A 144179-nucleotide genomic window follows, 5' to 3' on the forward strand; every position below is an offset into this window, starting at 1 on the left:
CTTTGTGGGATTTCTTGCTTGTGTTTTTGTCCTCGGCCGATATAAAGAACGTCTTTGTGTTATCAGGTTGTTTTGAGTACATCCGAGGACCTGGGCCCACCGAGTAAACCCTTTGCTCACCACAGCATGATTGCATGCCAAACACAATCGACAGCCCCCAACATGAAATTCAATATATGCGTGTCAGGTAACAACAAGACTACGTGCCACGCTTATAATGCGCTCGCGGTCTTTTCGCTGGCGTCACATATACCATATTTTGTATTACGGGACGTGAATGGACGATGAAGGTATGATACTGCTGCAAACACGATAAACATGAGATGCATGTCATGTAGCAACACGTGTACATGCTACACTCATGATACGCTCGCGGCCGTTTCGCTAGCTTCACATGTACCAAACTCGGTTTTATGCGACGCGAACGGACGACATAGGTAAATGACACATCCAAACAGGATAATCACGACATGCGGGTCATGTAACAACATGACTACATGCCATACTGATGATGCGCTCGCAGCCGTTTTGCTAGCTTCACATATGCCAAATTTGGGTATTACGTGACGTCAATAGGTGACGAAGGTATGTGACTAGTGCAAATGTGATAATCCTGCGATCCGTGCCATGTGAAAACATGACTACATGCCACAGTCAAGACGTCAATACATTTTGACGTGACGTGGTGCGCGTGCTCGCCGGCGTTCATTTCGTCGCGCCACGCCGATGTTGCCACGCTAGACGCCAGGCCTGCCATACACTCGCAGGCGCGCGTCGCGCTGCGTTGCTTTGACGCATGCGCGTTTCAGCTCGTCCAGCGTCCCTCCGTCATAAAAAGAGGGTGACGCAGAGTTGTGTGGCTAACGCATCGGTGCGAAATGCAGCAAGTTTCATTTCGCGCCGGTTGCCATCGGGCCGCGCTGACGGAAGCTGGTCGCGCCTGCCGTCAGACTAAAGAGTGTTCGCGTTTCTCTAACGCAGCTTCGCGGTGTCCAGAGTGCGCGCGCGTCAACGCTACATCGGAGTATGATGGGCCCTTCATGATGCGCTTGCGGCCTTTTTGCTAGGTCCACATATACCAAATTTGGTGTTAAGTGACATCAATGAATGGCGATATATATAACTGGTGGAAACATGATAATCCTGACACGCGCGTCATGTAAGAACATGACAACATACCACACTCCTAGCGTGCTCGCGATTGTTTCTCTTGCTTCATAAATACTAAATTGGTATCACGTGACGTCCAAAGATGACAGAGGGAAACGACGCATCTAAATATGATAACGATGACACATAAGTCATGTACGGCATCATTTACCTCCACCTCGTAACGTTTTCTAATTTTAAGGGGACATATAAACATTTCTCATTCGTGTTTCGCATATAATCTATTCCCACTGTATACGCAGGATCTGCCATTTTTTTACTCATATGTGCATATGTTGAATTTTCGTTGTTTGCTTTAATATCCGATAAGTTACACCAATGACAGAATTTTTCCAAGCAATGACAAATTCTAACTTGATCATGCGCTTGCTCGTTACAGTAGAATAAATTATGCAGTCATCTGCAAAAACTTTTACTTGTACCGCGTGTTCAACCACTGAAAATATATCGCTGATACATATCAGAAATAACAAAGGGCCTAATATTGAACCCTGGGGAGCACTTGAGAACACTTGAAGTGGACGTGACGAGCTGTCTTTAAAATGTACTGTGTGTGTTCGGTTACTCAAGTATTCTTTTATAGAAGTCACTAGTGTTCTACCAATACCAATTAATCATGAGTCACTTTATCGAAAGCCTTTGCAAAGTCCATTTAAATGACGTCAATTTGTTGCTTATTTTCTAAAGCTGCCGCAAAGTCATGAGAACTTTGATTAGTTGTGTAATTGTCGATAGTCCTGCTCGTAAGCCATGCTGGTATGAGTATATTAGGTTGTTCTGTTCAAGAAATTGTGAAATGTGTTTTGCGATGATGTGCTCCGAAATTTTGCAACTAATAGATGTGAGTGAAATGAGATGGTAATTGTTTTCAAGTCTGCGATAACCTGGTAATACGATATCCATTTAGCGTAGTCCCTCGAAAATTCTGAACGGATCTTGTCAGGCCCCTTAGATTTTTTCCTGTCTAGGTTCCTGAGTAATTCAAACATTCCTTCCCGTTTGATTATAAGTTCTTCCATTGGTTTACGTATACGATATTATAAGTGCTCACCCACGTTAGTGTTTGCATTTTCGGTGAACAGAGACTGAAAAAAGTAATTGAAGTGTTCAGCAATGTAAGCTGAATGTGTTAACGCTTCTGTATGGTTTGCGATTTCTTCAATTTTATCACTTGTACTGCTCAGCTACTTTTTTGGGGAAGTTTTTATAAATCCAGTCAGTGTTTCATCAAAGAACTGCTTTTTATTTAGCGTCAGAGTGCGCCTCAATTCTGAGCGAAGTCTTGATATTTCTTCGTAGCGCTTTTTCTTTTTCTGGAGTCACTTTAGCTTTCTTTTCAAATGAATATTACCGCGGTTAATCAAGGGTCGGCGTTGTTTAAATTTTTTCAGACGCGATGGCACAAGGTGTTCCACGCTATGGTTTACTATAGCCTTGAATTCATTCCACAACTAATATAATGCTCGTTCATTTGCGTGTTGCTCAAAAAGGCCAAATGAGGATTCCAAGGAATCTACAACTGCAGTGTATTAGCATTGTTGTAGTCTTTTATAGTTACTATAGTAGCATTTTTTCTTGTAGAACGTAATGCTAGCAGTCAAATTCACTACAATCATTTATTTCATGGTCAGGAATACCATCCTCAATTGAACATGAATATTCCTCAATACTCTTTGATAGTAACACTAGATCTAACAATGACTGTGACTTAGTTATACGTGAATATTCATGAACGATTCGATTTATATTAAAAGAAAACAATATATCTAATAATTTATCAGAGCTATACTTTTCAACGCCAATGTAAACCAGGTCCTGCCAATAATTATACGACAAATTGTAGTCTTCAGCCAAAATTAGACGAGAAAATAACTTAGTGGTTGGACTCCTACTTATCAAGCCGGTATCAGTACGTTCGAATAGGCGACTCTGTCTCTCACTTGCCATCAGTTGTTTCTGGAGTCCCACAGGACTCTGTCTTAGGTCCGTTGCTTTTCATTATCTGTTTAAACGATTTACAGTTCGACTGTCCGGTGCGTTTTCGTTTTTTTTGCCGATGACTGCGTTGTTTATCTCCCTATTGAATCGCTAAATGACCAGAAAATTCTCAACAAATACTTAACAGCTGTTAGTAAATGGTGCGCCGATTGGAACATGAACCTCAATACAACAAAGTGCCGCCAAATGACAATAACGCGCAAAACTGTTCTTTTCAATACACTTACCAAATTAACAATGTTGATTTAGAGGTCGTAAACGAGTTCAACTATTTGGGTGTAACCATGACATCAAACCTCACCTGGAACAAACACATACAAAAAATTACATCATCAGCACTGCGAAGACTTTGGCTTCTAAGACACCGACTTCAGCACTGTAAAAGCAAAACGAAGACCGCTGCATACACTACGCTGGTCCGCCCCTTGCTCGAATATGCAGACGTTGTTTGGGACCCACACACAAAGACGAATTCAGCGATGCTCGAACGGGTACAAAAAGAAAGCGCTGCGATTTAATCACAACGCATAGAGCAGGCGAGTATCCGTGACATAGCTGCGCAGGCGTTTTGACCTACCAACACTAGAGTTCCGCCGTAAATTACATTGACTTAAAATATTACACAGCATAATCAATGGTTCTTCAAAGCTTGACTTCAATACTTATCTTGAATTCAACATGTCACGCCCAACCCAGAACGAGCACAACAATTTCACTGATATAGCGCACCACGACAAGGACACACACAAAGGAGAGATGCACACACACACAGCGCTGTGTGTGTGTACATCTCTCCTTTGTGTGTGTCCTTGTCGTGGTGCGCTATATCAGTAAAAATGATGAATCTCAACCAACTAGCCCGGCAACGTGCCTTATCAAAGCACAACAAAACAATCTTAATGCATTGCACGAGAACAAACGCTCACCGTCTATCCTTGATAGCAGAATGGAACACTTTGCCTGGTGACGTTACTAACTTAACTAATCAAAATGCTCTTTCAATGGCTATTCAAAAACGTGTATAATTGGAAGTGTTGGTCTCGTTCCCCTGTTCTATTGAACTAACGTATTTCACGAGTTACCTTGCTTTTATGCCACTGAAGCACACTGCTTTTTTTTTTTTCACGCTTCCTGGTCGAAGCGCGTAGTGCACTTTGTGAGTTTTGCGTTTTGCGTTATACTAGCATTGTCGGTTTCATTGTATATTCACGTAGCTGTTTGTAACAAGAATTACTGCTGCTTTGCGCGCTAGTGTGTCGTGACAATCTGTAAGCTTACTGCATTATTGCTTCCCTGTGTACCGTGGACCGTGTTACTGGTCGCGTGTAAAATTTCTGTTCAAACTCTGCACTGTAACACTCCTGCCTTGGCTGCCAAAGGGTGGCTGGCAGTATTGAATAAATAGAATAATATTTAATTATATATATATATATATATATATATATATATATATATATATATATATATATATATAATTTTTAAACGCAGTATAGCTAAAGCCATTGAATGACTGACAGTTTTTCTTTTTCTTCTAGGAATGCTATGTTAGTCGGGCTATTCTGTTTTCGTGGCACTCGTAAATAATTTTACATGTCTCTTGAAGCATAATGTTACATCAAAGCAATGGTTCTGCTACTTCTGATTGATTTGATTGATTAGTAGGGTTTAACGTCTCAAAACCACTATTTAATTATGAGAGACGCCGTAGTGGAGGGCTCCGGAAATTTTGACGACCTGGGGCTCTTTAACGTGCACCCAAATTTGAGTACACGGGCCTACAACATTTCCGCCTCTATCGGTTCTGCTACTTCTGTGGTTTTCCTACTTGCTTGATGACCAGAAACAGGAAAAGTTAAAACACGTGCTGCGACGACAGCTCTTCATTTTATTTCATGATTTTGTTGCATTTCATGAGGCCTGTCGGCAAATGTGAAAGTGACCAAGAACAGAAACTTCAAGCCCAATCTTTGTTATACCAGCGAACAACACTTCATGCCGTTAAACGTACCGAATGTAACTGTTAGACTAATTCACTGATGCCAATAAGAGGAGCTTGGTAATCGAAGTCTTCGCCATAGAAAATGTAACTAAAGTCCGTGAATTAGGTACACAAGAAGCAAAGCAGGATGTGGCCACCTAAAAAGGGCGACCATCGACCGGTAGTTGCCAACCTCAGCAGACAGTGTTTGTCGCCGGCAATTGAATAAAATATGTCATCCAGAAGTGAAGTACAGAATTTTTCCTGGATGCTCAGTGGCATCTTAGCATCATCTGCACTGTTAAGTGTAATCACGATAGGTAACATTATCCCACATGACATGTTACTCATGAAATAGCTCATGGCACCGGAGTACGAGAGGATATTTGAGAATTACGTTAGCTAAGCCCTTCTCGTAGTTGTCTTCTTCTTCTTCGATGTTTTAATACCGAGCGCTATTATCCTTGCATGATGCTTAAACAGGCTAGAAACATTCTACAGGTAGCACCATTAAAATGTTAGGTATTAAGAAAGATTCGAAGAAGTACTAAAGGAATTGTTCAAACGCACCTCAAAATGTCTAATAACATTTGATCACTCGCTCTGTTACAGCCACTTTTCTATATCCGAGGGAAACACTCTTTGAACCTGTAAAGCAAGTAGAAACGTGGTTCTTTATGAGAGATCAAACCTTAAACGAGGAGACAAATTTTGTAAAAAAAAACAGCCCTACATACGCAGGCTACATGAAAACAAAGAAAGCAAAAAACTTTGCCCTTTAGACGCTGGTGTGATTCAAAAGTCCTGCGATCTTGTTGCGACGATGACTAATGATAAAAACGATCTTGCTAGAGCGAAGAACCCGCATCGTCTTTCGATGGGTGATCTCAGGTTCTATTGCGTCAGTAGATATATGAAGAACACCGGTGGGAGTAGGTACATTTTCAAGGTCATCAGTTAAACAAACATCGAGGACATATGCACCGTAGGCGGCAAGTTTAAGGACAGCCGCCGCGTAATAGGTAATTGCTCGGTAAGCCAAATTGGGATATAAAATGATGCGTGCAAATGTAATGAAACCTGCCCTGGCGTGAAAACAGGCAATCTCGCAGTGGCTTCCTAGAAAGAACAAACATTGGGGCGCGTTATATAATTACATATCCCTATAAGTAAAGTGCCGTACGTACATGAGTGACTGGCAGCATGACCAACATCTTATTGATGTGTAAAAAAAAACAAAGGGATAGCACTGCACTGTAGCGTCCTTGAATCGCGAAACAAAATGTTCACACACAAAAAATATGGAGATAATGATTACCATGAAACGAGTAATGAAGGAATGTTAGATGCGATACTAAGAGGCCAAGAATCTATCTATCTATCTATCTATCTATCTATCTATCTATCTATCTATCTATCTATCTATCTATCTATCTATCTATCTATCTATCTATCTATCTATCTATCTATCTATCTATCTATCTATCTATCCGCCTACGTCTGGGTGCTCTCGTGATCACCCCTTGACTCGTGCAAACAAAAGATAGTAAGGGAGGGTAAGATGGTTTGACGAATATGACTCGCTTGTCATGACTTGAAGAAGAGGAAGCGAAATAGGAGGAAAAGAACTGCAGGTGGGCTAATCAGCCTATAGGCAGCCAGTTTGCTACCCTGCGCATGGGAGAGGGATGGGGGAGATGAAAGATAGAGAGGAGAAAAAGAAGAGAGATAAACACAGCACATTTGCCAGCACATGCGCGCACACTCAGTCATAGTCCAGTCTTGTCTTTCGCGGTGTGTGACATTGCTGTTAGAGTCGCTTGTTCAAGTCCGCGTCGCGTAGGAATTCCAACATAGCTTTCGTCGCTTCTGTTGCAATGTCTTCTCTCGGGCACTTGAAAGAATAGTGTCCACAGACATTTGGCTGTTGTCGATGCGCGCAAGAACGGACACGAGTGACTGTCTCTGGATGTCATACAACGGACAGTCACACAGGATGTGGTGTAGCGTCTCTTCGCAACGACAGGCACCGAAGAGAGCGTTGTTGGCCATTTCTATGACAAAGGAATAGAATTTTCTAAATGTCACTCCTAACCATAAGCGATGAAAAAGGGTGGCTTCTCTTCAGTCAAGCCCAGTGGGCATGCAAAGAGCCATCAAAAAGGACAGGTGGTGTTGGCGATTAATCTTGTTTCTTGGTGCGCACCGTAGCGAAAACGTGATTTCACGCGCAAGACGTCGGAGATTACTGGCAGCATTGTCCGCAAAAGCGGTATGGTTTCTTCTCGTGTTCCTTCAATAGCAGCCCGCGTGGCAGTATCGGGATGCTCGTTCCCCATGACGCCGCAGTGACTTGGCAGCCACTGAAACGTCACATGATCCCATTTTTCATGTGAAGTATGGAGAAGGCATCGAATTTCGAAAACAAGCTGTTTATACGGCCCGCGACTTAGTGCTGAGAGCACAGATTGCAGGGCAGCCCTTTAGTCGCCGAAAATCGACCATTGTTGTGGTGCTTCTCGATTGACCACACAAAGTGCAGCGCGCGAAGCAGCTAGTTCCGCTGCTGTAGATGCCGTGGAGTGGTCAGTCCTAAAGCTCATATTAACATCTCTTGCTGGGACAACTACTGCACCTGACGAACACTGGTGGTGCGCAGAACCATCGGTATGCATATGTACACTGTATGAATATTCCTCGTGCCAAAGAAGAAGAGACAGTTGTTTCAGCACGGGCGATGAAAGCTCAGATTTCCTGCGGATACGTACCTGGTACACTAAGATGCACTGTGGTTAGAATAAGACACCAAGGGGGTATTGATGGTTTAGATGCAGGAGTGAAGCCTGAGAGAAGTTTCTTGTAGTACTTCACAATCATTTTAGCGAACGATGCTTGGCGCCTCTCCGAAGGCAACAGTGCAAGGTGATGACAGGAGCACGTAAGTGTCTGATGTGCGTTTTCAGGACTTCTACAGCAATGGGAGTTTGTATCGGATAGACACCAGCAATTGCTAATGTAGCCTCTGTTGACGTACATCTGAACAGACCAAGGCACACTTTCAGTGCTTGGGCTTGCACTGCCTGTACAACACGGTCTTGAAGGTATCGCTCAGCGTGAGCAAGTTACACTCTAAGGCGAAATCACCCGAAAAAGAAGTAACGGAGCCCAATCGGCGCACGCGATGTACGGATAGACCGTTGAGGAGCAACCACGGAGGGAAGCGTGCCACGTGCAAGCCACTAAGTCTCAAAATATGCTCCAAAGAGATAGACCGCCCGAGTAATGCGGGCAGCACGAAAAGCGTTGCCAAGGTCACTACCCGTCCTCCTCCTCTCCAGGCTCTGTCTTTCTCCGTATTTTGCTGGTGACGGGTCGCGTTGCGTCGTGCTCAGAGTGCTCGACCACGGCCTCCTGGATTTTACGATCTAGGGATTACAACGTGGTGCTTGTGTGTACGCTTGGATGAGCGTGCGCTGCTGCTTTTACGTTTCGCCGCACCCATGAAGTCTGGAGCAGGTCTCGACACAACACCACGCCGCGCTGTATATCTCTGGCGTCAAGACAGTTCACGACCTACACACGACAGCAACAGTTGGGAAGGCCAACAAGGCGGCCGAGAAGACATTAGGCCTATCGGACACATAAGTGTCCGACTTCCGTCCGACTCATGGCAGAAATCAGCGCTGGATTCTTTCGCAAGTAGGCGACCATTCTTTATTCACTCTACTTGTCGCGTGTTCGATAGGGATCGCGCTTCCCGGCTACGGGCTCGGTCGTGTTGTATATCGCACGCACGAACTGCTCCGTGAAGGTCAGTTTGGGCGTCTGCAGTTCACCTGTGCTTTGCGACCGCCTAGAAATTGACCGCCATTGAGTGCTCGCCAGTCTTCGCCGCCGCGATGAGCTCCGGGCTGACGATATTGGGCTGAGACCTCGTTGCTGTGTTGGAAGTCATCGAAAACACGTTGCGGGCTCTCGTAATGAGCTTGGTTGTAGTATGTTGCCCGCTGTAAGTGCCCCAGCACAGGCTGGCGGGGCTTTCGATAGCGTCGGAACTGGCTGAAAATTGGTCACCATTACAGTTGGCTTCCCCGTCAGTCGGTCACATGCAGCTCCGCGCCGTCTGTTGGCCGCGGCGACGCTCGCGCTTTCGCGCTGCATACGTACTCGCTCGAGTTTGTGGAAAAGGGCCGAATTACCATCCATTTCTTCGGTGCTAACTCTAAACTAGCTCGGCGCTGTTCATGGCGGCGGCCAAGCGTACGCTCGCGCTCCTGTTCGAAGTTCGCTGGTGGCAGACACTCCGCGTGCAGCGCCATGTTTGGTCTCGCATTCGCTTGCTCGAGCTGAACGACGTCGCTCGCTAGAACTCGCCGACTTGTTAGCGGCACGGTGGTTCGCGGACTTGTGGGTGCGGCCACCGCTCCTAAGCTGTTGCGCTACGGGGATCGAAATGAGTCTTTGACGATGTGTGACATCACGGTGAAATTACTAGCATGTCATATCTCACGTATGTTTTTATTTCACCTTGCACGTATTTCTCATGTGCATTCGTATTCATCTTCTGTCACGTGTGCCTCACTATTTTACATACTTATTGCGCAGCCGTGGGCACACACCATGCTGAAGGCTGTGTGCGCTGGCGTCTGCGATGCCTATTTCGCTTGTCAAAGCAGCTTCAGAAGGACTGTGCGAGTTGTGAAGGTAAAGTTATTTGTGTGTCATATTTTACACGCATGTTTTCATATTAACTTGCACGTACTTGTCATATGTGTGCATCTTCATCTTCTGTCACGTGTGTCTAACTATTTTTACAATCTTGTACGTACAGCCGTGGGATTGCAACAGGCAGAAGGCTGCGTGCGCTGGCATTTGCAATGCCTGTCATCTGTCGCTTCCATCAGAGGTGCTCCACAAGGAGTGAACAAGATTTGACAAGACTAGACTTGTACACTTCACCATGAATTCACCTAAAAGAATGCATGAACTTCATATGTATGTAAAAAAGTAAAAGATTATGATTTCTTACTTTCGTCTTTCGTTGTTGCCGTGACTGTGAAAGCGGTTACACATAGGTGGTAACCACATTTTTGGGTGTGTTTTTTTGCGCTATTTGTCACTCACTGTGCAGAAAAACAGGCGAAAAAACTTTTAGGCCTGGCGGAAAAATTAATAAAAAACAATGTTTGAACTGGGGATAAAAATTTCATCCGTTGGAGTATTTGATTGAATCAACAGTTCGTCCGACGAGGTGCAACTGTAAGGGCTAGCGATTGCCCGGTAAGGTGCAAATGTGGGGATTAACAGTAGCCCTATAAGGTACAAATGTGAGGACTATATGTTAGTCCTTTGAGGTGCACTGTGAGACTAACGGTTACTCACTAAAATGTAAATGTGAGGACAAAATGTTAGTGCCTTGAGCGCCTCTGCTGGGACTAGCTGTAAGACCTGGTGCGGTTAGTCCTTAAAGGGATTAATGGTTGTGGCAGCCCCATTTGTCTCCAAAAGGACGAATCACACACGCTTTTAACTTGGAGTGTATATCTCAGGAAACTGAGAAACAGGGCTCTATGAAGTTCTATCATTGTGTCTACTGATATCAGCCACATTTTTCCTGCCAAGAACTTGAAGAAATTGAAAATAGTGGTCAGGCGCTTGTTCATATAGGCCACATGTGGACTCCAACTGGGGTCCCTATCAATAAAGATATCCAGAAACCGGTGGGTTCTGGCGTAAGAAATGGGTCGTCCGCAGATTGAGATGGCCTAAGGGCTCATTGCTTTGCGAGTGAAGGCCACCGGCGCGCATTTTTCAGGTGATATGTTGAGACCTTGTTTTAACAATTAGTTGGCAATCATAGTTGCTGCTCTTTGAAGCTGGGAACGTATCTGAGGATGTGTGACTGCCGAAGTCCCGACACAGACGTCATCTGCGTATATTGAGATCTTAATGGTACGTGGCAAGTATTCAGCAAGACCAATTAGTGCAATATTGAATGGCGTCGGGCTAAGAACTCCGCCTTGAGGAACACCCCTCAAAGTATAGCGTCGCGTAGTTGGGCCATCCTCTGTTAACACAAAGAATGATCTTGCAGCCAGGTAACTCGAAATCCACCGAAAAACTCGACCACCAAGGCCAACCAACGCAAGAGCACCCAAAATAGGTTCATGTAGTAGATTATCATACGCGCCTTTCACGTCTAGGAACAAAGCTGTAGATAGTCGCTTACGGGATCTTTCGTGCTGAACCTACGAAACTACATCGACATTGTCAATGGAATAGCGGTAGCGTCGGAAACTAGCCATGGAATTCAGATAAACCTTGTAGGATTCAATATACCGCTTCAGGCGGCCTGGTTATATATTTTCCATTATTTTCCCTACGCAGCTGGCCAGTGCTGTTGGGCGGTATGAGGCGAGTGTGGGGATTTGCCCTGCTTCAAAATGGGTACCAAGCACTTACTTACTTGTCGTCAGGAACATTGCGATCCTGCCACGAGATGTTGTAAAGACTCAACAGTTCTCTCCTTGCACCTTGCCCTAGTTTGCACAAGGCTCGGTACGGAATTGCATCTGGACCGGGAGAAGTTGAACGTCTGCAGAGAGCTAGTGCCGCCTCGAGCTCCTCCTTTGTAAAAGGGAGGTCTATGTGGTAGTCACGGGAACGGGGGACGTCACCTCTCACTGAAGAATCTTCAGGAGTGGCTCGGTTGGAGATCGGCGCACAGATATTTTCTGCGAAATTGATGTGTGGCCACCCTAGAAACAGCGCGAGCGCTTTGAATAGAAAACACTGTTCCGTAGATGGACGCAGACCTTGCCCCGTTTTCCAAATGTGTGAGAGTGGCTTGCGAGGGTCTAGTGACTGGCAAAACGTTGTCCATCGTTCTGACGCTAATCTATCCATGCGACGCCGAATCTTCTTTTGCATCCTCCTGGCGGCCCTATGATGGTGAATTGATTTTGTGCGCCGATACCGACGGTCCACCCGACGTCGAAGTGCTTGGAGTCACTCCAACTCTATGACAAAGTCGTTTCGTGCGGAGGATATTGTCATCGTGCGAGTGGCGTTTTGCGTTGTGCTCTTAATTGTTTGCTCTAACCCAGATCGTACGCCATCGCTGCAAGCATCTTCCATGTCAGATTTGAAGTTGGTCCATTGGACTGCTCGAATGGTCGTCCGTGGACCACAACTAGACAAGCCTTTGATGCTAAGGTACATTGTAATGTGATCACTTCCTCGTGTCTCAACATCTGGAAACTGCTTGACGTATCTCGCGAGGGAGTCGGAGACAAAAGCAAGGTCGAGAGAGCTGCTGTATGTCACCCCTCGAAGAAAAGTGGGGCTACCGTCGTTCAGAATAGTAGGGCCATAGTTGTAGGTGATGTTTCTAACCTGCGTCCTCTTGAATTTGTCCGCGTACTTCCCCATGCGTGATTGTGTGCATTGAAATCACCTATGATGACCCATGGTGCAAGACACACTATCAATATATCCGCTAATCTCCTGGAATATAGATTATTCAAAGGCGATTTATAAACGCGTATGAGAGTAAACATGAGTTTTTTTCTTTTTCACAGTGATGCAGACATACTGTTTGTCATCGTGAGGTGCAATTGGTTGCACAAACTACGTCAGTTCACGACGAACAAAGACGACGATTTTGTTGCACGCACTATTTTTTGAAGACATGACAGCTTCGTACTCCGAAAGTCTTATTAGTTTCGACAAATTGCGTTCACAATTGACGATGAGTGGAAACACGTTGGTAAACACAAAATGACAAAAATCTGAAAGGGGTGATTTTACTCCTCTGGCGTTTCATTGAATGACGTATGCAGCCTTGACTTCTTTACGAAATGACGAGGTGTGTGTAGCCATCTTCCTAGTTGAGAGATTCAAGCACTGGGCTTATGGCATCCAATACTCCAAGTGCGCTTCGAGCAGATGCTGTATTCATGTCGACTAATATCGCTCGGATGACTTCCATCTGGAAACGCAGCACCGAGATCACTTGACGATCTGCGTTAGGCAAATCTTCCATTGCTGGAGACGGCTCTGTGTAACCGCAACCTGCTGAAATGCCTTGGCAGAAGAGCAGGTCGAGAGCGTGTGCCATTCCTCCAGAAAAGAAGCCTTCTCTGCTTCTTTTCTAGAAGTTGTTGGTCCTGAGTGGTACCAGGAATGAGTGGTACCACTAAAGAGTGAGAACTAGCAGTTCGAGAAAGTGCCTTCTTTAAAGACTTTCGATGATGCAGACGTCGACGCCGACGCCGGACTACTTCGGCTGCCTCCCTGTGTGTCGAGTTTTTCGGCCATTTGTTTGAGAACCGCACGCTCCTTTTGGATTCGAGGACAGTCTTTCGACGAGGCAGCGTGAGGACCGCTGCAGTTGGCGAACTTCAATGTAGTCGCCCAACAGGCGTCTTCGGCATAAGGTTCAGCGCAATGGGCATACAATCGTGAGTTGGGGCATACGCCCTTGACGTGTTCTAGCCTGAAGCACTGATGACAATGAAAGGGCTTTTGAATGAATGGTCGAACCGGGTGTCGGAAATCTCCCACTTTAACGTGGGACAGTATGCAATCTCCCTCACAAAGACTTTTACGCAGCGTGTATTTCCAAGGCTCCGCACTTGCGTAATGATAGTTCCCTCGTTTGCAGGCTTGATGGGGGTAGGCAAGTCAGCATATAGGAATGGCAATATCGATGTCATAAATTACACCGGCAATTGATTTATCACATACCGGGATAAAGAGGCGCAATTTAATGCCGCCTAACTCAGTCATTTGCTGCAGCTAACCTACCGCACTCACATCGTGCACGTCTATGGCGAGAATATTCTTCCTTGGGTTTACTCTTATGTCCTTAATTTGATCTGGCACCGCACATACCAGAGCAAAACAAAAAAGGCATGCCTATTCAGCAGTTGTAGGTTGCTTGAAGGATCTGACGGCATGAAGATTATGACGTGTGGCCAGGGCGCAGGCCTCGACTGTATAGTCGCTGTACTTGCAGGAGCCGATGCTGATGTATTGGCAGTCCTTCTCTTCGCCCTCTTACCGCGGACAGGTATAAAGCTGTCATCGGATGCGTTGTTGTCCGACATAGAATACAAATGAGTGTCTTTAGTGTCACTGGGGGAGCCAGCTCGCTTCCTTGTGGTTGACGGGTGTGAGGACCTCTGACCAGGTGGGTCTCTGGCATGCTTCGTGGCCATCACTCTAGGCTGCGTGATGAACATAGTGCTGCATCCTAGGGTAAAAAAAGTTAGCCTCAAGAAACGAAGCTTACTTATTCTTCAAGACGTGCACTTCGTGTATTTAAAAACTGCACATGACTTGCAGAGAGAAAACCACGAAATTTAAACCACGAACACCGTGTTACCGCCGTTTTGCCTTGTCGGGAGCTGCCGGACAACGGAGCAGCAAGGGTTAACGATACTCCAAACTTTCAGGGACCCAGAACACTCTGTATTATAGGACATGTGGTTCGAACTGCACGGCAGACGGTTAACGAATCTCCCGGTAGTTTTCTTTGTGTTCTTACTTTCATCTTCTTCGAACTTGGCGAAGACCACACGTGATCGGGTGTGCGTGATTGAATCTGTGTCACCTTTACGGGCTTTTCTAATTGGCCCTCTCTGGCATGGTGTTAGGACGCTTCTAATGAAGCTCGGAAAAGTCGTACTGGAAACACGAAGAGTGGCAGTGTGAGCTGTTTATATTCGTCGGAGAGTTATGCAAAGTACAAGTGTGTAAAGCGTTTCATTAGGGAAAGACGAACCAAACGAATTAAGTTAAGATAATTTCAGTCGATCTGTATCAGTCACTTCTCGGACTGATTCGCCTACGCGCTGAATGCGATGAGAGAAGTGATAACTAACGTCAATGCGTGTGTGCAGCCCGGAAGACTGCCCTAGAATCTGCACTCACCTTTTCTTCAAAGTAATTTAACATGCCGACCAGCTTTGAAAGAACGACTACAAAATTTATACAGAAAGTAAAAACCGGCTTCCACGGGTGACCGAGTACCCTTGAGAGGCGCCACGGAAAGTCAGAAAGACAATTCTGGCACTGTTCCAACAATAACCGACATATTGGCCACAGACGTGAGTTTGTTAAAGCGGCAATAATGCTCCGAGTTTCCACAGAGAGTGCTGCTCGAGGCACCGTGACGCAGCCAGGTCACGTGCGAGGACTGCGATGGGCGCGTCTTCGTGGCGAGGTGCCACGAGTCTGCGTAGGTCTCGCCGCAGAGTGCGGTTTCCGAGACGTGGCACCGCACTTGAGAACGTCCGCGCTCGCGCATTCGATGCACGACACGCGTAGCCGACCGTGAATTGCCGCTATCGTAAAATCTGTAGAGAAGCGAAACACAGCCCGGGTCGCTCTCGCATCTCTCGGCTCATTATGCCACTCACAGTATACGGCTTTTAACTCTTTTTTATTTGGAAGTGTGACGTACAATTGGGTCGTCAAGCATGGGAGGCTTGATTTTCCGGAAAGCATTAAGAACAAGCCATCTCGATGCACGGTTTCCACGTGTCTAGTGTTCACGCGCTTGCCATCCCTTCAGGAGAGAACATGTCTCTATTCGGAATATTTGTGGTGTTGCAGCTTGAGCATAATAATAATTCATTTTGCAAAACCTAAACCGCACAAAATCACGGATGAAGAACCGCATGTACGCACCCGTGTTTGTTCATATGCGGGCCTTTTTGGTCCTGTGTGCATTTTGTTTTTGATAGCCTCATTTACGCCACTTCTTTTAATACTAGCGCTAACGCTCGTGCAAGTATATGCCTTGTGGTAGCACGCCATTAATGTGCAATGTGCTACATATCATTTGTTTCTCCTAGTCATTATGTTCTCGCTTATGTATACAAAACAAATGCACTTTCGAACCATCTAGCACTTCTTTGGCCGTGCTGTTTTCATTTCCTTCAAGGAAAATATGAGGCGTGACTGAATAATATTACTTCCGGTCAGGCTGTAGCGTTGTTATGCATGGCGTGGGTGTCCCACTTTCGTGCAATCGATGACCTTAACGTGAGACAGAATGAAAGGAGACACAAGAAGGCGTCATGAGGTGTCTTACTGCTTCCTGGCTATGCAGAGGGAACAGGAATTGTTTTCTGCTGCAGCTCCGCGGGGAATGCGGTGTCCGGTGTAGAAACTGGCTGCTTCCCACTCTCGATCTGTTGTTGGAACAGCAGAGGACTTTTCAGGTTGTTTACTGAAGTATGCTCTTCCTAGTTCATTTTCATGAGGTATGTTCTCGTTTGGGCGTACGAGGAGTGATGCGCCTTGCATATTAGTTCTCTCAATTACCTCACAGAGAAAGCTGAAATCATATGTACAACATCGAGGCAGAACGTGAGCATCACTGCCTGCTTTACGGCGCGCATCAGCGCATGTCACGTGTTTTTTTTTCTTGATTCGTGGGCATCATCAGGAAGCATAAAAACACTAACGCCTGACAGATAGAACGTTAGAAACTGCATTATCCGGCGTTTCTCCAGCCAAACTCTTTCCAACTGCACTTTTCGTCTATCGTTGCTTTATAGGATTGTAATTGAGTATAGCCTAATTGTTCTATGAAGTAGAGCACAAAAAATATGATGTAGAAATATATGAGCGCACAAGGTAGTAGGAAAAGCACTTCACAGAAAAGCGGCTTTCCCGACGAGTTCTTTACCTTCTACCATGTGCGCTCAAATAAATCCACATTATTTTGTACCACTTTGCCCAGCATTCCACTTTATCAAACTTTAATATCATCTAGTTTGTTCAGTAGGTACCAGCATGCATATGGTCAAGTCATCATTCAGTGCGACACCATATTAAAACTTCTCACTCCGGGGCCCGATATAACAGGAGTCTAAACACGTGGCACCAGGGCCGCATGCAGCCCGCTAGCCTTTCTATAGCACATGACTGTCTTTGTCTCGCATTTTTTTTCAATAAGTTTGTCCATATCTCCATACACATATGTGACTGGTCTCAAGCATTCTTTTCGCGGCCCCGCCGCGGTGGTCTGGTGGCTAAGGTACTCGGCTGCTGACCCGCAGGTCGTGGGTTCAAATCCCGGCTGCGGCGGCTGCATTTCCGATGGAGGCGGAAATGTCGAGGCCCGTGTGCTCAGATTTGGGTGCACGTTAAAGAACCCCAGGTGGTCAAAATTTCCGGAGCCCTCCACTACGGCGTCTCTCATAATCATATGGTGGTTTTGCGACGTTAAACCCCACAAATCAATCAATCATTCTTTTCGCGGGGCAAGAGATACGGTCATGTGATGAAACCACGGGCTGAAACATACCCGTGGAACAAGCTCTCTTTATATGAGAATCAGCGTTAAGATTTCAATAATTCAGTGACGATGTTTCTCAAATCCTGACTAAAAATGTCCTTCTTCGAAAATTACCTGTATATAAGATATGTGAAAGAATTCCTTCGAAAATGCCAACAAAGGTTGATATCTTGCTCAAACCCATCTACCCCCCTCCTCTTGAATGCAAAGTATTTCTTAAAGAACTTCAGCGAATGTGAACGTATCTGTCTGTCTGTCTGTCTGTCTGTCTGTCTATCTATCTATCTATCTATCTATCTATCTATCTATCTATCTATCTATCTATCTATCTATCTATCTATCTATCTATCTATCTATCTATCTATCTATCTATCTATCTATCTATCTTTCTATCTGTCTATCTATCTATCTATCTATCTATCTATCTATCTATCTATCTATCTATCTACGACGTTTAGCTTTCCTGGCCATTTCGATAATTGTATTGATAGAAAAATAGTTGTGGCATAGCATGACTGTATGACGAGCATAAATGGTTGGTCATGACAAGAAAATCATGACATGTATATCACGAATCTCATAATTTACGTTTTATAGTCTTGCTGCTTTTGCGGTGCTTTCCCTAACATGACATACTACATAAATGACAGCTCCTAACATGGAAAGCAAGACATGCATATCTTGTAAAACATGACTGCAAGCTACACTCTACACTCATAGTGCACTCGCAGTCCTTTCGCTAGCTTCACATATACCAAATTTGGTGTTACGTAACGCCACAAGATGATGAATTTATGTATATGATTGTTGCTGATATGATAATAATGACGTGCGTGTCATCTAAGAACATGACAACATACCACGCTCGTAATGCGCTCGCGGCCGTTTCGCTAGTTTCACATATACCGAATTTGGTATGAGGTGACGCGAACGGACAACGAAGGTATGTTACACGTCCAATGATGATAATCATGGCATGCGTGTCATATAAAACATCACTATATGCCATGATCATAGCACGCTCACGGCCATTTCGCTACCTCTACATATACCGAATTTGATATCACGTGACGTGAACAGACGAAGAAGGTCAATGACACGTCCAAATGTGATAATCATGATATGCGTGTCATGTAAAACATGGCTACATGCTACGCTCATAGAGTGCTCACGGGCGTTTCGCTAGCTCCACATACACCAAATTTGGTAGCACGGGACATCACCGAAGGCAAAATTACCTAATTTTGTATCACGACGAATGCAAATGACACGTTCAAACATGATAATAATGACGTGCGTGTCATGTAAAACATGACTACATGCTACGCTGATAAGCGAGCTCGCGGGCGTTTCGCTGGCTCCACATTTACCAAATTTGGTATCACGTGACAACGACGAAGGCGAAGTTACCAAATTTGGTACCAAGACGAATGCAAATGACACGTCCAAACATTATAATCATGACATGCTTGTCATGTAAAACATGGCTACATGCTACGCTCATAACGTGCACGCAGGCATTTCGCTAGCTCCACATATACCAGATTTGGCATCACGTGACGTGAATAGACGACGAAGGTAGCTGACAAGTCCAAACACGATAATCATGACATGCAAGTCAATATACGGAATAATTTACGTCCACCTCGCAACGTCATGGTGAATTTAAAGTGATATGTCAACCTTCCTCATTAATGCTTCTTACATCGTTGATTTCCACTGTACGTGGAATCTGGCAGTTTTTTTTTTCATTCGTTATACAAAGTTTTTACGTAATTTGTTAGTTCGCCGAACGTGATAATAGGCCATGACACCATAACATCGTTCTTGTTTTTAGAAGTGCGTCAGTGTCCCTCTAATCCCTGCTTTTATGCGACTGAAATTCCGCCAAAGCGCTTAAGACGTACATAACTGTCGTGAAGCTATCGAAAGATAGCTTTCATAATGCACTCCTCGGCTATCAAGAGCTTAAGTGGGGACGAACTATAATTTTATTTTATAATGAAGTACCGTGAAGAAAAGTGGAGACAGCCTGTATATCCTTGCGGTACAGATCATCTGCCTGACTTGAAGGCAACTTCTGACAGACCAAATGATCTGAATTATTCTGCCTTGCCAGTATGCACAGCTTTATATGAAACTTGAAATACGCTGAGATATTCTCAATGGTTTCCGAAAAATGATGAGAAAAAGTATTAGCAGTTTTTTTTTTAGAAAAAATCTCCTTGTAACATTGAAACGTTATCATGACAAACTAAAGAACAACTTAACACACAAAAGTTTTGAGGCAAAGAATTGAAAAGAAAAGGCAAAAGGAAAGAGCGCTTCCTCTCCTCGGTGGTTCATGTCTATTTTTCTTGAAGCCTGCACCAACTGGACCAATAACCAGTTTCACTGAAATATAAGAGAATTCTTGAATGTCACTGGCAAAATACTTTTTATTACAACCTCATAATATATGTACTGTGGGGCGGAGCATTGTAACATCTCTTGGTGTGAAGTGCGAGCGCTTATCGCAAGCTGTTGTCGCTGAGACAATTGGACTGCGCTCGCTGTGCAGGTTTTCCGCCAGCTACCAGGCTTCAATAAACCCACTTTCATACTAAAACTTTATTACACTGACACAAAAGCACAAAGTCACTAAATTGGGGCTATCCTGAGATTACATTAATACAGGATCGTGTCTCGCGAAGCAGTTTAAAGCGGCGGCACGGCCATGGGGTAGCAGAGTCGACTGACATGCGGTACGCTTGGGTTTGATTCTTGCTAGTGAGGGGTAGAGGCCTTTGTCCTGCAGTGGACGTAGTCAGGCTGACCATGATGATGCGTAAGGGGTATATGCATGATATGCAACCATATAAACATATTCAGCCCGGTAACTTCGGGGGTCCGAATATATATATATATATATATATATATATATATATATATATATATATATAATATTTTATCGAATATTATGCTCACTTTCGAGGCTTCAGAAGCTAATTAATTCAACATGCCTAATTGAAATTTTAAGAAAGAATTTCGCTTACTCTAGATAATAGCGACATGCATAATCGTTGCGAACGGTCGCGTCATCAATGAGCGCACCAAAGTATTTCTAAATGCTGGCTAGAGACTCCTGGGGCATTCTGTACATGCGAAGCTTCGAAGCTGGTATAATTTCTGAAAAAGTCAAAAGCTTCCCTTACAGGAATTATGGTCGTGGTGACAACCCCTTGCCTCTCTCCCTACCAGTTGCACCCATAGCCACTTCGAGCCGCACAAGACCATACCTGAGGTATGAACAAGTGCTGCAACGAATTCAAGTGTGGTGTTTTACTCCTGAAAAAAAAAAGAACTACGATAACGTGGAATGTCTTCGTAACCGATAAAGGGTAAATCTTGATTTTGGGGGAATTTGTGAGACGGCCTCCAAAATGTACGTGCAGGGTGCTTTCGGCAAGTTGGTTTTTGATGTCCTTTAATGCCCCAACGCTACTCGGGCTAAGATAGACGCCGTGGTAGACTATCCCGGATAATTTTACCCCCTTTGGAATCTGTAACACGCACTGAAATCGCATAGCAGAAACATGCACAGGTTATACACGAAGGCCCTCCCTCACCCCTCCCCCAAACCATCAACACGTCGAACGAGTTTGAAAAAAAAGAGAGTCCCGCAATGGATGCAAGAACAAAAAAAGAAAAGAAAGCAATCTCGCCCTTCCGACAGCGGCCTGCCATTCTTTTTCAGCTTTCAAGGTGCGATGTGCCAAAGTAGACAGTTATTCGAATGCAACATCTGCGATCCTTGTTTGCCTTTATCGTTACAAATCATACCTAAGCGCAATTTCGCCCCTTAAAAAATGCCTTGACATCTCACCTGAACGCGTGAGAGCTCCACCCTTTAGGTGAGCAGGGAATCCCATTTCTCCTGCGGACCTTGTGCGTACGCCTATGGTACACGAACTTCGGCAGTTTCGCTGCCACTTGAATGGGCATGTCACGTTCAATAATAAAACCCCAGTCTCTCAGCTTAACTGCGCAAAACTGTAGATGCTAAGCTACGACGGTGGGTGTCAGACCTACATATATTCATTCATTCTTGGATGTCAAGTCAAAATAGTCAGCGAAATTCGAAAGTATTCTGAAAGAAACGTTTGGCATTACCCTAAATAGTGAATCATCAATACTAAATGGGCACAATCGTATACAAACCTACAACGGTTTAGTTGGTGAGATTTATTTCTCTGAGACTCTGAAGTTCTTCTGAAGTTCCCATCCAGATTAACTTATTCAAGAAAACACACCGTATAAAAACTCGTTTATTCCACATGCCAAAACGTCGTTTAAACACAAAAGTTATCACAGTGTTTCTCTTGCTTGAATCAATTTCTATATATCATTTGCAAAGTTCTAGTGAGCAATCATAGAGTGAATAGATAGCAGCGTAATGGGAGTGATGGTAAGTCGAAAAAGCAGTATTTCTTGTCTACACTTCACCAATGAAGGTTCAGCTTTAAAAAGAATTCTTTAGTCCAGCATACACAAAAATTACTACACATCACTACAAACACAAAACCAATAAAAACCACTTTGCTGAATAATTAGCGCAGGCTTCATGAAAGTTGGGAGGCATACTACTGTGCATTTGCTGTGAGCGCAGGATGCATGTATGCAGTAGGCTGCTGAGTAAGCCACATGGATTCTGGCAGTTGCAGAAGAGTCACAGGGCAGAGGCAGGCAGGAACAAGTATCTGACAATGCCCGTCCTGTCAATTTACGTGAGTTCACAATATCTGAGCCCTGGTGTGATATACACTGCACCAGATAATTTCATGGCACAACAAAGTTAATCAAAGCGCTCAAAGCGATGCAGAATGTGTTTTACAGCATATTTCAAACCAAGATTTTGTGGCTCCATAGGGGATACAGATACACAATACCGCAGCGTTCTACAAATCATGACCCTTAACAAAGCCACCTTGTTCCAGAAATATTCTGCTAGTGGTTCTTCTACAATGGCGTGATGACTAGTAAATTGGAATTCTGGCATTCTGCATTACTATTGATATAATAATTGGCTTTAAACCAGTATTCGAAAATAAGATGTGCTGTTTCACAGTAACGAGTGCTCAATTAAACATTCACGCATCTGCAAAAAAAAAAAAAACACCCAATACAAACGTATATACCCATATACTCTATGAACTTTTGAACGCTTTATGGCAGAAGTTGCCAGTTTATTCATGCAATCCGCGTTAAATATGACGCGAAGTGCCGTGAATGATGGCTTAGGCATATTTACGTGTTTCATTTCTTTTACTCGTATATAATTTTTTGATGCAATTACTGGCCTCCATAACCAGACGTACAAGCTGAGGCATTCCAGAAGTGTGATATTTTTGTACACGCGCATGTGAAAGACACCCTTTTCTTTAAACTACAGCGCCTCAGTATAAGGGAAGGTGCGTAACTGGGCTAGCTGAGATGCCATTGTTGTACAACCGGCCCCAAATGAGCAGAAAGGGATTCGGATAGATGGTACTGTCAGCGCCAGTTTGCGTCGATTCATTGATTTTGCATCCCTTTCGCTCTTTTCGTGAACTGTCAATGCGAAGGTCGCCGTAAGCCTTACTTCTCACTGATCCTAGCTGCGAGAACGTAGATCTTAGCAATTAAAAGACAGGCAAAATTAGACCGCCATACAACAGTGATTTGTTATTGTGTGCTCTATCTATTCCTTCGCACTGATCGACATCCAGGGAAGTACAACAGCATGTTCAATAGAAATAACTTATTTTTACTGGAAGTCAAACGGAACAATTTGTCTTGGTAGCTACTCAACATATGAGATTTTTTCAAGTGTAGAGAACAAATGAATATTGAGCAAATGTACTCTCTATTACTAGTACTAATGTGCAATGAAACGTCTACATCTTCGTGAAACTGAAATTATTACACTGAAAAATACACTGACCCAGACACCACTGTATCAGGGTCATATTTTTTACTACATTTTACTTAGCAGTAGTCTTAGTTAGCTGAAAACAATGCATGGCTATTTCATGGCATCGCTCCGCGTTTGGTGTTGTACGAGTAGAGGGAATTTATGTTACGCGCGGTTGGCATGTAAACACCGCGGTGTCAATTAGAACATATGCCTACAAGAAAATGTGAATCCCACACGCAGCTATATTATCACTGCAGGAGGAGCGTGTAAAAATAGCAGCAGAATAAAGAGGTGCACACAGCTCGGCGTGAGATACGCATTCAAAGGCACCAGAACAAAAGTGAGTAGCACACATCAATTCAAGCAAAATATCAACCTTCATTCCACTCTCAATACGTCAAACAGTGTACGCTGCCCAATACCACAGAGTCCAGCTTCATCAGTCACGCTGATTTTCAAACTTAGCAAATCATCAATCGCACAAGGTTTGTCAGTGGTGTTCAGGGTATACCCTGAAAACCACTCACAAACGTTAGAATATGCACATTAAGAATACCTTCTATTATATAGGCAGCACAATGTTCGTCATCAAGAGAAAGAAGAAATCAGAGACCAACAGAAACACGTCATAAATGGGATCATGTTGATAACAAGTCCTATACCGATAAAACAACCAAATAATCCCTAGCATGCGTTTTAAGTATTTCCGCAAACTGCAATAGACACAACGCTGTCAAGGAAGACGTGAGAAACAAACATTCTGTTGGTGGGATTGTTGGAAGACGAAATGTCTTCGTGAGCACGGCAAATGCACGACTAGATCACATGAGTCAATACTGCACACGTTTTTTTTTTTCACGTTCTGATAACGTGGAACTCTAAGGGCCATTTTGTCTACACTGAAAATGCTGTTCATATGCAGAATTCACATCATTGCTGTTTTTCCCATTAAAGTCATGCTGCACTGCTTGGGAAGCAACAGTGGGAAAATGCACATTCCGAAGGCTTCATCAAACGTTATTCAGGCAGACCGCGAGCGCACTTCATACGCGTGCTGCACTATGTGTACTTGGTTCATATTCTGAACGTCACTGTGTGTCTTTAGGGGCATCATTTTTGGCCAATTTTAGCGTTACAGTGCACCAGTGACAACTGGGTTGGTTGGTAGCAGAACCTTATCAAAGAGACAACTAGGGCTTCCGTGAAACATGTAACATAACTGCATACGCTTTCCAAATTCAGGCAACTTGCACGCGCTACGCATACGAAACGCTCATGAAGGCTAGTCGAGCCAGCCATGTTGCTGACCAGTATGAGGGGAAGAGGTCCAGAATACGAAAAGTGCCGTCACGCGAGAAAATCTGCAGGAAGCTCCCGCGAATAAAGATTATTAATTTCTCTAAATACCTTGGCAAGAAAGTTTTTGCGAAAATTTACGCATGTCCATATCCGTCAATGCGTGTTTTCGAAGCCTATGTGGCGCATTAGAGGGCACCAGAGTTTTGCCTTGCTTTCCACACTGGCAATAATGATTGGCGAACGAGATTTCACAACTTCACACATGCGTCATGGTCACGCGGTTCTCCCTTTCACCGCCCCTCTACCAGTTCAGTAATATGTTACGAAAATTCTGCAGTAACCTATTATGATTCCGGTTACTAGGTCATGTAAAACTATCTACAATGTGTGCAGCGTAACTCGCCGTCAACTGTCCCTTTCCGTGATTTAACGGCCCACATCTTAACGGCATGACCACCCAAGGCTTTATAACATGCCAGTGAACATGGCAAAAAAAAAACAAACGTCGCCTTGGTGTAGACGGCACTTCTTAGACAGGTCACCGCAGCAGAAGAGCTGTAAACACCGAGGCTATTACGGCGGCCATCTGAGATGCTGGGATGGAGGCGCCACCCGCCGTGTCGTCGGGCGTGGCACATTTGTCTCCCGCAAAGTCGCCGACGCATGCAGCATACGCCATCACGTGCGGAATGTACGACTGGTCGTGGACGCCAGTGTAGAGGTGCGCCCAGGGCCCCGTGGCGTACACGGCCACGTCCTACCCGCCGTGGGTCTCCTCCTTAAGTGGGAAGGCCGACCGTTGCACGTAGTCTGGTTTCGCTGCACCGCAAAATGTTAACAGGGGTTTCTCAATTTCCTTCGACAACCGTTCTTTTAGTTCCGCTGGTTAATCCAGGCTTTCTAATCGCGATTATAACTCAGCTTGCCAAGGCCATCGAATGTCTATAAATTATTGCTAAAGCAATGGTGCAATATAGGAGGAAATTGGCACAAACGACAAACATATCGTATCAAGTTGGTCTTCGATTGATATGTGGGGTTTAACGTCCCAAAACCAGCATATGATTATGAGAGACGCCGTAGTGGAGGGCTCCGGAAATTTTGACCACCTGGGGTTCTTTAACGTGCGCCCAAATCTGAGCACACGGGCCTACAACATTTCCGCCTCCACCGGAAATGCAGCCGCCGCAGCCGGCATTCGAACCCGCGACCTGCGGGTCAGCAGCCGAGTACCTTAGCCACTAGACCACCACGGCAGGGCATCAAGTTGGTCTTCGTAATTGCCCAAATGATTATATTGCGGATATATTGCTCCAGTAGATGGTGCACTACTTATTTGAAAGCTTATATGTTTTTCATGTTAAACTCATATAGCCGTGACATGATAAAGTGCCATATTATACTTCTTGTTAGACATGAAGGCCACCATGCAAATAACTTTATTACCCTATATACCGCATTTGCTAACACGATTATATTTGTTCGTCAGACAGTTATACCATCCCTTTTAGTGCTATGAATAGATATATTTAGATTTATGAATATTGTATGACGTTGCTGCTATTCTGGCGAATAACTATTACGTCCCTCTTAACAAAAGCTCTAGAGAGTGTACTTCAAGGGCCTCAAAAATGTTTTTTTTTTCTTTATTCAGAGGTTAATCTAAACAAAATCAAGTCATCGGCACCTCGATTTTAAATGTGCGTAGTTCTCACTAACAGTTTTCAAGATACATACACAACGTAAAAAATGAGCCTCAAGAAAACCACAATTCTTATTTATGACGCGTGCTTCTCGCGAAAAAGTCGGCTTAAAAAAAGTAAAATGAACTGCGCTGACAAATGCCGACTATAGATTATCGAGAGGCTCAACACTTTGAGATTATGTTCTTCACGTGAACGTTTAGCTAGATGCGAAGGAGCCACAAAATTTTTGTGGCCGCTATGACTATACTATTGAAAAAGAAATAGAGGCAATGTCACATGAAAACATGTAATGAAAAAAAAATGGTGCATACCAACTTGTTCGTTTGTAAAGTTCTCACTTGGAGCCTTAAAGCCAGGGCCATTTCCGTAGGTGAGAACAGTGAAGGGCAATTGGTCCATGTCTGAATATCCGGCTATACCTGGCGAGAGAGAAGGAATGTTTGTGTGAGCAGTTCTTTAAAAATATGCTGTGTAGGAACGAAAACAGCAACATTGTACAGATAGTGGTGTGGCGGCGAAGAAGAGGTGGGACTGTGAGCGTTGCAGTGAAAACAGCACGAAAGCTTTTGTATAGTATGCGCGAGCATTTCTTATAGAAACAAATTCCGTCCATTCTAGCTTATATCAAGCCGGTAACGGCAAGCACAGACATTGAAAATTTTGATGTTAGAGCGTTAAGAAACACTTGTCGTATGAAATGCTCCATTGTGATTGGTGGCATTTTGGGTGCGTGGGAAATTCCCTAAATACAAATAACAAAGAACTAGATGCAAGCCAGAACCAAACTCACGCATCCTTCGTGGCAGCAACGTTCTAGTTCTACCACGAAGTTACCACAGGCCTAGAAACTGCTTCGGTGTATTGCTCTATACAGGCGTCATGTCAGAGCAACGTAGATTGTTCTTGCAAAGTTGCCCATTGGCTGGTATAGTAACATAATAAACCTTATATATGATTTCCTATGATTCTGAAAGCCATATTGAAGCATATTTCTACCATAGAGAAATGCGCTAAGAAAGCTGTGTATAATATACACAATATTACACGATAGCGTGCATCTGATTTTGATAAAACGGAAGTCTCTGCTGCGCAATTACCGCTGAAGCTCAATCGGGCCATAGCCTATTCTTTGCCAATATATGCATATAGACGAAGTGCTCTAAAAGCACACGATATGCGAGCAATCACATCATATACACAAACACGTCGGTCCATTTCGTAACCTTCGGCTCAAAACGGATAATGAGAATCTAACCCACGTCTTCGAGCTCAGCACCGAAACACCTTTCCTACTAAGCTGTGTTGGTGGGCAAATGCAGAGCAAACGAATCCCTCGGGCACTTTTCGCAAGTGTCCCTTTCATAACAGCCACGCTGACGCACCTACAAGGCGCCCACTTACCAAGAATGTTGGTGCCTCGTTTCGGGTAGCCGCCCATTGTGAACGTGTGCGAGTGGTCGGCTGTCACGATCAGCAGAGATTCGTCCGCGTTGAGCTTGTCGCGCGTCTCCTGAACTGCCTGGTCAAACTCCAGAGCTTCCTCGAGGGCCGAACCACCCTGGCTCTTGTGGTGGGCCATGTCGATGCGTGCTCCTGTTTGAGGAATACGGGGAGTGGCACTCAATGCGGAATCGCTATTTTTGAAATCGCTATTCTCTCCTATTCAATGTGTTTGAAGCACAAAAAATGATAAACTGTTTCGGGTTTGCTATTAATATACCAAGATATTGAACTCAAAACAAGCTTTGTGTTGCTGTTGATCAGCATTTGCTCTTTCTATGCGAAAGCAAACCAGACAATCGATACATAACTCTACCAGTGCATTAGAAGAAACAGAGGTTACCATAGCATTATTCGCTTTATAATGAATTATTTGCAGAGTCACAGAGAGGCCGGCCAACAGGCACCCTAATTTTGTTAGCAGAGACAAAATAAGAAGAATGATTTTTACAATTCGATGACATGAGCTTGCTTTTGCCAGGTGTGTAGTAATAATGCATAAGCACACCGTGTGAGTAGCGCGACAGTTTGTCTCTATGCTGACATGCGTTTGCTTTAAGTTCTAGCGACAGTTTGTCGCTACAGCATGAAGAAAACATACATTTTTCACCATCATAGACGTTCTTGGATTGAGGCATGTGTTGCATACCTTCTACGAGCAGCACGAATCCCTTGGGAGCCTTGCTGAGGATCTCCACGGCGACCCTGGTCATCTCCGGCAGGGTGGGCTTCGTGCTGTCCGGGCTGCTGCGCTCGATCACGTAAGGCACGTGGTCGTTGTCGAATATTCCTGCATGCCAAAAGTGCCGCAATGGTACATAGTTGCTTGACACATTTGAGGCAAAACGGGCACTTAAACGAATTCCGCGTAAACCAATGTGCGCACATGGTCAACTATGTGAAAGCAAGCGTGGTACTCTCTTCTTGCATTAGTACGTCAAGGCTCACATACTTGTCAAAATATTCTGAAATAACAGAGGGCTGAACTAGTTGCTACGTATTCATTCTAAAAAAGACAGGGCGTGCAAATACGGATGAAAGAAGGACGTCCGAACACCACAAACGTCTTTCGAGGTGTCCTGACTCGCTTCGTGCGTCCGTGATTGCATGTCCTGTGTTTGTAGAATTAATCGTAAATACGTGTTCCAAGTGCCAGCATTGAGATAATAAAATTGGATAAATAAAGCTGGCCTCCTTGAACAAGAAATGGCGGCTACTTAGCGCAGACTGATGAGTGAAAGCAAGCAGTGCTTCGCGATATCTCCAAGACAGTATGAACGGAGTAGCACAGCAATTTTTCGATGATGATGATATATGCTGTTTTTTGGCGCAAGGGCCATTTGATGGCCAAAGAGCGCCAGTTCATGAGACAGGAATGTGGACAATGGTTGTGATTAGCGGCTGTATAAGGGCCATAAAATTCCTCGCAGTAAAGCGGGTAAAAACATACAAGTAATAAAATCATGACCATGCCGTGAAAGGTGTGTGTGGTGTGAATAGGTGACAAAAGTTGGTGATAATGAAAAGCGATGGTGGACATGTATGGCATTAGCACAAGTGCCTCACAAGTTAGTACCCTTGCGTGCAAGGGCCGTGAGGCAAGTGCTTTCCTGTGTAGCCACCGCAGCAAAAACCTCTCTAGAGAGGTCGTGCTACGGTATGCCCGGGTATATGATATGAAAATTATGACTTTCCTTTAAAAACGCTAATAATGATTTGTGACTAAAAAGCGGTTCCCTACCGACGAACATTGCAGGGTGTAAAGGTATATGTTGTCGGTAGGATAGTGGGAAGTGTTGTCGTCTTAGAGTGTCTAAATGTTTACATTGAATTAAAACGTGAAGAACTGTTAATGCCTCACCACATTTATCACACAATGGTGGATCACCACCGGACAAAAGATGTGTGTGTGTCGTGTATATGTGTCCTATCCTGAGTCTTGTTAGTGTTACCTCTGTTAGACGTGATTTTGATACTGGTGGCCAATGGCCAAGGTGTGGCTTGATAACGTGTAGTTTGTTTTGTGTGTGTGTATCCCACTTGCTCTGCCAGTAGTCCCTGAGTTTTCGTTTGAGAGACGGCTTAAGATCAAGGGCCGGGATTGATGTCGGTGTAATGGCGGTGCTTTCGTGGGCGGATGCAGCAAGCTGATCCGCCATCACGTTGCCTTGAATCTCACGGTGCCCTGGCACCCAGCACACAACGACATGTCTGTTGAGTGTGTAGAGGGTGCATAAAATGGAGTAAAGTGAAACGAGGACAGGGTTTTTTTGTTTTTTAAGACTGTGCAGAGCCGTTACCACACTGAGGGAGTCTGTATAAATTACTGCTTTTTTGTATTTGTGATTGTTTGATGTGTTTAGCTGCCACAAGTATCGCGTAAGCTTCCGCTGGGAAGATACTTGTGCCTGGATGTAGAGGGCCAGCATCCGAAAAGGAAGGGCCAACAGCAGCGTAGGACACAGAGGAGTTAGACTTAGAGGCATCTGTAAAAAACTCAGGACGTGTGTATTTGTGCTGAAGTTCCAGGAAGAATGTTCGAATATGGGCAATAGGCGCATGTTTAGTAACTTCTAAAAAAGACACATCGCAATCTATAGTCTGCCACTGCCACGGTGGCGGGTATGCTACAGGAGCCATTAAACTGTGTTCGAGTGACACTCCAGTGTCCTCAGCTAGACCCTTCAGGCGAACTGAGAAGGGCTGCCTCATTGAAGGCCTGTTTTGAAAAAGAATGGAGCTCGACAAGTCATTAATAGTAGAGTATGAGGGGTGCCTCTTGTCCGCTTTCACCTTAAGGAAATATACAAAGGACATGTAGGTTCTTTGCAGATGAAGCGACCACTCATTTGACTCAACGTAAAGGCTTTCTACGGGGCTGGTGCGAAAAGCACCCGTAGAAAGGCGGATGCCCGAATGGTGCACGGGATCCAGCATCTTCAAAGCACTTTGAGTCGCTTACTGATAAACAATGGCCCCATAATCTAAGCGGGTGCGAATAAGGCTTCTATACAGGTTCATGAGGCATTTCCTGTTACTACCCCACGTAGTACGTGACAACACTTTTATAACATTCATGGCTTTTAAACATTTTGTTTTTAAATACTTTATGTGGGGTACGAAGGTCAACTTGTTGTCCAAAATTAAGCCTAAGAATTTATGCTCGGCTTTGACGGACAGTTGTTGCCCGTTCAGCTGAATGTCAGGTTCCGAGTGCATGCCTCTCTTTCGAGAGAACAAGACACACGTGCTTTTTTGTGGGTTAAGTCGAAATCCGTTTTCATCTGCCCATTTAGAGATCTTATTTAAACCCAGCTGAATCTGCCGCTCACACATGGCCAAGTTGCATGACTTGAAGCCAAGCTGAACGTCGTCGACATATGTACAATAGAACATATTGCGGGGAATGGAAAAGTGCAAAGAATTCATTTTAATAATAAAAAGTGTGCAACTAAGCACACCACCTTGTGGCACGCCTGTTTCCTGGACAAATGTTTGGGAGAGAATACTGCCCAGACGGACACGGAATTTTCGATTGGACAAGTAACTCTCGATTATGGAAAGCATTCTACCGCGCACACCCAGGTGAGACAAGTCTCTTAATATGCTGAAACGCCATGTTGTGTCGTAGGCCTTCTCGATATCGAGAAACACAGAGAGGAAGTATTGTTTGTGGGCGAAAGCGTCTCGTATCTGTGCCTCGATACGCACCAGATGGTCGGTGGTGGATCTACCCTCTCGAATTCCACATTGGTATGGGTCGAGCAATTTATTTGTTTCTAAGTAGTGGAGTAAGCGGCAATTAATCATTTTTTCAAATAGCTTGCAGAGGCAGCTTGTTAACGCTATAGGTCTGTAACTTGATACAATAGAGGGATCTTTTCCCTGCTTCAAAATTGGAATTATAACAGCCTCCTTCCAGGCGGAGGGGATCACACCCGAAAACCATATGCGATTATAAAGACAGAGGAGGGTTTCTTTAGTTTCGGAGGGTAGTTCCTTCAGCATCGCGTACATTACGTTGTCAGAACCTGGGGTAGATGTATTACAGCAGCTGAGTGCTGTTCGCAGTTCTGCTAAGCAGAATGGTGCATTATATGCCTCATTTCTTGGGGATTTTCTTTCTAACTTTTGTTTTTCTATTCGTGCCTTGTAATTCTGGAAGGATTCGGAGTAGTGTGAGGAGCTCGATATGTGTTCGAAATGTGTGCCAAGAAAGTTGGCTTGATCCTCCAAGCTTTCCCCGAGGCTATTAACTAGTGGAAGAGAATACGTTTGTTGGCCCTTAATTTTCTTTATCTTATTCCACACTTTTCCCTCGTCTGTGTACGAGTTGATACTTGATATAAACTTTGTCCAGCTCTCTCGTCTAGCTTGTCGGCGCGTTCTCCTTGCCTGCGATTTGACCCGCTTGAAATTTTCCAGGTTTTCTGCTGTAGGGAAATCGCGAAGCAACGCCCATGCTTTGTTCTGAGTGGTCCGTGCTTTCCTGCATGCGTCGTTCCACCATGGGACTCGACGTTTAGAACACATGCCACTCGTTTTGGCAATACATTTAGATGCGGCATCAAGTATAAAAGCTGTAAAATACGTGACAGCGTCATCTATGGTCAGGGCAGACAGCTCAGTCCATGTCATGTGTGTAAGAGTTCTATACCCTTCCCAATCAGCTGAGTCAATCTTCCATGGAGGAACCTGCGGGGGTAGTTGATCTTTGTTCGGCGCACTCAGGATGATTGGAAAGTGATCACTCCCATAAGGGTTTTTAAAAACGTTCCACTTAAAAACAGGTAAAAGGGACGGTGATGAAATGCTAAGATCTATGGAGGAGTACGTGTTCTTTGCAAGGCTAAAATACGTAGGCTCCTTCATATTTAAAAGACATAAACTAGAAGAGAAAAGGAGCTGCTCAATGAGGCGTCCTCACGCATCACAGTGAGCATCGCCCCACAGGACATTGTGTGCATTAAAATCACCTAGAACCAGAAACGGCTCTGGGAGTTCATCTAATAATGATTCTAGATCACGTCTGTATAGCTGTTGATGCGGTGGTATGTACACAGAACATATGGTAATGAGTTTGTTAAAAAGTACAGCTCGAATGGCCACTGCCTCAAGGGCTGTTTGGAGCTTCAAATGCTGGCATGCTATACTACGATCAGCTATAATGGCTACACCGCCAGATGGTACGACAGCATCCTCCCGGTCTTTTCGGAAAATAATATATTGCCGTAGGAAGTCCTTGTGCTTAGGAGTTAAGTGCGTTTCTTGCACACATAGCACTTTCGCGTTAAACTTACTCAGAAGTTCTTGGACGTCATCTAAATTTCTCAGTATTCCTCTTACGTTCCACTGTATGATTTTGTCCATAGTGGAAAAAAAAGGGAAAAAGTGCTGTGTGCAGAAAAGACTAAGATTAGCTCATTTTACAGGGCCTTTGTCAGGCCCTGTAATAGGCGTTTTGTCTTTTTTGGGGCGGTCGAGAGAAGCTCGTCGCTCCTTCGGCGCTCCCTGCGCCTTTTCGCATGAACTGGTGTCCATAGCCTCTTGCGAGGCACTGGACGCCCGCTCGACAGAGCGATCTGTGCGTCGCTTAGACTTCGCCTTGATCGACGAAGTCTTTGTCCCCACCGAGCTGGGGGTCGATAAAGCCCCCTTGGCCTCGTGATTGCCCTGGCTGCCGTTAGAGCTTGTCGAGGTCGCTGGTGTGGACTGGCTGAATGTGGGCAGGGCAGCGCTAGCTGCTCCCGCCGTAGGGGCTTGTGGCATTGGCCTCGGCACGCTAGGCGAGGTCCGGGCAAATGCCAAGGGCCTTTGTGGTGCCGCCCCTCGTTGCACCACTTCGGCAAAATATGTTTTTAGTGCGAATGTTAGTGAGACCCGTTGTCTTGCTTCCTTGAATGTGATATTTTCCTTTACATTTAGAGTTATTATTTCTTTTTCTTTTTTCCAGGCTGGGCATGCTCTGGAGTATGCGGGGTGACTACCCTCACAGTTAGCACAGAGGACCTCATCATGACTACATTCATCAGCACTGTGGCCGTTTGTGCCACACTTAGCACAGATCAGCTGCCCTCGGCAGCTCTGTGATGCATGACCAAATCGCTGGCATTTGAAGCAACGCCTCGGGTTCGGAATGAAGGGTCGGACATGGAGTTTTATATAGCCAGTTTCGAGAGTCTCAGGTAAAGTGGTTGAGTTGAAGGTGAGTATTAAGTGCTTTGTTGCTATTTCGTTGTTGTTGCGTCTGATTATGATGCGCTGGACATGTATTACACCTTGGTCCTTCCATCCATCAAGAAGCTCTTTTTCACTCAGTGTCATCAAATCTTCATCCGATACCACACCCTTCACTGTATTCATTGTACGGTGTGCACTAACAGAGACGGGGATGTTACCAAAGGCTACGAGGTGCGAGAGTTTATTGTACTGTTCCTTGTCTTTCAATTCCAGAAGCAGATCTCCACTTGCCATCTTCGTGGCCTTATAACCGGTTCCAATGGTTTCTCTCAAGCACTTGGCCACAAGGATTCGTGAGATTGCTCTAGCTTTTGTAGATGATTGTTCGCAGTGGAGGACATGGTATTTTGGGAAATTTTTTCTGTTTTTTGACCAAAGTAGTGAAGTTGCATCGGTGCGTACCCTTTTCGAGGCACGATCAGTTAGAGAGGGGGTCGAGGATCCCATGGGAAAATGTGTATTTTTCGGTAACGGCGCCTACCACCCACCACGGAGTCCAACAAGGGGACGTGGCAGAGCATGTGGGCATGCCTGCGCAACGCCAGCAGTACGCAGTTACTATAACCCAATATGGTTTACCCTAGTTTGGATAGCCACACAAGGTTAACCCTTGCCGCCAGGAAAAATTGGAAGTAAAATGGAGTGAGGAGAAGACAGGAAAGATGTAAAGTGAGAACAAAAGACGAAGATATAGGGAGAGAGAGATAGGAAAAGGCGACTGCCGATTTCCCCTGGGTGGGTCAGCCCAGGGGTGCCGTCTACGTGAAGCCGGGGCCAAAGGGGTGTGTTGCCTCTGCCGGGGGGCCTTAAAGGTCCAATCACCCAGCGTCAACTCAACCCCCAGGATCCCCTTTTCCCCGGACACGGCAAAGCCACGCACGGCTAGGCGTGGGAGGGAGTCAAAACTCCCCCGTTGCAGCAATTTATTCGATATGTGGGGTTTAACGTCCCAAAACCACCATATGATTATGAGAGACGCCGTAGTGGAGGGCTCCGGAAATTTCGACCACCTGGGGTTCTTTAACGTGCACCCAAATCTGAGCACACGGGCCTACACCATTTCCGCCTCCATCGGAAATGCAGCCGCCGCAGCCGGGATTCGAACTCGCGACCTGCGGATCAGCAGCCGAGTACCTTAGCCACTAGACCACCGCGGCGGGGCTGCAGCAATTTATTAGAATAAACTTCGTGGCTTAGTGAAGACGTCATATTAACAATTATATGAAGAATATCGCACGATATGCAATTTCAGGTGAATGAGAATCGCTGCCGCATAATGTTTATGCAATTACTAGAACACAAATGATTATTATAGATAAATGTTCGACCATTCGAACTCGCCCACACGTAATTCTCGCATGTGTAAAGGGTGTCCCCCGCAACTTTAGACAAGAGATTGATAATCAAAGGCGAGTCGAAATAGGATTGACCCAAATATGTATTATGCACAATATGCTATGGATATTGGCGTTGTTTGTTTTCTCCTTAAAGAATTGTTTACGTTCAGTTACCCAACCTTATAATAATTACATGAAGGCCAAAACAACTCAAGCTTGGAACTGAAGGTTGTAGTCGATCTTAATTAACCACCGATAAAAATATTTTTCTTACCGTACGTCTCCTGCAGAGCTTCTTCCCACGTTACAAACAACACCCGCGAAAGAAAGAGGAAAAGGGGTACCATAGCACGCCTGCACACTGCTATTTAGGAGCTCTCAGCGCGCGATTGGTGAACCAGATGGCTGCAGGGTTTTATGGCGCTTTGTCACCTCGACTGCACTGGCCCACTGTTTTAAAGTGACTGCACTGTTTTACAGTGATAGTGTGAAAGAGCTCTTTTGCAGAAATTACGCCATGTTAATCATTGCTCGTGCGAAAAAAAGAGCATCATCTTGTCCGTCGTCAAAAATGGAGAATTCTGAAAAATAAATAAATAATAAAAATGTCCAGTTACAGTGACAATCATAGCCTGCCAGTCTGCGTAGCAAGCAAGTGCTCATCCACGAAGCCACGGTATTTTTTTTCTTCGTTACCCTCAAGGCCACGGTATTGCTTAACATTATTTACTTTACACAGTTTCAAAACAAAAAAAAGAAAATAATACACTACATGAATGCCGAGTAGTGCCTTCAGGTAGTATGGGAGGGAGTGTTAGTGAGCTGCCAGATCGTGATAAGACAACGAGCAAATGGCACTGTCAGAAAAAAGAGTGTTCTACTTTCGCGATGGTGGCTTTTTCAGCTGCGCCAACCATTGTTCTACCACCGCCACCAAGTTCGGGTTCTGGAACTTCGGAAAGGAAGTGATTAAGCCGCTTCCTTCCGCTTTTTGCTTCACTCTAGTTTCTGAACACGTGAGGAAGAAAATATTTTCTTCTTCGTTCCTCAAGTGTTGCCTAGAGTTTCATCCTAAGCTCGCGAGGAATGCACCGCACTGCTGGTCACGAGGCTGCCCGACGGGGTCGACGGCCTCTTGGTGGGACTGCATAAATGAGGCGGGGCGGCGCGTGAAGTGGTGTGAGCTTTTCTTCTTCCAACATATCTGTGGCGGGAGAGCCTATTTGCCCCTCAACAGCTCGAGGTCACGTGACCCAAGATCGATCGTCACATACGACGTCGTTAGAAAAGCGATCGTCTTCAACTGGCGACGCCTAAATTGTCAAGTGACCTTGAAAATAAGAGACAAAAAACATTGGCCACTTTCCTCCCTTATTATCAGAAGATCATTAAATCGGCTGTTTCTGAGGGTGCAGGACAACTCTGCGTTCCTACCTTGGCTCTCTATCAGAAATAAAAAGCTAAACACATTAAACACAATGAGCACGTTGAAGAGTCCAAGCAACACTTTTTCAGCATGGTCAGAATACACCACCGATCGGTGGTCGAGGCTCCCGAGAACACGAGAGCTAAATATTACAGCGCAACGCGCGGTCTGGAATTTGCAATAAATTCTCATAATTAGCTAAAAATAGCTGTTCTTTAGACAGATGGCGCTATATAATCAAAATTATTGCGTCACAAGCCCAAGTATTTCGTCATTGGCTCATTTGAGCATGGCGCGATCGTTCGTTACTGAGCCCGCCGCGGAAGGTTCATGCGCGCACGATCTTACTGAAAAGCCGCGCATTCGAAAGATAAAATTTAAAATGTGTTCAAGGTCACGAGGAGAGCATGACGTACTTTTTTTCCCGCTCGCCTCCCTTTCCACTCATCTCGCAGTACTTTCGTAGGGTAGAGAAAAAAAGTGATTACTCCGAGCGACAAATCCTTTTAACTTGACTCGTACTTGAAGGAAGCTACACCGTTTTTGCGGTAGTCAAGTCGTAAGAAAATAGGCTTTACTGAAGCCATTTCATGGCTAGATGGAAAACTGTTGCAGGCAAGAATAAAAAGCAATCCGAGTTACTAAAATTGTGTGCGCATAACATGCGTTTCATTCACTAACTTCCGACGCAGCCGCCATTTTCAAAATCTTGGTTCTAATTAAGTGGGACAGCTCGCATATAAGTATCAGGATCTTTTATCGCATGCTAAGAAGAATTGACAATGAAACTCCCTGCAGTTTTTTTCTATTTCAACGCACGCCTGAACTACTTCGACGTAATTATTGGCTATTATCCGTTACTCTCGATCATTATCCATCGCTTCTTACTCCATTTAGCAGTGAAGTCAGTGGCGGAAGTTCTGTATGGCATCATAACAACTTTTTGTACCGTTTATATTGACGCCGAAGCTACCGACGGTCACCTAATGCGTTTCACAAGGACGCTAATGTTTTTACCTTAACACTCATAGCCATCGAAGAGGTTGCAAATGTCAAAAATTGCTGACGCAAAACAAGCACAATGTCATTTTAGACAGGGTGCCTGAGCTGTCTTTAGCCAGCGTTAAAAAATACAACGCACTCAATGACAGCGTGACCAAATGCATAATGCTTACTATATTTTGGAGTAAGTTTTATCTTATGATTGATTGCCTAATTAGGTCATTTCATATAACTACTGAAGCATAAAGCTGGGCGGAAATTTCTATGAGAAAGTTGGGCGCTATAAAAAGTGCTGGGGGGGGGGGGAGTAAAAAGGCTGCCTCCCTCTTCATAGTAATGTACTGGTGCAAAGCATCAGATAGAGTGAAATGCATTTTCACTCTGTACGAAAGGAGAAAAACAAGCTTCTTTGTACTCTACCTCTCTCTGAGAGAGTGAAATGCCGATATACTCTTCAGGCATGAGAGAGTGAAACGCGGTTATACTCAATCTGTATATATATCAATGTGCGGGCAGACTGAGTGATTATCACTACTTAATTACCACACATATGTTGAGTAAAGGCCACTGCTTTTGTCTGCTGTGACGTGCGAGAGTAATAATAAGAATAGCAGCGTCTACAGTGCTTCCCACAGACTTTCAGCGCACTGGAAAGCACTTGGAACTTCTAATTTTTGTGTGTTATTTGCGTAAATAAATACGCAAACACGAGCTCTTTGAATCGTTCACGATGAAAACTAATTTCAAGCAGTTATCCCATTCTTATTCAATATTCATGCTTATCGCTACGAACGTCGAATATATACGGTACGGTAACAATTGAGTATTGTGGCTGTTGTCACACAACATGAAAAACAAATATGCAAACTGCATCCAAGTGCTTATAAGTAAAGGTTACCAAGTAAGAGCAGATTTTGTGCTCCAAAAGTTTGCATGCTATAGCTGTAAGTGAAATAGGTCAAAAATTAGGAACAGAATGCTTGTTTTCTGGCTTGTGTAGCGGAACCACTTTTGCCTCATTCCAAACGCGTGGCACCACACCTTCATTCAAAGACTGTTGGAATATTTTACACAGGAACATAGATGAGGCATGCTTAGTTTCTTTAAGGATTCGTGCGTTTATGTTGTCAACACCACAAGCAGAGGATATTCTGAGTGATTCAATTAGTTTTACAATTCTTTGGGCCTCAGTCACTATAACAGACGTTGATGGATTATTGCGCACTGGTAAAGAGACGGTAGCAGAAGTGGACGATACTGAAAAGTTCCGGACAAAGTTTTCGTTCAGACGTGCTGCACACATCTCGGAAGATACGGGAAGGCCGTCCGAGTCAACAAGTACAATTTCACTGTCGTTGGTATTTGTAATAGTTTTCCAAAACTTTCTAGGGTTGCTGACAAGCATTGATGGCAGAGTGTTCAATTGAAAGTTAGTCTTAGCATCCGAAACTGCTGACGAGTAAACTCGCGCAGCACTCTCGTAGGTACGCCAGCGTTTCTCCGTACTCTGGAGTTTCGCAGCACGAAACAAGCGTTTCCTTTTTTTAGAAAGTCGCTTTAAATATGTATTGTACCAGGGTGAGCAAAAGCTTACAGGTATAGACTTTAAGGGAACAAAGGTGCGAGTAAGTTTGTACAGTTTGTTAACAAACAGATCCTAGTTTTCCGGCACGGTTCTATTATCAAAGTTATGTAGATAAGCGTTGTAAAATAGAGAGAGTTCGTGGTTCATTGCCTCAAAGTTTGCAGCATTGTAGTTATAGATAACCTTACGTTTTTTAGTAGCAGTTGGCATGCTGTTGCGTATGTAAAAATGTAGCAGACAGTGATCGCTGAGACCAGGAAGTGAGTTTAGTGCATGAATATTCTCGGGCATTGTTGTAAGAATCAAGTCAAGAATGTGCGATGAAGAACTGGTGACGCGTGTTGGGTTATTGACCATCTGCGTAAAATTAAACAGGTTGCAAGTATTAAGAAGCATTGACCATTTGAAAAAAAAATGGTACAACGTCTGGTAACGATGGCGCCCACATTATGGTAGTATAGTTGAAGTCACCGAGAATACTCATCGAATAAGATGGGTACCGCATTGTAATTTCATTAATGTTATCGTTAAACTCCTGAACAAAGCTGATGTCTGTATCTGGAGTGCGGTAACAGACGCCAAGAACAAGCGTTTTATTATTCACAACCATCCCGCACCATATCACTTCCAATGTAGAAGCCATGTTTATATGAAAGGACTTGAAACGCTTCGAAATGGCAAGCAAAGTACCACCACCTTGTCTTCCATCTCTATCGTGGCGGTAAATGTTCAATGATTTGGAAATAGGAAAAATTTCGGTATCGCAAACAATCATTCAACCAAGTCTCGGTCATGGCAATCACGTCGGCTTCACAAGAATCGATAATAGCGTCAGAAGCGTCACGATTTCCCATTATACTACGGATGCTCGTGTAGAGCACCGAAGTAGGAGGTGATACGATACTGCCACTTCCCCTTGCTGATTGTTATGAGGAGGAATTAGATGTCCGCGCACGTGACAAAAGTACGGTATCAGGTAATGAACGTGCGTGAAGGTCATGGCTGTGATCGAAAGTTGAGTGCACCCTATTTTCGATGCGGAATCCGCTACCATTACTGCGAGAATGCGCAGAAGTCTCGCGAATAATGCCCGCGGAAGCACCATAAGAATAGTTTCTGTGGTTAACAACAAGCTTGTCGTAACGAAGCTGAAATGCGGGTCAACCAGGCAATGATTTTGCATAACTGTGCAGCATCTTGCGCGCTGTTCTTGTAGCCTGGCAGCAGTCCCCCGAAACAGACACGTTGTGACTTCTGAATTTAGATCGACATGCCAGCACAAGTTCTTTTGCTTCTAGGCTTGCAAATTTTACCATCACTGATCGAGTTTTCTCGGGTGTGTATGGACCACCTAAATGATGGGCCTTTTCTACTGCATTCGGGTCAAACTTGGCGCCTAGGCTACTAGAGAGGAAGTTGGTAAGTGCCTCTTCAGTAGCTTGCCAGGTCTCATTTTTATCAGACATACCAAAAAACACTAAGTTGCACCTTCGGGCCCTGTCCTCGAGGTCATTTAGGCGGGACACCAACGCGTCATTTGTTTGAGTGATGCTGCCGATAGCTTCATTCGTGACCTGCAATTCCTTCTCAATGTCAGCAACCGAGTTTGTCCACAGTTCAACCGTCAATAGCCGCCTTTTAAACTCGCATAATTTGCTCGCCACAAGTTGCTGGTTGGCTTTCACCTCGTCGATCACCTTTGCCAAATTGGACTGCTCAACGGCAGATGAACCACAGCGGGCACTTATCTTAGAAAGCATTGCCATGACTTCTTTATGACGCGCATCAGAAGAAGCTGTGTTGTTCTCGACATCATCTAGTGGCCCAGGGGTCTTTTTGGAGGCCCTGGGTTTTCTTCAACGTCACCGCAACACAAGAGTAGCGAGCAAAGGGCGTTAGTACACTCTCGCGACAAGACCTACAACACCTGTGGGCGTGGAAGCAGCAGTAAACAACGGCTACTTGTCTTCTTAGCGTTTAATGAATAGGTTTCACAACCTGTATAACGTGAAAGCGAAGCTCGTAAGCCATTGCCACAGTGGTGCTGCCTCCAAGCCCACTAAACCACTGACGTCCGCTATTGCCGCTTTTGTTGCTTGATAAGAACGATGTCTCTGCCGATGACGATGTCCCGAATGGCCTAGGAGGCTCAGGTGTGTCAGCGCAGGCACTCGCAGGCAACCTTGTTTCATTGAAATTCATGGGTACCACTAGTAAGCAGAAACGCGCTAATAATTCACAGATTTAAAAATGAAAATTGCCGAATCAGACATTTCGCAAACCACACTTTCGTTGTTTTTGTTGACAGGTTTTGCTCGTCCGATGAACAATTACCGAAAGGACACGCATGCCACGATGGCACCGCTCAGGGGTCGTTGAAGGGATATATATATATATATATATATATATATATATATATATATTTATGAGACCGAATAGCAATGTACATGGAAAGAAAGAAAAGTGGGATAAAACAATAACTTGCCGTGGGCAGGAACCGAACCTACAACCTTCAAATAACGCGTTTGATGCTCAACCAATGGAGACACCACGTGGCCACCCCCCACCCCCCGAAGCACTTTATTGAGTATATACTTTTGAAATAAACGTGGGAGTTTAACGCACACTCTTTACTAGCATGTTAGACGTCACGTGCTACGTGACGCCAAACAGGCTCATACAGAGTGTGCAACAGTCGCCGCCATGGCTACTGCATTTCCGATGGAGGCGGAAATGTTGTAGGCCCGTGTGCTCAGATTTGGGTGCACGGTAAAGAACCCCAGGTGGTCGAAATTTTCGGAGCCCTAAACTACGGCGTCTCTCATAATCATATCGTGGTTTTGGGACGTTACACCCCACAAATCAATCAATATATACCCAATAATGTGGCTGGGAGCGTAGCCGCCACGGTAGCTCAGTTGGTAGAGGATCGAACGTGTTATTCGAAGGTTGCAGGTTAGATTCCTGCCCACGGCAAGTTATCTTTGCACCCACTTTTCTTTCTTCACATTTACATTACCATTCGGTCAAATACCTTTCGTATACTTTTCTTGGCACTCTTGTACTCTTGTCTGTTAGCTCTCGCTATTATTGTGTCAAAAGACAGAAAGATGAGCTTCTAGGTACATATATATCTTTCCTTATAAATGATTTATTATATATATATATATATATAGATATATATAATGCCAAGGAAAGTATAGGGGAAGTTATTAGGCCAATTGTAATGTAAATGAGAAGAAAGATCCTGCCCACGGCAAGTTATCTTTTCATCCATTTTTCTTTCTTCTCATTTACATTTTTATATATATAACATTATATATATATATATATATATATATATATATATATATATATATATATATATATATATATATATATATATATATATATAATAAATCATTTATAAGGTAAGATATATATACCTAAAAGCTCATTTTTCTGTGTTTTGACACAGCTAACCGACAAGAGTGCCAAGAAAAGTATACGAAAGGTATTTGACCGAATGGTAATGTAAATGTGAAAAAAGAAAAGTGGGTGCAAAGATAACTTGCCGTGGGCAGGATCTTTTCATCCACTTTTCTTTCTTCTCATTTACATTACAATTGGCCTAATAACTTCCCCTATACTTTTTTGGCATTACTGTCTGTTAGATTTCATTATTATTGTGTTAAACACGAAAAACGAGCCCTTAAGTAAACACTTGTTTCTCTTATATATATATATATATATATATATATATATATATATATATATATATATATATATATATATATATATATATATATATATATATATATATATATATATATATATATGCTACGTTTAAATGCCTTTACGTGCTGCTTTACGTAGCTGGAACTCTTATGCTGATGTTACGAAACACGTTGGAGTCAACGTTTTGTATTTTCGCAGCACTTACCAAGCAGAAAGTCTGTCTTTTCAGGCATGACCGAGAGCAGCTGCTGGCGGTTCCACACGTAGCTGGCATTGCCTTTCTTTGACCTATCGTCCTGCCACTCCTTGATCAGGTCCTTGCCGTCCTTGCGTATGCCATCCTTGCCTTCCTCATCCTTTGTGGCTCGGAACATCTTTCTTCCGCCTCCGAGAATCACCTCGAATTGAAAAATGCCTCACTTTACAAGTTGCAGATTTTAGCTAAAAGATGCTGGTGGATCTACGCAGTTTCCTAACAAAGGACTAAGACAGTTAAAAAAAAAACAAAAAAACGCGTTGTTACCAGGACTCATACAAGACGAGTGCAGGCAATCCAGTACTTTTATTTTTCATATGTACTCATTGAAAAGTCTTACATATCCCTCGATTTTAGAATTTCAATACGCGCCAACTACGACACACTTCTACGCCTATGCAGTTGTTTCATACACGCAGTAATGTAGCTGCGCAATTTTACTGCAGCGCGAGTAAACAGGATGTCAGTGAACTATATTTATTTTACTGCGTGGGTTAAAACAAGAATGATCTATAACGATAACTGCTCCACAGTCCCAAGCGTATCTCGCATAAGGAGCGAACTGGGAAGGAGCTCCATTTGCTGGACAGAAGGCGAACATTTTCAATTGTCAAAGTATTACAACCGTGGCTATAATTGAAGCTCCATATTAAAGCTATCAAAGTCGTTCAATATTTTTTTTAACACACTACCATTTGTTGAGTACTCACAGCGAAATAACCTACTTGTGTATTTTTATGTGTTGAATATATGCAGGCTCTGCGAAGAAGATATTAAATCTCATCGAGCGAAATACTTTTTCGCTGTAACTTGCTAGGGTACAAAACAGGTGCATTCTTCACGTCAGCATAAACATCGGCATCGGCATGACTGAGACACTACTAGGTTGTCATAGACATAGAAAACTCCGCCACAGTGGCTACAGTGTTGACCCGAAAGTCGCGGCATCGAACTCCGGTCGAGGCATTTCGATGTGGCCGACATAGTCCGTGTACTGTGCGATGTCAGTTCACATCAAGGAACACGAGGTGGTCTAAATTTTCGGAGCCCTACACCTCTACGGCATTTCTCATAATCATCTTGTGATTTAAAGAAGTGAAATTTCAGATATAATTATTATTATCACTCTGAGCCTCGTATGTTTTAGATGCGGAAGCATCTTATACTCGCGCCTTGTAGTGCGCCGTCCGCACCGCTTCTCGAACATTCGACAGCTGACGCGCGCGCATGCGCCGTCGCGCCGTCGCCCACTCTTCCACCATCTGTGCATCCCTTCCTCCTCTACACACCGCGCGCGCTTCACTCCTCCACCATCTGTGCACCCTTCCTCCTCTACACACCGCGTTCGACATCTACAATTCTCCTGATTCTCCAGTGGACGCGCATGTGGCGTCGCGCTTCGAGAACATTCAACAGCTGACAGTGCATGCGCCGTCGTGCTGTATATATACTCAAGGTCGGCGCTCGCTCGCTCAGTTGCCGCTCGTCGGTTGGTTTGTACGGCGCGTCGACGTCCAAGGTCGCGGTGAAATGAATTCCAACGAATCCACAAACACAATGATCGACGTCCCTTCGACCAGCGCCGCCCTTTCGCATACGTGTGTACGTGTTCACTCATTTAACACCCCCTCCTACAACCACGTTAACTAATTTAGCCATCGACCCAAGTAAGTCGCAATTTAACACCCCATTTCACAACCACGTTAACCAATTTAGCCATCGACCCAAGTAAGTCGCACTTTAACACCCCGTTAACCAATTATATGGTCCGCATCCTCCTCAGTGTTCCCCCGAGGGAAGCTGCGGGCATTTTTTTTTTAAACCAGCGAATACGTGAGAGACAAACGACTAACACGGTTTAGGTTTAGAGGGAATACGCCAGCTATCTTGTTCGCAAAAAAGACTCAATACGGCATGCCGGAGGCTGCACGGCTAAGAAAGAAGTGCGTGTTTTTACCAGCTGGTCGTGGTGGCGAGTGCACTATCTTGACAAACATTAGCAGACGGTTGATACTTTTGTATTTGCTATTCCTCACCACTGTTTCCGTTGATGAGGTAGGCAGTACTCAGGTCATTTCACTCGCTGCGACATTTGCGTTTGCTTACGCCGTAGTTTCTTTCATTTCGCTTACGCCAGGTTTAATACTTGAAATACGGTAGCTCCTAATCATATGCTGGGAGAGCAAGCTTCCTGTAACACAATTTTTCGTTATTGAATTCAATGCTCCACCACTCCCCACCACGGTTGTATAGTGGCTAAAGTACTCGACTGCTGACCCGCAGGTCGCAGGATCAAATCCCAGCTGCGGCGGCTGCATTTTCGATGGAGGCGAAAATCCTGTAGACACGTGTGCCAAGATTTGGTTGCCCCTTAAAAAAACCTTAGGTGGTCGAAATTTTCGTAATATTCTACTACAACGTTTATAATAAGCTAATTTTGGTTTTGGGGCATCAATTCCCACATATCAATCGATCGAATGCTTCAGCTTTCTGACAAAACAGGCACATTTTTGTTTCTTTTTTGCTGTATTTGCAATATGTGACAATGGTAGCTGCCGCAACAAATTGAGGACAAACTCTTTGCTTTTTCGTTATTACATAGGAAGAATTATACACAGTTTATTAGTGCAACCCCGGGAACCTTCAGTGAACGATGTATAACGCATAAAGACAGTGAGAAAACAGGGTTCTAAACTTTACGAAATGCCTTGAAGCAATAAATGAGCGAGAAAGTTACTTTCACCAAATAATAACCTGATTTCTCGCGTAGTTGATTCCGCGATTTAAGAAGCATAATGGAGAATCGCAATAGGATACTCTGCAGTAGCTTGGTAGGTACGTTTCTAAAAAAGCTGTTGGTGAACGTGAACAATGAACGAACAACCATTCATCACAGACAACATTCACTCTGCGTCCACAAAAAAATTATTCGACAGCGTGTTACACTGCAACACTCAGTGGAGCTGTAAGCTTGCTGCACAGCTTGCAATGTACTGAGTTACACGGTAGGAAAACTGTCATCTAGTGAGACATAAAATAGTGAGCACCTTCACGAGCGACAGGCGTAGATTGTCTCGAAGTTCTCAGTCAATCGCGTTCTTTCTTGCTGCCTTATTGAATCTCTCGCACGCAATCTGGAATAGCCCTACCATTCATCAAGCTAGGACGTCAAGTGGCGAAGTGATTATCTGACTTCATGTGATGACGTCATCACCTTGAGTCATGGTCGTTGTGACAGTACTGATTACTCCGTTCTGTGACATGTTCTCAGCGACGTAGGTGGGGTAAGTTTTTGGTACTACTACATTCACCTGTGCTGCGCAGATGAGATTAAGAAGTTCGTAGGTAAACGTGGAAGCAGATAACACAGGATGAAATTGTTCTGCAGAACTTATAAGAAGCTTTCATTTCCCTGCAGTGAGCATAGTCAGGCTGCTGCTGCTGCTGATGATGATGACGATGATGGTGACGACGACGATAATGTTGATGATAATGTTAATGATGACGATAAAGATGATGATGATGATAACGTGCTGTGTCTCAAGAGCCCGCTGAACGGGGCACCTAAGAATTTCACTTTAACATTTCGTATCACAAGGTAACATGTAACATAGGGGACCCGAAGAAAGGAAATATTCCTGCTTTGCGCATGATTGTTGCAATTAGTAAATTCAATGCAAAACGATTCTGTTGAGCGCAGGCAGTTATGTTAAATGTTAGCACACAAGAACAGATGCTGCTCTTGTTGGTTTCCTTGTCCGCTTCTAAGAAAAGCCGGAAGAACAAAAATTATTTATTCAATGAATAAATCTATCTATCGAGTTACCTTTATATTGAGGAAAATATCTATGAAATTACACTGAATATTTGGACCGGTAGCCTCAAGTGCCAAGTGTCCGGCCCAGTACAATGTGCAACAAGGAATGCCCAGGTCAGCTTTGAGGGTCAGCTTTGAACAAAGAAGACTGTACTAAATGAAGTTAAACCTTTTGCAGTTAAAGTACTGAAAAAACTCGTCAACACACATAATGGCAGATATAATGTGTATAACGAAAAATTTTGAAAGGTGGCAAACGCAAATTCGAGAGGACATTCAGTGAAAATAGAAGATGGCCTCAACTTCATTGTGCAGTAAACAAAACAAAAACAAAAAAGATCTGTGTCAGCCAAAGAGAGAACACGCGTACATTAGCACTGAATTCTTTCATCATCATAACCACGGCAAAAACCATCAGAGTTACTATCAAACAAGAGGTCAACATCCTTTCTCACAAGCTGTTGGACGTGGTTTGAACGGCTGCAAAAGGTAGGACGATTGAAGCATATACCGTTCATGAAGATCTCCGTCTTCTGCTGTATTGAGAGTGGTTTTTATACCTCAACACTTGAGCAAAATCTAAACACCAATAATATGTTACTCTACAGGGGTAAGCTACATATTGATTGCCGAGTTGGGTGGTAACAACCTTATTGGTAGTCGGGCAGAGCTTTCACCGACAGGGCCTTAGGTCGCACGCGTGGGGACGTCAAGGCATTGTGTGTCCGCTGCCTCGCGGGCCTGCTGGGAAGCCCAGAGTTGGTCGCCGAATCTGGGGCTCGGCAAGGCAGCGGCCAGCCGCGGCGAAAGGGTTCCTCATTTAGCACCTTGCGGGTTTTCGGTACAATCCTAGATCATAGAGTTAACGTGGCAACCTCAATACGGCAGATATCGCATATATTCGTCGAATATATATATTCGGGTAGAGTTTTCTAAACGGTAAGGGGTTGGGATACGTGTGCGTCTATGGCTGTCTTAGGGTCACCGCCTGCTTCCTGTTGAGCTTCTTGCTGGGCGGAGGAAACGTTCGGCGAGTCAGGTAGGAAGGCCTTGCTAATTTCAGTGCAGGTCGTCAAACGGTCTTTGGTGTTTCCTCAAAGGACAGTCGCCGGCACCATTCGCGAGTTCGCGTGCCTTAGTGTGTGCCGGCTCGTGTAGGTTGGGATGTGCCTTGAATACCACTCCCATGTGAGCCGACACCACAGGCGTCTTGTTTGAAGCTCTACCTCTCACTGAAACTTTCTACTGAGCTGGACTTCGGCCACTCGTCGCGAGTTCCATCTTTTCGCAAAGTTTTTGACCGTTTGTGTCGAGTCGCAGAGGACAATAGTGCAGGTCGGATCCGTGAGGGCGAGCGCCACCGCTACTTCTTCCGCTTCTTGTTCGTGCTCGCATCAAATACTTGCCAATATTCTCGTTTGGTCTTTCAAACGGAGGACCGTGGTTGCGGGAACAGTTTAAAATTTTACCAGAAACAGTTGTCACCTTTCGTGAGTAGGAGGTCTCTAGCGATTTTACAGAAAGCAGTTAGTCTGACCTCATTGTATATGTGTCACATAAGCTCCAATCTCCATGCTCTAAAATGCCTGCCACTGCCAAGGTAAATTGTGCATTCTTATGTGCGCACAACTGATGCAACAGTGGGAAGTGTTTCATCGTGCCTGGCGGTTTTGAAAGTATGCTGCAATCTCTCACGATGTAGCATGACGCTATGAGGGACCTATTGCGGTCTGCTGAAGTTGTCTTTAATAGGCAGTACACGATGCAGCAATCATTACAACGTGCCAATCAACCTTTAATAGCAAGAAGCGCTTTTCTTGCCTCAGCCTTGCATAACATTAGTGTCGAGGCCGTTGACGTCACTAGTATAGTTAAAAATCGGCAACAGCAGCATAGCGTTCCACAAGTGGAACAAAGAGCAGCATTAACTTGTGACAGGCCCTCTAACAGATTCATGCTAAGCCCGACGTCTATTTCACGGCACAATTGCGACGCATTCTCAGGCCAAGCGACTGGTGGCAACAATGTGAAATTATGACGCACGCAGCGCCATGGCTGCGTTAGGCCAACACGAAAACGTGAGAAAAATGATGCGGTGACAACGAACCCCCTACTTCACGATGTCAGGAGAGCAGAGGCGCACGTTGGAAGCAAACTTCGTGGCGCTCCAGGAATTTCTCTTTTGAATTGGGCCTAGTATAGAGAACTAACTGCATTATTCTCAGGACATATACGCTTGCTTGCCTTTAAAATTACGACCAATATGATTGAACGGCTAATGAAGCCTGTATAGAGACCTACCTGCACCGTCGCAATGAGGGCGCTGCGCACGGTGTTTGGTTAACAACAAAGCTGTGTAAGCTTGGAGCTGCATGCGGAACTGTTTGTCGACCGCACCACACTGGCGACGCTTGGGAGAGTGAAGCGATGAGAAGTCGGGCATAATGTTCAATGCGATGACAGAAAAAAAGTAAGTGCATCTCTTCCCTATCCTCTCTCTCCTCATCTTTGATCGATTGATTGATATGTCGGGTTTAGCGTCGCAAAACCACCATATGATTATGACAGACGCCATGTGGAGGGCTCCGGAAATTTCGACCACTTGGGGTTGTTTAACGTGCACCCAAATCTGAGCACACGGGCCTACAACATTTCCGCCTCTATTGGAAATGCAGCCACCGCAGCCGGGATACGAACCCGCGACCTGCGGGTCAGCTGCCGAGTACCTTACCCACTAGATCACCGCAGCGGGGTGTCTCCTCATTTTTATACCCCCTTTTTATTCCCTCAGCGTAGGGTAGTGAACCGGGCATGTGCCTGGTTAACCTCCCTGCCTTCTGTCTTGTTGTTCTTGTCCTCCTCCTCAGGCAGTGCTGCGAGTGCTTGCGAAGCTTGTGAAGTGAAGAAGACAGTTACGTTCAAAGTGCGGAAAAAGTACATGCTGCGTTCAGGACACTGATTAATATTGAATCGGACACTTCAGCGATTACATGAAGTTTGACGTGTACCGCACACCGATGAGTGCCGCGAATTCAGCATATGTGGCACCACGGCACATAATAGCTAATTTTCCAGGTGGTCGCACTGCCATCAGTTTACTCGCAGCGTCAAGAGAATCAAGAATGCGTTGCGAAGGGGCCCAACATAAGTTGGCACAAACAATAAAGGACAGTTAACATGTGCGTCTGAAGAAATCTGTAAAACTCAAGGTGGCAAAAGGTTATACAGGATGAAATCACTGCAATGTTCAGCTTGAGTGGACCTTGTTCAAGCATTCACGTCAAAAATCCAGCAGACCTGATTGCAAATAGCAGCTGAAAATGCTTGACTGTTCTAGAGAACATATGCGACGATAACAAACGAACCAGCTGTGTTTCATAAAGCACACCATGGCACGACCTTACTACACGATGGAAACGGTTGTGTTATGCAGCAGTTGCGATGTCGGCCTATCGCGCGCGTTGGAAACGCATTTTGACAGGTAAAAAATTTCCTCATTTTTATTTGCTTTGCCAGTAGGTGCAATATGATGTTGCCACGCGATTTGTATCCAACTCCCTAGTTTACCGGAACGCGGATTTAATCTTTTGGACATTCAGATGGAAGAATACGATCATCGTCCCGCTACACACACCCTTCACTTCCTAACGTAAACGACATCTGTTGCGCATGTTCCTCTTGTGTTCTGGCGCTTCAAAACCATGACATCAATTTAAGCTCAAACATGCACAACAACGGGCGGTATTTAGGTCGATGTTTCAGTACAACAGTTTTTTTAGATGATGAACTTCAAACGTTTCAAACACAGTGGCTATCTTCGATTATATGACACCGCAACGCATATAGGTGCTAGCAATTTTTAAAGGCTAACAATAAAAAAGAGTCTTAGATTGCATCCCACATCGTAATCCCGAATGAACAGGCAGCTTGAGGTACCCGCACTAAACGGGCGCTTCCATCTCTTCCTGGTAAGCGAACAGGAGTGCCGCTGCTTCCGCTCACAGAAGTGCTGCAGCCGAACTGTGGCAAAACCGAGCCACCTAGGGGGGGGGGGGGAGTGATCTTGACGAGGAAATCAAGATATAAGTGCACCCCGCAACTGTCTCTACGCTTTGAAAAGTCGTGGTTTAACTGCGTATTCAGCGGCCATGTGAAACGGCGCACGTTCATTCGCCAGCTGCCCCGCCGCTAGCTCGTCAAAACAGCCGAGCTGACGCGCCTCTTTGACCCCCATCGCAAAGCCGCAGAGCAGCTTCGCTGATGCGCTACAAAGACTTTCATATATATTTTTTTCTTTTTTCTATGCACAAAGACTTCTTTTAGTTATGCTCTATTCTGTTTTTTCGTGTCTGTTTTTTTTTTCGGTCCACCGTAGCGGGAAGGTGGAGAGCAGCACCGCTATTGCAGTTGACCTCGAAATGAGGAAAACAGTGAGAGAGACGAGAGGGGTAAAACACTTTCCTTTACCAGATTCCGGTTGTGCCTTGCGTCAGGGTCGAACGCGATGTGCCCGCCGCTGTAAAAGCAGCTCGTGCAGGCGAGTAGCACGGCGATATGCAAGGCGCGCACACGCGTGCGCAAAGTTGCACCAGAGCTCACAAGACTAGACAATCGTTTGATACCCTATATTCATGTATTCACTCGAATAGCGTCCCGGTAGCGGTTAAACTTAACGAGTCTAAAACAGCTCCACGGAAGGTTACACTTACGTAATCTTGTCCCATCACGAAATTCCATTTGGTTCCGTAGAAATAAAGGAAGATCTCGTTAATTCTGTTTTCATGCGAACGACAAATAACTCCGAATTTACTGAATGTCGAAATATCGAAAGTATCGAGATAAAAATGAACAGATGTCAGCTGAATCAGCACAATTGTGTTTGCTTGGTTAAATCTTGGCAAGTCTTGTACTGTTTTTTTCTGCGTAAGAGTAGAGTACAAGTCCAATTTTGTTTTTATCCTTCAACTCCGTTCTGAGTGCACCCGACTGCCGTGTTTATTACCACATCACGTGGCAATAGTTTTCGCCAGTAAAGGGCCGCCAACTGATCGTTCGTTCATCACGACGTAGCAAACGTGCTTTATGCCAGCGTAGTGACTGAGGTTGAAAGCTCCTCTTCAAATAGTTCTGCCATGTTTGAGTTTTATGATATTGCGCGCGCATTGCACCAAGTTCAAACAAAGCAGCTTCACAGTGCACGACGGGCGTGTGAACAAAACCACAATCACTAACTCATAAAGGCAGCAATGCGTTAAGCGCCGCATCGTTCCTGTTTTCTGCCAACGTCATTTTCACTATGTCACATCGCTTCGCGCTCAGCGCGCTCTGGGGATCGTCCGAATTTATCGGGTTGCGGCCAAATGTAACGAAATTAACGAGATGTTGATGCCAATAAACGGTAGGCAGGGTGGCCAGGACAAGGCAACACGTCCGAATGATCCAATTTTCTAGAATAACGAGGTTTATTATGAGATTTCACTGCATATCATCGACCTTAGTTTTACTGCAATGTCACCACTTATAAAGACGAGTTCGTACAGTTTTATGCAATACTTGCCAGAACATACCATCATAAGATTCATGCCTGCTTCTCAAATGATTGATATTGTTGATAAGTTTTATCAATAACATCGTCCAGACAAGATCGCTGTTGTGAAAAGTCGCAGATATTTTTGAGGACTTTTACAGAGTCACCCATGCATTTAGGATAATGACCGAATGGTCATGTATCACAAGGTAACCAGAAATCCAGCGAAGTCATTTTGGGTAGTGATCTGCTCTTGGGCATTTTCGGGATATTAACGCAGCTACTGAGCACGGCGCACCTCCGTAACATTTCATTTTGTTCTCGCAATGTATTTACACACACACAAGCACACACACAAATATATATATATATATATATATATATATATATATATATATATATATATATATATATATATATATATATATATATATATATATATAGTCCAGTAGATCCTCTGTGAGCGGTCACAACGTGGTTTATTTCGATGTTTCGGCCTAGAGTCTGGCCTTCATCAGGATTAAAGGTAGAGTTTGTTGGTGCTCAGCTTTATACAATCTCAAATCAGAGGGAAAGGAAAGAGGAAAAAGACATAAAAGACAGCAAAAAGGAAAGAAAGAAAAAAAAGAAGAAAAAAGAAAAAAAGATAAAAGAATATTTATTTATTTATTTCTTTATTTATTTTTCAATACTGCCAGTCTCATTCCGAGACCATAGCAGGTGGGCGTAGAGATTGTGCATGCAGGTGGTACATTAACAGCGCAGAAAACAGAAACAGGAATGTAGTAAAATGACAGTCATCTCAAAGTATAAGAGCGAAAAATATACAAATTGTTTACATCTGCAAAGACAAAGAAACCATCACCAAAAAGAAGAGAAATTTTGCATGAAGTGCAGTGGTACACAGGCAAACAAATAGCAAACTTCCAAACACTAAAGTTAACACTTGTACACTCCACTAATACGCTTTCACTGGTGGCGCAATGCTTCCGGTAATGCGAGTATTGCCGCATGAAGAGAACATATTTTCTAATTTTAGTGCAAAGTCGGATACCGATTTCGCACTAGTTATGGAGGAATCCAAACAGTTCCATTCCCTTATGACAAGTGGAAAAAAGGAGTGCTTGAACGTGTCATTGCGGTAAGAGTACTCTTTCAGTGTGTGTGAATGTTTGTGCCTAATAACGCGGGAGTCTGACGGACGGATGTACAATGATGGGCCAATTTTATAATGGTTGTGTCAATTTTATAAACCATGCAGCCAGGCTCACAGGTTTAAGCAAATCTGCTCTAGAGATGCTGACTTTGACACGAGCTCACAGAGGCTAAAACTTATGCTCGAGAAACAAAAATACCCCCCCCCCCCCCCCATATCAATAATGACGCTGTTCAAAAAGCGAGAAAACTGAAGCGCGAAGACTTATGAAGCGACCACCGCAAGAATACCCACAAGGAACAAACCTCTGCTTGACTTACAGCACAAACTTCCCCAATGTAAACAAAATCCTTAAACGACATTACAACACTCTGGAACAAAGTGAACGTCTGAAACGCGCATTCCCATCCGCTCCAGGCGTCGTTTACCGACGACCACGTAACCTCAAAGACACCCTTGTGCTCTCCCAAATTAACACATCACCCCCCAATAATTCATGCCGCCCTTGCTTAAAGCCACGATGTCATGTATGTAAGGCGATGCGAGAAACACACAAACCAACCAGCACACAATCCAAGTTTTCGATTAACATACGAGGAAAGCTAACAAGCGATTCCTCTAATGTGGTATACCTACTCGAATGCAACGTGTGTGGCATGCAGTACATCGGACAAACAGAAACACCATTTAGGATTCGCTTCAATAATCACAGAGCCCATGCGAAATCAGCCTCAAGTCTACCTCTATCGAAACATCTCAATCTTCCCGACCATGCATTCGACAAACTATAAGTAACGCTCTTAGAGACGAGATTTAAATAAAATCGACGACGTGAACAACGAGAGTCATACCTTATCCACCGATTTAACACCCTCGATAGAGGAATAAATGAGAATCCTGGAACATTTGCAGCAATTAAAGCATTAGGAAACAATAACGGCAATAATGAAAATAATAACTGAGTTCACGGCACTGCAGCTGCGAAGGGCACTGGACAACTCCAAACAATTCCAAGTGTAACTACTCTTTCTAAGTGCAGCTGTCGTCTGTTTTGTTTTATTTTACTACCCAATCAATTATGCCATGCATGACATGCCCAACAGCAAACCTGTGCACAGCCGGGAGGCCCCCACTGCACGCGTAATCCAGAAGCGGGCAAGGAATTCGCATTGCGCCCGCTTACCAGCCTCTGCCGCAATACGCGGCACCCCTCTTTCTACGACGAAATGTTGACGGGGCTCCGAGTAGTTAAAGGCTTAGAACTTCCTAAAAAAGCTCTTTTTTGCCTCACACCAAACCGCCAGTGCCAGGAGGCGCCGTCTGGTCGGGAAGAATGCGTTAGTGAAAGGAAGCATACACAGACCACTGACATCAGAAAGGTCACGGGGAGAAAAGGGAGAGAGATGAAGGGGGAAGTGGAAGGAAAAGTGGAGGGGGGGTGCCCGAAGGGATTCCACCTTATATTCTTTTTATTTATTTTTTATTTTTTTGTCGTTTTTCTTTTCTTTTTTCTGTCTTTTTTCTCTTTCCTTTCCCTCTGATTTGAGGTTGTACAAAGCTGAGCACCGACAAACTCTACCTTTAATCCTGATGAAGGACAGACTCTAGGCCGAAACGTCGAAATAAACCACGTTGTGACCGCTCACGGAGGATCTACTGGACTATATGCAACGCTACGGCCACTCAACCACCATGCCTGCATATATATATATATATATATATATATATATATATATATATATATATATATATATATATATATATATATATATATATATATATATATATATATATATATATATACGTGCGTGCGTTTGTTGTTACCTCTTTGTTCCATTTCGTGCTATTGAATAATTTAGACGGTTTTCAATTGATGAATTCCATGTTAAAAAAATTGGGCGACCCTTAAGCTTCGCTTTCAAAAGTTGAGCGGGATAGGTATATCCTATGCCTGGGGAGTGTTTTGAGTTCGAAATTGCGTGTGTCACAGTAGCTGCTAAATATTGCTGTGTTCTGTGTAATGGCAAGCATGCTTTAAATTATGGGTGTAAAATATTTTCGAGCTTGCTATGCACCCACTACATGGGCTTAAGAGAAAAGGCACCGTAACGTGTGTACTTTTTGTAGTGGGTGGCCCGAATTGAACGAGGAAATGATCACAATCACACGTTCTGACGCGCGTTCGCAAGGTACGCTCCTATTACGCATTATTTCTGATATATATGTGGGGTTTATCCTCGGAAACCATACGCGTTATTACTGCGATATTACGTGTTGCACTGTGAAGCGGGTATACAGCACGCGTGTGGTTGTAAAGTTTGCAAGTTACTTTCGCTCCTTTTACAAGCAGCTAGGAAGTTATTTTTGCTGTATTTCGAAGGAGACACTTGGCTCTATGGTAGAAAACCCACTTGCTACGCAAACGATCCGGGTTCGATCTCCTCTCGAACCGAAAAGATCTGTGTTCGATCCCAACTCTGACCCATGACTTTATATTTAATTGTTTTCAGCGTTCTTGAATTTTTGCTCACAACTAACGACGCTGGAAGCTCAGCGAAACGTTAGCGCTACTACTGCTCTTTTTTACATAATTTGTTTTTACCTTCTTTGTAGGAGTATTTATTCAAATTTGTTACCCTTCCTCAATAAAATTTCAAATAATCAAGCCCTCTCTCTTTACTTGATGTTTCATGGAGCGCTGCAAAAGCGTTCAGATAATAACAATCATTAGGTGGCATCATTGAATCCAGCATACGGAGGACTAATGAGAGCCGATAATGAGGGTGATATCCCAAAGCGAACGTTTTACAGTATTGTTCCAATATGAAACAACGACACCATGCAATAGCGCATCAATATGGTCGCTAAAATGTGAATAAACGATAGAAGGCTCATTCATAGAAAAAACAAAGACCAACTACACTTAATATTTGGTAATTACCAATAGCCTACACTTCAGCGCACCATGCTGAAGGAAAATTTCCTTTAGTAAAACATGCCAAGCGCTCACAGAATAATTTCAATGAACCGTTTCCTGCTTCGCTTTACACAAGGATGTCAAACTCGCGTTCTTTTCGAACTCCGGGAATACGCAAAAAGAGTAACAACTAAGCCCTGAAAAACACGAGTACAAAGATCTTTTATAAATTTCGTGAAATCTACAAACGTTAAGGCCGCTTCGTACAACTGGCAAGCTTCAACGAAGTCCACAGATGCACTACCTTTCTTTTTGTTTCCTTTTATTTATTTATTTCTCTATTTATGTATTGTTTCTTCATCTGTTTCCTCATCATTATTTTTTGTTTTTGTCTTTTTTCTCAATTTGCGTTCTGTTCTCTTTCTCTCTCCCGCTTCCTGATTATTTATTTCTGTTTTTTCCCTTTCTCTCCTTTTCCTTTCTACGCTACGCTGTACTGTTCTCCTCTATTCTCTCCTCCTCCTTCTTCCCCCAACTTCTCTATTCCTCCCCTTATGCAAAGGCTGTTTTAAGCTCTGCTAGCATGCCTAGATATCTTAGTCGATACGATGCTTGCCAACAGATTTTGGGTACGGGGGTTCAAATATCTTGTCCTCAAAACAAACAAACATTATCGCGACATTTCTCTCACTCTCGCACTACACTCGTTTTCCTCCCCCCATCAGCGCTACCGTATCCCCGCAAGTGTTCTGGATCGAAGCAGTGGATGAAGACGAGGACGAAGACACCGCGTGCCTATTCAGTATGATAATAAATATCCGTCGACATGAAACCGCCTGACTAAAAGCTTGACAGCTTCACAGTGAAATCTTTTAGTACAACCTCTTTCATGCTAGGTCAGGTTTCTTTCACCTAGGAAGGAAGGAAGGAGAACGAGAGAGAGAGCAAAGGAAAGGATGTTAAGCAGGTTGGCATAACTGGTGCGCTATACCATGCACAGGGTCCGGAAGAAATGGGGGAGAATAAAGAAAAGTAAACAAGTGGTCTACGTTGCTTAACTGATTAGAAGGTATAATAGCACATACGAAAATCAACAAGTACAATTCTTTGCATGTTGCCGCACGCAAATATGATGGAGTCATAAGGCTCTTACGGCTGCATCTCTCAACCATGAATTATCAAACCAAACAACCACCATGGGGCGTTCGCCTATGAAGATTGGTTGGGGCGACGTGCATGCGTACACTGTTGGCCACATGATCACTATAAGAAAAGCGCCATCGTACATCAATAACTTCTTTTGGCTGCGATGGGTGCTTGGGGATTTTAGTAAGACCAATTTCAATAGTATCTACTGATTGCGAGCACTATGACTGTTCTACTATAAAACCTGCAATTCACAGCTCACGAACGCAACCGACATTCTCTACCGCTAATACGCATTCACCACACCTGCGAACACGGATGGGCAAAACGCGCTTATGATAAGAAACCTATGAGCTGAATGAGTAACACACGCGCTTAGTGTTTTCGGAGCAGGGCGAGCGGCGTCACACGTCGCCTTCTCACTGGAAGTGCACAGAGCTCATTCCGGAAATACCGTCGCGCGCACATCCGGGGAACGTAAATATGAGAGCCGGATGTGCACGCGCCGTGAACAATTACATTATTTTACCCCTCAGCGAGCAATTCTCGCGTTTTTTAATTTTACCACGTACTATTTTGCGCGTTGACAGGACAGCAATCGCGTTCTTTCATGCAGCAAGGCTACGGCACAGCGTAATTTGATGGACGAATGCCAAATCGCCAAGCCCTCATGTTCCGTCGTAATGTGCATAGAATGTGGCCTGTTTGTACCGAATGCGGGTAATTTGAAGAGCCCAATTGTACAATGCGCGTTTAAAAACAGAAATCCTATCACTCGGTGCTAATGGAGATCACGAAAAATGATGGCAGAAGATGGCGTTCATTACTGTGCTTACGGGAATTGTGGAAATGACTTAACTTGGAAAATGAACACTAAGGAGGTAGCTTGTACAAAAGCTGAATATTTGAGGATCGGGACTGGCAACGCAGCATTCCTCTTCGGATTTTTTCCCCTTTTGTCTTGCTGTTGAATAAGGATGTGTGCCACGACGTCCAAGCTGGCCTACATGCACACAAGGCGCCCAATTTGGGCGTAAATCGTAGAGTAGATTTAGGTTTTATCTACGCCAACTCCGCTTGTTCGTCCTTTTATTCCTCTATTTGTTCCCAAGATTAGCCGCGCACGCGAATGTTAGCCAGCGTCTGCTCAGGTTATCCAGAGGCTCCTTTTAACTGCGAACCTCATATAGATCGCGTTAACTTGTTTGTGAAGCATTTGCACACCAAGTACATCACGTGAACTTGTTGTTAGGCCCGTAACAAAACAAAAAGAAAGCTCCGCAAACCCTCCCCCACGGAAATTGCATTTACCAGCCTATCTCGTGTCAATATGTCGTTTACGCGATGTCATACAATCCAAAAACACGAACCACGAATCGCAGTACCTGCACCAAACAGCGCCATACATCCCTGGCTGCTTGGTTGGTTCTTGAGCGGCTAACGCAACAAAATATTTTAATGCTGGAGGCGTTGACAAAAATAGCGCACAAGCAAGCTGAAACTTTAGAAAACTTTCAATTACGAGGAAAACGCTAAATGTTGCTGAATTCCTTGAAATGAAATAGCCTACAAGACCCGGTCTACAAGATTCAGCCTCTAATTCTTTTGGAAAGAGATGTATTGCGCTTATGCCTTGGCCTGACTCGAGTTGATTGCTATAGCAATTTTTCGTACCAAGAATCGAAGGTTGTTTCTCTTTCCTGCAGGTTTCGCCTTTTGACTGTTAAGACATTTCTAAGAATGTACTTGTAATCATTACGATCACAAGAAAAAGTGCTTGTTTCCACTCCGAAAGAACTTTTTTTTTTGGGGGGGGGGGGGGGGGGGGGCTAGATGGCACAGGTGTCACACCGCAGAAATTTGCACAAAGCTCACTGGATCCTATAAACCTGTGCATATACAATATGATTCTTTTTCGTGATGATTTATAAGCGGAGGTTAATTTTAATTGTATTTTTCCTAGCTATGCAAAATTACTTTCCCATCATATTTTAGGTGGTTTATTAAAAAAAAACACCAGTACAGTAATACAACAAATGTTGTGATTGCTTTAGATGCATGAGATGGCGTCCAAAAGTAAGGTGTTAGTATCTTAAGTCCGAATTTAGGTTTGTGTTATTTCTTTTCAGTATCCGAATTCATACGCACATTTGAGGCTGAATTTCTTACAGTATAGTGCTCGTCTTAGGCCAGTTGGACACGGCAATCATAATATTGATTGACATGTGGAGTTTAACGCTCCAGGACCCCCGTATGATTATGAGAGATACCCTTGTAGGGGGTTTGAGACATTTAGATTACCTGAAGTTCTTTAACGTGCACCAAAATCTGAGCACACGGGCCCAAAATATTCTCATCCCCATTGGAAATCCAGCCGCCACAGCCGGGATTCAATCCCGCGACCTGCGTTTCAGCACCCGAGTACCTTAGCCACTAGACTCCCGCGGCGAAGCATCAAATATAACAGCTGTTATAATAACAGACGTCTCTGCGAGGCACTTTCCGCTCGTGCTGAATCCCGCGTAAAAAAGAAGTTCCGTGCACTACTATCCACGCATTTGCGAAAAGTTCGATTAGTTTAGGTGCCAGGACATAAAGGGTTGCTTCTCCATAAAATTGTTGATTATTTAGCATAGTCGTCAATACGTTCATCGATTTTACCATACTTTCAATAATCTGCTTATGAAATTTCTGCTAGATATCGCAGGCGTGCGACTATGGAAATCTTTGGAGGTATAGGACTGACAAATTCCACCGAATATCGGCGATTATTATGTCCCTGGTGGAGAGATTTTCGTCAAACCAGTAAAATAGAAGCAGCTATCATAAGGCTGGATGTCAGGCACCGAATATAAAGTTCTACAAACACAGGTCTGCTCAGGCACCTTCGCTACTGTGCGCGTTCTATGGTAAACTGCAAACTACAGATGATTTCTTTTTGACCTGCAGGGGTCCTGCTGCAGCACAAAAAAATCCTGTTAAAACACCTTTACGTGGTATTGGAAAGAATTTATTGATCCCTGTCATTTTACCTTTTGGAGCTTCAGTTTATAGGTTCTACATTGTGAAAATATGCGTGGCTATTGTGTATTACAATAATGAAACCAATCTAGTTGCTAAATAATCAGTGTTTTATGCTAGTATGTCTACATCATTTTATACGTAAAAAAAACAAAGGTATTGTTTTGCTTTAAAACTCTTTCTTAAAAAACAGACAAAGTCTCACTTTGTTTTGCTTGTTTGGATTTTAATAGATGCTATATTAGAACGAGCAGCAAACTTTTCAACGTACTTTTGTTTTTTTTATAATAAAACCTGCATTGCTGTAAAAGAACATACTATTTAATAAACCCACTCAGCTCTTGGCCAACCCCACACAGCGTGTACGCGCCTTAGTAACTCTAAGGCCATACTTAATAGGCGAACAAGAACGAATAGCATGTGAAGCCATGGCTCGTGTTCTCTGCCCCCTTATCGACTTCGAGTCGTCTTATGAATGAATACGTAATGAAGTAGCGCGTAGAATGGCAGGTCATAATTATCAGGCAGTCGTACCTTCGTACACGGTACAAAACATTCAAGGGTCTTGTAGCGAAAAGAAAAAAATCCCAGCATATCAAAGGAGGGAATGATGATGAGCGCGAAGAGCTCCGGAGGTACATTGGTAAACTGTGAATCCCACTCGCAGCCGTTCCAGAGTTTCGAGGAGCCTGTCCGAGTGTACTTCAGCTGCAGAAAGCGCGAGGAACGCACGTGGTTTGACTAGCTGGTGAATCATAGCAAAGAGCTCCTAGCTGCGTTTTGCCAGTATTGCACTAAGTTGGATACGCCCCGCTTGAAGGCCTGGTCTTGGTTGAGCCCTTCGTCCGTGAATTCTCGCCCGCCGCTCTCGAGTTGCTGACACGTGAATGAGCTGATGATGATGATGATGATGATGGATTGTGGTTCTGCCCTTTGTAAGGAGTAGGCAGCTCCTAACTGCCTTAACCAGAAAAAAAAGGAAAGAAAGAAATGAAGGAAGACTGAGAAAAGAGGAAAGACAGAGAAAAACAAAATGTGTCACACACACATACACGCACACATACACACACACAAAACGAGTTATAACGTTTGCAACAGCCAGCCCGTGTCTATTTGCAGACCGGCTACATTGTCTAAACGTTTACATTCTCTGCGCGTCGGTACTGTCTACGCGTTCTGCGCCACCACTGCACCAATCTCTGTTCTGTCACGTAGACCGCTCTGGCCACTGGTGTGCTCTTTGTCGTATCTTAGAAGTGTGGCAGCTTGGGCTAGTTGGTATGGCATGACGATAGTTATAGCGCGAGAACAAAACGACTACACAGAGACAAGGAGGACACGAAAGACAGGAGCGCTCGCGTCTTTCGTGTCCTTCTTGTCTCTGTGTCGTCGTTTTGTTCTCGCGCTATAACTATCGGCTTCTTCGTATCTCCTCGGAATCCCAGTGCCAGCGGGAAGGTGATGCCCTCTAGGTGACCCGGGCACAACTCAGCGCAGCGGAGGACGAAGTGTTCTGTGGTGTCCTCTTCAGTGCCGCATATTCGGCATATGGCCCGGGCCACGTCCGCAGATGTGTCGAACCTGCGACAGTATGCCAACGTACGCAGCGCTCCTGCACGTGCCTCAAAATAAAGTGCGCTGTCACCGCTGTTATCATAAAGGGGCTCCATGCCAATGTCGGCCTTGTGAGTGCGGTGTGTGAGCAGTGTGGATGTATCCTCCATGGCACGCAGCCACTGCTCTGTCTCCTCCTCACACACCTGCGTCTTCACTGCATGCGCCCACTTGTACATCTTGTCATCAATCACAGGGTTTGCAGAGAAGCCAAACTTTCTTTTCAGGCTGCCCAGGCGCCTGCACCACTGCGTTTGTGGGCCGGTTTGACTCGCATATCTGAACAGTCGCCTGGGCTACCGTTCGTCATCCATGAGTCGCAGGCGTCATTTGTAAGTAGCCTTACTTCTTGCCTCGCACGCTTACAATGAGGACCATCCCAGGTGACCCTGAATGGCCTCTATAGCGACACGCCCGTGGTATCCAAGGGCCATATGGCCCACCTCCCGCTGGCCACGGTACCGCTATTGCCTGGTTGTCACAGTCAAAGAGAGCGCCACAGTGCCATCTAAGAGTACTCCGAATACCAGAGGTGGCTACTACGGACAACAACGGACAACACCACACCATTAAGGACCTTAAACCCCAAAATGCCTGCCCTCACCTTGAAGCCAGCGCCGGGATTACGATTGACGAGCTGGTAGGCGATATCCTCGGCCTGGCACCCTTGGGGCACTGACGCCTCCCAGTCACGGTGGCCAGAGTGCGCGTAGCTTCCCGCTGGTGTGGCGTGTGTCACCTTTGATGTGGTGACAATGCCCGTCCACATGCCGCCATCTTGTGCCCACTGCATGATGCTCGGCAGGTGCGTGCTTTCGTCACTGTGACAGACGCCGCTCTGTGAAGATTCATGCAAAAGAAACGCATTTGTCTCATTTCCGACAATGTTAGAGTGCAATATTAGTACTACTCCTACAACTACTACCACTACAAGAAATAGTAATAAGTAGTAATAATAGTGTATATATATATAGTATTATTATTATTATTATATTGAATATTAACATTTAAAAATTACAATGAACAGTTGGGGGTCCCTTAAGCTTCGACTATAGGAGTTCAACGCGATTCGCGTTATCATGTTCCCAGCACGTTCGCCAGACGCGTAATTTATACTTTTTGTTGCATGATGTCACTCGATAAGTTTAAATGGCGAATCGCTACAATTTATCTGCAATGTTTAAGATGCTTTGTCAGTGAAGCTTTCGCATATGGCTGAATTCTGTGTTATATGTAGCACGCTTTTAAACTACATTTTGCCTCTCCCTGTGGCACCCTCTTGCGGACACTTCTAGACACAAATCGTGGGGCATCACGGTGAGTGAGTTTCTGCCACTGTCACAGTTCGCTTTGATCCGGGCTTGCTCTTGGTACACGCCCACAGCGCTTACAGCAGTCAACAGATTGTGAAATCAGCCATCGATTTGTTTCATCTCACTCTGAGACTGAAGCAGCAGGTATGTTTGTCGATATTAGCGAGATATGCTGCTTGCTTATCCGCATCTGCTAAGCCTAACGCGCCGAGGCAGTGTTCGGACTGCGTCGTCATAGCAAGAACGCTGCAGCTCCAAATATGAGACATACAACCTCGCACAGCATTCTGTGCGCGTTGGATCCTCCTTCCGTAAATATAGAAAAGAGAGAAAAGGAGTGCCGCAGCGAGACACGCGAAAGAACGCGTGGATGGAGAAACAGACATACGAGAGCCACGAACAGCGAGAGAAACAGCCACAAGTGAAGTTATCCGCCAGATTGAGATTCTACCGAGCTTCAGCAGAGCAACAAATTCACGCTTTTTCAAGTTCTTGCTTGCTTAATAACTTCACTGAATTTTTAGTTCATAAATTGGTCATAATAACTACAATTCATTGAGCAGAATTCATGAATGCGGTGAGCAGACGACTCGGTGCGAATTGGTACATGTGGAGGGGCGAAGCTCCCTTTCTGTTGGCTGAGAGGACTGTAGCCTCCACAGTGCCGAAGGGAACTTGTGAAACGGAGCATAGTTGCTGGAATCACACTAACCGAACCAGATTTATAGATAAATTCATTGGTTGTGCCACCCGCATCACTCACGCCACTTTTACCACCGATGCCACCGCAAAAATACAGGTGGCGTCTGAAACGGCGCCCCGCAGATCATTTCGCAGAGCCGCCTCCAGGCGCTGCACATGCCATGTAGAGGCTTGCGAAAGGCGGATTGTAACCCAGAAATCTATGCGAAGTTGCTATTCACGCACTACGTGGCCTTAATAGTCCACGTAGTGCGTGATAATGAGCGCAACAACTTGTGTGCGTTTTGTAATGCCTGACCGGCTTTAAACCACGTAGCCGTTATGATAGCCACATGTTCTGACGCCCGATGGCAATGTACGTTTGTACCAGGAATAATTCTGCAACATGACATGTTGTATTGTGAGGCTCATATACACGACCCATCTGTTTGTAAAGCTTCAACGTTAATTTTACTGCATTTCCAAGCAGAGAAACTATTTTCACTTCATTCACAAGCAGATGCGTTGCTCTGTGGTGAGCACCTTTTTGCCACGCATATGGTCTGTGTAGGTTGGACCGTCTCTCAGACCGAGAAATATTTACTTTGATCCGAAGCATTTCTTTGCGTACTGCAAGCACTGTTCACCTATATCGATTGCTTGATTTGTGGGGTTTAACGTCCCAAAATCACCTTAACATTATGAAAGACGCTGTAGTGGGGGCTCCAAAAAATGAGACCACCTGGAGATCTTTTATGTGCACCCAAATCTAAGCACAAGGGCTAGCACTTTCACCTCCATAGAAAATGCTGCCGTCTCAGCCGGGATTCCTTCCCGCGGCCTGAGGGTCAATAGCCGAGTACCTTAGCATTACCAAGTAGACCATCGCGGCGGGGCTTGGTTCCGGATAGCTAGTAACGAGGAAAACAACCAGGGGGACTTTTTGACAGGTTGTATAGACAGATGCCATTTCAAAAAGCTGCCAAGACACATAGAGTCCGGGGGAGAAATCGACGTAGGCATGAGGGCCAAGCCATTTCAGACGTAGGTTATATTAACATGGATGGTGGCAGGAATAGGATGAAGTGGCGAGAGATAGAACAGCCCTTGGAGGAGAAGTGTGCGGTATATGAGTATTGTAGAAACACATCGCAGGCACATCCAACAACCACCCAGCAATCCAGGCTACGCACAAGAATATTGTAATAGAACAGAAGGAGCCGAAAGGGGGTAAAACTGGGGATTTTGCTTCATAAAAGTCCAGACTGGTGAAGGGTCAAGCAGGAGTGCAGAGAACATTTATGGCCAAAAGGGAATGTAGTAGGGAAGACGACTCGGCAGGGTTTCGTATACATGTGGACAGAGACAAATCCCAGAGAGGAAAACCAAGAAATTGACCAGTGCATATAAAACGGCCTTGATAAACTAGGAGAAGTTTTTGAGATAAATATATTAGGCATAAGCATATAGGCTGAGAGGATAAGGCATCGAAAGCCCCCTCGTTGACAAAAGTTTAGGGGGGGGGTGCTGAGCCCCTCACCCCCTTTCGAAAGTATCTGCAGACCGCAAAAACCAACGAGTAATGCGAAATTTTCCGTCACACCAGTAATCACTCAATTATGTTCTCTCAGGAGAATGAAAATGTTACGAGGCTACGTTACAAAATTGTGAAAATTTTCCTAACATTTCCTCTGTGACGATTTTCTTGGTAGGCTCTTTGCTGTGCAGCTCGCCTATGCAATGCTTTCGCATCCTATGCTACAGTATTGCAGAGCAGGCAAGCGCTAATCTATCTATCTATCTATCTATCTATCTATCTATCTATCTATCTATCTATCTATCTATCTATCTATCTATCTATCTATCTATCTATCTATCTATCTATCTATCTATCTATCCGTCTGTCTGTCTGTGTCTGTCTGTCTGTGTCTGTCTGTCTGTGTCTGTGTATCTATCTATCTATCTATCTATCTATCTATCTATCTATCTATCTATCTATCTATCTATCTATCTATCCGTCTGTCTGTCTGTGTCTGTCTGTCTGTGTCTGTGTATCTATCTATCTATCTATCTATCTATCTATCTATCTATCTATCTATCTATCTATCTATCTATCTATCTATCTATCTATCTATCTATCTATCTATCCGCCTGTGTCTATGTGCTCTCATAGCCACTTCTTGGTGTACAACACCTAGTAGTACGTGAGATTAAAATGGTTCGACGAGTACGCCTCACTGCTCATGGTATGAATAGTGTCACAAGCTCGTCGCGAACGTCGTCACTCTCTAATAAAAAGTGGCACATGGGGGTAGGTATGTACCATTAGTATGCGGGTATGTGCGACAGGTGGCATTTTTTACCTACCCAGGAACGGCGAGAACACACATGTGTAAATTTAACCCCTCAGCGTTCAGAAAAAGCTACCATAGGCAGCGTTCACCACACGAATGCAAACAATAAATGTCGGTATCCCAGCAGGAGTCGAATCGTAGCTTTATGCGAGGCAATCAAGTATTCTACCACAGTTCCATGCCAGTCAAGTCTCGGTTGTACTTTGTAAATGGGCCCTAATGTTCGTGTAACACATAAATTGTGGTTGTAATAATGAATATACGATTTTCAAAACATTATATTGTACTCCTAAGATACAGCCGCCATGTCGGGTTAACGTAACTTGCAGTAAGCACGATTCACTTTAGTTAATTTCTGTAGCAGCGTTGAGAGCTGGCATCCTCTCACGCACCATGCTCAAACATCGGTGCTTCGTATCAGCTCACCGCTTCCAGTGTTGCTATTATTCATGTTACTGTTGGCATCATTACGCAACTGTTAACAACTGCCAATATAAAACCTATGCGGCAGTTTAAGTATGTGTGTGGCTAGATTTCTACATATATTTCCCGCCAATTGATGAAGTCTTACTCAACAAAAAAAAAAGTACACACATATTCAACAGCCATCCGCATGCTTCGCATACCATCGATTCCCAAGGTACCTGGGCTCCGCCGAAGTTATTTGCATCTTTCTAAATTTTTCAGTCTAGTAGAAGAAGATGACTCTTGGCTCACAGCCAACGAAGCCTACGGCGACGCGGGAATTTATGCAAAACGAGCATATTGACGTATAACGTTAAAAATAATAAGAGGAGGGGAGGAAATAGCCACGCACCCATTTCATAAACATTTGCAAGCGGTATGCCTCTGTGCAGCTGAGCGTTTGCAATATTATCTTTGTGGACACTGCCGCCAATGGCGTACCAAGTACCAACTTTTTTGCGAGTGGGCGGAGATTGCGTACCTCGTTCTGCGTCCCCAGAATGTATATATATATATATATATATATATATATATATATATATATATATATATATATCACTCATCCGCTGATGAAGGGAGCCCGAAACTGTTGGGTAATAAATATATTTATCCTTGTTGACAACGCTCCCATTGTGCCATATCCCATACCTTCACGAAGACTAACTGGCCCATATATATATATATATATATATATATATATATATATATATATATATATATATATATATATATGTATATATATATATATATATATATATATATATATATATTGCAAGAGAGTTTTTAATAGCGACGCCAGGTAGTAGGCAGGCAGCCGGTACGGACAGAAATGCTCGAGTAGTCCAGCATCTACAGCTCGTGAACACACTCGCGCTTCGCTCTCTGAGAGAGATGGTCCCACTAGTCTGTGCCTTGCGAATTCCCCACTACAATACCCCGGCGACGAAGACAAGCCATCCTGGCGACTCAAGGTGACGAGAGAACAGGAGGGTCGTAGCAGGGCTTGAGGCGACTGACGTGGACCGTCCCACGACCAAGGCGGCGCTTGTCCGTGGACGGCTTGAGCGGTTCAATCACATAAGTAACAGAAGAAGGGTGCTGTATGACGCGGTAAGGGCCAGTATACTTCAGTGCAAACTTGGGAGTCAGTCCAGGAGAGTGGAAAGGCAGTTGGAGCCACACGAGAGAACCGACGGGGAAAGTGTCCTGAACAAGATCATGGTCGTGGCGATCTTTTTGGAGGGCTTGATTATCGGCTGTGAAGGACCGTGCAAGCTGACGACCCTCTTCGGCATGTTCGGCCATTTCAGAAACTGGGCTGAACTCGAAGGCATCAGGATTGTATGGCAGAATTGCGTCGAGTGTGCTGCATGGGTCATGACCATATAAAAGAAAAAATGAAGAAAAGCCCGTTGTTGATTGAATCGCCGTATTGTAGGCATACGTCACGAAAGGAAGGACAACGTCCCAATTGGAGTGGTCGGAATCAATATACATAGCGAGCATGTCTCCAAGGGTTCTATTGACACGTTCGGTTAGGCCGTTCGTCTGAGGGCGGTAGGCTGTTGATGTGCGGTGTACCGTACGGCATGAATGTAGGAGCTGCTGCAGAACTTCGGACAAGAATACATGGCCTCTGTCACTCAGGAGCTCCCGTGGTGCACCATGACGAAGAACAAACCGGTGCAAGATGAAGGTAGCAACGTCACGAGCACCAGCCGAAGGCCGCGCTGCCGTTTCGGCGTACCTTGTCAGATGGTCGGCAACCACAATCACGTATCGATTACCACCAACAGAGCATGGTAGCGGGCCGTATAGGTCAATCCCAACACGGTAAAATGGGTGTGCAGGACATGGTAAAGGCTGCAGTTGACCGGGTGAACGAGGAAATGTCTTGCGCTGCTGACACAGGGAACATGAGCGTATTTGTTTGCGTACAAACGTGTACATACCCCGCCAGTAGTAACGTTGGCGGATCTCTTCATACGTCTTTAGCACACCGGTGTGTGCGTGTTGTGGCTCAGCATGAAAATATTCGCAGATATCAGACCGCATATGGCTGGGTATGACTAGCAGCCATTAACGACCCACCACTTTATAGTTGCGACGATATAACAGGCCATCTCGTATGGCGAAATGCGTTGCTTGGTGGCGAAGAGCTCGCGGGTAACCAGAAGTTGATGCGTCAGAAAGCATATTCAAGAGCGAGACAGTCCAACGGTCTTTCTGCTGTTCGGATGACATGTCTGTGACGCTGACGGCAGAGAGGGGAAGGTCAAGAGCTGATATTTCCGTATCATCAGATTTCACGGGTGATCGTGAAAGTGCATCTGCGTGAGACTGCTTTCGCCCCGATCGGTAGACGACGCGTATGTCGAATTTCTGGAGGCGTAGTGCCCAATGTCCGAGGTGACCAGAAGGATCTTTCAGTGAAGCCAACCAACAGAGTGCGTGATACCACATCAAAAGTTTGGCTGTACTAATAGGGGCGAAACTTGTTTAACGCCCACAATATCGCCAGGCACTCTTTTTCCGTAACAGAATAGTTGATTGATTGATTGATTGATATGTGGGATTTAACGTCCCAAAACCACTATATGATTATGAGAGACGCTGTAGTGGAGGGCTCCCGAAATTTAGACCACCTGGGGTTCTTTAACGTGCACCCAAATCTGAGCACACGGGCCTACAACATTTCCGCCTCCATCGGAAAGACACAGAATAGTTGGCTTCTGCCTTAGTGAGGGCGCGTCTGGCATAGGCGACCATATACTCCGTGAAACCTGGTTTGCGTTGCGCGAGTACTGCACCAAGGCCGACGCCACTTGCATCCGTGTGTACTTCGGTCGGCGCAGTAGGGTCGTAATGACGCCTTACGGGTGGTGAGGTAAGGAGTTGGCGCAGTGTTGCGAAGGATTCGTCACAGGCTGCTGTTCAATTTGAAAGATCTGCAGGGCCAGCAAGGAGTTTGGTGAGCGGAGCGATTATTGAAGCAAAGTTCCGGACAAACCGACGAAAATGGGAGCACAGGCCCACAAAGCTCTGTAGTTCTTTAAATGTAGTCGATTTAGGAAATCCGGCCGCAGCACAAAGCTTGTCAGGGTCGGGAAGGATGCCGGCTCTCGAGGCGACATGACCAAGTAAGGTGGGTTGTTTAGCCCCGAAGTGACATTTCTTCAGGTTAAGCTGAAGCCTGGCGTTTGTAAGACTCTGTAGCATTTTGCGGAGACGAGTGAGATGGGAATTGAATCGGGTGAAAAGTACCACAATGTCATCAAGATAGCACAAGCATATGTTCTACTTGAGACCGCGTAAAATGCTGTCCATCATTTGCTCGAATGTGGCGGGCGCATTGCAGAGTCCGAATGGCATTACGGTAAATTCATAGAGACCATCTGGTGTGACGAACGCCGCTTTTGGATGATCAGGCCCAGCCATTGGGACTTGCCAATAACCTGAGCGAAGGTCAAGCGAGGAAAAGAATTCTGCACCTTGGAGACAATCGAGAGCGTCGTCTATGCGGGGAAGAGTGTAAACTTCTTTCCTCGTAATGTTGTTTAGGCGCCTGTAGTCTACGCAGAACAGGATCGAACTATCCTTTTTTTTTTTGACGAGTACAACTGGTGAAGACCGAATACTACAAGAAAGCTTGATGACTCCATGCTTTAGCATGTCGTCTACTTGTTCTGCAATGACGCGACGTTCCGCCGGCGACATACGATAGGGGCGCTGGCGGAACGTCTTCCCTGTGTCAAATGTGTGCACAACGGTCGTCGTTGTCCCTAGTACCGCTTGGGGAAAGTCAAACGAACGCCTGAATTTGTGCAACAGGGTAACAAGCTGCTCTCGTTGAGCCGGGGCTAGATGGCTGTCAATCGATCAGTGAAATGCATCGGACGACACGATGTTCGAGGCAAAGTGAGGAACCAACGCGCTCAGCTTCATATTCGGCTTGGTGTCGAAGAAATCGGCAGGCACGATAGTACCTTCATCGATAAGCTGAATGTGGTCGAGCGTCTCATTGCAGCGCAAATTGAGGGGGAGAGTTCGGATTGGAAATAAATATCCCGGTAGCGTCTTGACAAACCTCAAGAACGGCGAATGGCAGCGATGTGTGGTGGCGGCTACCGAAGATGTCAGATGGCGTCAATACGACGGTAGCATCAGAAAGTGAAGTGCAGCAGGCAGGACAAACTGGGCGCTGAAAGGAGGAAGGCCTATGTCCATCGCGACGACAAGGTTAGCCACACTAGATACGGCCGCATCAACAGAAGGCGTATCACGAAACGGTAACAGCGCCACTTCGGCCCGAGCGCCGTCCACGACGGCGTGATGACGTGATAAGAAATCCCATGCTAGGATGACATTGTGGGAACATGAAGGCAACACGTGAAATTCAATGATGTAAAACACGTCTCGAATAACCACTTTTGCCGTGCATGCCGCGACGGGCTCAATTTGTTGGGCGCTCGCAGTGCTAAGAGAAAGTACGGGAGAAAGCGTCGTCACTTTACGAAGAGAGCGGCAGAGTCTTTGACTAATCACAGATATCGCGGCACCAGTATCGATGAGTGCAAGTGTTCGTACGCCTTCGACGATTACATCGATAAGATTGGCGGGAGACAGGCGAGGACTTAAACGATTAGACGATGACGCTGCTCGTGCCTCCAGAGCTGCGGCAGTTAGTTTTCCGTCTCAATGGAGGTGGGTCGTCGACGCATAGGCGATACAGAACGACGACTTGTTGAAGGGGAAGGCGAGCGGGAAGTAGAACGTCGAGAAGCGGAGGTTCGGGTGCTGAAAGCAGCTTGCGCATCACGTTCGTGAACTTCAGGTGGCACGCGAGGCGCGTGGTATGGAGGCCGAAACGAGTAGTCAGGGTATCTTGGTGCATTAACTGCGAAGCGCTGACGACATAAACGTGCAACGTGACCTGGAATCCCGCAAAAGTAACATATCGGCCGGTTGTCAGCAGTGCCCCAAGGATTTCCGGCGTGCTGCTGTGTAGCTGGAAACCGCGCGGTGGAAAGTCGCACAGGTTGTGGCGTATACAATGGCAGACGAGGCGGAGGCATTGCCGCGACGGCCACATAAGTCAGTGGCGCAGCAACAGGTGTTGGTAGAGAGGCAGGTGTAGGTAATGGCAACGCCTCGGAGACCTGCTCCTGGATAGTTTGTCTGATTGTCGGCGTTAGGCGGTGGGTTGGTGCTTCAGTGGTCGGCAGATACGAGAGACATGAAAGCTGTCGTGCGACCTCCTCGCGTACATATTTTTTTATCTGCTCCAGCAGGGTGCTACCACCGACGGCCTGGGCAGCGAGAAAGTCGTCTGCTGTCGTCGACCTCCGAACTTATGCACGTTGCTTGCGAATCTCTTCCAAGCTCTGGCACAAGTCACCAGTTTGTATACGGTACTTGGGCCCTTTGCCAGCAACATTTGAAAGGCATCATCGTCTATTCCTTTCAAGTTATGCCTGATCTTGTCTTGTTCGGTCATCTCAGGGTTAAAGTACCAGCATAAATCGATTATATCTTCAATATAGCTAGTGAAGTTTTCGCCCTGCCTTTGTGGTCGTCCGCGTAAGCGCTGTTCAGCACGCAGCTTGTGCACTGTGGGGCGATCGAACACAGCTGCAAGGGTGGTCTTGAAAGTGGCCCAAGTGGTAAATTCAGTATGGTGGTTTGTGAACCACAGCCTGGTGACGCCTTTGTGATAAAATGGAACGTACTCCAATTTCGAGGGGTCGTCCCATTTGTTGGTGGCGCTCACCTTTACAAACAGCTGCAACCAGCCTTCCACATCTTGGTCCTCGGTGCCACTGAAGAAGGGGGGATCCTGTTGGCGCAAGGTGGTAGAGGACTCTGGTGGTAGGTACGATGACGAGTTTAAATCGTGCTGTGCTTTGCAGGGTGGTGCCTTGCTCGGTCGTCTGATCAGGCATCGCTGATGCAGTGGGCAGCTTCCGGCTTCTAAGTTCCTGGTTTGCGTACCCAGCACCTCTACCACTTTGCAAGGGAGTTTAATAGCAACGCCAGGTAGTAAGCAGGCAGCCGGTACGGACAGAAATGCTCGAACAGTCCAGCGTCTACAGCTCGTGCACACACTCGCGCTTCGCACTCAGAGAGAGATGGTCCCACTAGTCAGTGCCTTGCGAATTCCCCACTACAATGTGTGTGTATATATATATATATATATATATATATATACACGTGACGGCCGCCAACACGTGCTACACGTGCTAAACTATTATGGTCGTAAATATGGCACATATTATGTCACTATTATTTACATAGGCACATGTACGTTATGGTTATGAGTGCATGAAAAAATTGCGAGCAAGACACAGTTTTCCACTTCAAATTATAGGGTATTCCCAGGAACATGCTAATGGGCAGTGCTGCGATATATACCAACGTTGCCGCGTCTATATATCGTGGTGGGAGATGTGAACGAAGGTTTCGCGGGTTGCGCGATTACCTTCGAGCAAGTGCCTCTCACATCGAATCACTTTGTGGAAATGGCGGTGATTTTTCATGCATCACCTCACAACTCTTTGCATAAGTACAATTAAATCGTGCTTGCTGAATGAGAGAGACAAAGGGAGATGAATAAGCAGCGCTGAACGAGTGTGCTTCTTTGCTGTGAGAGTTGTACGGGGAGCTACAAAACTCAATTTAAGTTGAATGAAAAACAACTATCCCGACTCCTAGATAAATCTCCTAAGTGCAAAAAAAAACGCTGACATTTACTATCTGCCTGGTTTGTAGGATCAAGTTCAGGGAAAGATTAAAAGCTGAGCTTCCCACTGCTTGAATCCATTGCTTTATTCGTCGCCACTTTGCTAGCTGCTGCCACCGTTACAAGGCACCATGAGCAAGGCTGATCACTGATTTGGTTTATTGGAGACTGAAGTGCGAACCTCTTTTTTTGCTCTTTCGTTGCGGCAAAACCAAACATTGAAAAAAATTTATCACACTCATAGTCTCTCATAATTTCGACAGAGCAGCGGTGATGCTATATCTTTTCGATGATATAAAGTCATTCTCGTGAAGCAGCAAACGTTTTGACTGGTCCATAAAAAACTATGCTCATTCCCATCTGTGGCCCTGTGGCTAGGTACAGCAGAATAAAAACATGAGCGAGCGATGTCATGTTAGAGGGCACTGTTCAGGGCTAGCCTGCTCTGCAATCATACAGCACAGGGCGCGAAAGGGTCGTCAAGCGGCCGCACCGCAAAAAGCCTTCTAGGAGAATCTTCACAGCAGAATTGTTGAAAATGTTTTATTATATGCAACACTTTCTCGTAATAGTTTAGTTCCTCGTAACACTATCACCAGCAATTACTGTGTTCAAAGAAATTTCGCCTTAGTTGTAGATTTACCCAGCATGCAGCCAACACTGACCACTGTCGAAAGTTGGGGGGGGGGGGAGGTCAGCCCACTTACCTAATCTTGGTCGAAAAACTAAAGCCCCCCCCTTGCTCCCCCCCCCCCCCGCTATTACGCCTATGACTGCCGCTATAGTTTGGAAGACAACATAAAAGCAAACTTGAACAAAATTTCACACTATGACAAGCTCTTCACTTAGCGTAGTTGGAGCAGAGCCCCCGAGCAAGAAAGTATGTACGAGTACTGACGTCAATAGAAAAAAAAAACAGAATATCCACGGAGTGAATGATGACGAGCAGGAAAAAGCATTGGAGGGTTTCATTGCTAAACTGTGAATTATACGCGAATATCGCCCACTACATCATCAAAGACGTGACATAGCATATCTACGGAGTGAATGATGATGAGTAGGGCGAAGCATCGAGTTTCGTAATATACACTAGAGGGAACTCTGGCGATTGTGTCAATGGTAGCTGCAACGCACGGCACTTAAGCGAGCAAAAGAATGATGGATAATACACATATTTGTCTAATATTTGCACTTCTGGCCTGCTGTTGGCTCCGTGTGTGTTCGTGTGGCTTGGAGCTGTTTTCTTACGAAGGAAATATTAGCAAATGTTCAGTGGTTACGCTTCAGCACCTTATTCTTTTCGACTTACTTTTTCAAATCAGGTCACGAAGTTAAAAATGGTTGAATCTTTCTTTCAAAACGAAACCGAAACACAACAATAAACGAAGCCGCAAGTACGATTCGTCGCCCACAAGTACGAAGACTATAGGCAGAGGTGTGTGCTACCCATCATTCCCTTGGTCGCTGAACGATTGCAGCGCCAGAGTCCCCCTAGTTAATTTCAGGAAACTCAATGGGCCGAAGCGTCCATCAGCCCATCCGTGCTTCCGTCCGTCCGCGCGACCATCCGTGTGTCCATCCATGCGTCCGGCCATCTGTCTATGAGTCCGTATGTGCGTCCGTCGATCCGTCTGTCCGTCCGTTCGTGCGTCCATTCGTCCGCGCGTCCGTTCTTCTGTCCATCGGCCTTTCAGTCTGTCTGTCCATCCGAGCGTCCATCTAGTGAACACTCTTAAGTACCGTCATCTCGCATGCCCAGTGGCGCATATCCACTCCCTGCGTCTATCTATTCGTCCGTCCATCTGCTAGTTTGTCTGTCCGTCCGTTCATGCGTCCGTCTAAGCGTCCATCTAGTGAACACTCCAAGTACTGTCATCTCCAATATCGCATCCCATGTGACACATACCAGCTCTAGAACGGGTAAGTACCACTGGTTGCTACATACACCAACAGAGGATGGACAGACCCACACCCTAAGGGAGCTTGTAAACCTAGATGGATCACTGTTGGGAAAATCTCGAGGTGAGCGACTTGGCGTGGTGGGCCGCTCCCACGTTTCACAAAGATGTTTAAAACGAAAATGACAAACGCCACCGTTAGAACTCTCCCGCAGTGACGCACGAGAAATTCCCAAGCCAACCGAGCCAAGCTTGGTTAACCTCCCTGCATTTCCTCTCTATTTATCTCTCTCTCTCTCTCTCTCTCTCTCTCTCTCTCTCTCTCTCTCTCTCTCTCTCTCTCTCTCTCTCTCTCTCTCTCTTCTCTCTCTCTCTCTCTCTCTCCAACCTCTAAAGTATTATGTGCGACCTACGTGTAAGAAGACGCTGAAGCACCTCTCAGCAGATGCAATAGCGGGAACCACCAAGTGTGTACGCGTCCTATCTTTACCTGCTGTTTAGCGGCTGGTATCATAAAAATAACACCGTCTTGTATTGTCAGCTTGCGAAAGCTGTGTATCTTAATCATTCACAACGAGTCTAGCCAAGGTTAAGCTGGCTTAGCACTCTCTGTATTCTACGAAGGGAAGGTTTCAGATATAGGCCTTTCAACGAAGTTAAGGTTTTGTATTAGGCTGCGATCATTGAATGGCGTCTTCATTAGAAGTCACGATTTCGAAATAATAATTGGTTTTGTGTTTACGGGCCTGCCAGTTTCATATTGCCCCTTTCTACCAGAAGGCCCATATTCTGGAGTGCTGAATTGACACAGACTCCTATGCATGTGCCACGAAGGAAAGAGCTTTTTTAAAGCAATGTCCCCGTGCCTGCTAGCGTAAGCATGACCCAACATATTTGTCCAAAATGGCAGAATCTGTCAGAGCCCCGCGTGGGGTCATTCTGCGACCAGAAAAGGCTATTTCAAGAACCACCACACAACTGTGTATCAAGTGACAACTTTTAAAGACGATAGTCCTTATTGGGGACCTTCAACGCAAAAATTTTTGTCTGTCTGTTTCTACATTTGTCTGTTTGTCCGCCTTTAACGGTAACCCAAACGGCACCAAATGGAAGCCCGAACGGCCGAACCCATCCGCAGCACTCACCAATATTGCTCAAGATTCAGCTTTCATACTTGTGCGATTGTCAAATAAAAAGCTATTATTGCGCATACCTCAAGCACTATAACAACACGTCATTATTAATATTCTGTATGTGTGTCTTTTACTAGAAAATGCATACATAAGTAATTCTAAGGACCGTGGCGTTTATCACGCTGCGCTCACCATGCAACGCTTGCACTAAAAGGCAAGTGTTTCCAACGCTTTGCTAAAACGGCACGATGGTGGCACCTACCCGTCGCCTTGCGTTCTACACCTTATCACCTCGGACATGGGTGCACACACTGCGCGCTTCGTTTTTTTATCTGCCAGATAGCGCTCACGTCTCACGTATAACGTGACTTGAGTGTGCTCGTTTGCCTCTGCTGCATGCTGGAGGCACTCTAACGCAGCGCCTCCGGAATACCATTCACCGAGTTTCTTGCAGAGAACATCAAATAAACGTTTCGTTCACTCTGCCCGGACGCAAGACTATCGTATTTCGACGACATTTGCTGTGTAACATGCAGATACAGGGCCAATTTGTTCCCAGGGCCATCGGCGGGTGGTGCGCACGAACCTTGATGCGAGAGTCCACCCCGAGTGTTTCGACGTTCGCCTTGACGCCGCACAAGTAAGCAGTGGCCGTGTTCGCCGAGTCTGACGTCTGCACGTCCAGGCCGTACGTCTTGGAGAGGGACACGTGCGGAAACTTGTCCCACGAGAGCTGCTGCTCCTCACCACTCTGGCCGTGCAGCCGCTGACCCTTGTAGATGCGCGCAGCGGTCACCGTCGAGATGCCCATGCCGTCGCCCAGGAAGAGCACCACGTTGCGCGCGCGCCCCATGTTGGCCTGGCGTTGCAGCCGCTCACCGATGCCCTTGGCGCCCTCGTTGTACCAGTGGGTCCTTTCAGCTGCATATACACCCAAGTAAAATGAGCAACACCACAATTTTGTCGTCATGTATTTCATTTCATTGGTATCAGTGTCTTGTTTTCCGTAGCCCTTTTTTTTCTAAATTGCGTGTATTATTATACTATGTTATACTGCTTATATTATTTCGAGTAATTGAAGAGTATGAAAAATATTTTTTCACAAAAATGAGGTATTTATTATAATATACAAATATGCCTGAAAGCTTGAAAGAAAGAAATAATTAGTACCCGCCTAATAACACCAGCGCAAAGGAAGCCACTTGAGCTAATTAGAATGTGGTCACCAACCTAGCAGCAAAAAAGCTTTGAGGAAAAGGCAAGGAAGATTCGCTATTGAAGTATTGGTGCGTTTTGTAAAATATTTGTTAAAATGGGGTACTAACGCGGCGGAAAGCCAATGCATTACTAAAAGTGGAATCATTAAAGTCAAAGGCCAGATGACGATGAATTGTACTTTGTGTACGTAGCACAATTTGTTTTGATATTTGCCGAATAGAGTTATTTATCAAAGTCTTGCTGACGTGTCAGCTTCGCATGTTAGAATGAGAACCATCACAGCTCACAGCATAGGATAAGTGTTTCGATATAATCGGGGGTGGTGTATTACCCGTGGTATCTTATGCCAGTTACTTTTGGTGCTTTTTTTATTATACACCTCAGTTGTTTCTGTTTGAAGTCTTAGTTCCGTTCGAACAAGCAACCGTTCTAAATCATTTTATCTGTAATATTTTTTTTTGTCTAGAAGAACACAAAGTGTTGCATAATTTTATATGTTTAGTCCACGCGTGAACATTTAGTTTAGTCTGCGCGTGGAAAAGGCACATGCTTTGAACCCATTAATGGATTCAAAGCATGTGCCTTTTCCTGATTAACCAATATTTACCTTTGTTACTTTGTCTCTTCCGCTGATACAGTTCACAGTGTTTCATAATTGATAACTAGAAAATACTAAACGTTGCATTCTTTACGTTATCCAAAATTATTCACAAATGCGGCACAGCGTCCAGATGGACTCAGAAACCCACTTACCAAGCAGGGCAGCACCGCCTAAACAGAAGTCCTGCGGCCGGCAGAAGACGCTTTTTGCGATAGTATTACTGCACTTATTGTGTGACGCTGCCACCATAAAAAAAGAGCCAAACAGCCAACAAACAAGAAAAAAAATGTTGTCCGCCCTAGAAAATCGTGACCAACGTGAAGGCACTTTAAATCTTGTTCGACGTATACTATACCGGGTGTTCAAAATTAAGCTTTATGATTTTTTTAAAATTAGGCGCTCGAAGGCACGTGAGAACCACTTGTGCAAATAAGTTAAGCGGCCAGGGGGACAGAAAGTTAGATGATAATTATCGCTGTCAGCAGCCCAATTAACTAAAATTTAATAATTAACTTTTTACTGGCTGCGGTAAGTTGGCATGTTTATATTGAAAAAATGTAGGCAGTGGTGTTTGTACACAGTTTCAGTTGGAAGATTTTTTCTAGCACGCCTGTGTTCCGAGATATCCGGCTCCAAAGTTTAATTGTCTTTCGCACGATTACGCATGCAAGAGGGTGAGGGTCCGCGCAAAGCTCCTCCCTAAAGTGACGCATCTGTTGCGTGTGGTGTTTAGTGTGTGAAGAGGGTGGAAGCGTAGGCATAGGTGATAGCAATTACCCTTGCCCTCTTCGGCCGGCGAAATCAAAATGTGACAGCGCGGTGCGCCATGAGCCTTACGCATGATCCTGATGAACGCGATAACAGGAGACCATTTTTCGCGACGTTTTTTCGTGACTTTAGATCACACTGAGACATCTTCTTGTGAACGCGTTAGCAGGACCGTCCTGCACTAGGGTGCCTCCGGTTAGAGCACAGCGTCTCTGCATTGAAGGTCTACCAAGGAAATCCACGTGGAGTCCTTTCGAGCTAATATGGCTGCTTCTGGCGTGAGGTATTCTACCAAAGTAAAAGTAGACGTGGTGCTTGCAATGGCTGAAATGAATGGCAACGCTTCGTTAGCAATGGAGCTTTACGCGTCTCGCCACCCACACCGTCCCCTTCCAACAAGGCCCACTTTCACAAACCTGTTTCGACGCTTCTGCACAACAGGCTCTGTCCACCTTCCGAGACGGACCAGGAAGGCAATCGTCGATGAAGACTTTGAAATCGACGTTGTCGCGTGCGTAACCTCGATGCCAGAGCTCAGCATCCGACAGATTGCCGATCAGTGCGGTCGCAGCATCGGAACAGTCACAAATGTTTTAAGAAAGCACAAGTTCCATCCATATCACGTTTACCTTCATCAGGACCTAAATGAGGCGGACTTTGAAAGGCGAGTTGACTTCTGCAATTGGGGCCTCATCAAAACTGATCAAGAAAATGACTTTTTGCACAGAATAATTTGGACTGATGAAGCTCGGTTTTGCCGAAATGGAAGTGTTAATCTTCACAACGCCCATTATTGGGCACAAGAAAACCCACACTGGCTGAGGCAGCACAAGCATCAAGTTCGCTGGAGTGTGAATGTGTGGTGCGGCATACTCGGGGACAGGATCATCGGACCTCACTTTTTTGAGGACAACTTGAACGGAAAGATGTACACAGAAGAAATATTAGGTGTTGTCATTGATGATCTTGTCTGCAGTCTTTCCCTGAATGACCTGCGCCAAGTATGGTTTCAGCACGATGGAGCACCACCACATTTTTCTACCAGGGCGAAGAACTGGTTGGACAGACGTTTTCCACAACAGTGGATTGGGCGCGCAGGAGCGATGTTTTGGCCACCAAGATCACCTGACCTTTCTCCGCTCGACTTTTTCCTTTGGGGCTACGTTAAAGATCGAGTTTACGTAACAGAGCCCAGCGATGTTAATGACATGAAGGACAGGATAACATCTGCCTGTGCGAGTATTCCTGCAGAAGTACTGCGCCGAGTCATCGAGTCGACGCGACAGCGGTTCATGCTTTGCGTTGCTGCCGAAGGCAGGCATTTTGAACACTTTTTGGGGCATTGACGTCTTGAGAGGTGAAGAGTTTCGATGAGATTTGTGCATGACCGAAATATGCTTATGTAGCAGCAGGAAATATGCGTTAGCAAGGATAAAACTGTTTCAGTTATTATTGGTGGAGTTGTTGCTCTTGTTTCAATAAAAGTTACAGTACTCGGACATCAGCAGTCACGCTATTCGCGTAGCCCAGGCAACGACCACGCATGCTTCTCTAGTGATTATTACGCACGCGCACTGGCATCCAGATTCTCCGCTCGCACCATTATCTCGGCATGGTATCTGCCACTATCGTTAGAGGCTCTGCAGTTGCGTGTTACGACACTGGTTGCAAGCGTTCTTCGATTTTTGATTTCGACGGCCGAAGAGGGCAAGGGTAATTGCTATCACCTATGCCTACGCTTCCACCCTCTTCACACACTAAACACCACACGCAACAGATGCGTCACTTTAGGGAGGAGCTTTGCGCGGACCCTCACCCTCTTGCATGCGTAATCGTGCGAAAGACAATTAAACTTTGGAGCCGGATATCTCGGAACACAGGCGTGCTAGAAAAAATCTTCCAACTGAAACTGTGTACAAACACCACTGCCTACATTTTTTCAATATAAACATGCCAACTTACCGCAGCCAGTAAAAAGTTAATTATTAAATTTTAGTTAATTGGGCTGCTGACAGCGATAATTATCATCTAACTTTCTGTCCCCCTGGCCGCTTAACTTATTTGCACAAGTGGTTCTCACGTGCCTTCGAGCGCCTAATTTTAAAAAAATCATAAAGCTTAATTTTGAACACCCGGTATATACACCAGGTGTTTAAAATTAAGCTTTATGATTGTTTAAATGTAGAAGCTCGAAGGCACGTAAGAACCACTTGTGCAAACAAGCTAAGGGGCCAGGGGGACAGAAAGTTTGATTTTGTTTATCGCTGTCAGCAGCCCAATTAACTGACATTTAATAATTACCGTTTTATCAGAATCAATTACGGACCCCATCCTGAATATTCGAAGACCCAGCTGCTTATATACAATCACGCGATTTCGTAATTTTTGTATACGCCAGGAACACACAAGCTCTTCTGTTCTAAATGGCGCAGATTTTCAGCACCTTAAGTTTCAGTGGTACAGCGCTTGGTGTGCAGCAAGACAATTCAAAGTGACATTCACTAAATTGCGATGCAGGATTCCACCTTTAAACTTTTATTTATACAGACCGGGTTTTGTTCCTTCCCGTCATTGTTATTATTGTAACAAGCAGAAACTATACAGCACTTTTTCACAGAATGCCGCAGGTATCAAAACTTAAGGAAAAAGTTTTTAACACCAGCTTTCCAAAAACACGGGCTTGAGCTGACTGAAACGGTACTACTCTCCCTCGGGGCTTCGAAACTAGGTCCTTGCGAAAGGGACATATATGGAGCCGTATATAACTATATAAAAGAATCAAATCGGCTACCATGCTAATCTCATAAGTACATACTCATTACTTATTTTCGTCTTTAGTCTATTTCATAGATTTTGCCGTATTTTATTTATTTTGTATCCCACTGCCGCGCGATTCATGGCCGACCCCCGTGGTGGATTGAGCCATTCCTCTTGGGACCGACCGACCGACCGACCGACCGACCGACCGACCGACCGACCGACCGACCGACCGACCGACCGACCGACCGACCGACCGACCGACCGACCGACCGACCGACCGACCGACCAACCAACCGACCGACCGACCGACCGACCAACCAACCGACCAACCAACCAACCAACCAACCAACCAACCAACCAACCAACCAACCAACCAACCAACCAACCAACCAACCAACGCTGCTTTCGCTGTCTCAAGGCGTACCTGAGATTTGTTTGCGTTGTATCACGACAATATATAAGCATATGCTAGACCACCTCTGCAAATGAGATCCACGGGGACACAATGTTCGGTGATAACCATTGCTGTCACCTTTAATGAACTTTAGACCAAACAATAAACTAAGTTGTGACTGCAGTACTCCGGCGGGTGTTCATAGGAAACTTAGAGGCTATTGAATTCTTATACTCGTGTAGTTCTACTCGGGAGATTTATAACATTCCAACGCTGATAGACACAAAAGATTTTATTCTTCTTCTTCCTCTTCCCAGTCCACCCGCCAAAGCAGTTCTTCGTCGTCTTTGGGTCGCTACACTCTCCTTGGCTTTGTTTTGTCCCTCCGCTGGATATAGGTAATCACATTGCTGTTGGCAGCTATTTCTATGACTCCATCTTCCGCTATGTATCCGATGGTCTTTAGTATCCCGTCTTTTGTAGCCGTTTTGGTCACCTTAAATGGTCCCAACAGTTTCGCACTATGACAGTCATAGCATTTCCGTATCAAAACTAGATCACCTAGAGTGATACGGGGGACCTTGTTGTGCCGCTTGTCGAATGCTCGTTTAAGCGACTCTTTGGCTCTTTGCAGTCTTCTTGGTTTCTACAAGTTGTAGTGTGGTTTTAATTCCCAGTGTATCGTCTGCAGGCAGATATGTCGGTTATGCTGAGGACTGCATCTGAAAGCACTTGTGTGGGATCGATTGTGATGTGACACTGCTGCTTGAAGGCAACATTTCCACCCTCCTGGAAATCCCGGGTACATGCTTATGTGTTGCTCTAAGCCTCGTATTACCGCTTCAGCAAGCCTGTTGATTGAAGGATGGTGTGGGGCCGTAAACTTCAGGGTGATGTTCTTTTTTTCTCCCTACTTTGCAAGTTTCTGGCTCCTGAACGCCAACCCCTTGTCAGACACAACGCATTTCACTCCCTTGAACATGTCTCTATTCAGTAGTGCTATGACGGTTTTCGCATTCTCCCTTCCTGGCTTGACTGCAACGATCCTTCAGCATTCGTCAATGCACACTGAAAAAGACTGAGTTTTCCTTACGCCTTCGCTTTTCTTTTTCTTTAGCTCAGTGAAGTCAACTTCAACGGTTTCAAATGACTCACTTTCATGACCTGTGAAAACCATCGTGTCCGTTTTGTGCCTTGTTGAGTTGACAGTCATGGCACGAGCTGATGTAATCGGCAACATCCTTTTTCATTGCTGGCCATGCAGATCGCCTTCTCATTTTGTAGTAGGTTCGCGAAAACGTGTCGTGTCCTCCTGAATGTGAACTATCATGGTACAGCTCAAGAACCTTTCGTACTAGCGCAGCTGGAACCTGGAACTTTCTATGGGCATCAATTGATCTGTACTTTCCCAGAGCTTTAGCAAGTTGACACTTTCCTATTTCTGATGGCCACTTATTACTAGAAGCCGAGAAAGTGCATCGGCATCTCGTCATTCTTGCCCGCTTATATGTGTGACTTCAAAATCAAACTGCTGAATTTCACTGATCCAGCGGGCGATTCTCCCTATGGTTGAGAAACATTCAGCAAATGGGTAAGCGCCTCATGATCAATGAATAGTTTGAATTTTGTTCCATTGATGTAGCATCGAAGATACCTGATAACAACAGCCAATGCTTCCTTTCCTGCTGTGCTATAGTTCTGCTCTGCCTTCGTAAGCGTATACCAGTAGTAGCCAATAACTTGGACTGCTCTGTCATCTTTTCGCTGATACAGAACAGCACCTGCGCCGAAGTTGGAAGTAGCTGTCGTCAGTTCAAAAGGAAGGGTGAAATCAGGCAGCGTTACCAACGGGTTTGATGATATGGCTGATGCTAAGTGATCGCAAGGCTTTACATTTTCATCAGTCTAAATAAAATCTGTATTCTTGAGAAGAAAATTGTTCAGTGCTTTCACTCAGGCCGCAAAATGTTTAATGCAATTTCTGAAGTGTCCGGCAAGCCCAAGAAAAATTCTGAGTGCGCGTACATTATCTGGCTTCTTCATCGGCCGCACACACTCCACAGACTCTTTCTTTCTACTGTTAGTCAATTCATTGAGGTTGCATCCAAAAAATATAATTTTTGCCTGAAAGAACTCACTGTTCTCAAAATTCACTTTCAATTTAGCTTCTCTCAGTGCGATCAAAACAGCCGTCAAATGGTGAGCGTAAAAAGTCTCATCTTTTAAATCGACTAAAATATCCTTATCATAAACGTTACAAGTTGCTCCGAGGAAGGATTGTAAGACGCCTTTCATTATGTTATGAAACCAAGCAGTGTTGTTCTTCTACCCAAAAGGTAAGCGATTGTATTCATGTACGCCAAATGGAGTGACAAAGGCTGTGTAGGTTTTATATTCTTGTTCAAGGGGTACCTGCGAAAATTGTTTGCAAAGATTTATTCGGGAAAAAACTTTCCAACCTCCCGTTTTTCAATTATTTCGATGCTTGGAATAGAAAAGGGAAATAGGTCTGTTTGGTGATTCAAGACTCGGTAGTCTGTACGTAGTCTCAAAGATCCATCTTCTTTTGGGGCCAGCGTGATTGACGAGTCGAACGTGGACACTGATGACCGTATTCTGCCAGCTATAACATATTTTGACTCTCGCTTTTCAACCAGATTTCCTCCTCGCGCGACATGTTATAAGGCTTTCTCCTGACCATTGTACTGTCTTTCAGCTTGAATGGAACCAAAATTTTTTTGTTGCCGGTGGCTATTTGCTTAAGCAGACAAGTTCGGGAAATCCGCGGCGGGCTTCATCTTCACATGGAATAAGGCGATCCACGATGTTCAAAGCAGCGCACGTTTCTTTTGCCTTTTGTAACTTCATCATTCCGACTTTAGAGTTTTCATATTAAGTCATGACAGTAAAAATTTGTAGTCACACCATTTCACTACGAGAGAATCAATGTCAGCGTTCTTGCCTTGAAAAGGGATAATTGTTCTCACCCATTCATGATAGATTTTTCTTATCCCATCGAAGCTTTTTACTTATACTGACCTCCCTCGAATAATTTCTTTTCTCTTTACAAGTACCTCATTTATGAAAAACACAGATGCTCCACTATCCACATAGTGTATCAACATCTTCACCATTTACCTTTAGTTTGATATATACAAGAATAAGAATCGTTATAAAAAAAGTCTCCAATTTTGTCGTCAGATGGGATTGCGCACCCTCTTTTATTCGTTTTTTTTTTCAGTCTCGTATGGTTTCGAAGAACCCTAATGCTCCTGGTCGTTACTGGCCTCGAAGATAAAGTTGACCACTCGGTTTCGGCCATGCCAACTGTCGAAATCCCACGACCTCCAAGGTGCCTTCTCTGAATGGTAATCTGACCTACTTGGATTCTGGAAATTCAAATCCACTGAGAGGTTTCTGAAAAAAAAAAACTAAGAGTTCCTCGAGTTTTGGGCGATTGCACTTGTGCCTGTCTCTAAGTTCCTTGGGAAGGCCGCGAATAATGAGCGGTATTATCGCAGTCTCCGGAAGTTCCGCGCTTGCCATTTGAAGAAGTCGCATTTTCTCATAAAAATACTCTAGGGGCTTTCCTGATCGAAATTTGTAAAAAACTGCTCGGTCCCACCTTTCAACGATGTTTTCGTCGAAAGCTGCCAGGAAACTCCTTTTACACTCATCGCATGTGTCGGTCTCGTGTCCAGCGTAGCGAATCTCGTACCACTTTTGAGCCAGTGCGGCAAGAAACGGACGCATATTCCTAATGCGCTCACTGGATTCGTGCCACGAGTTGTCTACACGCGCGTTTTCGTAGAATTTGATCCAAGTGTCCGGCCTTGTGCTTTCACTATCGAGTGGATCAGGCTTTGCTGCCTCCTTGTAGAGCCTTTGCTGTGTTTGGATGACGGCAAGAAGACTGTCCATAAATTGTTACTGTCGCTCTGCGTACTGTTGCTGAGAGTAGAGGATTTCCATGAGGCGCGAGTCAATGGAACAGTCTTGTTTGCCTGGCGAAGTCCTTGACGACGTTTTCAAAAGCGGCCGCATGATATATTTTTGAAACTCGGAGTACTTCAGTTTCAGCTTCACTGACAGTTGGTGGTCAAGCTCATCCAGTGTCTTCCCAGCTTTCTGGGCGACGAACTCACGCAGTTTGGAAGTCGTTATACCATCAGGCAATTCATACGTGTGTTCATCCACTTCGCACGTCCAAAAAGATGACTTGTCACTTGAACTTCGGCATAGAGTGAAAGTTATCCACTCATTTGTGTTCTTAAGGAAGACTGCACCAATATAACATTTCAACACTGACAGAGACAGAAGATTTTATTCGTATTTTTTCTTTTACGCCGTCCTTCGGCCGAAGCAGTTCTTCGTCATCCTTGGGTTGCTACAAGAATTTAACATCTCCCGCTGTAATGTTTAATTGCGGTTCACATGATAAGGCGTCAAATACAGTGAGAATCAGATAAGAACAATCTGCTAGTAAGGCTAGCAGATTGCTCATATAATTGTGGTAATCCGACTGCTACAGTATGATTAATGTGTATGCTCAGTCAACCTGTACATTTGAGTATATTACCATAATTAAGGCCGCAAGTCATGCATGGTTCGAAAATATAATACGCAATTTCTCCCTTTGCCTTCGCATATTCGAGCGGGAATACGGAGGCTTGTAAATACCTTTAGCATAAATACACTGACATGCTGACTGGCTTACAACAAATGCAGCATTTTTTTATTTTTTTAAAAAGTACCCCCCATAGCTCGGCCAAAAAACACGCCTGATTCATAGCTATGTTGTGCTGAGACAAGTACCCTATTTCAACACTACTCGCTCATCAGAAGTCCCCGAAGTACATGACTTCAGGAAAGTGAGCAAACTCGTGTTCTCATACTGTTTTTTTTTTCTCTTTGTGAAGGGTACACATCTAAAAAAAAGGGGAAGAGTGAATGATGTCGGTAATGCAAAAATATTTGTTATAATACCACCAGGCCTCTGAGGCTCTGAACATTGATTCACTCTAACACACGCTTAAAACAACGTGGTAAGGAAAAAAATAACGTCGGCAGGTGGAGTGCTAAACTTTACTTTGCGTGCGCTCTGGAGTCGGTGTTTCAGGAAGAGCAAGGCGCCAAGCTTATCAAGCTGGAGTAAAGACTGAGATGACGAACAAAATTTGAAAATTCTGATGAAGACTGCATTCCGCAAAAAGGTCATCATTCGAAAAAGTGAGGGGGAGGGAAAAAATAAGGCACGCATATAACCGCATAATTTTTTCCGCAGGGAAGGAACATGCCTGCGAACCAAATCAAACGCAGCTGGTGTTTTTGTTTTCGTTTTTTTTTGCCACACGAGCTCTAGGTTGGAAAAGGTACCGGAGATACACCAGTGTAAAGTTGACTCTACAAAAGAAGGGTGTCGAACATCGGCGTGGACTCCAATGATTTTATATAAAAATCATGGTAAAAGAGCAAGCTAACGTATTAAACAGTTTTCTTCAAAACTAGCAGCAAGGCGAGTAAGAGATGACGTTGCAAAATTTTAAGCGCGCGTACTAAGCACGAAAAGTGCAACCGTTTTGTACCGTGTAGCAGTGTGGACAGACAGAATAACAAAAAAAAAAGAATTGAGCTCCATGAAATTCTAGTGCCAATTTTTTCTGTCCCTGTTTGCCTCTTAAATCAGTAACTCATCACTGACCAAGATGCTCACCGACCTGCGAAACGCTGCATCTGACGAGGCAAGTTTTCAGATAGGCACGTTAACGAGAGCGCTCATTCCGCAACCGATAAGCTGCCTATATTGCGCGTGCAACACCCTCCAGTGAGCACACCTTGGTAGTGGCTAATATAAAGTCCTTTATTGCGGCGTTATCGTTACCGAGAACGAGCACACACACTTGCAACACTTCTGGGGAACCAGAGCACAAAATGACACAATGAAGTAGGCATAAAACTACGCACACACACGCACTGTACTGAGAGTGATGCTTTATTGATTGAAGATTCATGCGTTATCTTGGTGTACATAGGACAGGCTTAAATCATCAATTGAGGACTTGCCATACAGCGCTTGCGTCATTTCAAACGATCCTCATTGTGTGCTTTTATGGGCTTCTTCATCAACTATCAAGGCTCACCAACCAGCCTATCAGTAGGCCCAAACAGTAAGCACGATACTTCATATTCCCTCCAAACATTCACGAAGTTTTTCAAGTGGATTGTACGACCGACAAGCACCAGTTCAAACCTACGCGTAACCTCTTGTGTCCAAGTATTCGAAAAATATCTAATAACAAATCGAATGACGTTACATTGGATTCAGCCCTCCAGTGTAATAGCGCATATTAGAAATACAGCATAGTTTTACATTATAATGACCAAAGAAAATAAACCTGCAAAGAATGCTTGAATATGGATGTGTTGCGTTTAACGTAAAAAAACCGCCATTTGATTATGGAAGACGCCGTAGTGGAGGGATCCAGAAATTTCGAACACATGAAATTATTTACCGTGCATCCAAATCTGAGCACACGGGCCTACAGCATTTTCGCCTGCATTGAAAATGCAGCCGCCGCAGCCTGGATTCGATCCCGCGACCTGCAGGTCAGCAGCCCAGTACCTTAGCCACTAGAACACCACAGCGGGTCAAACCTCGAATAAAGTAAATTATAGAACAGAATATGTAGACTGCGACTGTTCTCATCCAAAACTCGCCCCCGTATTCACAAACACTCCTCGACTCAACTTTCACCCTTCACTTGACAAAGTTGAGCACTGCGCCCCCACTCGGTTAAAAATGACACTCTGCTACACAAGAATCGCAGCAGATTATCGGTGGTACGCGGTGAGTTGCAGTGCCTAGAGAAGGCGCCCCAATCGGCTTTCTCAAGTGAAGGTAAAGCATTGAGTGAAGGGACGTTCGAGAGTACGGGGGTTAGTTGCAGCTAGGGTGAGATAAAGACTGGGCGGCAACTAGCGGGTCCTTTGATAGCTGAGAACCCGTCGCAGAAGTGTGAGCCATTATTCTTCGTCGTCATCGGCCAGCGCCACGACAAAGTGCATACATAGCGCCTCGCGGATGCGCACTTCGCTTCTCCGCTGAATGATGGAATGGTGGCATGGCGGGTGCCATGCAAGTGTACTTATAGCACAGTTGTCCTAATTGTGTTCAATAAGGCAGCTTTGCCTAATACTGGTACCAAGATAGGGGCACGTGCAGCCTCCTCTGTTTCTTTCCTCGTCTTTTTCTCCTTGTTCTCTTTATTTTTATTTACTACAATTGTTTGCTACTTTTTCTCTTTATTTATTTATATCTTGTTCTATTTGTCGCTTTTACCTTCTTTGAATTTCACGCTCCATTTGTGCTGTCATGTTTCCCGAGCCACAGTAGTAATTTCCGCTCTGTATATCGTCATCACGGCAATCGAAGAGGAAGGAGACCACTCTTTGGCGCTATGGCGCGTGCTCAATATGCTACAGCTCGCTGAGGCATGTGTGGTTTCGCCTGCGTTACTCTAAAGAACGACGGCACCATAGGACAGCTTGGCTCCTTATAGCAGCTCCACAGTAAAACTACTCTATAAAGGCCACTCTTTCAGCTTCCTTTGTCACTGAGCAGTTCTGTCATGTTTTGTAGTTGTATTTGAGTGCAAAGTATACTAATTATGACAGAAATTGAAGTTAATTGTAGCTGATGACAGGAAGGACACTTCCCGTTCGGGAATTCACACGCACAACCTTTGAGTAACGCTGCTGTCTTATATGTCTGCTGTATTCACTTAGTTGTGTCTAAGGAAGCGCCTTGAGCCTTGCCGCAGTGGTCTAGTGGCTAAGGTACTCGGCTGCTGACCCGCAGGTCGCGGGATCGAAACCCAGCTGCGGCGGCTGCATTTCCGATGGAGGCGGAAATGTTGTAGGCCCGTGTGCTCAGATTTGGGCGCACGTCAAAGAACCCCAGGTGGTCGAAATTTCCGGAGCCCTCCACTACGGCGTCTTTCATAATCAAATGGTGGTTACGGGGCGTTAAACCCCACATATCAATCAAGAAAGCGCTTCGAAAAAACGTTTGCCGCCGAGTTGGCATTTGGACAGACGGGAGCGTAATCACGAGTTACATTCGCGCAAGTGATCGCTATGTTTTTGGCAGGGTTGCCGAGGTATTATCACGCCCTAATCTATGCTTCCTCTGCGCATTTCACACTTTCGCTTTCACACTAAAGCAAGCACTTCCGCAGACGATTTTATTTGAAACGTAAGACAACGATAAAGCATTATCTGCTGCTCTATCATATTTTACGACGCTATACAAGACGCTCTCACGAAATACGCACGACATTCATTTTTATCTACAACGTCAAAGGTTTTTGACGTCATAGATCATGTTACCCCACATAAGCATCGCACGTCTGAAGGGAGCAACGTGCCTCGCAAGGTCACCCCGGCAATTGCAACAGGGCCCCACGCGTTCATGCGCGCGGACGAGCCTCTTGGTGTGCCAATCAGAGTGAGGGATTGCCGTAGTCTTATCGGCAATGTGAACAGAGCTGTAATGATAGCGAGGTCCTACACACTCCCTCCTGGTCACTGAAGGACGGCGTGAAACATTGACCTGAAGCCGGAACGCCCAAAGACGTACAAGTACCAAGTTGGGGGCAGAATAATCTCCCCATATCTGCATGAAAAGCGGTTCACTCAGAACGCTTTCAGCGAGCTTCGGTTTCATACTCTGCTTGTTGGGGGGGGGGGCAAGTGCAGTGCATCTAGTTGATCAACCCAGACAACATGTTGCAGTCTCTCGAAGCACAATGTGCGCCGTTTTCAATGTTCTCGTCAAAATTCCAATAACTATTATGCTCAGTGGTGCTCTTCAAGAAGCAGCGTAGCTGCCAAATGTAGAGTACCTAGAGCAATGGTTAATTCAACTACGCATGCGCAATGACGGTACATTTGAACCAAATACAATTTCACCATTTTTCGAAAAACGGAGTGAGTGGGCCAACGCGCGCCGAAGTGTTTGTATTGTTTTCACCTTCCAGAACAAGCGGTGATCGATTCGGGAAAAGGGACTCTTCAAGGACCTAAAGGTTGTTTCTATTATATGAAAAAAAGCTAGGTTACCACTGCGCCATGTACGGCAGTTGTCATTTTCTAGTTAAATGGGATCGAACTTTGAATCATCCGCAGGCGGTAGTTCCATACTACAGTACCTAGAAATGCATCTGGCACTGCTATCGTGTACCCCCATGAAAACTTTGGGAAGTACAGGCTTCGGATTAGATCGCGTTTACTCGCGGACACTCTACAAACCTTTTGCACTGTTTCAGTTTCGTTTTTTGCGCAGCGTGCGTAGGGGGGAAGGGGGGTGCGAATCCCCGAAGCAGCGCCTATGTTATTCAAAGCGGCTGAAAACCACTAACTTTCTTGATTTGCTGCGACTTTGAAGCACTACAAGTTGTATTTGACCGTTTAAGCGAAGCGTCCTGCACTCAGCGCTGCGCATAGATGTAGCTTCTCATGCTAGCGCACGATACTACATCCAGTTGACGTTTTCTTTTTTTTTCATAAATGCTCCCTGCCAAAACTCGTTTACATCGACTGCAAAACGACGAAAAAGCTCAGTAGATGCACTGTCACAATCCTCTAACCCGACTTCACAACAAAACGAGAGATGTGTTGGGGGCAGTGCACTCGGACAGAACGCGCGTCGCATCGCAGTAGACGACGGTGAACTGTTGCTCACTTATTACTGTACTGCTAATTTTTGAAAGAGATAGTGCGTACTTTCGAGAAAAAGACAAGCATGTTTGTTTTCAAATGTTGTAAAAAAGAATTTACCATATCTTGATGCGAAACTAGAAAGCAATGACAGAGCATTGCACACCCTTGTGGCTGAATTGTCCGGTTTTCAATTCTACTTCATAGTCACGAAAAGTTTTTGCTACAAGATTTACGCAGAAGAGCATGAAGCTAGTTTCAATTCTCCCCACCAATTTGGTTTTCGACCTGACTACTCGACAGAGCTTACCTTGCTCAGCTTTACTGACCGAAATAAACAAGCCATAGACGATGGATTACTTACTGGGGCAGTTTTTATTTACCTCACGAAGGCTTTCGACGCAATTAACCACCGGATCCTTCTGTGTAAACTTGAATCTTTTGGAATTGTGGGTCCCGCTTTGCAGTTCATGCGCAATTACTTAACAAATCGCTCACAGGTAGCTTATGTCAATAACATTGCGTCATCTGCTAAGCCAGTTACCATGGGCGTCCCTCAAGGTTCAATCTTAGGCCCTCTTCTATTCCTACTTTTTATTAACGACCTACCTAGTTCCCTTAACCATACTAACTGTCTTCTTTACGCCGATGAGACTACTATTTTTACATCTCAGAAAACAACTGCTGAACTTGAAAGTAGCTTAAAATCCGATCTCTGTAAAATTTATCAATGCTGTGTTAACAATCATCTTTATATGAATCCCTCTAAAACCACATTTGTGGTGTTTTCATCCGCACAGAACACATTTCCCTCACCAGTTTCCGTATCTCTTAACAACCATATTATTTCTGTATCGGATCATGTGAAGTTCTTAGGCGTAATACTAGACAAGCATTTGAAATATAACTATCATGTACTCTCAATATTAAAAAAAAGCTTCTTTTGGCATTCATGTTCTCATTAAAGCCCGCCCTTATTTTCAGTCACGCATTATTTTATCATTATACTATGCATATATTCATAGCCATCTTTCCTATTGCATTTCATCCTGGCGTAATACATACGCCAGTCACCTGGAGCCCCTTCTACATCTTCAGAAACGGGCACTACGTCTGATCGCCTTCGCTCCATTTCAATCGCCTTCTACGCCACTCTATTTATTTTTCCGTGCTTCCAATTAATCTTTTATTCACTCTAAAGTTAGCTATATTGATGTACCGCCTCATTTATCATGGTCTATGTGTTTCAGGGCTATCCACACAACATCTTGTCAATACTAATAACACCAGGTTTTCAGCCTGTCACAATTTCCTTCTCCCTAAAGTGCGTAGCAATTATGGAAAACTAACTCTTAAATTTACAGGTGTATCCGTATGGAACAACATACCACTTGAAATAAAGTTAAAAAAAATAAATAAGAAATAAAGAATGTCCCACATTCTATTCGTTTCGCAAAATGTTTAAAGAGTACCTAATCACAAAACGTGTTTTCTAAACTCTTCCGTCGTGCCTTACTCCTAATTTTAGTATTTCTTTTACTCACTATACCACTTGCTGTTACACAGAACTTTTCTTGCCTTGTTGTTATGAAATTTTAACCATTCTTTGTTTAATTCGTACAAAGTGTTTTTCACTGCTTGCTGCATTGTTATCGCACTTGACTTATTCTCTAACGGAGGTCCCCCCGGCAGTTTTCTAACTTCGGGACCTCCTCTGTACTGTAGAATTTTATTCATGTAAATGTATGCATTCCTGAAATAAAGTTTGATTGATTGATTGATTGGTTGAAAATTCGATATATCTTCATACCACATTTTTTACACTCAGAAAACAAGCGTCGCGAATCTCAAGAACGTAATCCATCCGAAGCAGATGGGAAGCCTGTATTTCCCATATTTCCCAATGGGCCGCTGAGGAAGCCCGCATAGACACTAGCGCCAGACTTACCTCTTAACATTTTTATATGAAACTATGGCACAGGCTAATCAAGAAGGGACTAAATCTACCGAAACATTAGGTTTCAAGGACATTTCGCTGAACGGAAAGGAATCGTGTGCTGACACTTCTTTGAGAAGGTTCGAAAAGTAGTGTTAGAAAAGCTAGAGTATTCATCAAATAAACAGACTTTACAGAACAATGTAGTCATTAGGGCCGAATTTAAATAGGAAATTCTTTAATACAAACTACAAACAATAAAAGTTTCATGTAAAAAGACCGCCATCAACCCTCATCAAAAAGGATTTAAGTGAAATCCACATCTGCATGGCCTAAGTTTTGCATCAAAACAGAAATTGTAGCAGGTTTTACGTGCGAAACCGCGATATGATTATCAGGCACGCCACAGTGAAGGGCTGCATAAATTGAAACCTCCTAGTGCTTTTTAACGTGCTTTGACATCGCCAATTGCACGGGTCTCCAGCATTACGCCTTCAATGAAACACGACCGCCGGGCCCGCGACCTGCAAGTCAGAATTCGAGCAGCGTAACCAGTGTAACACCGCACGGACTATACGCGGAATAGTCAATTTTTGAGATTCTTCTTCGCTACAAATTACTGACTTATCACACGTGGTTGCACTGAAAAAAAAACTAACATTCACTTCAATTCGCATACACACAGCAGCACGCGATTAATTTGATTTATATGTGGGGTGTCCCACATATAAATGTCCCACAATCACCATATGATTACAAGATAGGCCGCAGTGGAGAGCTCTGGAAATTCGGACCACCTGCGGTTGTTTAACGTGCACCCAAATCCGTTTTCGCCTCCATCAGAAATGCCGCCGCCACAGCCGGGATTTGATCCCGCGACGTGCGGGCCAGCAGTCGAGTACTTTAGCCACTAGACCACCACGGCGGGGCAGCAGCGGCACGTGCGTACGAATTGTTTATAAGTCACTGACACGGCGCTGCATATGTACGAGCGACAACGATAACGTCGGCCTCACTTGTAGACGAAGCAGTGAAACATCACGCGCTGTTATTCTGGACAAAAAGTGGCAAGCAGTAAACTTTAACGTGTTCAGGGCGATAAGCAGGCTCACGGTGCTCCCCAGTCTCCCGTCATGAATTCTTGAACAGTTCGTTCACAGTTGAATATATATTGCGACAAGCATGAGTGTCTAAGTTAAATAAACACACATTCACAGAAACGAACGCACAATTAAACACATAAATGAACACATAACTGAGCGGAGAAGGACTTAAACACTAAACCAACAAGACAAGCGTTAGATAAGTTCCTGTTTGTATCAGTAACCCCGTATTCACAAACACTCCTCGACTCAATTCTTCACTCGAAACGCTACTTCAGAGGCGTTTTCCCATGATTGATTGATATGTGGTGTTTAACGTCCCAAAACCACCATATGATTATGAGAGACGCCGTAGTGGAGGACTCCGGAAATTTTGACCACCTGGGGTTCTTTACCGTGCACCCAAATCTGAGCACACGGGCCTACAACATTTCCGTCTCCATCGGAAATGCAGCCGCCGCAGCCGGGAATTGAACCCGCAACCTGCGGGTCAGCAGCCGAGTACTTTAGCCACTAGACCACCACGGCGGGGCAGGCGTTTTCCCATACACAAACCGCCCTTCACTTGAGAAAATCTGGAGTGTTTGCTCGAGATTGTCAAGGAAGCAATCGAGCTACTTTGAATCGTCGCTCGAGTGAAGTTTTTGCGCCAACACCGCGTCCATGGCGGAGCCCATCTCACTTTGACGGCGTTTCTCGATCAATTAGGCTGCCACCACCACGTTCTTCCGACAGTGACGGTACGCGTTTACTACGGAGCAGTCTTCGAACGGTTTGGGAATAGCTACTGTGACATCGGGGCCGGCAGGTGTGGTGTCAAGAGGAGCACTCACCAATGCCATGATGTGTTATGTTTCGTGCAGGAGCCAGATTACCTGCCTTCATGTGTGCGTATATTTGTCGTGCGAGTGCTCCAAGACTTAGTATGGACGCCAGTGCTTTCAAGTGTTTCAATGAAGCTCGCTCATCACATCAGTTCAAGCGTGGCGCGAAAGCTTGACAAACAAGCGGAGAGGAAACGTGGTAGCCGAATTTCTATGCACTGCATTCACCGCACTCCTGAGCGGCTTCCTCTCTGGTGAATCTTTGCTGCCCTAGCCGAAATATACGGCGAAGCATACCTCCGTTAGATGGTCGTCTGTACCAACAAGAAGGTAAGTTCTACTGTGCATATATATTGTTTTCATTTTCACCCAGTTTAGGTCAGATCACTATTAGAGACAGTTTAGAAAAAGAAAACACAATGCGTTTGGGCTCAATGAGTGTGCTGTTGTTGCTACTATGCGTGAAACAGCGTCGATATACAGTGTCTATGCTGCTCACAATACCAATGAACAACCAAATCCAGTTTTAAGAAATCAAGCAGAGGTTCATGTTCTGGAAAACGTTCATGTACGCAAGAATGCATGGAGTGTCGTATAAAAACGCAAAGATGTGAAATAGAATTACAGTAGATACAACATAAGGTTGTTTTTTACGGGTGAACCCCCTCCCCCCCTCCCGAACAGATATTGCCGGTTATGCCACTGATTCGGGCAATTAGACAATAAAATTACATAACCATATGCCTGGTCGAATGGCCAAGTGTCTGAGCCAATCAAGTGTCAAAATAGTCAATGCTCAATAATTCAACCATGCCTGTTCTTCAACGCATGAAATAATAAAGGATGTGTGCACCACGAAAAGTAAAAAAAAAATGGGGCATTGGTGTGTTTGCTATTATGTTATTCTATATTGATTTCTTGCCTTTTTTTGTGCAGGGGCCAGGCTGCCGACAGAAGAACACAGAGGAAAAGTCTCCTAAAACGCGCCGTTTTAGCAATGCATTGCCGAGTTTGCACGACTATATACACAAGGCCAAAATCTGTAGTGAATGCGTGCAGCTCCACTGCATTAGGCATGCTATGGTGTCTACAACCTCGATCTTATTTATGATGTCCTACGAGCTTTAACTTTATCTTGACAGTGTTTCAGCTGCATATTCTTGATTTATGGACACTTCGCAGCTGCCCTCTTGTGTTTGTCACATCGCTCTTCATCAGCCACCTGTAATAAAGGTTCGTTTTGCCATTCGCAATTTCTGCTTTGTTTATTTATCAATACATAATTATGATCATTTTTGTCTATTTAGGAAGAAACAGGATCTCAAAAACCACTTTTCCGATTTTGCAGGAAAGCAGTTCAACAAATATTACACTTGTTTTACATACAGCAGCACCACTCCCCTTCAAAGGAACCGAAATGGCGTGGTTTCAACGTGCAGACATGCTAATGTTGGAGCAATCATGGATATTTTATTCACAGAATTCTGACCAGATGTATCTGCAATGACTGCAATAGTCTTGAGCGTTTTTACCAGTTTATTGCAGTGGTCTTCGTTGAATGAACACAGTAAAATACTCTGCTTCTTGACGACACTTTCTCCATGGGTGAGAGAACCCACAGGATCGTTTTCAAGACAGAACAGCGCTAAAAGTAAGAAGTGGCTTCAATTTTATGGTTTCCGAAAGAATAAAACATCTCCTATAAATTATGTACTGCCAAGGCTTTGGACTGCAGCACAGACACCACGATTGTTTTGAGCAGATGTTTCCAGCAATCATATTCTGCAAATAAAAGCCAAAACGTAAGTGCAAACAAAGGTGATTTGTTCACTTACAAATGTACTTCTGAGCTTGCAGATAAAAGAGACGAGAGAAAAATTTGAAGACGTGGCAGCTGTGTGATTTCGGAGACGGAAGCTACAAAAATTCAAAGAGTACGTCTATTCGAAGCTGCTATATTAGGCGCAATTTCAAATGCAGGGCGAATAGAAGAGAAATGGAAAAAAATACCTGCTTACTTAGGCATCCTTGGAAGTTTAAAATTTGAAAATTAAAACACACACACGATCACACACACACACACACACGCACACACACACACACACACACACGCACACGCACACGCACACGCACACACACACACACACAAGTCCCTCTGAACAGACTATACATGCAGCCCATTGAAGAAAACATCAACTTCAACATGCTGTTTTAGTCAATACTAGAAGGAAGGCACACGACCACTTTTCTTAACTTCCGAAGCAGTCTAATTCGAACGCTTAGCCACGAGTATCCGTGCCTACTTTTTACAGCTGCTCTAGTATACCGTTGAATAGCAGTTGGGAGCATTGTCTTCTAAGTTTCCTATTACACGCAGAGGAAGAACTACGAAAGTAACACGTTGAAATTCGAATTTCATGAGAAAAATAAACATAACACAGGCCCCTGCAATTAGGAACTGTGCACCTACTTCCGCAGCGAGAATAAATTTACGTACAAGTAATTCTTGTACACGATGCGGTGGTGAATTAAAAAAGCACGCCAATGTATTGTGATATATAGGAAAAATTACTCACTCCACCACGTTATCCGCTCGGTGGCTATAGTGATCATAAGAGTCTTGGCATTGAAAGTAAACAAAGCAACAAACCGTCTGTTGTGCTTCGTGTCATCACTCACGTAGTTCGTTAGTCGACCCGGTGGTCTCAAACAACACAGACGCACACACTACCGTAAATATAAACTACAATTATAAGACGCATACGAGACGAAATAAACTAAGCACGTAGAAACGTTCAGCTGCAGACAAAACGCCATCAGCTGTTCGTTCATGTGCAACTGTTGCCACACTTGAAGCGGCAGTTCCGCTAACTCTAACGGCTCAAGGCACACAAAGCCACGCTACCACTCTAAATGCATGTGTTTTGCAGTAATATCATTTTATAAAAAAGGATACTTAAGGAAAGCGTTCTTATATTGTACAGAGATAGGCATTTCTTAACCAAATTTACAAATACTCTCGTTATCAGGTGCAGTTCACTAAAGTGAAGGGATCCTTTCCAAGGCGTTCCTTGGTAAAGGAAGTGTGGAGAAGCGTTCATGAAACGCAGCGGCTACTTGAAAAGAGGAGCACGCTCCGCCTTGACTTCGTCAAGTCGAGGGGAGCCCTTGAGTGAACGAGCGTTTGTGAATACGGCGGTAAGCGTTCGATTACACTGTCACCCAAGGATCTGGGGTTCATACGTACCCGGTGGCACTTGGTTTTATCTGTGATGTTTTCTTTTTTTCTTTTATGTAGATACCATAGTTCCGCAGTTATCTGAGTGAGTCCACATGCTTATCTGTCTGCCTGACGATTATAAACAAAAGCGGCTTGGTGTTCAAAAATAAGCCTGTTGCTGCTAGTAGCGCTCTGTCCTGTCTCTCTCTCTCTCTCACACACACACACACACACACACACACACACACACACACACACACACACACACACACACACACACACACACACACACACACACACACACACACAAGCACACACACACGCACGCACACAAGCACGCGCGCACGCACACACACACACACACACACGCGCGCGCGCACGCACGCACGCACACACACACACACACACACACACACGCGCGCGCACACACACACACACACACACACACACACACACGCACGCACGCACGCACGCACACACACACACACACACACACACATATTGCTACGTGCCAGTGCATGGAGTTGAAGAAGACAAAGCAGATAGACTGTTGCGAGCTAATCTGTGTGGCTGGCGCTGCTCGCCTAACCGGCGGTAAATACATCGGTGACTACCCTTCTGAGTCAGTCTCCTTCTCGTAACAATATATATATAAATATATACCTTTTTGTTGTCGTTTGTTGCCTCACGCTACAAAACAATATTTTCCTTGCTAGAGACGCACATAATGAAGAAAAGAAAGAAGGCATGCAAGCTTATCTGCCCGTGGCCATGCAATGTGCAAACCCATCAATCTGGCACCTCCGTGTCCAAGAAGCACCAAATAATTTGTGTAAAGATGTAATCAAACAACTTTACAGTATTTTTTTACATGTGGACCCCTGCGTATATGCCACACTCGCATATCGCATGGACACGTGTAGATAAGCGTTCGTGTCTTCTTTCTTTTCCGCCGTTAATTGTGCGCATCTTCGCTTGTCGTTTGTGGTGTCTCGTCCTTCCTTCTCGTGTTTGCTCACTCTGTTTCTTTTAGAAAGAACAAGCGTCAAATTGCTCGGCTCTTCTTTGTTCTAAGCGTAGGCTTGTCAGGTAACGTGGATAACACTGCCGCATGAAGGCTAGCTCATGGTGTCGCCTTAGACTGACTTATTGGGCGAGTTCGTTCGTTGTTACGGTAGCTAATAGCGCTTGTCCACCTCTCATGTTTATTTCGTGCAGAAAGCTACCGTAAGTCGCATCAGAGCAGAGATACCAGTTTTATCGTCACGAAGTTCGTGCTTGGGTGCCGCGATACACGTATGATGAATACCGGTAGTCAGGGTCTGCGAGCGCGCTTGACCACATCAAGCATCTTAGACAAAACAGCCAGCATTGCCTTTCCACGTTTTAGGGGCGAAGTTCCTTAAGCCGTGGGTCGTGCGTCCACGATGTATGTAGTATACGTCGTAATCGTATAGTAGTAGTAGATATCTACCTCTCGTTTAGTCCTTAAAATGTCTGCTGGATGGCGGTACTGCTATGTGATGTATATAAGATGAAAAGATGTGAGACGGTGGTACTTGGTGTTAACTAGATGGACGGACGAACAGACGGAAAGACACAGACAAGCATACGTATGAATACAAGGACGCGCGGACGCACGCATCGATGGACAGAAGCACGGACGCACGCATGGATGAACGGAAGCACGGACGAACGCAGGGATGTACGAATGCAGGGACGGGCACACTAACGGTATCTCGCACTTCGCCCCACTCAGACGCTTCGCCCCACTCATCGCGATTCACTCCGTGAATATACAGTGATATTTTTTTCCGAATGCCCGCTTGTGTGTGTTTCTTAGGGGCGAATATCCTTATGGCGTGGCTTGTGCATTCCCCGTGGTCGTTTTGCGTAACCGCCAGTGGCACATACCCGAGAGAGCGGGTACGTGCCACAGGTGAAAGAGAGAGACGATCACGATGAAAAGATGCGAGACGGCGGTACTTGGAGTGTTCACAAGATGGACGGACACAGACAGGTAGACAGACGGAGAGACAGACGCACGCACAGATGGACGGACGTGCGCACGAATGGATGGAAGAAAGAATGCAGGGACGGACGCACGGACGGACGAACGAACGCGTCACCCCACTCATCACAATTTACTCGGAAGATATGCGGTGATTTGTTTTCCCAAGTCCCGCTTGTGTGGGTGTTTTAGGGTCGAAGCTCCTTATGACGTGGCTTAGCGTCCCCCATTGTCGTTGTGCATAACCGCCAGTGGCACATAGCCCCAGAGAGTGGGTATGTGCCACAGGGGATACAAAGCCACCAAGGAAGGAGAGAGACGATCGCGCGACTACAATCGCGATGAATAAATGAGAGATGGCGGTACTTGGAGTGTTGGGACGGACGAACGCACGGATGGACAGACAGACAAGCAGACGGACGGATGGCCGGACGCGTGGATTGATAGACGGACGCACAGCTGGATGGATACGCACCCGGACGGACGGACGGACGCACGAAAGTAAGAACGAACGGACGGACAGAAGCGCAGACGGTCTGACGGACGCTTCGCCCCACTCATCATCATACACTCCATGGATACGCGGTGTTTTTTATTTCGCTGCGTTTACCTCTCTGCATGTTGTTTGTTCGTTCTATCTCCTCGCTATAAATGCGAAGTAACAGATGGGGATTCCGAGGAAAGCAGCATACGTAATGTCGTTACTCGAATGCAAATGCGAAGAAAAAAAAAAAATGAGCGGGAACACAACTTGCTGCTGGCAGGTATACAGAATACAGACAGTGTAAACCAGTTTATACCTTTAAGGCTGTTTTGCGGTTTAATACCTGCCCCTTAAGGTAAGGGTGTTTTCTTTCTTTTCTTTCTTCAAAAATACCAACATTGTTCCTATCTTTAGGGGCGAAGCTCCTTATGCCACAGGTCGTTCTCTCCGCTGTAGTAGTAGTAGTATGTAGACACGTATGAGTTACTGAACAGATGGCGTTGTGTGTATATGTCCTTTAGAGATACTGTAAATCTAACGTCACAAAGAGGCTCAGGAAAATGAAGGAGAGTAGATGGGCAGGCAAGGTGTTCAGGTATTTGTATAGGAAGAGAGTGGACACGAAGAGAAAAAGAACTAAGAGGCTCACCAGTAAATATAGGGCTGGCAGTATGAGCGACGCGGAAACAGAAAGTAAGCGAAACGTCAAAAAGGCGGAGATGATTTATGGGATGACAGCGATGGGAAAGAAGCTGGCTATCAGAAACTACCGAAAGGACAAGAAAGAAATAAAGTGGGAGAAGTTTTTGTATAATTCAAGGGGCCTTTACTGTTCGAAGCGAAGTCGGCTTGCCTTAGAATTAGTAGTCCTAAAGCGAGATTAAGTGAAAAAGAAGAACAATGTACATGCTGTGGGGCACTTAAGGAAACGATCAATTATGTTCTGATTCAATGCGACGATACCCACCCAAGTATATGTGTGGGTACAAGCCTACTTGAGGCTTTAGGTTTCAGGGACAAATATGGAGAGCTGAACAAGTCTGCGATAGAAGCAAAAGACGGTTAGAGTACTGGTGGCAGAAATGTAGAGGAAAAGGGCTGAAATAGTGAAACAATTGTTTTTTTTTTATTTCAAATTTTATTTAATTTTTTTGTTTATAACAGAAAGGAAGCAAAAAGCTAAAGGCCAAGTGGCCTGACAAAGGCTTCCGATCCTACGAAAGTTCGGCACGCAGGCCGTACATAGCGCAAGTTAATACAAAGTATACTGTACGGACATATTCCACTAAATAGTCACGAAATTAAAAGAACACGAGTACAAAAAAGTGAAAAAGCGAAAATAAACACGTTATGTACGCAAAAACAACAACAACAAAATGTTACGTAATACGCTGATAAGTCATTTTGCCCAAGTCAACAACTAAAATTTGCAAATGAGACACGAAAATTGAAAATACATAGAGCAGCTTTGTCAGACAAACTCAATATTTTGGGAAGTAAGCAATGTTTTAAATTGAATTATTCACTCGAAGCTTCCATAACTTCATCGTGAAATTCATGTATTCTATTGAGTAGTGAAGGTACTTGGTAACTTTGCAACTGTTAGTCATAATGTGTTCTTATTTTTGGTGCTTTCAGATTCTGTTGCCGAAAAGCTGTAACGTGGGGTGGTGGCTGCATTCGCGATATAACGTGTGCTGTTTTGTTTGATATGTTGCATTAACTTGTAATAGTACACCTGATTTGCCTTTAACATAGAGTACTTGATAAAAACGGGCTGTATTCAAAAACTATCTAAAGAGCCACGATAACCCTCAGATGCCCGTAGGACTCTTTTTTGCAGCAGAATCAGCTTATAATTTTTTTGTGTGGTCGTGCCCCAGAATGACATGCAGTAAGTGAGTTAGGAACGAAATAGTCCGTAATACAACGAAGTTTTCAGCCGAGAAGGAACCAAAATACTCGATCTGTATAAGATGCCAACGGTTTTACCTAATTCTGTTACAATCTTCCTGAAAGCACACTCCTAGAAATTTTTGACATTTAATATTCTCAATTATTCTGTCATCAAAAACAATAGTCGCATTGCAGTTTCGTGGTTTATTAGTCGGGGAAAATATCATATATTTTGATTTGGAAGTGTTCATTTGTAATTTGTTCTGTCGTAACCATGAAGAGAGTTGCTGCATATAGTAGCTCACCTTTGACTCGAGATCTGGTACAGCGGCAGCTTTAAAGAAAATGTTAGAGTCTTCTGCGTACATCACTAATTGTGGCGACTCGGGGATATCACAGAAGTCATTGATATACATAATGAACATCAGAGTTCCATGTATTGAACCTTGTGGGACACTCATAGTGATTTCTGCGTAAGACGAAACATCATTATGCTGACGTACTGATATCCCTTTATTAGGTAATTACGCAATAGCTTGAGTGCGTTACCCCATATACCATACTTTTCAAGTTCATCAATAAGTTATGGCAAACCAAGTCAAATGCTTTTCTGAGATCAACAAATATACCTAATGTATACATTCGATTTTCAATATTTAATATAATTTTATGTTTAACATTAAGAAGAGCTCCTTCACAAGATTTCTTTTTCTGTAAACTGTACTGCATGTCACTGATTACATTGTATTTATAAAAGAATTTGTGTAGTCTAACGTTCAAGGCACTCTCAAACACTTTTGATAAGACAGACAAAACAGAAATGGGCTGGTAATTTGTCATAAGATGTTTATCTCCTCCTTTGTAGATCGGACACACTCGTGCTATTTTTAGTAGATTGGGAAATATACGACTTACGAACATCCTGTTTATGATATCAACTAAAACGGGTGCGATAATATCTGCGATATATTTATTGGTGCTGGCTTAATGTCGTCATGACAAGCAGATACATTGTTTTTCACTTTAAGGTGCAGTTGAGTAACTTCAGCAGTCATAACAGGCGTAAGTAAAATTGAGTTCGAAAGAGTGGTACTGTTCACGATAGGTGCGGTCATATGTTCTTCTTTATTAGGATACTGCACGCTAGAAACAAAACATTCATTTAAATCAGCTGCTGCCTCTGTACCTATCAACACCCCAGTGGGTGTTGCTATGTTGATGGCAGTGCTCTTTGTCTTCATAGCATTGAGCTCTCTGACTTCATTCCAAACTTTTCTAGGGTCATTCTTCATCTTAACAAGTAATTGTGTGTAATACCTAATCTTCAGCTGTTTAGTTCAGCATCCACCTTATTTCTAAATTTGCTAAAGTGACTAAACAGATCAGCACTTCTGCATTTTACAAACTTGTGATACAGTTCCTTTTTTGTCGTTATCTTTATTAACAAGTGGGTATTTATTGAAGGTTTGCGTATCTTCCTGTTCTTTTGGTTGCGTGGTTTTAGCGGAAATGCTTGGTTGTAACAGTGGATCATTTTTTCAAAGAACAAATTGTACGCAGCATTTGGATCTTGCTTTTCAAACACACACGACCAATCTGTTGAGAGTATCAAAAAAAAACCCAGAAAATTTCCAATGCTGTGGCATCAAAACTACGTGAGTTTCCTTTCTCTCTTCCCCTCGCTTACGAACATAAAGAATGAAGCAGAATATAGGCGGATGACCACTTATCTCAACAGATAGCAATCCCGCAACACAGTCAGTTGGGTGAATGTTAGTTATACAAATATCAAGCAGGGTACACGTTTGTACAGTGAGCCTAGTGGGTTCCGTAATTACATTTGCGCACATGAACGAATTAATTAAACCAGAAAGCTGCTTAGATTATGTCATCAGCCAACATATTTATGTTTACGTCACCCATTATGACAAAGTGGCAAGACGAATGGCTGAGGAAATTCAAAAGTTGTTCCATGAAATTGAAAAACGTGACTTTCTTTCCCAATAGAGGCCGATATATAAGCACAATTGTGACATATTCTAAGCGCATTATTATGTTCTCTACATTGCTAGTTACATATGAAAATTCCTGATCTAGCTCATGTGCAAGGCATTGCTTAATGTAGACTGCTACGCTCCCACCTCTGCTGTTTTTCTTACTAGACCATGGTATTGATAAGTTCCACAATATGGGGAGTCATCATCTATATTGAGCCATGTTTCACAGTACAATAAGATGTCTAAATTGTGCGTTATTGACTTGAACACGAAATTCAGTTTGTCCTCTTTGTTTTTATTACTGCCCACAATAAGGCAGAAAAGTTTTAGTATTTTGCTATTAAGAACTAATTTATTAAACGATGGAATATCATAATATGCACTCTCCATTTGATCAAACTAAATTTAATAAAGATAAAACATAATGCTCGTGCCTCTATTTTTTCAACGTCTTTCAAGCTGGATCTTCTAACTTCCGGGAGTTTTAGTCCTTGCGTACGAACACTTTGCCGCCAGCCGTCCGCGAGAACCGCCATGTCAGTTCCTCTTACTTTTCTACGGTATCAACAAGAAGTCGTTTATTACACCGAGTAAGGTGTTGTTTGACGAACACCTTTGATGATATTTTAAATCTCAGTGCTGTGATGTCAATTTTTGCTTTCTTAGCTTTCATCCTGCCTGAAGAGGCAGACAGAGGGAACACAAATAATGCATTTCCATGTTGTAATAAGATCAGTTTCATTGAAATAGATAAGAAAATAGGCCAACATAAGGAAGAAAATATCTTTCAGTTATTTTTTCTTAGCCTGGTGGCACGCCTGTCACCACCCCTTGATAAAGGGGAGGAACATAGAATCCATCTGTCCATCCTTGCAAATAATATAACTAGATGGCGTACTTCCACCAACCCCACTCAGCACATGCGTGTAGTGAATGAAGATGAGTGGGGTTTATATTAGTTTATATTGAGGAAACTCTATGATCATGACCACTAGATCGCGTTCTTCGTGCACTCATGTCTTCTTGTGCCGATATTGGTATTGCCTAAATTAGAGATAGTAAGACGAGAGCGCCCAGACGTGGTTGCCCGAATAGACAGGAAGAGTCAAAGTTTCCTTGACTCGATAAGGAATGCTTCGCATTTAGAATGTGGCAGCGTAAAATACAAGCAAAACAGTGTTATGAGCAAACGGAGAAAATGGCATGAGGCTACGTTTTGTTAAAAACGGAGTGTATTTCATATGTAATGAAGTCAGCTTGCCATCAGACATTTTATACACATTCTCTTAAAATTTCAAGTGTACCAGGAAGCGTGAAACAGCGCACCGAGACGGTACAGAAAACGAAAAGACGCACACTTACACAGCTCTGACTCAGTCGTACTGCCAACAGTCAGTAAGCCATGAAGCTGTGAAATTTCACCATAATAATATCGAACATTCAAGACGTAAAAGACTAAAGGACCCACCAGTTCCCGTCTGTTTTGTATAAATATTAATGAAGGCATTTCCTAACGTGGTGATCGAAATTTAATAAACGCGACGGACAAGGAGGCTTCATGAAAAGTACTCTGCTGAGTATTCCACAGCTATGAAGCCATTTAGGTAACTGAGAAGTCTGATGTGTCCAACTAACTAATTTCTATGTTTTTTTTATTATTTACCTGTAAATAAAATAGGTTCGATTGAGCTGAAATGCCGTTGGTGTTGCTAGCACCAGGTCACTAATCTGTACAGCTGCGACTTGATATATTTTTCCATCTCGCAAGCACCTTGCTTCTCTGAAGGACCAAAAAAAAGGAATACGAAAATATGAATAATGAAAGAGTCGGCAAAAAAGATACGAGCCTTTGAATGTCATTAGCTGCATCCATAGGCTCGTACTCACAAACCAACCTTATTTCATGTTTTCATTGAGTTCATTTATTATGTGCATTGCAAAGACAAAAATTGCAACAAGGTAAACGATAACTGCAAAATCGGTTCGCGAATACAGGCCTTTTTTGTTTGTGAGGCGTAAGATGCTGAACGGATACAGAAAACACGAGCAGAAGATGAGGTCTATTTGCCAATGCAGGCCCTAGACGTATGCAAGCGGCTACGTTTACATCATCTTCAACTGACTAAGCCCACTGCAGGACAAAAGCCTCTTTCATGATTGGTCAGTCAACTCGGCACTGTGCTTGCTGCTGTCCCTTTATACCTGCAAACTTCCTAATCTCATCTGTCCACCCAACTTTTTGTCACCCCTTCACCCGCTAGACTCCACACATATATACACTAACGGATCGGTTCAGCCAGACAGCTCTACAGGAGCAGTAGTGATACCAAGGTTGGCCACGACAATTAAATTCAAGACATCTCACGCAACAACATCAACGGTAGCAGAATTGGCAGCACTTTGTGCCGCGTTGCAATTTGTAGTTGATCGACCTGAACGCAAGTGGACTATTTTCTGCGACTCGAAGGCGGCACTGCAGTCTTTACTATCAGCCTTACCCCGTGGACCACACGAGCAGCTGGTACTAGAGATAGCAGAGGTTATACACCACCTGACTGAGAAAGGGCACCAAATTACATTTCAGTGGTTGCCCAGTCACTGCGGAATCATCGGCAATGAACGGGCCGATCAAGCTGCCCGTTCAGCCTACACAGATCATAAACTGCGACTACCACTTTCTAGGACAGATGCTGCACGAAAGCTCCGCAGGCTTTCTCGCCAGCAAACTACATCACAATGGAATCAGCCACACTTCAAGCATGCCCGACTGTACTCGCTTGACCCTACGCTAGGTCTTCAAGTCCCGTCGAGGCTTTGCCGAGCAGACCAGACCCTGTTATGTAGGCTGTAGTTGGGCGTTGCGTTTACCAACGCCTACGCTTTCCGCATTGGGATGGCCGACACCGCAGCCTGTGGCAAAGAGGAAACAATCAAACATATTCTTTGTGACTGCCTAGCGTATAGTAAACAACGACTATGCCTTCGCAAGGAACTCAACAAATTAGATGATGAACCTCTGTCGGAGCAGGGAATTCTGCAGTATCGTCAGGATGCCACTTCACAGAAGAGGGCCCTGAAAGCGCTAGTGCACTTTTTGCGATCGACCAGCCTTACTGAACGATTGTAGCTAGGACGCCCTTCCTGTGTGTGTTTTCGTTTTTTTATGAGTGCGCGTGCGTTTTTTTTCTCTTTCTACCCCCTCTTTCTGGTTTGCACTATGCTATCCTAATGGTTTCTGGTTTGCACTATGCTATGCTAATGGTTTGCACTATGCTATCCTTAACCCCGGTTTGTTACCTGACCCATTCAGCTCTCTTCTTGTCGCTTAAGTTTACCCCTATCATTTTCTTTTCCGTCACTCGCTGCGTAAAGGAAGGTATGTTACAGCTGCATCTTGCCTGTACTTACTTACGGAGCTTGCTGGGGATGATTGATTGATTTGTGGGTTTTAACGTCCCAAAACCATCATATGATTATGAGAGACGCCGTAGTGGAGGGCTCCGGAAATTTCGACCACCTGGGGTTCTTTAACGTGCACCCAAATCTGAGTACACGGGCCTACAACATTTCCGCCTCCATCGGAAATGCAGCCGCCACAGCCGGGATTCAATCCCGCGACTTGCGGGTCAGCAGCCGAGTACCTTAGCCACTAGACCACCGTGGCGGGGCCTTTCTGGGGAGAAATAGAGACAACGATTTATGGGGCATAGCTGAGCAACTCATCCTTTGCGCACGACCGACTTCTCTTCAGCAAAAGCGTGAATAAACAGCAGCAAATGATTGGAGCAGTGGAGAGAGAAAGTGCGAAGGTAAATACGCAAAGAGATAAAGGTAATATTCAATAACCTGGCACGAGGTAACAATCAGGGAGCAGAATTTTTTCGGGGTATACGAATTTACGTGAACTACCTACAGGACAGCTTACTCTCGCTAAAGGAATTCTGCGATAAAAAGGATGGACTGAAATTCGTAAGGCTGCCTTTTCCAAATAATGGAAGCCAATGTACATTGCCAATATTGCATGCTGCATCTTAAACGAATATTAGCACGGCGAAATGAGGGACGGGAAAGAAAAGACGAACTGTAGAGCTGACTCGCAACTGAAGTTTATTCCTAAATGAAGTGGAACACATGACATCTGAAAAAAGCAAAGCAAAGAAAAGAACCATCGCGCAAGCTTCAAGTGACAAGACTCCATAAATCGCTATGTGGCTAATGAAACGTGCAAGCTATCTGTCAGATATGAAACTTCTGCACCTGATAGTGTTATGAAAGGCTGGTTGATGCAATTATCAACTTCCAGTGACATATAAAGAGCTTCCATGATTTCTCGAGACCATTGGTCTCTGTGGTAACGCGAAATTTCAGTCTTATCAAGTTAAGGCTTACACCTATTTATGTGACAATTAATGGCCAAATGAGAACATGTGCCATTTTCTACATTACGCGCATGCTCCTAAACTCATATTCACGCATCGAATAGTTTGCCCAATGTTAACATTGTTGTCAGAACAAGGTATCTTGTATACTGCATTGGTTCGACACTCAATGAATTTACTTTTATGTTTTATTGTGCATTTCTCCTCTTGTCGTCATTTTCTTCGTTCAATTTCTTTTGCACAGCTGGAAAATCTTGCCGGAATTTCTGGCCAACGCTGAAAACATTGAAAGATGAAACTGCCCACGTTTTTACGCTCACGCGACAACCTATGCACATAAGGAATCAAGGCTATATTATTTATAGTTCTGGAATGATTAACTTCTGTTTCCTTCTGCGCAACCTTTACTTTTTTGCCACTTTTTCGCAGGCCCTCATGATGATTCATTCAGGGTATTCTGCCTCCTTAAGTCATCAAACCTGCTTTGCGAAGCTCTGTAGCATTTTGTGATGACAGGTTTTTAACAATGAAGACTGAATGCATGCAACACTTATGCCACTTTTCACGATTTTTGAGTTATCAGATGAAAAAGCAAGCAACGGCTTATCGGCCCCAGCACAATACTCCCTACAAAGGTGATCTCCCGGTGCAAAAAACAATCTTAAATCTAGCGATTTATAGAGTTTTGTCACTTTGAGCTTGCGCGATCATTCTTTTCTTGTCCTTGCTTTGATTTTTTCAGATGTCATATATTCTGCTTCTTTTAGGAATAAACTTTAGTTGCGGGTCAGCGCTGTACTTTGTTTTTCTTTCCTGTTCATGTTTTAGTCGTGCAAATATTCGATTAAGATGGAAGTGCACCAACGTACCCAATTGTCCCTTCTGATGCAACACATCTGTTGCATGCTGGTTGAAAAGTTGAATAAGAAAAATGACCCAATTGAGGTCCTGGGAAACGAGAAAGTGGTCTACGAGAACAAAAAAAAGTTAGCAGCTACATCTCATGCGATGGATTCATTGATTTGTGTGGTTTAACGTCCCAAACCATCATATGATTATAAGAAACGCAGTAGTGAAGGACTCCGGAAATTCCGACCACCTGGGGTTCTTCAAAGTGCACCCAAATATGAGCAAACGGGCCTACAACATTTCCGACTCCACGGGAAATGCAGCCGCCGCAGCCGTGATTCGATCCCGTGACCTGCGGGTCAGCAGCCGAGTACCTTAGCTTTTAGACCACCGCGGTGGGGCTCTCATGCGATGGAACGAAAAATGATAGGCAGCTCTGTGTTGCCATAGAGATAGAAAGTATAAGAGCAGATGTGATGATAATAAGAATAATGTTGGGGGTTTATTGTCCCAAAAGCGTCATATGTAGAGTGGATGAGCGGACAAAGAGTAGTAGTGGATGCTTTCGCTGACATTAAAAGGGTGTAACGTCAAAATGGATAGCAACGCACGGGAAACGCCCATGAGTGCGGAAAGGGAATTAGGGGGTGTGGCGGAATTATGACATTTTCAGGCATGAAGTGAGATTAGCATGCGCAGAAGTGGGCGAATGGGAGATGAAGGAAGGTATTTCGTCTCGCAGTTAACATAAATCATCTTTGCTTCTGCTGGTGACAATGATAAAGACTTATTTGTGTTACACACTTCACCCAGAAGAAAATGGAATGCCACGTTAAAAACGCAGTGCTGATTCATCCCTATCCCTGAAAGCAAGGGTTGGAAAATTAATTATTGCAAAACTACAAAAACAAATCGCTTCTCATACTAGCCGTCATTCAAGAACAAAATGACGTACACTGCCAACTGAACGCAGGAAGAAACAAAAATGTAAAGTTGCGTCAAACACACTGGCAAGTGGTGCCATGTCAGGTCGAAAAAAATTGCTCAGAAGAAAGTGCAAGTTTCACTACGCCAAGTTTCATAGAAAAGCCTCTTACGATGATTTATTATAGCGAAAAATTTTAATGTTAGGAAATGCATAGTATACTACGCATATTTTCGATGATTACTGTCAAGGTTCCTGGGCATGCGAAAGACGTTGCCAGGGCGTCAACGCCGAGCCATTAACACCATTTTTACAAAAATTGCGGTAGCGATCACGGAAAAATGGAATGCAAAACCAAATGGAATGTAAACCAAACGTGTAACAAACTTGAGGCCAAAGTTACTGACTTGTTCACATGGTACTTCGGAGCATATAAATCACGCGAGCGGGTAATGCTCAATTTGCTTCTTCCCGTACCTACAACCTCGACGAGATGTAAAGGCGACGTCAACGAAAGCTTGCCAACGTTTGAGTGGGGCCAATTATGTGCGGCGGAGTGCGATTGCGGCTCCCGCGCTGACCGGCTTCGAGGCGGAGGCGCGGCAGGTATCGGCACTCACCTTCGACAGCCGCATTTGGGTTGCGGAAGGAGTGGTCGGTGGTGGTGACCTCGTGAGCCGAGCACACGACGACACAAAACAACAGAAGCCCTGCGCGGGACATGGCCACGATGTTCGACTCGACTAGGCTGCGCCGCGTTTGAGATGACACGCGCGACGTCGGCTGCTGCTGCTTCGCGCACGCGGCTGGCGAGTGCCGAGAGGAGCGGCGTGCGTGCGCATGCTTGTAGGCGAGAAGGGTGTAACGGACAGAGGGCGCTGGCAGCGTCAGGAGCAGCGCCGCGACACGTGGAGCCAAGCGCGTCGGGCTTTCCGCAACACCGTCCGTGCTGCGGATGGTGAGCCGCAGGAACGCCCCGCTTTGCTCTCGCGTTGCTCTCTGCCCTTGACGCTGGAGTAACAGCAGAAAAACAATACACCGCAGCTATGCTGGTCCAGAAATATGAGACCGGCACCGAACCGTTTACTGCGCAGAGCAGTACGCGCGCTAAGTACGTAAGAACAGGCGCCAAGTGAGCATAGACAGACAGACAGACAGACAGACAGACAGACAGACAGACAGACAGACAGACAGACAGACAGACAGACAGACAGACAGACAGACAGACAGACAGACAGACAGACAGACAGACTGATGGACGGATGGATAGACGGATGGACGGATAGATAGATAAAATGGTCAAACTTTGGCATTTCGCTAAGAAATGCTTCGAAATAAATGTTAGGTTGCGATAGTCACGCAGAAATCAAGCAGCCGGTCAAAGATTGTGAAGTTCAGTGCAGCTAATACGGTTTGTGTCCTTGAATTTATATAACCGCTTCAAGAATACCGCGAAGGAAGATAGGCTGGCGAACGTATTTACCTTGAGGTAGATTGTGCAGATTTTTGTTTTGGTTCGCTTTAATTTGCGATTAAGAACGAGTCCTCGTCCTCTAGTCGGTAAGTGCATGCTTCATAAACAAATTGACGTGATACACGAGACTGGTGGTAAAAGCATAAGCCAAATTGACGCTGGCTAACATTCCCATGGAGGCCCTTTTATATGGTCTGTTACAAGACCAGCCTTGCATATGAGCGAAGTGGACAGGTTTAAGAGCAGAGGTGCAGTCAATGCGCATAAACAATGGTAGCCTCGTTTCCGTACATATTGATGTCGATAGAATTCAGGAGCCTGATAAATACATTCACAGTATTGACGACAGAAATGATTAGGCAACTAGTGTCAGCCAGAGTTGCCTTTATTAGCTACATTGCGCCATAGTGTCACCACTTCTGGCTAAAACATTTGAGATTGGCGCCACGGCTGCTTCTTGGCTACATTGAGATTTTTCTGTGCACTTAATTATGCACCAATCTATTTATTCTTTGAGGGTAAACTAACAGGACAGCTTAAATACCAGCCACTGCTCTTAAACATTTCTGCCAGCTGAACCAATGCGTCGGCATGTCCTGCCCTGTGCAGTAGTCTATAGTGCGCATCAAAGCACGCCCTCGCAACGCTCGCCCTGCAAAGACAGACTGGGATGCATGTCGAGAAACCCGTGGCTAGCGTGCTGCTTTCTCAGCTATCTGTTGTGGCACCAGTCTTTGATGCTGATAGCAGAACACGTGATCGCGCAGGAATTCAACAGAAAAAAAGGAATATACACAAAAAGAATGAAGCTGGTCTTTTATTAGAGTAAATATGGAAATCGATTGTGGTGTACGGCTTCAAAGAAAATCTACTTCAACACTTGGTGTTAACACTGAATTGTTGACCGATGGACTTCAGAATTACCTGTAACTGGCACGAATTCTATCTTGCATAGCTGTTCACATGTGCATTGACGTAGCAGCAACAAATACGCCATGGTTGCTTCACCTTGGTGCACATAATGGCTTCTAGAACTAAATGTCAGAAAACACAAGGTTATCATTATACTGTGATGCTAACAGCCTGTCTATTTATCTCTTAAACAGTGTTGCCTTACTACACGTCACTTGTTAAAAATATTGGTATATTCATATATCGCGTATTATAAAAAGAAAAAATGCAATAATCTAACTATAATTGTATTGCTAACATTGTAGCCACGACGTCCAGCCTTTTTCCTCATCGTATATTAGCGCGTTAAACTAATTGCCCCTAGAGCTTATTTTTTGGCATATGAAAACAGCGGTCTTCAAGACAACTTCATTATATCACCGCACCATATGTCCTACCATTTTTGTTGTCGCTATAGGTTAGGTGTTCTACTTTGCTAAGCTCGAAAACTACTAGTCTTTTGGAATTTTGTTCACTCCTTTTTTGCTTTCTATGATGACCTGAATTTTCGTTTCCACTTTCTACACTACATACCTCTGTAACGCTTTCATTCAGTAAGTAGATAAATAGCAGTATTAAGAAATACTTGATTCGTCCGTCATAGGAATTGGTAATATGCCGCAAAAGTAAATAAGTGTCCCCAAAGAAACACTTTGGCTGCTATACATTGAACAGAGCTTCCAGAATGTCCGTCATTGTTTGGATGCATCAACGTTGATGCTTGGTGATACATCATCCGGGCCTGGTGCGTTTCCGTCAGAGATGGGGAACTCCGAAGAGTTCCGGCGACACGTCAGGCTGGCGGGTTACACCGCCGCGGCGGCCAGGCGATGGCGCCGTACATAGAGATGCTAGACTTGGCGTTCTTCCCTGAGTGGCGGAGGATAAAGCTCCGAAAAGCAGCCAAAAAGTTGGCCCACCTGGCAAAGCTTTGTGACAGAGAAGTCCTTGAAACTTCCAGTGATCGTTGGTGAGAAAGTTTCGAGGAGGAGTTCGGCAAACCACCGAAAATATAGGAAGGCTGCGGGACCAACGCGAACCACATCAGCACTCCATGGTGCCTTTGCAGTGCACCGAAATGGAGCAACTTTTTTTTCTTGTTTCTTGCAAAATGCATCGTCTTAGCTGTCTACAATTGCATGTACAGCATGTACCATTGCACGATTTGTTTAAATGCGAAGCATTTCTCAGTGAACTTTGGTGAGTTTGAGCGTATCTATCTATCTATCTATCTATCTATCTATCTATCTATCTATCTATCTATCTATCTATCTATCTATCTATCTATCTATCTATCTATCTATCTATCTATCTATCTAGCCGCCGACGACTTTTAGCTCTCCTGGCTGCTTCAATGATGGTATCGATACCAAAATTCGTACGGCATAACATGACCGTATGACAAAAATAAGTGAATAGTGATAACATGAAAATCCTAACATGATTGTTATGAACGTCATGATTGCATTTCATAGCCTTGCTGCTCTTCGGTGGTTTCGCTCACTTGACCTGTTGAAAAACTGGTATGGTATGACATGACTGCATGGCGAATGCAAGCGACAGACACTAACAAGAAAATTGTGACATGCATGTTATGTGACAACATGACTACACGTATCACTCGTATGCGCTCGCGGCCATTTCACTCGCTCCGCATATACCAAGTTTGGTATTACGGGATGTGAACAGGTGACGAAGGTATGTGACTGATGGAAACATGATAATCATGTGATGCGTGTCATGTAAAACATGACTACATGCCATGCTCAAGATGCGTGTCATGTAAAACATGACTACATGCCACGCTCAAGATGCGCTGACGGCCGTTTCGCTAGCTTCACTTATACCAAGTTTCGTATTACGGGACGTGAATGAATGGCGAAGGTATGTGGCTGGTGCAAATATGATAAACATCAGGTGCGTGTCATGCAACAACTTGTCTACTTGCCACGCTAATGATGCGCTCGCGTTCGTTTCGCTAGCTTCATATGTACCGAATTCGGTATTACGTGACGCTAACGGACGACATAGGCAAATTACACATCCAAACATGATAATTATGACGCATGTCATGCAACAACATGACTACCTGCCACACTCATAGCATGCTCGAAGCCGTTTTGATAGCTCAATATATACCAAATTTTGTGTTAAGTGACGTGAATAGACAACGAAGGTAAAGGACACTTCCTAACACGGTAATCATGGCATGCGTGCCATGTAAAACTTGACTACATGCTACGCTCATAGGACGCTTGCGGCCGTTTCGCTAGCTCCACACATACCAAATTTAGTATCAGGTGATGTTAATAGATAACGAGGGTAAATGACACCTACAAACATGATTATCATGACGCGGAAGTAAATTACGGCATAATTTACCTTCGCCTCGTAACGTTGTGCTGCTATTAAAGTGACGTATCAACCTTCATCGATCGGGCTTCGCATATCATCGATATCATATCGGGCTTCGCATATCAACGTGAGATCTGCCCATTTTTTCCAGTCCTCGTTAACTCATAGCCCCTGTTGTTCCTTCAACTTCTCTCGGACAACCAACGGTCACCTTTGAATGCACAGTCGACAGCAAAAGTTTGTGTACAGTCGACACCTTAAGCGTACAGTCGAAAGCGAAAGATTGCGGGATGTGCAGCGCGTGGCGGAGCGGCGAAAAGCCAGAGTTACTGTATATGCTACCTAAAGGTAGCATATACAGTGACTCTACAGAAAACTGCAGTGCTGCGCCGCCTGCCGTGACGTGCACCATGGTGTTGAGGTTTTCAGTCATGGCTTCCGAAATTAAATCAGCAGCGGCGCGTTTTCTAAACGCGCCGTTGGCAATCACCGAGGCCACGTATGGTAGCCTTGACACGACGATGCATCATACTAGACGGCACAGCAATGCAGATTTCCGCCGCTCCGCCACACGCTGCACATCCCGCAAACTTTTGCTGTCGACTGTACGCTTACGTTGATTTTTCGACAGCCAACGGGCCCGCTTAGCTTTGCATTATGTTTGCGACTTGGGAACAGTTTGGACACGAACAGAACTGCTCGTCACCCATCAAAATGTAATTACGCTTTTACAACGGCACGTTTCTGATACGGTATCGATAAGATTGTTTACTGGAACGATTGTGCAACCATACTCGTGATGTTTCTACGCTATATGACGCCAACTGTAATCCCCCTGATTGATATGCCGTATGGCGCGACAGCACGAGCAGTCTCATGAACTGATTAAATTCTGAAGAGAATACAGGGCCGCGATGTATTTTTGCATCGCGGCACTGTATTGCTTTAAATGCGAAGCATTTCTTAGCGCACTTCGGCGACTTTGAGCCTATCTATCTATCTATCTATCTATCTATCTATCTATCTATCTATCTATCTATCTATCTATCTATCTATCTATCTATCTATCTATCTATCTATCTATCTATCTATTGTTGTGCCACAGACATGTTCCTCGTTTGGGAGCACGTCTCACGAGATCGGGCCCTGTTCCGACGAACTATCTCCCTTCCCTCCCAGCGCCGCCTTCCGTGCAGAAGAACCGTGCAGTTCCGGGGATAACGTCGCTTTCTCCGCCGAACCACCTTGCAGTTCCGGGTATGGCTACGTCTCCCCCTCCGAGCCCGAGAACTGGTCTGCGAGAATGGACCAAAGACGCTATTTAAGTCCGAGCCGGCCCCATGTTAGAGGATTTTGTCCCAGCCGACGTTGTCGTGCTGGCCGACTCTGTACAAACGACAACCTGCTACAGTAAACGCTACTTTTGTTGCTGTTTTCAAAACGGATTGCCTTCCTGTTTTGCCTTCGGGCTAAGGCTTCAGCGAAGTCTGCTCGACGGCTCGCCGCTCTTCGCCACCGCTACCATCGTGACACAGCAAAATTCATAACAGTGGTGGCAGCGGTGGGATGCGATATCCTACGTTTGGCAAGTCTGATGGGATCTCTGAGCACGAGGACGACCGCCGTGATAACGTTTGGCTACGCTGTGATATGCTACCCTACACTTGGCACGCCGGATCGGACCCCTGGAAGCTCGAGCACGACCGACCTGATATCAGCGTTTGGCTACGCTGCGATACGCTACCCTGTTCTCATCGTTCGGCAAGCTAGGACAAGCAACCCCGGATCTCAACATTGGCAAGTTGGCCCGGATCCCTGAAGGCCTGACACAGTTCGACGGCAGCCACGAGTTGGACCATCGTCGGCTACTTTGGTTGGGTGAGTGCCCAACGTTTACTGTTCATTTCGCCAGACCTCTCTAGCACAGGCAGATGTTAGGAGAGTGTTTTGTTTTGTTTTGTTGGTTATAATTTAATATTCACCTACTTTAAACCACGAGAATACTTTTGGAGTACGGTGAATATCAGTAGTAGAGCATCACGAGGGATGAGATCGCGATGGAGCAGTACCTGGTGCAGGACCTCCTTGAAATTTGTGGAGCCATGGGGATTTCCGCTGGGTCCGCTAAAACAAGGGAAGCGATTCTCGAGGTGATGCGGGCAGAGAATGTGACGGCCGAGGAAGCTGACGAGTTTTGGGAGCTTATTTGTGAGCAAAAGCAGAAGGCCGAAAAAGCTCAAAGGCACGAACAATGGAAGGCCGAAGAAGCTCAAAGGCACGAACAATGGAAGGCCGAAAAGAGTCGCAAAAGGAGAGAGCGTGCTCTCAGAATGAAACAGCTTGATCGTAAAATTGAAGCGATTAAGTGGCAACGAGCACAATACCGACTCGGACTCTTCAGGATGGACGAGAACATCGTGTCTTTTCTCGTTAATTTTGAAGAGGTCTGTGACGATGTTGGTGTTGGGCGAGACTTATGGTGGGAAAAGCTTGCCACGTTGCTTCCGTGCAAAGTCGCAAGCATTTTGGGGGTGCTTATCTGCCGAGGAAGTGCCTGACTTTGATAGGGTTAAATACTCTTTGTTCCGCCACTTTGCTGCTATGAGTACTGCCGACTGTGAAAGTCGAGCATACAAGTACAGCGCTGAAGTGCGCAGCGAAGCGCTAGAAATTGAGACCCATCGCAAAGCGCAGGACGCCCACGTGCGTCAGAGAGAGCGAGATGAGGCGTGGCGTAAGGCGATGGAGGTGGAGGCGCGTGAAAACGAGGCTTGCCGAAGAGTGCTAGAACTAGAAGCGCGTCGAGAAGCGCTTAAAGATAAGGCATGCCGAAAAGCTATGGAGTCTGAGGCCCGTCGCGAAGCACAAGCCGATGAAGTGCGCCAGAGACAGTGTGACGCTGAGGTGCACCGCGAGGAGTTAGGGGCCGAGGCCCATCGCATAGCTAAGGACGCCGAGGTACATCAGAAAGCACTGGTGATCGAGCCGCTTCGCAGCGCATGCGAACAGGATGAATCGCGTCAAAGAGAGCATGAGGCTGACTTCGAAGGCCAGAGAATTAGGGCCATCCACGACAGCGATAGACCCCCACAGATCAAAAGCTCTCTAGGCGTGTTTGTTGGCTTTGATGGCATCGGGAATCCCGTTCTGTCGCAAGCAGAGACAGCTAGCAACGGGCCCGAAGAAAGGCTAGCTAACCAGTCTAGAGTCTTCGCAGTGCCTGTCAAAGGCAGCACACTTGAAATTAGGTTTGTCGAAACAGCCGGCATTCCTAGTCATTCTGTCAAAAGGAGGCATCGGCGAGAGCGTAACACAAAAAAGACGACAGGCGCAAAGTGCGCTAAAGCCACTGTTAAGGGCCATGACGGCATCAGTCGAGACACCAGTTTGAAAGCTAGGCGTAGGATTGCGGAAGGGCCCTCTAAGAAGCGTTTCAAGCTCAGACTGTCACTGAGTTCAAGATTAGGCTGGAAGCGCGTTGAGAAAAACCGACTTTCGGGAAAATTCGGACTACGAGATTTTCGCCTGGCCTCATCAATTCTGATGCCGCGTAGATGCAAGCAAGTGGGGAAACGATGGGAGCGCTTGAGCTGTAACACAAGCGGTTGTTCCCCACCGTGGCGAAAGGGTCGCTGGTCAAACGGGAGGCGTAAACGATGCAGTGCAGACGCCCCCTTGTTCGAGTTAAGCGGCTGCGGGTGAAAATTCGCTGCTACTGAGTTCGGCGAACAGGTTGATTCATCGTCCTTTTGTCCAGACCGCAACCCTCAGAAGCTGTGGAGTGCACGACTCCCCAGAGTTTGTCTGAGAGAGTGCTGCCTTGGCAATATCAAGAGTGTACTTTGTGTTTAGTTTTGAGAATAACTTTTTCTAGTTTTGTCGTCTGCCAATGAGCAAGGAATGAATCTAAATTTTTGTAAGTTTTACTCTCCTTGTCATCGGAGAAGCAGATATTCATGTTTGTTTGATTAATTTTGTTTTCCTAATATTTCGAAAGCTAACAGTTAGTGTGCTATATTTTAACAGAGAAGGCATACTAAAAGCCCCTGTTTAAGATACCTTCCATGTTTTGCATTACGTGTTATTGCGCCCGTCAGTGTAGGTTAACTTTGTTTTGTTTAACGTGCGCAAGTTTGATTTTCATTGTTATTTTCTTACTTTTCAAGCGTGTTTTATTTTGTTGGGATGCTCATTGGCTGAGCACCTTGAGTTAGGGCTTATCGAATGACTTTGTTTTGTTTAGCGGTCTGAAGCTTGCAAAAGACGCCAATGTGCGTGATTCGGGAGTTCTTGGTGTTCTAAATTGTAGTATTGGGGCCAAATTGAGCTAACCTCGGCAGCTTCGATCGTCCCTAATCTGCCCGGGTCACAATCGAGAATCGCTCACGAAAAAAAAATTCTGTTCTGTTTAGCAGTGTCATGCACTGTAAAGCAGTGTCCACATTATGTATTACTCCTCAGATACATTGCTCGTGATGCTATTTTTTTTTTGGCTCAGTTAAATCTCGAGGAAATATTTTAGTTTCTGCTGGTCTGGCGATTTGATCAGCATTTGGAGGGTGCTTGCTTTGGCCAGAGTGGTTCGGCTTTGTGTTCGACTCCGTCGTTACAGGGAACCTCTGCAGGCCTATGGAAGTCTCAACGAGCGGAGAAAGCGGAACCGCTACCGACAGTCAACCAGCATCCCTCCTTCCGAGCCGCGCTGACGGCTCAAAACTCCAGATGCATTGTCTGGCGGCGGGGCTGCTGTTGTGCCACAGACATGTTCCTCGTTTGGGAGCACGTCTCACGAAATCGGGCCCTGTTCCGACGAACTATCTCCCCCCCCCTCCCAGCGCCGCCTTCCGTGCAGAAGAACCGTGCAGTTCCGGGGATAACGTCGCTTCCTCCGCCGAACCACTTTGCAGTTCCGGGTATGGCTACGTCTCCCCCTCCGAGCCCGAGAACTGGTCTGAGAGAATGGACCAAAGACGCTATTTAAGGCCGAGCTGGCCCCATGTTAGAGGATTTTGCCCCAGCCGACGTTGTCGTGCTGGCCGGCTCTGTACAAACGACAACCTGCTACAGTAAACGCTACTTTTGTTGCTGTTTTCAAAACGGATTGCCTCCCTGTTTCGCCTTCGGGTCAAGGCTTCAGCGAAGTCCGCTCGACGGCTCGCCGCTCTTCGCCACCGCTACCATCGCGACAGAGCAAAATTCATAACACTATCTATCTATCTGTCGGTCTGCCTGCCTGTCTATCTATCTATCTATCTATCTATCTATCTATCTATCTATCTATCTATCTATCTATCTATCTATCTATCTATCTATCTATCTATCTATCTATCTATCTATCTATCTATCTATCTATCTATCTATCTATCTATCTATCTGCCTACTCTCCTGGCCATTTCGATAATATTATCAATACCACACTTGCTACGGCATAACATGAGAGTATCAAGAACATATTTGGCTTGCCATATCATGAAAATCATGATATGTATGTCAGGAATGTCATGATTTACATTTCATGGTCCTGCAGCTCTTCCGGTCGTTTCGTTCGCATGGCATGTTGCAAAACAGGTATGGTATGGCATGAGTGCATGACGAACACAAGCGACAGACTGTAACATGAAAATCATGACATGCGTGTCATGTAACAACATGACTCCCTGCCATGCTGCTGATGCGCTCACGGCCATTTCTCTAGCGTCACATATACCAAATTCGGTATTACAGTATGTGAATTGATGACGAATGTGTGTGACTGGTGCTAATATGATAATCATGATAAGCGTGTCATGTAACAACATGATTACAAGTCACGCTCATGATGCGCTGGTGGCCGTTTCGCTAGCTTCAATTATACCAAATTTGGTATTACGGGACGTGAATGGATGACGAAGGTATTATACTAATGGAAACATGAGAATCATGACATGCGTGTCATGTTACAGCATTACCACAAGCCAAACTGATGATGTGCTCGCGGCCATTTCGCTAGCTTCACATATGCCAAATGTGGTATTACGTGACGCCAATGGATGGCGAAGGTACGTGACTTGTTGAAACGTGATAATCCTGACATGCGTGTCGTGTGAGAACATGACTACATGCCATAGTCAAGGCGCCAATGCATTTCGACGTGACGTGGTGCGCGCGCTCGCCGGCGTTCCTTTCGTCGCGTCACGCCGGCATTGCCATGCCAGGCGCAGCTCCTGCCATATACTTCTAGGCCTGCGCCGCGCTGCGTTTCTTTGACGCATGCGCGTGTCAGCGCCTTCGGAGTCCCCCCCGTCAAAAGAGGGAGATGCAGTGTTGTCTGGGTCACGCATCGGCGGGAAATGCAGCATGTCGTATTTCGCGTCTGTTGCCTTGGGGCCGCGCCGACAGACTCTGGTCGCGCCTAGCTTCAGACTATTGAGTGCTCGTGTTTTGCTAACGTAGCGTCATGGTGCCCAGCGTGCGCGCGCGTCAACGCTATATTGGAGTTTATTGGGCCCTTCATGATGCGCCCGCAGCCGTTTGCTAGGTCCACATACACCAAATTTGGTGTTACGTGACGTCAATGGATGATAAAATATATGACTGGTGTAAACTGGATAATCTTGTCACCATTGTCATGTATGAACACAACATACCACGCTCATAGCGTGCTCGTGGCGGTTTTGCTAGCTCCACATATACTAAATTTGGTATCACATGACTTGAATAGATGACGAAGGTAAGCGACACATCCAATGATTGATTGATTTGTGGGGTTTAACGTCCCAAAACCACCATATGATTATGAGAGACGCCGTAGTGGAGGGCTCCGGAAATTTCGACCACCTGGGGTTCTTTAACGTGCGCCCAAATCTGAGCACACGGGCCTACAACATTTCCGCCTCCATCGGAAATGCAGCCGCCGCAGCCGGGAATCGAACCCGCGACCTGCGGGTCAGCAGCCGAGTACCTTAGCCACTAGACCACCACGGCGGGGCAGCGACACATCCAAATACGATTGATAATCATGACACGGAAGTCATGTACGGCATCATTAACCTCCACCTCGTAATGTTGTGCTGATTTTAGACTGACATATCAACTTTTCTCGTTCGTTCTTTGCATGTCATCGATTTCCACTGTACGTGGGTTCTGCCAATTTTTTTTCAGCTGCTGTGCTTCTTTTTTTTCTTTATGACGCTTTTGGCTGACACAGCTAATGCTAGTAACGAACTTATGTCACAGGTCTCGTTAATTAAGGAAGCAATCGCGGGGCTAATTCCAAGGGCCGAATGAACAGCCCCTCAAACTGCATTACGAAAGCACGGACAATTCAGAAGTGGTCCTATTTGCCGCGCCAGTGGACGCCGGCTGTGGCCCAAAGAACGAGCCAGAGCCACGAGTTGATAAAAAAACAAAATTACATTCTCGAATATGGCAGATGAAACAATACACAAACATGCACACTGAACAATAGTTGATTGATCTGATTTGACATGTGGGGTTTTACGTCCCAAATCCACCATATGATTATGAAAGACGCCGTAGTGGAGGGCTCCGGAAATTTCGATCATCTGGGGTTCTTTAATGTCCAGCCAAATCTGAGCACACGGGCCTACAACATTTTCGCCTCCATTGTAAATGCAGCCGCCGCAGCCAGGATTTAAACCCGCGACCTGCGGGTCAGCAGCCGAGTACATTAGCCACTAGACCACTACGGTGGGGCCACTTGACAATAGTTGAATACAATATGTCAACAATCAAACAACGTACTACACAGCACGATCATCCACACTCGAAACAACAGGCACAAACAACAATACGCGCTACAATGCAATTATATGCACCGAACAACCAAGACACCTAAAGACTAAAGAGTTTGAAAACTTATTCAGTCGAAAGTCCTTGGAACAATGTCTGAATGATACTCTTCTAAGAATCGCTCAATCAATGTACCATGCTGTTGTCGATCCGCTGCCCCCGAAGTTTCTCTTCCAGGAAACCTCGCGTCGTCAAGTGGCCGCTCTTAGCACCAAACTTCTTCGCGGTTGCATGTCGGCTTCTCACGCGTTGCGATCGCAGGACCCGTCTTCGCTCTCTGGCGGTAGACACACTCTTCTGCTGCTGGTAGCACAGCCTTCACCCTTAAGGCGGAAAGCCTCTTCATCACCTGCTTTGTCACTGACGACAAAAGCTTTCGCCAACACGGCTGAATGACCCTACACACACTTGGGCAAAACTTTCTTCATTCTTGCCTGCCTTGGTCTCCTATCTTGGTCTCCTGCTGTCTTGGTCTCCTGCTTTGTCACTGAGGACAAAACCTTCGCCGACGCGGCGAAAGACCCTACGCACACCTGCCCGAACTTTCTTCTTCTCCTGATCTCTCTTCTCCGCTGCTTGCTTAACTACACTTCGCACTAGATTTCAGAAAATTGTATTCGTTTTGTCGGCGCGATGCACAACCAAGGCTGGGGAAAGAGCGAAACATTTCGAAGACAGCCCGCGACACGAGACATAACTGGACATCCCCACGCCCCTTTTCTTCCAGATCTTTCCAGGGTTGGCTCGGCGGCCGATGTGAGGAGGTTGGTCGCCAAAACTGCGCTTCCGAAGAGAGATGGCGCGCCCGGGGAGTCTTTGGATGCTTGAGTTCTCCTTTATTGTTGACCTTGAGGTTCCCCTCTGGCGCCCGGCACCGCCACCGCTGCCAGAACTCGGTGGCGCGTGCCCTTTTCTGAGCGCTCGTTTGAGACACTGCCCCCCACCCCGCACTTTAGGAATATTGTCACACAATATTGAAACCAGACAAATGAGCGCTAACAGTCTCCAGACAACAAAAGTCCGTAACACAATCCATAGCTCAGGGCGCGTTACATTCACAGCAGAACACTCGATACAATATACAGTGTAATCCAATTTCACAACACATGAAATATAACCACAGGCACATGAGTACAACCCTCCATCACACATTTCAAACAATACAAGTAATGTACAAAGGTCTGTCTTCACAACAATTGTACAATCCTATACATCACGTCACCGCAACAAATACTTCGACACTTGTCACACAGGATAACAACACAACCAATTGAGGCTCAACACTGCCAAACAAATTCCGATTCGACCTCAGCACCTATCCTGCGTACTTGGTGCTGCACTTGCGCCCTTTCTTGTGGTAGTCACTCGATCTCTTTTTATATTTCCTCATTCTGTTCTGGTGAGCGATTCCAATCGACGGTATCTGAGGCTTCGTCTCAGCCATCGCTGACACTTTCGACACCGTTAGCGGGTCAATACTTTTAACTGGCCGCTGCTGGTTGTTCGCCAGCTCGTTCACGATGCGGCTTACGGCGTGGTTAGCCGATTTCGAAATCTTTTCCCAGTTGTTCGGTTTAAAACGTTTCGCTGCAACTACAACGGCACCGCACGTTTCCTCGTACGACGCGATGACCTCCCGATTCGCTTTATTTTGCACCACGGCTTCACCTTGAACTTGGGTGGAATCTTTTGCGGGATTCTCCACCAGAGTACCTCTCGAATGTTGGTTTGCCGGGGGCTCCATCTTCGGGTCTTCCCCCAAACGTTCGGTATCGTTCGGCCCTCGCGCTCCACCGATGTTTCCGATGATGACGTCTTTCAGGCGGGTCGTCATGCACAAGGCAGTAACCCTTCCGCTGAAGAACGGGGTGTCAACTTTAATCTCAGCTTCGGGGAGCATCCGAACCGTGCTGTCAATTAGACAAACCGGTTTGGTTTTGCTTGTTAACTCACTTTCTCGTACCAAATTTCTCCGCACGATAACAGTAGAGCTACCGGTGTCTCTTAACACTGTTACCTTCTTGTCAGACACTTTTTCAAACAGCGTTGGCATTCCCTTCGTAACACCGGTTGGCCGATTTGTCATTATAGCACCCACAACAGGAAGTTTCTTCCCAGTTTTCAACACTACGAATCCATCTGTAACGTCGTCATCATCGGCTTTTGGTGCCACCTGCACACAGACTACTTGTGTGTTTCACTCGCTCCGCTATTACATGCATCTGCTTTTTGGCCAGTCTGACCACATTTGAAACATTTTAGAACAGTAGGACTCGTAAAGTTAGTTCGACAGCTGTTAGCGCAATGACCCACTTGGTTACAACGAAAACATCACGGAACACTCTCCGGTGCACGCTTCTTTTTTTCAGGAGCCGCTTTCTTCGAATCTTCGGGACAATCCTTCTTAACCTTGGCCATATTTGTGCCACCTTGCGCTTCCAAGAATTTGTCAGCGTGATAGAAACGTCCTGAGATAGCCCGAGCGGCCTTGGGCCATCTGCGCGCTTGACGCTGTCCACGTCCTGGGGTGTCTGCTGTGCGCACTGCTTTGTCGGTGGTTGCGACACTGGCCCAAACGCCGACCCACGTCTTATCTCAACAGCAGTTAGATAGTGAGTTATATGTATTTCTGTTGTGGTTCAACTTCCTGTAAGTAAACTACTCTAGCGCGCATGCATCGAAGCCGAGCGTCGGTGTTCCACCGCTGTTCCTCTTAACAAGTATCGCCTGTGTTTGCCTGTCATTCAAAAATACCCACATGCTCTACGTGGTCCACAAAGTCGATTAAAACGGATTTGTAAAAAAATGCGAAATTCAGAAACTTGCGAGAATCAGACACAAAGCAAGCATGGTAGTGGGTCATGCCACACGCGTGACGCACGGCGCATCACAATGCGCACCACGCCATCGTATGACAGCGGAAAGAAAGAAATCATCCGGACAGCGCAATCGCGCAGGTAGAATGGGCTACGGCCACCCCGGTACGCTGTACGGTGTCATGGTCCAAGTCAAACCCATGAAGAGGCTTTTTTTTCACACCGGCCCCCAGTATCATAAATGATGGAATGTTGGAATAAATAATGTTTCAAAGTGTTTACCGTAGCGTATCCCCACTCCATTTCTTAACAAATATAGTTGACTAAAGAGCAGTGATAAAAAACAAGCCCGATTTGCAAAACACTTGCAAAACAGAAAAATACTCAATTCTTCGAGAGTTAAGGAACGAACGGCCAAGGCCACGTCTGTGTGAAGCCAGCACCTCCTCATTTTTTTTTAGTGCCTGAGCGAAAGAGTGCATTTCAATGAGAAGCAGCCGTTGGTGTTAGTGCAGCGTTTCACCGCCAGGCATCGCTACCGGAGTTGACATGCCGAACAACTACCGTCCTATAACAGTGACATCAGTGGTCTACAGGCTGGCGATGCAAATTATGAAGGAAAGACTGCAGGCGTGGATAGAAGATGCTGGGGGAACTGCAGAATGGGTTTCGGAAACACAGGAGGTTGAAAGACAATCTGTTCTCACTGACGCAGTGCACCGAAATAGCAGAAAAGGAACACAGGCCCCTGTGGCTAGCATTTTTGGATATCAAGGGAGCGTACGATAGCGTGGTTCAAGAGGAATTGTTGGGAATACTGGACACACTAGGCGTGGAACATGTAGTCACTAATCTTTTAAAGGGTGTCTATAAAGGTAACAAGGTAGTTATAAAGTGAGAAAAACAGGTATCCAAGCTTGCAGAGGTAAAACGGGGGCTTAGGCAGGGGTGCCCCCTGTCACCCTTGTTATTCATGATGTACCTACAAGGATTAGAGGCAAAATTAGAAGGAAGTAGACTGGGCTTCAACCTCTCTTTAGTAAAACAAGGAAAACTTATTGATCAGGCACTACCAGCATTAATGTACGCAGAAGATATAGTGCTAATGGCCAACAACAAGGAAGATTTGCAGAGATTGATGGACATCTGCGGTAATGAGGGAGATAGGTTAGATTTTAGATTCAGTAGAGAAAAATCAGCAGTCATGATTTTCAATGACAACGAAGGTAGTGAGCTTAGAATATAGGAGGTCACGCTAGAGATAACAGATAAATACAAATATCTGGGCGTATGGATAAGCAATGGGACCAAGTATCTGAGGGAACACGAAATATACGTGACGACTAAAGGTAACAGGAATGCAGCAGTCATGAAAAATAGGGCACTGTGGAATTACAAAAGGTATGATGTTGTGAGAGGAATATGGAAAGGGGTCATGGTTCCTGGGCTGACGTTCGGCAATGCGGTCTTGTGCATGAGATCAGAAGTTCAAGCAAGATTAGAAATTAAGCAACGTGGAATAGGTAGGCTTGCTTTAGGAGCTCACGGGAACACACCAAATCAGGGAGTACAAGGTGATATGGGATGGACATCATTTGAGGGCAGGGAAGCTAGCAGCAAGATAAAATTTGAGAAGCGATTGAGAGAAATGGGGGAAGAGCGTTGGGCTAGGAAGGTTTTCAGCTACTTGTACATGAAGAATGTCGATACAGAATGGAGGAAGCGAACCAGGAAGTTGACTGGTAAATACTTAGAAAACAGAATGTGGCCAAACCAAAAAGAACTATCGGTTAAGAAGAAAGTGAAGGAAACGGAGACTGACATGTGGAGAATGGGCATGATTAAGAAGTCCGCACTAGAGATCTATCGAACTTTTAAGCAGGAAATTGCCAAGGAAAGGATCTATGATAATACTCGGGGTAGTTATCTACTGTTTGAGGCGAGGACGGGAGTACTGCGAACCAAGACATATCGACCCAAATACGAAGGGGTAGACACAGTATGCAGTGCGTGTGGAGAGGAAGAAGAAACTGCCGAACACTTGATAATGTTCTGTAAAGGGCTTCACCCTATAGTTCAGGATGATGGCGCAGAGTTTTTCAAAGCACTGGGGTTTAGGGACCGGGAGGGCAAAATAAACTTTAAGCGGGTAGACTTTACTAGAAGGAGGTTATCTGATTGGTGGCTAAAGTCAAGGCACGAGTGAAAATTAAACTCTTCACTGCAAAGTACGAATCCTCAAACTCACTTTTTAAGGAAAAAAATAAATATAGTTTTTTGTTCATTAGGTATTACGGCTTAGTGGCGCTAGCCGCCGCCCGATCTAAAGGGTACAGCCATATACATCCATCCATTCATCCATCCATCCACCGCGTCTTCTCTCGCGCAGACGAATGCCGCGGCTGCATTCGAAGATGATATACGGTTTGTTTTTCAGTCGTATTCGCATTGTTTATAATATAATAGACTCTTCTAAGCGAGAATCGGGAAGCCCTTGTTTTTCTGGACGCCCATCACATTTCTAAGGCATGTTTCGTTCACGGCGGCTTCATAGAGGCGATCATGCGTCATCTGATAGCTCATTCGAGTAATCCGCAGAAGATCGTTCTGTCACTGTGACGTTCGTTTGACCGAGAGTTGCTTATTTGACTCAGTGAAAGTCGATTATTGAGAGCAGCTTTTACCAGGAGCTAATACTGAAAGCTTGGGTGCCTAATGTTCTCCGATGCTTGCTATTGTGTGGTGTCGCACATTATACGCAAGCGAGGAGTTCATGCACTAATAGCACAAAATGTCACTAGACTGCATCCAGGGATAGAGGTAATGATCGGTTCCCTTCGCAAAGCTTTCGAGTACTACATGTGTTACCACTGGGAAAAAGCAAGTGCCAGAAACTGAGAAACTATGCTAGTTGATTTAACCATTTGAGAGCTTCAACAACAAAATCGTCATGAAACAAAAAAACAGCTGTGCATGCAGCGCGAATCTTGCAATGATGGCCCATGTTTCGAACAGAGGCTTTTAAAGTTCCAAATATATTGTTGACTCTCAAATTGAGCCACCTTGGCAGGTGTGATAAATGTGGCCTGTTGTCATTTCCTTGAATTAGTATATTTGTGGACTGGTTGTCGTAGCCTTAGAAATAAGGAACCATCTCCCCGAAGGGCACCTCGATAAAATATGAAGCAGCAGCAGTGCGCACGGCGTTGACCCGGCTGAAACGGACGTCAACGCGAGTGCTGGAAGAACGGTTTGAAGTGAAACTCAGTGTAAGGTTTACTCGAGTGAACGTTTAGTGAAGGGGAATTATTTTAATGGGGAGCTGGAGATGTTTGCCTGGTTTTTCACCTGACAGGCTTCTCCAGGTGTCACGTGATGACAATGATATACGCAATGGTAAACACACAATACATGCAGTCACATACACGCATAACATTCACATAACACATGCAGTCACTCCCACGCAATGCACCATTTACAACGTTTCGTTCTAGCCTGTGGCCCGTAAGAATGCCAGTAGTGCTTTTGTGGAGCATAACGCAGTGGAGCTGTTCTGTCATAGGCCTAGAATATTTTTCAACTCCAAGTATGTGTCCCGCTATACATTCAAGACTCTTTCTTTGATGAGTATATCGTGCACTCACAGAGGACATGGTTGTTGTCTTCAACGACATTACATTGTGCACAAAGCGCTGAGTGTGACAGTCAAATTTCGTTTCTGAAGTAATTCGGATATGCAGCGTTTCATCGGACGTGGTGTAAACATGTTTCATCTTGCCTGTTGAGGTTTCGCGGTATCCTGAAGCAACACGATGGATCGATCTAGTACAGAGGCCCATGATGTTGGTTAGGGTCTGTCCAGATGGTTTGCTGGAGGCGCCAAGCGTGTGCCGACGCTAGCGGTGCAGCGTATTGCCTCGAGAAAGGCCTCTGGATGATTTCTACTGAAGTGTTATGTCTAGCTTTGGCAACGTCATCAGCCTGGACGTTGCCTTGTATTCCGCAGTGGGCAGCTTTTACTGCAGAGCAATGCGGTGATAGGTAACAGACTTTCTTGCATAGGCGTTTGATGTCCGTGACGAGTCAGTCCTATGTGCATGGGGACTTCAGTGACTGCAGCACTGCTCTTAAGTCGGTGAACATGACTCAGGACTCGGCTGTCTGTTCCTCGATGTAATTAATAGCAGCCCGCGGTGCAGCCAGTTCAGGGGCTATGGATGAGGTGCAGTGACTTACAGTGACAGTGATGGTGACATTGGCAAATGGAATCCAGACGCCAATGGCGGATTATGTAGACGTAACAGAGCCGTCACTGTAAATATGACGGTGAGCTCTGTAGCTGTTTTCCAAACGCTCTAGGGTTAAATATCTGAGTGCTGGAACAAGTGTGCTTCTCCTGCTCTTGAACATAAGCACGAATTTGACTATGGTCCCCGACAGAGTTTGCCACGATAGTTCTGCATGCATTGATACGCTCGGATAATCTAGCGGAAGGAGGCAGCGCACAGGACTACTGTCTAAAGCAAGCGGATGATACGGCATTTTGGTGGCATTACGCAAATGGACTCGAAGAAACTCCTGCTGCAGAAAAACAGGAGCTGAAAGGCGCCTACTTTCAGCAAGGGTTCTGATGCTTAATGTGTTTTTTTAGGCCAAGGCACACCTTCAGAACCTTTGCTTGAGCTCCAGTCAGTGCTTGTATGTTGGTTCGAGAAATTCCATGTATCGCAGGAAGGCTGTGACATTGAAGACCTTCGCAGAGAGCGGTATATATTCGTAACATAGCATTAACGGAACAGCCACCGGAATTCTCTGATAACAAGCGAAAGATGCTCGCGTATGACACAACTTTTTCTTTATTATCCGAACGTGGGGAGTCCACTGCATTATCCGGTCAATTGTCACTCCAAAAAACTTATTGTTTGTCACGTACCGAATCGGAGAATACGCTACTGTGTCTTTGCATTTGTTTGCAACTCAAGGACACAGGAGGCGGGTTTGATTTCTTGTAAGTTTGGTTGCAGAAATACTGTTCGCTTGATGTGCGTTCTATCGTTGCTAGTGGTGGAGATGGTGAAGCGAGAGAGATGACATGCAACAAGGGGCGACAGAATAGAAAGCAAGTGACGTCACGTGCCCGTACTGCGAAGGAAGGAATGACCTGCTTGGCACAGCCCCGACACCTGCGGCCCGGGGAGTGTGGTGCGGACGAAGAGACAGTGTTACCCAGGCTAGTTAAAGAGCTGATTCGCATCTAATATCCGGCTGCTCACTTCTGTTTCTTGCTTCCACTATCTGGCCTCCTAATTCGGTAGCGAGAAAAATAAAGGCCGAATGGCTGTCGACCGAATGCTTTTATCGCATGAGGCACCCTGTTCAGCCTAAAAAGCAGGCGTTCATCACTGCACAGTACTTGATAATTGTCGCTTTTTCCACCAATAACTCGTGTGGAGGTATCCAAAGGGGTCCCATTCAGATTTGTGGTGTAATATTAGCGTTGCAAAAGCGGTGATCGTGAGGCATCGTTGCTACTGATACACTCATCTGTTGACTGTTCGGGCGCAGTGCAGCCCTGATTAGTCATACCAATTACCATGTTTCCAAACCTGAAAGGTAGTATTGAGCGACCACGTCCTACAATTTATAAAATATATAGGTTGTATATGATGGCTACATATTCGAGTGTGGTATGAAGATTTATTGATAGGCCAATTAACCTGCCCGATTATTGCAAGCACCCTCCGCCGAACACCAGCGGAAACTGCAATTTCACGAAACGGCAGCCGTGCAGTGTAAAGAAGCTTTCGCCTTAGAGTGCTCGTCAAAGCCAAAGTGATCACCAGCGGCGTTTGGTGTCTTCTCGCGTCGGTGGTGCAACACAAGTGATGCAAACAATTAAATTTACTTTAAGACGTCATACTACGACGTCACATATCACAAAAGTTTGTGGCGTATCGGAAGGTCTAGTAACTTGACGGCACCATAATATATCAACACATGCTTGAAATGGGCCGATCACGAGCGCAGTGCGTAGCCTGCTGAGGAAAGAAAGCTTGCTTTGTTTCCAAGCCTTGAGGTAGTGAAAAAGCTACTTTGGGCGCAGAAATATCCCGGCGTCAACATTCAATGCTATGAATGGGAAGAAAACGAAGATGGTTCTTGCCTTTCAGTCGCTGCGGTGAATCCGTAAGGTAACGAGTGAGTTCATTTTTCTTCTTTATCACTAATGAGCAATAGAAAACAAAAAATCTGATGTCTCTTCACCAAATGTGGAGAGTGGTACACACCAATATACGGACAGGCTGCATGTACCAGCTTCTGCCAATCTTTGTCGATGACAGCCCACAGGTTTTCAGAAGGACACTCTGTCTAGTACACTGTTTCAATGACGTACGAAGAAAGTCCTGTAGCTGCTTTTTCTTTTTTTGGCGCGACAGAACGCTCAAAATAAAGTCACTGCACCTTAGTACAGATGTTTTTTATCATGTATGTGAATGCACGGTAGGTGCAATCTCTTAGTCGAATTATGTTTTTTGTTTACTTGCCGAGCCTAGGTGCAGCCTCAGCGCAAGGCGGAGAACGAGAGCGTTGTCAACTCGCGCCATAGTATGAGTAGTGTTCACCGGCGCTCCATTTCTGTCGGCATGCGAAAGCGTGTTAGCCTAGCAGGGCCACGCTGGCAGTGTGCATTTTGCCAACTAATTGCTAACTCTTTAGCGATCTGAAGGCGTAGTCCCGCCTTGTAGGTGTCCTGCCCCTCACTCTTTACCCCAGCGCAACACCGTGGTTCCACGAGCACTCACGAGCTGCGCTATCTCGGCCCGCGGCCACGCATGCCGAGTGTTATATTTCAATCCGTGAGCACCGTACACGTACTTCACCAGCAATAGTCACAAAACGGTTGAACACCTAATTGCATGTACCTTAAACATGTGCGTCATTTTCGAGCATTTGTTTTAATTGGTATGTGCAACAACACTTGGGCAATACGTAGTTTTTTCTCTTCCTCTCGCTGATCCCTCTACTTTTTTATATGCTTTACAACAACGATGTGCCGGCTGGATCCAGTTTCGTGCTTCCCCTGCTTCTCGTTTGTTGCGCCTGCAATACTTGATGGCTTTCCGGTTGAGAATCTTTCAAATACTGACCAATTTGTCACTGTCTCGTTTATTGCTGCCCAGTACGCGATTATGCCTGTTTCCATGAGGGTGCGAAGCAACAATGCCACTGTGTTTGCGTTCCCTGTCAGGAACTCAAAAAAAAAAACGGGTTACGTCTCGTTGGCGTTGAGACAAAGGTTTATCCGAATTTGTAATTTGTTATAGCTTTCTGGATGCGCCCACAAATACACAATTTTCTTGGGAGCGTTCGCCCACACAATTTGCATTCATCCTAAAAGGGCGCACCGGTTTTGAAGCCGCAATAAAGTCTACACGCTAAGCCAAAAAGGCCTAAAGTGGGTATGCTATTGGTCCTTTAGGGTACTAAATGCGCTGATACAGATTCGGAACCAATTTGGTCTAACTGCGGGAACAAATGCAAGTGTTCAACTGTTACCCCCTAGCAGTTACTCCACTTGGTTCAAATGTTGGTCCTCGTACAATGCTCCAGTGGGACTAACAGTTAAACCGCCTGGACGAATGAAAACAAAATGGTGACCCTGTGCATGTGGAATGTAATTTATGTATGCTTCAATTTAGTCAGCACTGAAGAACGCAGTATATTGGTAATTCAACACCCACACATTTTATATACATACGCATTTCACAGTAAAACACCGCAAACACTGGCCACCCACTCTATACTATGGATACGAACTACCTGATATATAGGCCAAAGTATTTTACCCTCCCATGTAGTGCCGGTGGGTGACGTTTGCTCGGCTTAAAAAACATTGAATACCGTAACGTTAAAACTTACGTGGCCTGATTCGTAGCACCAAAGCGCACCAATCATTTAATATAGATCCACCTTAACTTAAACATCTCTGAAGTCAGAGAATACGAACTATCAGCAGGCATTCGATAATGTCGGACAAAACAGCGTTCGCAGTACTGGTGCACGAGTCTACAAATACAAACATAGCAGTGGCGCTTATGCAGGAAAGCTTGCAAAGCAACCAGGTGCCCCGCCCCGCTGATGCCACCGTGTCGGCTTGCTGATGATGTCACCAGGCTTACGAGGAGTACGACAAAACGACCACCGGTGATAGGAACATGCGGCTCGTGTGGAATTTTCGTCGCTGTTATTTTATAGTCACAAATAAACAATAGGTAGGTGTCCACTGTTTGCGGTGTATTCAGAGTGATGTAGATGTGTGTATACTTACAGTGACCAAACCTTTCAGAAGCACGGTTCTTTTATCGTCGCGGACTCTACTCTCGACCGTGGAACTGAACGCACGCGTTTTAGGGGCGAAGCTTCTTAAAGCGGCACCCGTTTGCCCCTCGAAGTAGTAGTAGTAGCCGTAGTGTGTACCCAGTCTTAGATTTTGACCTCAATGGTGGTGCCGCTGGGAGATTTCTTCTGTGCGTTGTTGAACAATAAAAAAATCGCAGCGTGCGCGTTAACTAAAAGCCGAATTCTCCTGTCTCTCATTACCCCTTAGCAGCCATTGGCATGTACATTGAGCACTATCTGACAAAAAAGGGTTCCTACGTTATACTCGCTGGGTGTAACCTCTTTGGTTTTAGAAAGGTTTAGTGAGCATTGGGCCGCAATGCCATGAATGCAGTGATCTAGTATATACCAGGACCTCAAGGTGTTTAAAGGTGGGAAGTAGACAGGAAGCGCAAGCCGTAAGAAAGTGTGCGTGTGCCTCGTCTCGTTCAGTCCTTGGAATGTTCGCTGGATGACGGTGCTTCTATATGAGAAATATATGATGAAAAGATGTGAGATGGTAGTACTTGGAGTGTTGAATAGGTGGACGAACGGACACACAGACAGATGCATAGATGGACGCACGGAAGGCTGCACGGACGGATGAACGCGTGAACGGACGCAGGAGTGGATGCATAGAAGAACGCATGGACGGACGCACAGATGGACGTGTGGATGCACGAACAGACGCACGCACGGACGGGCGGATGGACGCACGGGCGGCCACACAGACGCACGCATGGACGGAAGGAAGCAAGAACGAATGAATGGACTGATGTTGCGTTCCACTCTCCATCATTCACTCCGTCGATATGCTGCCATTTTTTTCTACCGCTCCTTAGTCAATGGACGCTTGCATGCGTCTTTGTCAAGGATGCTCTCGTTGAACAGACCTACTTCAGACTTTACGGTGAAAACTTTCACTGCCAAGACTGCTTCAAGTTTTTCGAAACGTGAAAGTGCCCTGCTCAGGAACTTTCTGGTGACCAAGCATGCCCGATACATCGGCACCTCCGTGACACCGCACCAACGCTGCTGCAACTTTCGGCGCTTGGCCGCGTTCGTGCAAATGCCGATCGCGATGCATTGGCATTCGGTGTGTGCCTGATCTCCACTGCTTCGGCATGGCTTCTCCGGTTTCTACTATCGATTCAGCTGCAGGCTTCAATGAACATCCAGTGGACCCGAAAAATGGTTCGTGGTTCACTGCTACCCGCTGATGCAAGCCGAAGACCACAACGCATTCTGCACCTGAGTCCTTGCCTGCAAAAGATCATGTCACCCCACGGCCGCCGCCCCTACCTGTGGATGACTTCAAGGTGGTCTTTTGACTACGAGGAGGCCTTCGCCTGAGTGAATGGGTACATCACGTGGTGACACGCGCCATCTGCATGGCTGCTGGTCTTCCTGGAGAAACAGTCAACAACTCCTTTTTCGCATACAAGTGGAACGTATGAAACTATTGCTACAAAGTTGCAAGTCATCACTGCGCTAAATATAAGATTGCAGAGATATGAAATGCAAGCCTACGTAGCCAATTCAGCCAATTCTTGCGAGGGTGTCATGATCGGGCCCGAGAAGAATACTTCAGCCAACAACTAATCGACAACATTTACGCACCCGACGCTGAAGTCCTGCACGCCAGAATGATGGGATCCACAAACACGGTGTTGATAACTTTTGCAGGTGTTCAAGTTCTACGTTATGTCTACTATTAACACGTGGTATACCCATGCTACATTCACCGATCTCGCAAAAAAGTTTGCACAATCTTCCTTGTGTTTAGACATCGGGCTGACGTATGGCCAACCCCGCCAAAACGCCGATGCCAAGCATGTGGAGTTGAGACACCAGTGCCGGAGCACAGCTGTACAACTCAATGCTTCCGCTGCAAGGGTGACCACCCAGGTACGCCCCCCAAATGTCCTGCGAAGGAACAGAAACCTCCAAACAAGCATTACGTCAAGAAAGCACTGGAGGCGAACGCACTAGCACCACCACCCGCCTCACCACCCAAAGGACATCGGCACAGGTCCAGAGCGAGGCACAGCTAATACAAGAGCAGAGAGAAGTCTCAGGAGAGACCGTTGCAATCCTTAAACAAAACGCCAGGAACCACATGCAAAATTATCACCGCCACCTTGGGACTGATCCCCCAAAAGAATAGAGCCGCAAGTGCAGAGAGAATAGAATCGCCACCAGCCAAGCAGCCAGCGCCCGCTGGACAGACGCCTCCAGCTAAGGTGAGATGGGCAGTGGGGCCTGCCAGCCTGAAATTTTCTTTGCCTCATTCCTCCCATCCAGCGTTATTACACACCCGCTCCAACGTACCTCTCACATATGACGCACATGACATAACTGCTCCAAGCAAGAGGTGCAAGATGCTCTCAAAACACTGAGGGACTCGTTTAAGGTTGAAGTGACCAGAATGATCACTGAGGCAAATAACTATTTTCGTGCAGAGCTAAGGGATATGTGTAAGGCTCATACCCAAGCGCTTGTAACAAAGCTAAAGCAGCACTTACAAGAAAGCCTCGCCTCATTTAGTATAGGGCCCCAAGACTCATTCACACTAGCTTCAAACACCAAACGTTTGTCCAAGTGACCTCATCCTTACATCCGCCCACCACTTTTAACTCAGAGCACAGACAACAAAGAGCAAGATGAACTCCCCTAGTCCTGCCTCCAACTTGTAGCAGTGGAACTGCAGGGGGTCACGACGAAAGAGGAGCTCCCTGCAACAGTACACTGCCACTTTTGCACACCTTCTGAATATCGTGGCTCTGCAGGAGACGCACTGTACACCTACCCTTTCGGGCTTCTATACATACACAGATCAACAAACGCCATCACATGTCGCAATATTCATACCCAAACACGAAACACTTGACAACTACAGAACACACACTGACGTCATTCATTCCACATGTGCTTGTTGAAATTATTCCTCAGACACGTAATCAGCAAAGCTTGTTTTTACTGAACATCTACAGCTTGCCTAAATCTAGAAGAGACGACTTCGGGTGCCTTATAGCGGAAAATGCAAGCTAGGGTACAAGTTGTAGTAGTTGGTGAATTTAAAAACCCCACACACGTCATGGGGATTACCTATCGGCCACACGTAACGATACGAAGTTAGGATTCATCTACAATCTACCATCACAAATTTACACTGGTCACAGATCCGCAAGAGCCAACCAGAATAGAAACCAGTGCAACCAGAGATAGGTGCCCTGACCTAGCCTTTGTCAGGGGAGTAAGCAATTATAACTAATCAAATCTACATGAAACTTTAGGTAGTGATAATTGCATCATTTTCACTACACTGCACATCTCCAACCTCCATGCTCCTGAGTGGTAGGTCTCTCTCACTAATTACGATACATTTAGAAAACAACGTGCTCATACTGACAACACTGGGACACCTTTAGGTGAATGGCTACAGTGCCTGCATAAGTAACCAAAAGAATAAGCACTACAACTGCAAATCCAGATGTAGACAGGAACTTTCTACACCTGTAGGAAGCACGCAGAAGCCTCATAATACGTTGGCGTAGGCAAAGACACCATCGCAAGCTTAGACTTCGCGTTACTCAAATAAGGTGTAAAGCCAAAGAATACGCCACAGAGCTCACGAGGAATATTTGGCACAATTTCTGCAAGTCCCTTAATGGGACGCTAAGGAAGGCGTGCACGTGGGCCATAATTAAAGGTCTTGTGGACCCAAAAAATTACGAAGTCCTACACGAGAAGTACCATCCAAACACTTCTTCACAAGCAGAACGGAGACGACACCATCATCTTACAGACACTTCAAGAAAAGTACATCGCTGCAGGTTCTCAACCAAAATATCAAAGCTACTCATATACAGAGTCAACACCACTGGATGCTGATATTACTGAGCATGAAGTTAGAACTTTTCTTCTGAATATCAAGCGCAAGACAGCCCTCGGAAAAGACATTGTTTAATACTCCCTTATTCAAAACATCAACAATGAAGATCTAGAACAGTTCACAGATTTTTACAACGCTCACTGAAAATCTGGAATGTTACCCCAAGAATGGAGACTTGCCGAAATAACACTGATTCCCTAGTCAGGCAAACCACTAAAACTTGGAAACCTGCGACCAATCTCGCCGATGTCTTGCCTCGGTAAATAAATGAAGATCGTTGTCCTCAAAAGACTGCAACTATACCCTAAGGCCCACGGATTTTTTCCAGACACACTGTTTGGGTATCGGGCTCATTTGTCCACGCAAGACAAACTTCTCAAACTAAAAGAGGAAGTAATGGAAAGGCTAATCTCTGCGCAAACTGCAAAAGGCTCAATTCTGCTTGTCTTGGACATCCTCGGTGCATTTGACAACGTAACACATCACCTATTATTGTAGAATCTCGCGTCGACAAAGTAAAGACGACGACTTAACGACTATGATAAAGCATTTCTAATGAAGAAGACGGCAACCATGGGGTAAGGCACTCTTCGCAGTGACATCATCGAGCTCGCGGGTAAAGGCACGCTACAAGGACCGGTGTTGTCTCGGACACTTTTTGACACCGCCATGGCTAAATTACCGCCTCTACTTGCCACCATTCCAAGTCTGCGGCATGCTTTATACGTGTACGACGTCACTATATGAGTGGCCTAAGGCTCAGACGAACAAATACAAGATGCGCTTCAAGAAGCAGTAAAAAGAGTTAAGGCATACACACGAGCAGGTGGTATAACGTACGATGCAAAGAAGTCAGAACTTCAGCTCATACGTCATCCCCAGCGAAATTCTTACAGCAGCCCGCAAATCACAGTCACCTTAGAAAACTATGTGATTCCCTGCGTGCAGAAACTACACGTCCTTGGCCTTTATATTCAAGCTGATGTCAAGACAACGGACACTATAAAAATATTTGAACAGCAAGTTTCTGAAATGACACATATGATTCACTGCATCAATAACCAAATGCATGGACTTCTAGAGCAGGACAATCTACGTATAAATATAGCCTGCATAGTAAGTGCATCACCGACCACGTATTTTATCAAACCCTAACGCTTGCACGAGAGAAAAGACTGGACATTCTCCTTCACAGAGCCGTCAAAGTGGCGCTTGGCCTAAGTATGTACGCCTCCACCAACCGGCTCCTAGCCAAGGGAGTACACAACAACCAAAAAGAACTAACCGAAGCACAACGTTATAGTCAGCTACGAAGACTCCGCAGCACCCAAAGTGGGAGAGTGGCTACTCCTCAGGCTAGGCTATCCTCCGACCCGATGTGAATAGAACACACGAGGCGAACAGCTACCCAGTGATCTCCGAGCAAGAATTACAGTCGCGCCACTTACACGCAATATGCACCCTGAGCGCAATGTTTAGTGCCGGAGGGCTTGGGGAAAAACCTCACGCGCCTCACAAAATCAGTCTCCTCCAAACACTGTTTTAAACTGCGATGGCGCTAGGTACCACTCCCACAGCTGTACATTTGAAACAGTGGTGAACAATAATCGCGACAAAGTAGCCTCAATAAGCGTACCTACAAAGATATCTGACGACGAAGCGTGTGTCGTCGCTCTGGCGATTTCCCACGCTGACATAAACCTTCCTCCTCACAAAGATGTTGTTCTAATCTTTACAGATTCATAGGATACCTGTCGCACCTTCACACGGGTTATCGTCTCACAGCACACACCGAGTTTCGAACATTGCATTCTACACAACAGATAAGTTCCGACTTGTCTGGAATCCTGGGCACGCCTTACTAGCCGGTCATGACTGTGCACATGCAGTTACCCGAGTACTCACTAAGCGGGAACCTGAGGAAGAGCTGTCCAGCCCAGATGAGGAGGACACAAACATGGAACTTCTAGGAATCGAGACACTCTCGATTACTATAGACGAGAACGCATTCAGTACCATCTACTACACCACACGCTCACACGAGAGGATGCAACTGCGCTGCGTCAACTGCAGGCCGACACATTTCCGAACCTCTATTTCCTCCACATACTCCATCTCACTTCCTACCCTGACGAATGTCCTGGCTGTGGAGTGGTACAGACGTTATTTCACGTAACGTTGAAATGTCAGCGTCCGCCTGCCAGGCGCACTGCCAACTCCTCTCCTATTCCTACCCCGCAAGACTGGGAGGCCATGCTGCGTGATGAAAGCGCGAGTGGCCAGCGGGTGCTGGTTTGGCGGGGACAGGACGCAGCAGCGGCTGTTGGAGTTCTGAACTGAAAGCCCCACCCGACATTTCTCTATGATTAAAATAAAAAATTTTCTCTCTCTCTCTCAGCATCGCTCGCTGTGCACTGCCTGCCGCACGATTAGTTGCATTCGCGATCTCTTGACGCTTGTTGTTCGACAATGATTGTCGCATGAAAAAAAATGCATACTTTTATCTCAGCTTTAATGCAAGCGACATTATTTTCTGTGAAAGAAATCGTATGCCACGTTTTCTTCACGTGTGCCGGCAATGCACTCACACCGGTGCGCAGCTTAACCCTTTCAACCCTGGTTTTTTTATTTTGGTCAGATACACTTTTTGTGCACGTTTTTCTCGCAGTTAGGACCTCAGAAGACCACAAACAAAAAATTGAGCCAGTGGTACAAGCATTTTCGGATTAATTAACGTGGCATCAAATTAGGTAATTAGGGCCCTGTGATTGGAAAATCAAAAAAGTGGCTTATTTTTTTCTGCCAATCAATGGTGCACATAAAATGGAAACCAACGTCTTACTTTTCAGCCTAATATTCACTGAAACAGCATCGGTACGTCGTCCCGAAAATGGCGCTTACCCGCCTCAATTTACGCGCCTCGGCTTCACGGAAGACCTCGGTCACGCTTCTTCTTCTTTGTGGCTGCTACCTTCACAAACATGCCGCAATATTGGTGTCAATTGCAGTGGGGATCATTAAAGAACTATACCCCCAAGAATGAGCAGTATTGGTTACGTTTCCGAGATACTATGCGAAAATTTGTGCGGTGGTGTCAATTGACACCGCCAGGGCCGAAAGGGTTAATACCGAAGTCGTACGCAGCCTACTTTTCTTATATATCTATTTGAAGTTGTGGCTGGCGACTTAGCGGTGTTGTGTTTCGCGTCCGTATGCGCCATGCTGTACCTTATAAGCAGAGCCGAGCAGCGTTCACACGCCCAGAACCCCCGTTCTCTCGGGACGACAGTCAAGTGGCGGGGAGCGACAAAAAGATTAAAAGACGGTCCAAGATCCAACGTCCCTACAAGCATTTCCTCCTGGTGGCTAGTTTAGCGAGACGGCAAAGCAGACCGACCGCACAGGTCGCGTCTACGAGATTGAAATCTCTACTCCTTGACTGCCCTGTCAGGGAAAGGCAGCAGCAGCCACCCAACCGCCAACTTGTTCCGGGAAGGAACCCATTTACTTTTTCATCAGTGAACCTCGGCCCGGAGAAGCATTGCGTTGGGAGATGCTATAACTATTGGGCGGAACGTGTGTTATTGACTGATGGCCCCTAGGCAGTGTTTTGTGTGTGTGGTTGGTGCTCATATCAAAGAGGAAGAGCCCGACAGGGCTTAAAACGACGCTGCAGAGTGCTGGACGTCGATATGGACCATGTAACGATTCAACCAGCGTGCTCGTGGTTTGCAGAGCTCCTAATCTCGTGCTGTAAATAATTTTAAATAGTGCTTTAAACCTGTTTGTTTTTCGTTTCCCCATCTTTTCAGCGTTCGTTTTTTTCACCCGAAGTTGCGCCACGCTACCACAAGAGACCGGGTCCGACGTAATCCTCACGTCTCGGCAACCCATGTAAAATGGGACGCGTTGGGTAGACCCCGGTGTGCCACAACTGGTGATCAGCGCTGGGATTCGAAGCGACTACTCGTGAACAGTGCTTGGATCCGCAAGAACTCGTGGCAGCGGTTGGATACAAAGCTACAAGTGACAACAACAGTCGGCCCACGGAAAGCAGCTTGCTATAGACATGGATCAAGTATGAAAAGTGTTCGGCTTTTACTTTGAGTGAACTAGGTTCTAAAAGAGGGTAAATTTTAAAACTGGTAGTTACCTTTGCCGAAAGACTCAGTTTGGCTGTTTCGGGAAGTTTT

General features: G+C 45.2%; 1 protein-coding gene and 1 long non-coding RNA gene across 2 annotated transcripts; both read right to left on the reverse strand.

Moving 5' to 3' along the window:
• Positions 1 to 24917: 24917 nt before the first annotated feature.
• On the reverse strand, positions 24918 to 113181 carry LOC119178734 (alkaline phosphatase, tissue-nonspecific isozyme). Its single transcript, XM_037429969.2, has 8 exons — positions 112946 to 113181; positions 77830 to 78164; positions 63265 to 63498; positions 43412 to 43604; positions 28549 to 28689; positions 27801 to 27992; positions 26711 to 26818; positions 24918 to 25512 (listed from the first exon to the last, which is right to left on the reverse strand). Exons 1-8 carry the CDS (start codon positions 113046 to 113048, stop codon positions 25451 to 25453), a joined length of 1368 nt encoding a protein of 455 aa, XP_037285866.2. The 5' UTR covers positions 113049 to 113181; the 3' UTR covers positions 24918 to 25450.
• On the reverse strand, positions 98013 to 104644 carry LOC142774469 (uncharacterized). The gene is made up of 2 exons (XR_012886417.1): positions 104481 to 104644; positions 98013 to 98346 (listed from the first exon to the last, which is right to left on the reverse strand). It is a non-coding gene; the product is annotated as an uncharacterized LOC142774469 (long non-coding RNA).
• Positions 113182 to 144179: the final 30998 nt, after the last annotated feature.

This window comes from Rhipicephalus microplus, chromosome 1 (assembly GCF_043290135.1).
Source record: "Rhipicephalus microplus isolate Deutch F79 chromosome 1, USDA_Rmic, whole genome shotgun sequence".
Lineage (NCBI taxonomy): Eukaryota > Metazoa > Arthropoda > Arachnida > Ixodida > Ixodidae > Rhipicephalus > Rhipicephalus microplus.

Excerpts from the sequence above, each read along its gene's own strand:
- LOC119178734 (XM_037429969.2), bottom strand. The coding sequence starts at position 113,048 with ATGTCCCGCGCAGGGCTTCTGTTGTTTTGTGTCGTCGTGTGCTCGGCT. Across the intron at positions 43,605-63,264 it reads ATCCCGGCGCTGGCTTCAAG|GTGATTCTCGGAGGCGGAAG; the intron begins GTGAGGGCAGGC and ends TTTCAATTCGAG. Across the intron at positions 25,513-26,710 it reads CTTTACAAACGAACAAGTTG|CGAAACCAGACTACGTGCAA; the intron begins GTATGCACCATT and ends TTTGCGGTGCAG.